We start from the raw sequence: 144179 nt of genomic DNA, 5'->3' as shown, positions 1-144179 counted from the left end.
CTGCACCTGGGTTGGGGCAATCCCACACACAAATACAGGCTGGTGGAGGCTGGTTTGAGAGCAGCTCTGAGGACTTGAGGGTGTTGGTTGACAAGAAGCATAACCTATGTGCCTGCAGCCCAGAAAGACAACCATATACTGGGTTGCCTCAAATGGAGCATGGCCAACAGGTCAAGGGAGAGGATTCTCCCCCTCTACTCTCCAGGACCCCAGCTGGAATACTGCTTTCAGCTCTGGGTCCCCCCAGCACAAGAAGGACATGGACCTGTTAGAGTGAGTCCAGAGGAGGGTCACAAAGATGCGCAGAGCACAGAAGTACCTCTCCTGTGAAAACAGGCTGAGAGAGTTCAGTTTGCTCAGCCTGGAGAAGAGAAGGCTCTGGGGAGACCTTATAGCAGCCTTCCAATACCTGAAGGAGTCTGGAAGGAAGTTGGAGAGGGACTTTTTACAAGGATGTGTAGCAACAGGACAAGGGATAATAGCTTTAAGCCAAAAGAAGGTAGATTTAGATTAGGTATTTGGAAGAAATTCTTCACTATAAGGGTAATGAGACACTGGAACAGGTTACCCAGCAAAGCTGAGGATGCCTCATCCCTGGAAAGTGTTCAAGACCACAGGGTCAAGGTTGGACAGGGCTTTGAGCAACCTGGTCTATTGGAAGGTGTCCCTGCCTGTGCAACTAGATGCACTAGCTAGATGATGTTTCAGGTCTCTTCCAACCCAAACCATTCTATGATTCTAGGGTAAACCTGCTGGACTCATTGACCTTTCTAGTAGAGAGAAAATTTCTCATATTAACATGCATGAATAAAGCTATCGGAACACGGTCTTTAGACAGTATATTCTGCAAACAATGTTTACTGATCTGTGTCTTCCTATTTCAGCATGATGTCCACTTTTAAACAGATGGCCAGTTAAATGTTCTGATTTACAGTCCTGAGGCAGATGATTAAAGAGTGTAGAAAGAATTTGTTTAAATTTGGGATTAAACCTAGCACCATCATTTCAGATAAAACTTATGTTTTTCATTGCACTGGTAGGGAAGGCAAGATTAGAGCCCTGCTGGACTGGGTTCATGTCCTACTCAACATTCAGGCACAGCTTGAAACTAATGCATGATTCTGAACAGACAGCAGCCAATGGAAGAAACAAATGGAATACATCTTTTCGTAGCACACTTTCAGAGGAGAAAGGAGTTGTTATCCTGGAATAGACCTATATGCTTCTGTTTGTCTCCAACAGCACTTAATGATAAGTTCTTGTGAAAACTCCTTCCCCAGCACACCTAGCTACTTAGTGCCTAGTAGTGCACAATTATTGTGAGGGTGATCTGCTGCTCTGCAGGCTGATACCTGAGGTTTAGCCTGTCTTAAAAACTCCTTTTGAAACCATTTCTAGTATCTTTCTTCACCTTGTTTCCTATTAAGTTAAACAGCCTTTTGCAAGTACCTCTTCCAGTTATTAATTGCTCTTAAATAATTTCCAAAAGGAATTAACAGAAGCACAGGTGGCTAGAGGTGTGGGGGAAGAGTGGGGGAAGAGAAGTAATTTAAGTGCACAGTTTTAAAATAGCGTTATTTTTTTTCTTAAACACTAGAAAGTTTTAGTCTTTCTGCATTGAAAATTCCAACTTATAAGGGGAAAATGGAAAAATTAATGTTGGCAGGAAGACTAAATTGGATAGTTGGGAAAATATGAAGGGATGATAGAGGAAAAAGTTGTAGCAAAAGAAGAGTTCAGCTCTCCTCTACGTGCTTCAGCTTATCTTCTCACTCTTTTTTCCAAACATGTTTGTGCTCCTGGTAACTTCATCTTTACTCATCCCTTTCACCAAAAATTTAGTTCTCCAGTGTATTTGCTAAGCTATTTGATATTTTTAACTGTTAAACTGTATATAAGTAGCTACTTTCAGAGCCTCATGCTCTGCCAGGGAGGAGGGGAAGCCAGAAGGAAGCAGAGACAGGACACCTGACCCAAACTAACCAAAGAGGTATTCCATACCATAGCACATCATGCCCACTATATAAACTGGGGACAGTTACCCAGAAGGCTCAGATCACTGCTCTGGTCAGGCTGGGTATCGGCCGGCAGGTGGTGAGCAGTTGTGTTTTCTTCCCTTGTTATTTCCATTATCATTATTATTATTGGTGGTAGCAGCAGTGGTTTGTGTTATACCTTAGTTACTGGACTGTTCTTATCTCAACCTGTGGGAGTTACATTCTTTCGATTCTCCTCCCCATCCCTCTGGGAGAAGGACAGGGAGGAAGGGGGGAGAGTGAGCAAACATGGTTTCTGGGTTTAAACCATGACATACAGTAATAAAAGATATCATCAACACTGACTGATAACAATCGCATAAAGTCCACACTGAGAAAATCATGTACAGTTTAGTATTTTAAGACTTCTCATTCTTAAACCCAAGCATTCATAAAGTTGATTACAGCATTAATATATAAAACTTAAACAGGGGAGATTTAGGTTGGATATAAGGAAGAAATTCTTTATTGTGAGAATGGTGAGGCAGTGGAGCAGGCTGCCCAAGGAAGTTGTGAATGCTCCATCCTTGGCAGTTTTCAGGGCCAGGCTGGACAGCGCCTTGAGCAACCTGGTTTAGTGGAAGGTGATTTTATAATTCAGTGAAAAAGAGAACCCAGGTTACAGCAGGTGGGTTGGAACTAGATGGTCTTAAGGTCTTTTCCAATCCTAATCATTCCATGGTTCTATGATTATTCTTGCTGGTTCAACCAGGCACATACTGTTGAGACTTTATGTCCAGCCTGGATACTCAAGTTTTAAGGTAGAGGTTGAGAAAGAGTTTTGGACTCTGGCAAAGCACAAAAGAATGATTCAAAGACTGTAAAATCTTATTTGAAAAGTAAGTGACTGACAGAAGCTTTGACTCTTTCATTTTCCCCTAAGAAAATGTAAAAATATATAAAAACATGATGAAATAAGTTCTGTGAGGCATCTATCAATTCTCTGGTTTCTAATACTCCTGAATCAAGATTTCGATAATGTGTTCTAAAGGTAAAAAAATTGCTGGAGAATACTGAAGAAAATTAACCCTTTTTTTGTCCATAAAACTGCATTACATTTTATAATTGTTGATCTACATTTAAAATTCATTTCTTAATTGTTCAGTAACATGTATTCATTCTTGGTCATTGCTTTGCTTTTCTGGAATAGATTTGAGTCTCCGCAGCATCACAGTAGTATTATATCCACATGTTTAAAATCAAAGTTTTGGTAATTTCCTTTTTAATGACTTATGAAATCACATTCTCAGTTGATAATGATACTTCTTTTAACATGGCAAATACAATATGTATGCATTCCATTGTTCTGCATTTAAAATCAAGCACATGAAGGTAATTCTATCTTATTTCAACTTTTGACTTTTATAAAAGAACTAGCTCTTTATAAACTTTTTAATTCACTAAAATTTTACAAAAATCCATTAGAAGAGTTTCTCATTTTATCTAAATACTATTCATCAACATTTCTAATTTCATTTTAATAACTTTTCTTTTTAAGATTATAAGAGTAATGTTATACATATCTTTCAAATTAACATTAAAAAGTCTGAAATGGAGGATAGCTAGGGGCTTTTTTCTGTTCTATAAATATACTGGAAGAAAAATAATCTCATTTTAGCGTAATATATTACTCCACATTAAATAAGGAATTTTTCTTCCACTTAAGTTGCACATCAGTCAGCCTTAGTTTTAAATTATTAAAAACAATCAAAATGTATTATCCTCTTTCATAATATACACTTTCCAATGCATAATTTGGGAAATTAAAACTTCCTTCTCATCTTTACAGAAGAGAAAAACAAAAAGATGAAACATATCTTTCTTCTCATTATCAGTCTTCTCATTAAAAACAACAGGTGATCCTCGGAACAGTGCTTCAGTGGACCAACATAGTTATAATTCACTGTTTCACATGCTGTGCCCTTTAAAAGTACGTTAATTCACAATTACAGCCTGTTATGTTACAGCATAATGTGTTTGTTGCAGTTTCTGGATTACAATAAATGTATTGTATGCCTTGTCATAAAACTTGAAGAGATTATACATAAATAATGAATAATTTTGAACTTTAATATTAATAGACCACCAACATGCTTCTCAGTCCTATTACAGCTTCATGATAATAACTCTATAGCTTCCTATAAATCAATTCTTAATGAGAACCGTCACTAATGTTTTATATTTCTCCAGTAGTACCAGCATGTGTGTGATAATATTATACACATGGCTAGTTAAACTTCCACCTCAGATACTCTAGCTTGGCTTTAGTGGAACATAAAAGAGCAATGTATACATCTGGTTTTGACTAAGTTTCATTACAAGATGTAAACAAAAAGTGACTGGATCTTGCAAGCTAAAAAGAACTCGATAATTTAGAAAAAAAACAAAACAACATAACTATTACTTTTTATTCAAAGACTGTTGAATAAGTATTTTGCTTATTGATTTTTACTGTAACTCAGCTTTAACTACTTTTTGGTTGTATTTTATAGTACAGAGATTTCTAAAGTTGACTTCGAAGCTTAATAAGGTCTGAATAGTATAAGACCTTTTACAGTATTGCATAGTAAAATCATAGGTAAGAAATGGTAGGATAGCACAGATAAGTGTGTTAGAGAGAATTATACTGCTGTGAATTAATAAACTTTAGATCTGTTTATGGTTTAGCTCTACTCAAGGACAGAGTAAGATGAAGTAAGAATGGGGAGAGTAAAACGTGGATAATTATTAGAGAAAGACTGCCTGTGACAATACAGTATCTCTTGGGAAAGAGAGAAAAACTGAGGAATATTAGCAATACACAGACTTCAACTATTTTGCAGCTGATGTCAAGCAACAGATACAGATAGTCTCTCTGAATGCCATACCCTACCCTCCTAAATGATCATTGTCTGGGTCAACAAGTAAAAGCGAAAGATAAGCAGCCATCAGAGGAAGCAACATAATCTTTCTGGATTACCTCTGTGAATAAGTGCTCTGCAGATTGTTTCCATCCTTATGCTTAACGCATCCACTACTTCGAAAGTGTGCTAAGCAAGAGCAAGCCTGTAATAAGGTGTGCTCTGGAGTCTGCTGTTGCAGAGGACCAGCATAGGGCTTGTATAGAAACTTTGAAGGCAGCAGACCTGAGAGAGAAAATGCTTACTGGCAGAATGTCATTAAGTTTGGCTCCTTAGAAAATGGATATGTTCCTTCCCTCTCTGAGACCTTGAGTCCTACCAACCATGTTCTCTAACACCACTGACTTTTTCAAGAATATCTATGTTTGGTTGATGTTTTCCTCAATGACTTTGATAAATAAAATCTAGAGGTATTTTTATCATCATTGTGTTCAAAATTAAACATTGCTATAGTTCATTTCCTGATATTTTCCGTTTTTTTGATAGTTCAAGATTGCTCTTCAAAGAAAGGTAGAAATTCCCAGGAGACATTTTCCATCTGAAGTGGTATAGAATGATAAGGTGGTAATGAAGAGGCAGTAAAAAAATAGATCTAAGCAATTCTTCCCATTTCATCTACTAAATATACTCAGAGTATACTCTTTTAAGGGTAAATCCTTGCATCTTAATGTATACAACAAACTTCAGAAATTATTTAACAGCAAAAATTATCTGTAAGATAATTCTAAATTGTACTCTTCCAGTGATCAATGTTTCATTAACTCTGCAACAATAAATATAATATTAACTATAAATTTTTTGGACTAGGAACTCAGGTGACATAAGTCGGAGTTAACTCCATCACCTTCTTGTGGCACTTTATACAAATTAAATTGCTGCATCTTTGCTGCTTTCTAGATTGGAATTAACTGGAGCTTAGTAAATTTTCCTCTCCAGTCTCTGACCCCATAAATACTCAGTATGGCAAATTTTTCCCACCAGCTATAAGACCCCAGCACTGTCCCTCTCTGGAATTCATGAATGCATCAAACTCAACATTGTCTTTCCACTGGAAAAATTCTTACTATTCCTTATCCCTTTGAACCCTGTGCTGCAAAAAAAGATTGTGTGCAAACAAAACCTGTAACCATATAGTCACATTGACCAAGATCACTGATCCCTGGACAAATTCAGCACTCATTCAGTCAACAGAAGTAATTCCATTGACATTCAATGGTTGTTAGAGGAGGCTTTTGCATGTGAAGGGGATGATCCTGATTTGCTATTATCATTTGATTGATTTCAGTAAAGCAAGAACTGTTACTTCCCCAGATGGAATAAGATCAGAATAAAACCTTACTAATTAGATGAGTTGCTACTTTGCTTTATTAAGGAATTCCAAATTAATTTAACATTAGTTAATGAGCTTCTAGAATAAACTATTATTTGGTAATTGTTTACACTTGTTTCGGACACTTTCTGATTACCTATCTTTAGCAATTATGCTATTTTGGTTTTTTTTATGCCCCACTCATTTACTTTTCCCAGCTTTTTGTTAAAATGTTGCTATAAATTAGCATGTAAATACTAAACCTTTTCCCTGTTGATTTTATAATTCAGTGAAAAAAAAAGAACCCAATTTTGTTTTCAATGAAACCACTGCAAAAAGCCTTTTAGATTTCAATCAGAGTAGGAATGGCTTCTCCAAAGGTGAGATATTCAGGCTTGAAGTTGTAGGGATAGGTATGTGGCTAGTTAACTAGCAATCTTCTTTAAAGCCTGGGTGAGAAGGGAGGGTCAAGTTTTTCACCACAAACTCTGGCCAGGTCTCAGTGAGCAGTTCTGACTGAAATTTTCTTAGTCCTTGTATTCCAAAGCATTGCATCACCATAGGATGAGAGTTTTCTTATTTTATAAGGCTTATTTACGAAAATGAATTTTAAACAAAGGAGTCAGTAACCACTGGTCACTCTAACATGATTAGCTGGAAAGCAGCATGTCCACACCATGTCCTTCCGCATGCTGTACCCTCTTGTTCTGTTTCCAGCCCCTCATCTGTTTCAGAACAAGAATCTTCATGGTAGGAAGTGCTGACTTCATTAATGCTCTGCACACTGAAGGCAGAAAAAGCTGAATGCCCCAATTAATTAGGAGTTTTTCTACTTGACATTGAAAAATCAATTACGGACAGGAGGATCCATGAGATAGTTTATTTTGATGCTGGCAATAGTAAATGTTAATTAGTGTTTTGTTGGCTCCCCAGGATCAGGGAGGATTTTTCAGGATCCTCAAACACACAAGGCAATGAGGAGCAAAGTTCACCCTTTCCTACACTTCCAGAAGTTCTTCTTGACAGCTTTTACAGTAGATTCAGAACTGTTGGGTTTAAACAATTAAGGGAACAGATTTCAGTCAGATCAAAAGTATCATGGTTTCCATCTAATTCAGCAATGCTCACATCTGCAAATTTCCACTAATTGTTACTGTAAAAATCTAGCCCAGTAGCTACTACACAAGAGCATTTCAGTTTCTTCATGATACTCTGAGTAACACAGGGTAGGTACAATTAAGAGCTCAATCCTGCAAACACTCCTCATCAGATACAGTTACCACTGGCATAGGAACAAATCCAAATGCACAGCATTTACCAACTTGTCATGGTCTAAGACCAACTGGTAACTCAGAACCACACAGCTGCTCACTCACTCTCCACTTTCTTCCCCACCCTGCTCCTGGAAGGAGGGGGAAGAGAATCAAAAGAATGTAAATCCTACAGGTTGAGATAAGAAAAGTGCAGTAACTGAGGTACAATACAAAACCACTACTGCTACCACCAATAATAATAATGATGATAAGGGAAATAACAATTGCTCACCACCAGCCAACCAATACCCAGCCCGACCCAAGCAGTGATCTGGGCCTTCTGGGTAATTGCCCCCAGTTTATATACTGGGCATGATGTGCTGTGGTATGGAATACCCCTTTGGCTATTTTGGGTCAGGTATTCTGTCTCTGCTTCCTCCTTGCTTCTCATGCCCCTACTCACTGGTCGGAGTAAACATTACTTAGCAACAATTAAAAACATCAGCACTGTTCTCAGACTAAAGTCAAAAACACAGCACTGCACCAGCTACTAGGAAGGAGAAAAATGACTGCTGCAGCTGAACCCGGGATACCACTAAGCTTGCACAATATAGTTTTCCTTGCTATTACTGGAATGCAAAAGAGATAAGTTTTCTCACTCAATCAATAATATAATATATTGTATAATATAATATAATATAATTAGAAATACGTAAGTATAACAAGTACACTGTGGACATGACATTTTATGGACTTGGTTGAGTGGTGGACTTGACAGTGCTTGGTTAACAGTTTGACCCCATGATCTTAAAGATCTTTTTCAACCTAAACTATTCTATGATTCTACACAACACATTTATAAAACAGCAGGCAATTCTGCTAGCATGCTCACTTATCATCTAACATGAGGGAGGGATTACTAGCTACCTAGCATTATCCAGTCCCATAGGGAATGTTTTCAGGATAAGATCCTTTTCTTCGTAAGTCATTTTCATGCTCAAGGCAACAATCAATATATAATCACAACCAAAATTACTTTGGAACTGAAGTTTCACATGGTTTGTCTGTACTGCTGTGCAGTGAAGTGTGCATATTATCACACTGGTAGGAACAGGACTAGCAAGGATGAAGAAATCACAGAATAATGAAATAACTGGTATTCCAGTAGATGAATTCCAGTCCTGTATCTCATATCTCCATTGTTTTATAATGCTGCAATAGATTTCCTATCTGCAAATATCTTTGTTTAATCATTGTTTCTAAGGGAATAGAAAAAAGACTCTGTGGGTTTTAAAAATATTTCATCATCCTTCCAGCAGTATCAGAATTAGTATTTGTAGCAGCCACACAGGTTTGATATTATTCACGTGTCAGCAGAACAACAATGGGAGAGGAAATGTGCAGAAGAATGAGGATGTCAATTTAATTTTGAGTTCAGCTCTGCCAACACTGTTCATGCTGAGTGTTACCTCAATCAGGGATAAGTCCTACTGATTTTAATGTGATTGTTCCTTAGGCAAGGTACTTACTGAGAGAAGGAGGCAGAAAGGTTCATTCCTAGGTTCTGAAGCAATGAACAATAACCCTTCCATATTAAATTGCCATGAATCTCAAATTTGAAAATAAACCATGATGAACTAAGTGTGAACTGGACTTTGCATTAATAATAACACACACTTTTAAAGAAAAGTCCCTTCACTACCCTTCTGAATGTTTCATGCTTTATTCACATTTTAACACCTGGAGTCATTGCCTTAGTTTGAACTATGGCAATTTTTCATCAGGGTCAACAGAGTCAGGATTATACCCCTAATTTTTTATTGAACGGTGATAATTTTGCAGTAAGCTGCTGTATATATGTTATTAATGTAGTCTTCTTTTCTACACTATTCTTTATGTTATGCTCCTCACACAAAATAGACCTTAGCTTTAAATCCTACAGTTGTATGTTCAAAACCACTGTTCAATACTGGAAGTGAGAATTTGTTGTGCAATGAGAATCATATAAATCTATTTGGAAATTATAGTACTTGAATTGATAATTTTCTGATTTATTTTATTTTCAATTGGAATCCTATCAGTCAGATTTATTATATCACACTACATGCTGGAAAACTCTCTTTGTGAATGTGTTTCACATTTTGGAAGAGATCAGAATCCCGCTGTTGAGAGGGGTAAATAATTAGGTGTGTGGTTTATGCTTAGCAGCAAACACGACTGTCTTCCTTCTTTTTACTGCTGCTGCACAGCACAAATGAAAATCAGAAAGTTCAACACTTCTACTGGAAAAAGCAAGTCAGCAATACCAAATTTTAAAGCACTTTTTAGGTGCAGAGAAACCAGGTGGTAAGCTTTCAGAAGGACTTAATGTCAATATTAACATATCTTAACATGGGAATGTGATCCAAGCAGTTCTGCTGGGCTTTCATATTTTGTTTCTACAGAGTAAATGAATAAAGAATTGTGATTGATATAGTTCTACAACTAGGTCTGCCTTCCAATCTTAGCAAATTAACATTTATTATAAGAAGCAATGATCAAGCAATACATCCATAAGAATCTCTCTTTGCATATGCTCTGTAAGATGAAGGAATCCATCATCTTCACACACTGAAAAGCTGCTCACAAAATTGAAATGGATCTACCAAGAGCATTCATAAGGCATTTTAGGTGCAGATTGTTGACTATCTTTGATAAGCTCACTTAGGAAACAGCTATCTTTTTCCAAACTAAAAACCTATTAATCAAATAGAAATTTTTATTTATGTTAATATGAATACGTTTCTTTGCATTGGTATCTTCTCTCCCCCTCACTCTGATTTTAGAGACCTGAGTAAATGGTTGCCAGTGTAGTTTACTTCCAACAGTGAGCTTTTCAGTTTGTCTTTGCCTTGAAACTGGAAGGGGGAATCTCAGAACAGTACTCTAGGTAATTCCAGTTATTCTGGAATACCTCAGACCTGGCAAAATATTCAGTGACACTGCTCAGATGTGAGAAGGGAGACAGAAATGGAGAGCTGTGTAGACTATTTTTATGTATAAGGCTCAGGACTACCTGGTTTGCTCTGCCTGTGCACTTATCTCTGTCACTTTTCACAAATTCAGAGAGCCTGCAATTTCTTTCTACTGCTTGAGACTGAATCTGTGCAAAGGTACCTAATTAAATTTAACATCATCTTTCTGAGGAAATAAAACAGGCTTTTTTATAGCCAAAGCTCAGTATGTTGTATACATTTTCTCTTGCTCATAATAAACGCATGTACAATCATGTACATAATGCATACATGTACATGATACATATATGCACATTTAAGGACATCTTATTTGCAGAGTAAATATGATAGCTGGGTACTATAAATTACATCAGCATAAGGAGAAAGTTAGTAGATTATCAAATCAAGACTTTTCCAATATCACTGTCACATACAAGCTTGGAAGCTTGGAAAATGAAGCGCTGCACAATTTAGCTTCAAATTACAATTTGTATTGAAAATTGTTTAGTCACAGAAGACTAAAATAATTGCCAGTCAGATCAAGTCAGCAACAGCACAAGGAAGAGTGATAAGTTGTGGAATATGAGGCATCACTCAAGCTCGGCAGCCAGACAGAAGACAGGGTATAAAGTGCAGTCTATGGAAAATTCCTATACTGCAAAAATCAAACCACAGGTTCTGCAAACTGCAACACCCCCAAGGAAAAACAGTTTACTGCTCCATCTGCACAATACATTGCATACGACCCTGGATATCATGTAAAGAAAACTGGGTATAAATACTACAGGAAAATTGAACATTTTGCTAGAGTATGGTGTTGCTTCCTGTAAAAAAAGGGTAAATAATTACTGTTCGATGCACGCCTCAACTTTGTACATAAATATGCCAATGTACATCACATTAGTAATTTACTAATATTTCTGCTGTCAGGAGGACAGACATGGGTGACTAATCAATGTCAGGTACCAGCTCTGCAGCCTTTTTATTACCTGAATTCACTTACTCGCAGTGCTTTAGAGGTGTGTCACTTGCTGACCCTCCATTATATTCAGTGAGTGATCCGGGGAACCATTTTCTACGCTTGGTTTACTGCACATGAACATGATCTTTGGCCCAGATAGTACACTTGCTGAATTCGATATTGTGCATAAAGGTATGCTATACACAATGCAGTGTATATACATGCAACACAGGCACCTGTTTTTTTATGGGAAACATGTAAATACCTACTTGTCTGTAATGTTTTAGCAGCATAGTACAGTGCTGTAGCAGACTAATGTCAGTAACTGTAACAGACAGTATTGCAAAAAAACCCACAACACCGTTATGTAAAGGCTTTGTTCATAGAAACAAAATCCAATTTTCTGTGTTATTCATAACCCACTGTTTGTATTGCAACCCACCACTTCATCACAACACTATAAAAATAATCCAGGATGTCATTATTGATGAAACTGAAGTTTCAGAATGTGTTTCACCAAAAATGTGAAAAGACACAAAATTTTCATGTTTGCATGTATTCAAGGAACTCAAGCAAAGCCAAGCAACTGCTGTTCTTTTCTCTTTCCGTAAAAAAATAGCTGTCATATTTGCAAACTGCACAAAGATGTCATTTACCCTGGTAGACTGTGTATTACTACATAATGCTGTGCAAAGGCTACCGGACCTACACAGATTTTAGGTCACTCGATGCTTTTCTCCGTTTTAAATGTGTATGTTACAGACTTCTTTCCATGCCCAAAGCTTTTTAAAGAATGGCAACCATGTTTCTCAATAACCAGTCTAAAGCACAATATCAAAATAATGGCAATTTATTGGAAAGGTTTCTCAAGTCCTTAATGCAATATTACAGCACCTTGGCAGAGGGAGGTGGAAACTGAACTTTGCCAGTCACCACTTCATGCTGGCAGAATTGTCTTGGTTTTGGAACATAATGTCTCCAGGAGGAGCAAAAATTCAGAACAAACAAATACAATTGCAAAAGTTTCAACACTACCATGATCACAAATATATTCTGGCTCAATTTGTACAACATGGTCCACGGTATATTTCTCCTTTACTGAGTATCTGCTGCTCAATTGTCTAGAGCAAAATTTTGCGTAACTGCAGAGATCTAAAGCAGTGAAATGCTGATTTGCAAGCAGCCAGGTATTTCTATTATTCAACTCTGTGTTGCACACTATTGTGACTGCCACTGCCTCCAGTTACAAATGTCGACTTATACTTACAAAAATGTACAGGGCACTGCTGAAAAGACCATTGCATTTGCACCCAGAACACTTGAACAAACTGAGAGCATTCTATTTTACAGAGATACAGAGTTGCACAAATAACAAACATATTCCTCAACATCTGCAAAAGAGACATTAAGTATTTCTTGCTTAATATATCCAGTCCAACAAAAATTACATGGCATCTTGCCACAAGATCTTCTAATTCCAAACCCTGCTGTCCAGCTCTGTTTCTACCTACTGTTTTAATTACAGTGTAACCCTCCACTACCAGACAGCTGTGATGCAAGTTGGTCAGTGATTTATTATTATAGAGATTTTACAAATATACTGCAATATTTTATACATCTGGATTATGATTCACATCAATGGATTGTCAGAACAAAAGAGCAACTATAGAATCTGTATTGTCAGTCTCCTGGCAAGGCAGCAGAGACTTATGCATCACCATTGCAGCCTGTCCCTTTACATGGTTCATTGTGGCCAAGGTTTGCAACTGATACCAAAGACCTATTTGTTCATGCACCATTGACTTTTGCTTTGCCGTCATCCTGAGAGATTGCTTCAATAAATGGCCAGAAATGGCATTAATGTTGCAAGTCACACTTGCTACTGTAATTACTTTCCTGTCCAGTTTCCTGCAGATTGGAACCCAAAAGAATTAGTATCCAATAAGGGACCACAATTCACCCTCGCACAATGTGAAACTTTTTTGGGGAAGCAAAACATCGGACACAGAAGATCAAACACTTTAATTAAACCGTGGAAGAGAGGTGTGACTGCTGGGTGGAAGGCCAACTGCAAACTCACACAGCACGTACTTCCAAAACTGTAACATGGAAGACGCTTCCTGAATGACTATATATGAAAGAGTCGTAAAAAGCCAAATGTTACTCTGAAATGAAAGATATAAAATAAAACAGCTCAAATGACACAGTAAAATCACAAAACAGACAGAAGATACCATCATGGTGCTAAGAGTCTGCAGGTAACCTGCTTGTGAGCATTTAAAACCTCTGATTCTTTTAAGGAGGAGAATCAAAGTCTCTGTTGTTTCTATGTTACCAGAAAAAAAAAAAAAATAAAAAATCTCACCTCCAAACTGCCTGAGCAGAGTGCTTCTCTGATTCACACAGGAAACACAGCTTATCTGCTGATAACAGAGGGTATATATTGGCCCCTATCCTGGGTTCAGCAGTGGCAGTCATTTTTTATCCTTCTTGGTAGCTGGTACAGTTCTGTGTTTTGACTTTCAGCCTGGGAACGGTGCTGATAGCAACTATGTTTATAGTTACTGCTCAGATGTTTACTCTGGCCAAGGACTTCCTGAGCCTCATGCTCTGCCATGGAGAAGTCAGGAAGAAGCAGAGACAGGACACCTGACCCAAACTAACCAAAGAAGTATTCCATACCACAGCACGTCATGCCCGGGAGGTAACTGGGAATTACCTGGAAAGGCTAGGGCTCTGGGGAGTTGGAGGAGGTATTGATCGGTGCTCAGTTGGGCAGGGCGGGGTGAATTATCTGTCAGTGGGTGGTGAGGTGTCGTATTCTCTTCACTTGTTATTTCCTTTTTCATTATTATTATTATTATTGGTGGTAGCAGCAGTGATTTGTGTTATACCTTAGTTATTGAACTGTTCTTATCTCAACCCGTGGGAGTTACATTCTCCTCCCCAACTCTCCAGGACTTCTGCCAAATCCTGATTAACCACCTCCAGGTCCTGGAGACCATTAGGCAAATAAATGTAAAAGTTTAGGCTTTAATTTGAATAATTTTGACCCACATCTATTTAGTCCCTAAGTATATGACAGTAGATCAATAACGTTACTACTTCGTTATTGTACTGTCATTACAAATATGCAACATCTTTCAAGAATTGGGGCATATGTAGTCTTGCAATAGATGCTTGGAAGGTGCTGTTTATGTGTTTGGTGGCCTGTCATCCCTCTGCAGGTAGCTCAGCCCAGAAAGGAAACTTTCTGGCTTGCTGCTGCCACCGCTGTACCCTATCAGAATATACATCCCAAAGCCTGTCCTTCACACTTTTTCTTGGCTACACTCAACCACATGGATATATTTGTCCTGAGATATAATTACCATGGGTTACAGAGCAGCAAAATTCCTGTGACTCTTAAAAATAAATAAATAAATAATACTTAGATAAATATTTTCCATATTCTCTGTGAAAGAGAAGATACAGAAGCTAGAGACATGAGGGGAGGTCTTACAAGGATGAAGGGGTTTGTGCCGGATTTCCAAGAAATATAGACAGCTGTTGCTGTTTTGTCTAGCCTCTTCCCCACAACATTTTTCAAGTACATGAGATTTTCAAGTACAAGAGCAGAGACACATCAAAGGTTAATAAACTCTTGCAGATTTATGAAAACAGATAACTGGATAAGTGGAAGACCAATAAATGTCAAGATGGAAAAAATTAATCATTAAGTAACATTTCGGATTAGACAAATCAACACATGAGAAAGCTCATATATGAACCTTCAAACAGAGCTTACAATCAGTTGTAAGATGCAAATGCAGAGAAATTTTAGCTTCAGTTTCCTAGAACAAGTTATTCCTGAAAAGAAGAAAACTGCTGAAAAGAGTACAGTGCACAGTTCAAGGGTCAATGGGTATAAACTGGAGCATAGGAGTTTCCACGTTAACATCAGGAAGAACTTCTTTACTGTGAGAGTGACAGAGCACTGGAACAGATTGCCCAGGGGGGTTGTGGACTCTCCTACATTGGAGATATTCAAGGCCCTCCTGGACAAGTTCCTGTGTGATGTACTCTAGGTTACCCTGCTCTTGCAGGGGGGTTGGACTAGATAATCTTTCGAGGTCCCTTCCAACCCTTGGGATTCTGTGATTCTTGGGTCTAGTGGTCATCTTTGACAAGCCAGTGTTCCACAGGAAGATTTGAGGAGCTGCACTTGGCTGTATTTGTCACTACAAAAAAAAGAGTGAGCAGTGCCTTGGCTGCCTTACCACTATAGAGCCATGGACAAATAAATACTGATATTAATGGTCTGAGCACAGCTGTTAATATTAGGATCAGATAGCCACTGAACTCTGTTGGCAGCAATCTGTTACTTTCTGCCATTCCTCATCATCTATCATTGAAAGCTGCATGAAAACATCAGAAAATAGAAGGTAAAACTAATGCTATAATGTCCTGTCTAGTAGCAATCATTTTTTATTATGATATTCACTTTATTTTGCCAAACTATGTTGGTACTCATTGATTTGAAATACCCATTAGGCTTAGAGAGAGCACAAATCTGATAACAATAAAAAAGATAACAATTCTATGCCGGGCGCTGATAAGCTGTTTACTACATTACAAATCAAAGGAAACATTTTCGCTGAAGAACAGGTATACTACTACAGCAACCACCAAACATCTGCCTCATCCAGATCAGAGAGGCATGCAGATGCTCAGATTACTTGAATCATAGAATCATAAAATAGTTAGGGTTGGAAAGGACCTTAGGAACATCTAGTTCCAATGATCCAGTCTGAGCACAAAACACAAATTTAAAGAAAAAAAAAGAAAAAAAATTACTGCTGGGTCCTCCCAGGATAACAATTCTCAGCCCATAGATTACTCGATCCTATTCAGTGGCTCAGCTGAAGTAAAACAGGAATTGTAGCCTGTTCAGTTCATACTATACCTCAGCTCTCACCTCATGGTTAGAAACCATGGGTGTTATCATTAATGTGAATTATGTGTTAGTCATCATTATTTTGACCCAAATTATAGGTTTTCTGACTTTTCATTCCCTCAGGACTTGACACAGTACTAATCCCATTCTAAACATCCACAAGACATACCAAAGCACTGCAAGCAAATACCAAGAATGGTCTCCACTATGAATAACACTTTAGTCATATTCAAAAGGACAGATTTCTATCACAAGCTGCTCTTCTGTGTCTTTGCTTGTTTATCCAAGTGTTTAGTAATGCTTGACCAAACTAGCTCCTTACTTGAACCAAGTAAAATACTCAGAGGTAATCCAGTTTCCCTAAATCTGAGACTCTGTCATTTTATTCCTGCGTAAGGAATGCAAACAGTAACAAGGCACCCCCAGAAGGATAGTCTCAGCTAAGGATACCTTCTGACAGTGATGTAGCTCTAAAGAAATGTTCTTTCCTCTCCTCTTTCTCCAGGGGCATACCGCTGAGGAGAGTTTCAATGAAATTTCTGTCTGTTCAGATGGTTGTGTCCCTTCCTCTCTTCAAGCTGGCTTACTGCTTGCAACAAATGTCAAGTGTTTTTCAGCAATCCACAACATTCTGTCAGGGGACACATTTTTACTTAGGGTTGGGGAGAAGTTTTCCCCACCTTTTAACTTTTCAGCTGCGGCCATTTAAAAAATGAAGATGTTTGCCTGTGTAATAAAAGCTGTGCTAACCTTCTGAAGGTTAAAGTTACATACCACAAGACTCAGGCGTTTTTTCCTGCAGTTTATTACAACGGCTTTAATGTCACCACTTTCTCCTGCACAGCATGGCAAGGACTTACTTAACTATTGGTTTAAGCAGCTGTTAATCTGTTTGATTTTGAAGCAAAATTCTTCCACACTTTCAGTTTTTAGGACATAAGTTTATATTCAAGCTTGCCTCATTTGCTGAATGTTTTCATTGCCCCCTTCATTTCATTGATTGTAGAAACTGCCTTTATCTTGATGAACTGGAAATGTAAAAATTGAGCCTTGGTATTCTTTGCTTTTGTACAAGGCAATTCTGAAAGCTTACTTTAAAAATAAAATAGTGGGTTTTTTTAACTCAGTTAAGGTAGAGCTTTATGTCATTAAAAACTCAGGTCTGTTTCCTCACTGGGGGATTTCTATTTTGCCAGCCAGTCCTCCTTCCTCTATTTCTTTTTTTAATGCTGTGGTATATAGGGCTGTAAAACACAGAAAACAGACTTTCCTGTCCCTGGCTGTGCACAACCTGGCTTCCCTCCCAATAACCTACTCTTCTGGTAGTCTGGATTTTCTTGCAGTACGTCTGGGATCTAGTTATAAGCTAGCAAGGGAATTAATTGTGGTAGCTTCAAGCTATGGCTTTTCTTCTCTGGCAGACTAAAAGCTGGCCCTTTTATAGAGTATCTTATAGTTGCAATTGAGAGGGGGCAGTCCAGAAGTCTATTATGCATGTTTCTGGATTTATTGCAGTAGCAAAGTTCAGACATCTGTCAGGTATTACTGGTGACGAGATGCTCACTGGTCTGTTCAACACAATTAGAGATTAAGGATACACAGATCTTAAATGCTCTAAGTAGTAGAAAAGTGAAGAACCATTTATCAGAAGTGCAGTCTGGAAACAGCCTGTCACACATCATGAAGGGACTCTAGGAGAATGCTTTCATTCAGGTTCTTTCACAATCACTAGGGTCTACACAAGGTTCCATGCTGGTGTAAGGGCCCACCAGTAGTGTAGTCTACTGGGCTCCATACATCTTAGCTCACTGTGAGAAACAAGCTGAAAAAATTCTGCCCTCCCAGAGTAGCATATTTCTCATCTCAATTTTGATGATTTTTGCCCAATGCCCCATCAAAAAGAAAGAATTCAAGTAAGAAAAAAAAATAATCTGTTTTCCCCATCACTCTATGCCTCATGAGATGAAGGAGGAGGAAAGCAGGTTCCCCAACCAATATGCTCAGTCAATAATCACATATGTCTAGTGAGGCTGAAGCCTTTCTCAGGCCTGGAAGGAAGCAGAGGTTGTAACCAGAAATCTTTGTGACTACAATACTGCAACTCTCAGTGCTCTTACTCAGACAAGAAAGAGACATGGTGGTAAGCTGAAAACACACCTTCACTGAGCACTTTTGGTTACTACCTGTTCAGCATCAGGCTCTTTATCTGTTCTACATGTCCTGCATCTCAGCTACTCTGTGTTCAACTTTTCTCCCCTCCTCAGCCAGTTCTCAGTCCTCTGCCAGAACCCTCACAGGGCTCTCAAACTCTCTCTTTGATCACTTATTCCCTGTACTCAAAGGATGCAGGAACACTAACTATGCTTTCCAAAATTATTGCAGCAAGCCTTTCTTTACCATTTCATGTAAGAAGCAATGAGGTTTTAATCATCTGGTTCGTGTTCATTAAATTATCTATAGTACCTACAGGCTACCCTGAGATGAACCATCATAATAGAATACGGTGAAAATTCATGTGCCATTAAGACAGGAGCATAAAGGAAGGACGAAAAAATAGGGTACCAGAGCTTAAAAGAAAAGCAATGAACCTGTTCGCCTTCTTATGAGTCTAACCTTATCCAACAGAAACACTTTAAAATGAATGTTAAACTAGGAATCTGTTTCTATGTGCTAAAAGATAACTGAGCCAAATCCCCATTAATGCAACTGGAAAAGATCAAGGCTTTGCTCCTATGAAAGGAAGCCTCACAGATTTTAAGGGAAAGTAGATTTGCCACCTGAACAAGAAGGGATGTAATATGTTGGGTTTTTTTTTTTAGCTTTTCTGCTCATATATATATCCCTGGACATAAAGACCACAAGGCCATTGTCAGCTCCAAAATGGGAGGCTTAACCCTGCAAATGTGTGAAGGAAAATTTATCATCTATGCATAGGAAAAAAAGAATAGCTGGCAATTAAAACATGAGCATTTCCTAAGTGGCATTACGTCTCCAGATGGCTTTTACAGACATTAATTTAGACATTTTGCTATACACCAGTGATAAACTTCAAGATTGTACCAATGGGAACTGATTGCTTTTTCAGTCATTTCATTGAGTTTCCACAGGAATGGATCCTAACATAGCACACTAGGAGAGGTTCTTGTCCCACATTTACATCTGGGGCAACAGAGTTTTGCTCTTCTGCTTATGGTAGCTAATTCTTTTCCCCTTTCCAGTGGGGAAAAAGCATTGTCCAGATTTCAGAAACACTGTACCATAAAGTCAAGATATGCCATTCTTCCACTACTATTAGGAGAAAATAAAATAAAATAAAATAAACACAAAAAGGTTCAAAAGGTTCATCAAGACTTTAGTCATGTTTACATTTCCACTACATTTTTATCTTCTGTCTTTCCACTCAGGTACCTTCCAATACCAGGTCCTTAAACTACTGCTTCTGAAACAAATAATTCCTTGACACTAGAGGCACAGATGGATTATAAGCAATTTGTACTTGAAGTGGAGGCACTAATGCTGTCAATGAACTCATTTGTCTTTTCTTGCCCTTCCACTACTTCTGCAAAGCACTCAACCAAATACCTTGTCTCTAGTCCTGACCTCTTTCAGAAATGCAGTGATGAAGTGCAGAGGTCATTTAACTGAAACAGCAGCATCAAAACCTTTAAATATGCACTAACTTTCATAAGGAAACAAGCTAGCAAGTTACTTAGCAGAAAATAACAATGAAAAAGAAGCAGCCTGTTTCTCATGTGCATGTTTTAATGGTGGCTGTGTGACTAAGGTCCTACTAAAACACTCTCTGATTTTTTCCAGAGGGATGAAGGAACCATATTGCAAGTTGGAAAATGAGCAAACAGTAGTACTAATTTCCCAGTTGTATCCAGTTGATACAACTAAATTTGTTTATCTAAGACTGCAAAAGCAGGACAGATCAAAGTGATGTGTAAAAACCAGAGTTCAAATCCCAGCCTTTGAATTACTTGTATGGGCTTTTTAATTTCTCCTCATCTGTTTTATTTAACAAAAGGAAGTTCTAACCCTTATCAGCATCAAGACATAGCAGTAACTGTGAGATTGCTTTGCCAACAACATGTACTCTAAATATCTGCCATTTACTGAACACTAGTTGTTTTCTGCTTTGGAATCTGAAATCTAATAGTCTATCTGGAGTAAAACTCCAAAGCTCTGTATTTACCTTTACCTTTACCAGAAGAACACAACTTAGGACTTGAGAATTGGGATGCCAATGCTTTCTCACAATCCCAGAACTGACATCCAAATATTCAAGTACTGCCTGCGCTGCCCCAGTGACAGAATTAAGACATGCTAATACATCCACACTGCTCAGATTTTACTGTGGATAGCATCAAATCTAATCACAGAATTACTTCTTTTATTTTCACAGTCAACAAATCACTTATTCACTATATCCAAGGAACAATTAATGCCTCTAGTCATTCTTACTCATTAAAAATTGTGATTTTTTTTTCTGCCAACTTTTTCAAGGTTATCAACCAGGTGACTCCTAAGTGGGTTTTTATGCCACTTACCCTTTCTCTCGTTTTTCACTTCTGCTCCTGTCTGGCAGTTTTACAGAACAGCAATTATCAGCAGATCCACAGCAGCAGTATTGTGACTATTAAAAATGCTACAGTTCAGAGCAATGTTTTTAATTATGCACCAGAGGCATGCTTAAACTGGGCTAACCACTCAGCTATTTTTACCTAGCTTCCTTCATTTCAAATGAAGATTTGGTAGAACATTTCAGTCACCATTCCAGGATATTTTGCATTTTTAAATGAAAGACATTTTCTTCCCACATCCTCTATGGGCCAATTAGTGATTCAATTCTTAATATTCTTATGGTAACCAGTATCTTCCGTTTATAATACTCAATAGTATCTACAGATGTTTCTTATGTTCATCAGACCACAGTGCATGAAATTTATGTCTTAATGTCTACTGAAATCTTTCTGGAGAGAACTCACCACTGTCTAAGGTGATTCTGCAAAGTGTCTCATTCCCATACATTCAAGACTGTGAATTCTCTTGGTCTTGGACAAAAGTAATTAAACACAAACTACTAGGACTGTATTCTGTATTTGGAAACTGTCTTAATTCCACTAATCTCAAGTTAAGCTTTAAATTTAAAATTTAAATCTCAAGTTTAAGAACTTGTAATTAACACTAAATCACTGAGCAGTGTTGAGTTTTTTTTTCAAATCCAGGATCAATGAATAACATCAAAAAATTGTAGAGATCTAAACCTTGTTTTTACATAGCATTGTCTGCCTGAAGTAGAAGTCCAGCTCTGCTTTGAGACACAGGGTTTGGGCAAGTTAAAAATAGTAGAACAATACTAACTGCATCTAATAAGAAGCCATTTGTTTTAGCTGTTCTTAGCAGTGAGTTAAAGATATATAACCCATTTTTTTCATTTCCTAAATGTGCCAAAGGGTATTTGTAGCTGTGTCTTTGGCACTTTGACCATGCATTTTAAATGTTGCCGTGGCAAGGGTGGATGAACAGGAATGATGTATGGTCAACTAACAGATGGATAATGCCACCATTTTCCATCTCAAAAACTGAATCCGACATAATTAAAGTTTCTTTTCAATATAGTTTTTCCCCCCTCCAATGCTCACTACCTTCAATTTCCCCAACTATCATGATTTCTCCCAATATACAATTGGCACTATTTATCAAAAATGACATTCTCAGCTAAAAGCAGCTCTAGAATGTAAGTGCATAGTCTATAGCCTACAGAGCTCACTTCCACTGCCTTGGCCAGGCTGAGCTTCCCATGTAAACAGTGGTCCCCTGTCAGTCACTGAGTCTTTTGCACTGACTGCTCTGCTTCTGTTGCTAAAAATTGTTTATCATGAAACATTAAATGAGAGCAGCATTGCCCTGGAAGTTTGCAAAGCAGCCAGCCTAGAGTGAAGAGGACAGACTTTCTCAGCTCCACATCTGGTCACTTTTAACCTTTCTTTGTTTGCTTTACTGAATCTCTGTCTTTTCTACAGGCACTGTCTACAGATGCTTGTAGAAAATATATCATTCAAATGTATGAATGTTTTTTTTCCAGAATGACCTGTGGAAATACTATCAGTTATGTGGGATTATTATTCCTGTGAATAGAGACGCCAAGAAAACTACCATGAGCAATGCTTCCACTAGATGAAGTGTTTTCCTTGCAGTCAATTCAGCTTTTTGTATTTCTCACCCTTACTGAGTATGACAATCCTGGACATTCAGAGGAGCACTAAGGATAAGGGATAAGCCTCCTGTCCCACATACACACATCATAGTCATGAAAGATTCAGGAGAAATACCCTTAAAACTCTTGCAATCCCATGGCAGTACAAATGGCTCTGAATCTAGCAGTCATCTCCCACATGCTTTCCCATATTTTCCAAATAATTTTAACCACTGATGCCCACAAGTATGTCAAGGGTAGTTCTGATAAATAAATTTGAAGCAATTACAACACTTAGCTGTTATGCCTCTAAACAATTGTGATTTTTGTGCCTGCTTTTAAGAGCAGACAGTATTCCAAAATGTTATTCTTGACAGTGGTCTTCATTTTCTGAATGTAATTCTTCAAAATTCCAGAAATCTAGCATTCTTAAAGGGGAATGCAGGCACATAGATGTGAATTTTATGCATGATTACCTGATTCTGCAACATGTGGACTACCACTGAGATGGGCTCACAACTTAAAAATCTCAAGGCCATTTAAGAACCTTCGGAGATCAGGCCCTTGGGAGACAGTCATCCTGATAAAGTTATGGCAGCATGAAAAACAAAAAGAAAAAGTCAGTTCTAAACAAAACTAATTTGGAATATATAGAGAAAACCCCTTGCTAAACAGTCATTCTGCCCATTTCAAACGGGTCAGTCTTTACTCCACTAGCAGACTTCCTTTGCCATCTTGTTCTAACGCCAAGATAAGCTACTTTGTATGATATCTATCACATGGGGTGGGTCAACTGTGATGACAATTGTACATCCACAAAATGGAGAATCCTCAGTTGCTAACAGAACAGTGTAGGTGGCAAGTTATTATTGTCTCAGCCTGTCCCCCTGCCCTGGGTTCAGCAGCAGCAGTCATTTTTCTCCTTCTTAGTAGCTGGTGCAGTGCTGTGGTTTTGACTTTCAGCCTGGAAACAGCACTGATAACACCGATGTTTTTAGTTGGTGCTCAGTAATGTTTACTCTGACAGAGGACTTTCTGAGTCTCATGCTCTGCCAGGGAGGAGGGGAAGCTGGGAGAGACAGGACACCTGACCCAAACTAACCAAAGAGGTATTCTATACCACAGCACATCATGCCCACTATATAAACTGGGGACAGTTACCCAGAAGGCTCAGATCACTGCTCTGGTCAGGCTGGGTATCGGTCAGCAGGTGATGAGCAGTTGTATTCTCTTCCTTTTTTATTGCCCTTATCATTATTATTATTGGTGGTAGCAGCAGTGGTTTGTGTTATACCTTAGCTACTGGATTGCTCTTATCTCAACCCATGGGAATTACATTCTTTCGACTCTCCTCCCCATCCTTCTGGGGTGGGGGGGTGGGTTGAAGGGGAGGGGAGTGAGCGAGCGGCTTCATGGATGACTGGGCTTAAACCACAACACCCCTGTTTGCTTAAATATGCGAAACCCACAATGTTTTCTAGCCAAAAGTTGAATGGGCTTCACATAACTACAATAGGGATAAAGCACAGATTTAACAAGTAGGAACTGCTCCAAGCAAACAAATAAGGAGCCATGGGGAAAGCTCAGACACACACAAAAAAAAAAAAAAAAAAAAGAGGAAACTTTGAGTTAAAACCAAAACAAAGTTCGTCTAGAATTGTCAAAATGCTGCTTTGGGTTAACTAACCAACAAATATCTTTTCCAACCGAAGTGATTCTATGATCCTCTAATGTGATAGGATTTTTTTAAAGCAGCAGTGATTCAAAGTAGCATGTTTTTCCATCAATATATTTCTTTTGGTTAGAGGTGCACAAGGCAAAATCTACACATTTTTACACCTTATGAGAGCTGGGGCAAAGACCTGTAGGACTGCAGGAAAGCAGGAACTCATCATCACCACTAGAAACTCTCCCTCCTGTGAGGGAAGGGCAGGCTGAGGTACTACATACTGTTTCCACATGCAAAATCTATGGCTAGAAAATGCTTTTCAACATTTGAATTTCCACAGTAGTAAGGATGGAAACATTCAGAGAGCTGGAGCACCTCTTCTATGGAGACAGGAGTCAAGATTGTTCAGCCTGAAGAAGAGAAGGCTCCAAGAAAACCTTATTGCAGCCTTTCAATACCTTAATGTGGGCTACAAGAAATCTGGAGAGGGACTTCTTACAAGGACATGTAGTGATAGAACATGTAGTGATAGGACAAGGGGGTATGGCTTTAAGCTAACAGAGGGAAGATTTAGATTAGACATTAGGAAGTGTTTCTTCCCCGTGAGGGTGGTGGGGCACTGGCACAGGCTGCCCAAAGAAGCATTGGGTGTCACATCCCAGCCACTGCCCAAGGCCAGATTGGATAGGGCTTTGAGCCTGATCTCATGGAACCCCCATGGCAGGGAGGTTGGAACTAGATGATCTTTAAGGCCCCTTCCAACTCAAACCAGTCTATGGTCCTATGATGATTCTACGATTATTTCCAGTAAATTCCTCCATGTAGAAGTTCAACCTCTTGTCAAAAATCAAAACTTTTTTTCCCAGCAGCCCAAAACCTAAACTTGTTGCCTCAGGCCACCAGAGGATGTAATTCTCAGAATTAAAACTATGAGGAATTTTCTTTTTTTCTGATGAGAAAGAGAAAGCCTTTCAGACAGATCTATCCTTTAAGACAATTAGTTATAAAACCTTTTTATTTCTTAAGAATGTATTTTCTTCTTTTATCAGCCAAGCCAGTGCTCCAGCATATTCCGAGCAAGAACATTATTTCTCACCTTGCTAATATTAAAGCAGCCTTTAGACACACAGCATGAAAACATCACCATTAGGCAGTTTATCTAGAGAAGAAATATAAGCCTATTGGCCAGAGTTTTCTGCAGACCTCCCTTCACTTTCAGCCATTTCAGGGTTTGTAAATCCAAGCCTACCCATAAAAGACAGTCTGTTGTCTAAACTTAAAATAAATATTAATACATTGGAGAGCAGACTTTTCTGGCATAGCTCTTCATAGTTTTCTCCCTGAGAGACAGTGCTGATTCTTGGTGGCTAGAGTCATTCTTAAAACATTCCTAAACGTAAGCATTCCTAAAATATACCTAAAGCACAAGTCATATGGTGACCTTCAAGCAATCAGGGCAGCAAAGCACTGGATGAAGAAAGCCAGCAGAAAGCCAAGATGGTGAAAATGCGCCCCTGAGCAGACAATCACTTGTCATGCAAGAAGCAGCCAGTAGCCACAGCCCACAAAAAGCTGAGCACTGTGAAGTGCTTCAGGACCTTGAAGTCAAATGTTTCACAACCAGAAGGGTTTCTCATGTAACTCAAGGCAGTGGGCAGCAGACAAAACTTTTCAGGAAGCTGGGCGTAGGTCATTCCTGTAAACACATATGCCAATGATGATGTCTCCACACATAAACTCCACACATACAGATTTTCTCTCTCTCTTTGTGTAGGAAGGGTTATTTGTTTTTTCTAACTCTGTAAATTCTAAGAGCAGGTGTCTTGGCTGAATTACGGCCTCTGTCTCTACATGCTTCTCTGTTCTCAGAACCTCTTTTTATAGATGTTTTTATTATGTTTTGAGTAATTTCTGCTCCTTCTCCACCAATCCTTATTTCTCTTTTCTATCCAAGCCATTACAGATCTGCCTGTATTGTGTTTTGCCTTCTGCATTTCCTTCTTAAGCGCCTGTTACAGCCAATATTTTTATACAGTCAATTTTTATACAGCAAATATTTTTATACAGTCAATTTCCCTGTGGATTTTCTCATGCTCAGACCAAAAGAAGCCAAATATAATCTTTGGATTTGTTACACAAACAGGTTCTGAAAACTTGCAATTTCTATTCGCTTCAACAAGAAATAAGCCTGTTTAACAGCTCAGGATTTCAGATCCTTATTGCTTTAAAAAGATTCTTATCAGTGGAATCCTAAATGCATACAGGGGGAATGTAATCCTACAAAATCTGACCATTCTCAGCTCAGATGCAATTTGCAATATGAAAACATCATGAACAAAAGGTAGTTATTGAAAAAAACACAAGCCAGTAATCTGAGAATGCTGTGTTAAAATTCATCACCTTCACTTGTTTCCTTTTTGTGATTCCTTAAGCATGCAGTTCTCCAGTGTTCTTTCTATTTGCTGTGTCTCACTTCATTCATTGTTTATCAAGTGCTTACAGTTCAGATCCCTTTTGGTGAAATATTTGCAACCCTGTGCTGCTGTTTATCTTAGCTATGCTCTTTGCTTGCACAAATTTTCAACTATCTTGTTCTCCTAATACACAAATTTTTATTATATAAAAAATTCCTTGGACTATCAATAGCTTGCTTCTATGAAGAAATGTTCACTTTACTATTAATTAAGCAAGAGCACACTAGCAGCTGCTTGAAACAAGTGGAAAACACACACTGGACCTTTCTGAATAGAATGTCCTTCTTTCTGAGAAACAGAAATATCCAGAAGAAAACCAAATGGAAGCTTCCTTGAAGGAAGCAATTTTGCATGGAAACATTTGCTTAGGTGTGAGACAGTCCAACAGCTTTCAAAGGCCACAAATTTTTTCATTCCACCTTAACTTTTTCCTGTATATATAGAGAGTGGGAAGGGTTTAATAATGAGAGCACTGGGACCTCTGTCCTGGCTTTGGTATCATTCTGTTTAAGTCTCCTTGCCTCTGCTTCTTACTCTTTTAACTTTATCTTGCCATGTTATCCAAGTGCCTTGAGCATTACAGAACCAGCAGCAAGTCTTCATTTTGAAGGTAAACAATCTGCAGGGTCTTGCGGTTTTAAGCTTACTTAATTTACCATTTTATGACAAAAAAAAAGAGTGCGGAATGTATATGTATAAAATATATTTGTGGATATCCAATCACCCTTTACTTTCTTTTTGTTCTATCATAAAACTAGATCTTCAAACCCCCTTTCAATTAGCCCTGAAAGTGCAGAGGTTTTTGCACGTGCTTAAGTAGCTTTTGTATTAGTGAAGTGACTCACTGTCTGCAGTTTTATAAATAAGTAACAGTTTGCAGGACCAGCACCTAAACTTTCAATAATACATGGTTTGCTTCTTTAATGCTTTCATTCTTCAAAACTGTTCTTTAATTCCTCTGTTTTTCAGCTCTCATCAGTGTTATCAAATGACTAGTGTGGGGCTGATTAGCATTGAAGCAGCAGCATTAAAGTCTAGTTTTATGTTCTACATCGAATTTATTCCAAGAAGTGTCTTATAAACCTGTGTTTAACATTTCATCAGATCACTTTTTCTCATTTTAGAGTTCGAAGGTTTTATACCCCACAATCCCCCCATATCGGCCCAAGTACTCATAAAGTGAAATATTACCCCTACAGAGCAGATAATAGGTGTGAGCGGAGTCACTACTGTACCTCTTGGCACTTCTGGGGAATTTAACAGGGCCACTGTGTATGTAGAAATATATTTTGCACTAAAATTCCCTCTCCAGTGTCAAGTGGATATTAGACATCGTATTCATGTACACTGCTATTTTGTGTAGGGTATCTGTGGGCTGTTTAATAGTCATATATTTCATTCTGGAAGTGACTTCACTTCAGGCATGCTTGGAATGAGTGGGTCTGTATGCTGTGCTTTGCTATTTTCCGTGAATAAAGATGATGTAGATGTCATAGAGCAATGTATTTGAAGAGAAGTTTAAATATAATCTAACAAATTCTATCTCAAATGGATTTACAAGATTAAAAGCTAGTTAGAGAGATAAGATCATAAACTAAGATACAATCATAGGCTAACATAGGAAGAAAGGAGGTGAAAGGCAAAAGATAATTGAGATGAGGCATGAACAGATGAGCTAGAGTTACAGAAAAGCAGCACTGAGTAGCTGAAGCTCCAAATAAGAGACAGATTCTTGCTGCTTGCACTGCTGAGATTATTTGATATTAGCAGTCAGCGTGAGAGATCCAGAGTCTTTTTATTGGCAGTGTGTGCAGTAAAAGGAAAGCAGACAAATGTAACCATCAAAGTTTGCAGGTGGAATCATGAACATAGTAAGCATACCATCAATAAAAAAAAAATAAATGTAGAACACTAGGTAGGGATCAGAAAAATAATAGGATCTCCAGAACCTGGACTGAACAGCAAGAGATAAGAACACAAGGTTGGAACATGCAGGAATTTAGAATGAAGATTTGAATGGGAAGAGTGGGAATATTGGAAGCTCTTTTAAAGGAAAGGAGGAGGGAAATCAAAATCAGAGAAACTGGAAAGGAACTAGAAGAACTTTAGAGGAAAGAAATGCATAGCAGATGCTTAGAGAAGATGAACAGCACTTATATATGCATTTCTGCATATATAATGCTACACTTCTATATATATGTTTGCAACATATTTCTGAGTATGAAACACTACATTCCTGGTGCAAAAAGAGGACAGTCCAGGAGGCAAGCAGATAACAATGACACGGAGAACAAGAGAAGGAGACTTTCCAGGTAGAAAGAAGTCTGTAGAGAAAGTAATTACCGTAGTATGATAGTGGCAGGAAAAGTCATAGCTAAAGGGCCTTTTTTGATGCAGTAAGTTGCTACTTATCAGACGAGAATATGGGTAACAGAGATTTGGAGATACTGAGACATTTGGATGTGACAGAACTTAAACAAAAGAAGAGTAGAGACTCAGATATGAATAAAAGGAATCTTGGAAATAAGCATCTTTAAGAAAATGTACTGTTCATGACTCTCGCTCCAAAAAAGAGGTAAATGAATACTGGAACATACAGAAAAGGAAACCAGGTAATGAGGAGGAAATGGGTCAAGAAACACACAGCTATTAAACCCAGTAGTTGAGTGGAAGCACATGAATGTTCCTCTAAACATCAGTCAGGATGAATATTTTTACACATAAATTACTCTGTAATGAAAGCATATTTGTAAAATTTTGAAAGAAAATCTCATCTGTAATTGCACAAGTTGCTCCAAACAAGAGTACAGGCTAGGAGGAAGCTGTGCCAGACAGCTTGTTATGAGATAGCTTGTTAGTCTTCTGTGTCAGAGAAGTCAGTCATGATTCTGCTTTTCTCAGTATCTGCTCTATCAGTCCAGTCTTCTGAGTTTTAAAAGGTATTTATCACATTCAAACCTCATAAAAATAATATATTATTTAATTTACTGATAATATTTTTGTCGGGTACTAGATAGCCCCATACCTGACAAATGGTTTGTGCTTTTCAGTAGCAGGACTCATCATCTCTGAAGCTCATTTTTTTTACTGTATCTTATCTGAGGTCTGACTAAAAACGTGTTTGCTCCTGCTACGTTTGTGAATCCTATTCATAGAAATAGAAGTTTGGGGATTTTTTTTTTCTCTGAGATACTTTGTGCTTATATTCCACACCACTGGCCAAGGACCCCTAGCCTTGCTTCTGTGTTATGATTATTTTGGCTCGGATTTAATGAGTTACTACAATGAGACTGCTATATTTTCCCGTATCACCACCAGAAAGTTACTGAAGGTAATATGTCCCAAAGACATGATGACAGCTTTTCCACACCAACATGCCTCCATTTACAGAGTCAAGCTCATACAAATAATTTATATGTCTAGGGGATATTGTCGCTTACTTTCAAGTACGAACTTCAACTGTGCTATCTTACAGGGAAAAAAATAATAGGAATTGCAATTCAGGAGTGCTAGGCAGGTATATCATGCTACCAAAAGGCTGATTCAGGGAGTGAAGATATTCCACCAGAGGAATTGTGGTTACGCTGACCCTTCATGACAGTAACCACACAGGCATATACATCAAGAGGAAAACATCAAGCTGCCCAGTCTGGTTTCTCACTATGCACAATGCATCATATTCATTGCAGTCTCATACAGTATTGATCTGCCACCCTGCTCCTGTCTCCTCACCCTCATCTTCTTTCCCAGTGTGGGGCAAAACTCCATGGGTGATTCCTTTATTGCATTTTCGTCTTCCCCTATACTGGTTCCTTCACTCCACACTGTGTTTTGACATTTTTTTACTGTATTGCCACCTCTCTTCCTCCAAGCGCCAAAGCTCTTGGAGCTGCCATTTTCTCCTCCCTTCACATAACAGAAGGTTTGATTTAAACTTTGCAGAAAACCCAGTCATCAGGTTGTTTGAAGGCTCATCTCCATGAACACAAAGGAACACAGAAGTACAATGCCAAGCAGGGAAACACCAATAACTTGATAAGAGAAGGGGAGCTTCCTGCCCTGGCTCCTCCCAGGAGGACTGATCAACCCCAATGTCCAGGTGTGAAACCCATCAATATGAGTCAACAGGAGCAGCTCCTCAGATTATTTTACAGATTGAGGGAATGGCAGTTACTGCATAAAGGGGTACAGGATTCGTTATGGGATACAGGGGAAGAGCATCTTGGGATTGCACAATATTTGTTATAGGAAGTTTTGGGAACAAACCAAAGGCAGGGAAAAGGATGGATCAAGGTAGTCTGACCCAGGACAGTTGCCTGGAGCAAGGCTGATCCACATACAAAGCCCACAGATGAAATGTAATTCTGATACCAAGCATAAAGGAAGTTTTATGATCTCCCTGATATTTGTTGTTTCTTGTATTTACTGAAGAACACTGGAGGACAAAAATGAAATATGTAATATCTGGTATGTGCTTTCTGGTCATCTTTGTCAGCAGGCTTAATAAGGTAATTTGAAGACTCATAATGCAAAATGAAATTGTTTCATCGTTTCTATTGAAAATGGTCTAGCCACATCTCCATTTCATTTCCTGCCTTCCAGCTTCAGTAAAATTCCTTCACTCCAAATCTATGTATTTAAAATTCAGAAGCCTTGCTGGCCATGATTCTTCACAGTTCCAAATGCCCACATTGTGAGCTGAACCAGAAAATAAAATAAAAACTTTTTTCAAAGGGAAGGTCACTGCTCAACAGCTCAGAGTTGTGGTGGGATATTGTTTGAAGTTGCCTACTGAACTGACATGTTCCCTGCACTTCAGACACAGGGGTTATGTAGGATCTAAAAAACAACAAAAACCAAAAACACTCCACTGTTCAGAAGCTTTTTCTGGCTTTGATGACAACTCCTCTGAAATTGCTTATTTTTCAGATCAGTGGAGAGTGATACAGAAGGTCTTGGATCATTACAGAACATGAAGATACTTACACATCTGAGCATATTGCAAGTGACAGCAGAGCACAAAGTGAGCCCCCAACAACACTCTCTGCAGCCAGAGTTAAGAAAATAACATTCACTGGAATTTTCCTTACTTAGAGGTAATGTCTGACTTTTTTATTGACCTAACACTGTTGTAAGTTTAAAGCAGTCAGCAATGTGTTACATCGGCCCTGGTGCTTGATGCAGAAACACAGGGAAAAGGAACCACATTGGTGATCAGGTCAAAAATTCAGTCTGCATACAGATTTATACGGCACCTATCTTAACAGCAGCACTTTCCCAATCCCTCCACCCAGAAGGAGGCTTCTGTAGGCTCAGGAGTTTGCAGTTAAGGAAAGGATAGGAAAGAGAAAGAAATGACATTGCAGCTCCAGCACAGCACACATTAAAGAGCAAAATGGCCATTCTGGAGCCAGCTCAGAGGTAGAGCCCCCGTGGGCATGGTACTCTTCAGGTCAGCTGATCGGCAGCAAATTTATCTGCTAAGGGTACACAGCAGCAAGCACAAAATGAACTTCAGTGTTTGTTTCTTTAAAACCCCTGGCTCCCACGTTCACAGGCTCACATGTGAATAAGTTTGTCTTCTTTTTTTTAGTCTCTGAAAGTTACCACCTAGAAGTTTGAATTTTTAGCCCCCAAAGGGATAAGAAAACTTTCTTCTTTCTCTTAAATGCAATGTTTTAAACATATTCTCTTCATTTTTATGACATTTGGGACGTAATTTCTGACTGCAACATTCACGTCACTGAAGTTTCCATGCTAAGCAGTTGCGCACAGTGCCTACCCAAAATGCTTTTCTTGTGGGAGAAAGTGAACTGCCTCACTGGAAGTCAGTGACCCTGGGATACCAATTACCAGATAAGCTGTATCTATTGTCAACTGTCACTGACACACTTCACACCCAAACAAGTGAAGGCAAGTTGCTATATCTGCTACTACAGGCTGCAAGTCCTTGTATAATACCTTCCCAAATCCTTAAGCAGAAGTTTGCTCTTTCATTCTTGAAATGTCAAGCTGAAAAACTCACCACAGGGCACATCTAAAATAAGGCCATTCATAGAACAGATGCATTGTTTATCATCCAGTGTTTCCCTTAGAGCAGAACACAGAGCACACAATCTGCAAAAGGGCATGTAGACAGCACATGCGTGGTACCCTTATTTGTGCAAGCATCTTGAAAGCTCCAGCCTTCGGCAGGCAGCTGTGAGCTGGGGGGAGAAAGGGACCACCTATGAGAATGATATGAAAAGGCAGTAACTATTTAATAGAAGTGATCAGATAATTAAAAACTCAGAGGGTTACACATAACTAAGGTACACATCCTGAGAGCCAATGAAGCTATCCCTAAAAGAAGTATGAACACAGTTTGGTGCCATGAAAGGTTTCCATTGACTGTTATGATCATCTGCTCTGACTTCAAGGTGTCATCTTAAATTCTGGTTTCTTTTCACAGTATCTTCCCATTTGGTTCCTTTCCCAATGATTTTTTTTCCACTTTAGAAGTTGAGCTAGCAGCTGCAGAATGGGTCATTTTCACACCATTACTGTTTCTACTTCTTCAAGTTTCAAAAAGAAGTTTCTAATAAAGTCTAGAGCACCCTGCAGCTTCTGGGTTTTCTTTTCCAGGAAAAAGAGGGCTGTTGACCCACTCAATCCACCTTCACAAAGGGGAGGGAGATTTGTTTTTGTTTTCTTTATACCTGTAATCTTCCAGTCCTCAAATTACTTTCTGGGAAGATGATCAACAGAGAAGAAAGAACTGTGGCACCTTGTGATTGATTATAGCTTTTCTCCCAGGTTGCTCTCCTCATCTATTTCATATGACATTTGCAAAAGCTAACATGATGTTAAATTCATCAGTTTCTAGAAGAAGAAAATGTCTAGCGATGAGAGATCAATTTGTTTCATCAAAAATAATTGTATTTCTTCTCAAGCTATCTTGGGAAATGGAATGAATACTTCAAAACACTTTTCAAAATATTTCTCAGACATATTTCTTATGTTATATCACATAAGGATTACCTCATTCTGCTTAGTTATCAGCTGGTACTGTTTCTCAGCTTTTATAAGTCTGGGTTTTTTCCAAAACCTTCCTTTAACTGACTCCACAGACATCACTATAGCACACACACATTCCCATTTACTGCACAAAGCCATGAAAAAGCTGACCAAAACAACAATATGTATTTACTTGTTTCAGATCTGTGTTGCATCCTTAACAAAAGAGTACAGTTCTGAGCTGCTCCTGAGGCACCACAGGAGGGAACTGCACTGCAAGCTGGTGGTTATTTACTGTAAACATAAGTGTAAGCTAGCAGCAAGTAACTACTCTGACGCTAAAGTCCAATAAGGATCAATTGTGCTGGCTCATACACTCTTCCCAGGCAGTGCCTTGCACCCCCACAGGAAAAGAGAAAGCAGGTACACACTGGTTTTACTTCAGTGTCCTGGATAAGTGTAGAAGAAAGTGTGTACCAGTAAGCCCCAGCCTTGCCAAACAGCATTCCTCCATACGCAGCTCCTGAAGAATGCTTGGGGGTTCAATGAGCCAGCCACAGGCAGTGTCAGCACTGAGGCCAGGCAGACCTGCTTAAGAGCCCCATCTCCCTTCAAGTACACAGTCTCAGGACCGCTGCAGAGAGAGGTGTGTCGGTGTTGGCAGTAAGATATCCTCTCTAGTCTTGCAGTGATCTGTGAGCCAGGCAGAGCAACAAAGCACTAATGTGAGCAGCACATGTGTGTTTGAGTGCCCTTCAATGCATAGACAGACATCAGCTTTTTGTCTGTAAAATCCTACCCCAGTTGCCATAAAACCAGTCTACACATTCTCTGAAAGGTCAACAGCTGAGCTAGTCAGGGAATATGGCCTTGTGTCTCAGTGAAAGCCACATAGGAATGGCCACTGAGCCTAGTGCAGAGGCCCTTTAACTCAACAGGAAAGGTCCTTGTTAATTTCATTCTCTTTATTGCTAGAACTAAGACTTAGAAGCTGTTCATTAACATAGGAATCTGCTAATATTTAGTTCGTATTTAGCAGTTTACAAAACGGGCTCTGTCATGTCGAAGCACACTATTTCAGCCCAGTGTATGAAAGGAATATTCACTCTTAAGGATGTGATTTGGCAAAAACCAGTCAAGGCCATATTCGGCAGCAGGATGTACCAGTAAAAAGCAAGCTGGCTAATATCAAGGGCTTGGGAGGCAGACACATTTTGCTTGCTTTCCATTCCAAAATGCTGTCTAATTAACATTTCAGTCCACCCTGAAAGAATGAACAGAGGGCTGTACACAGCCCCCTCATTAGCCAGAGCCTCCCATGTGGGCAGGAAATATGTCGGCAGATTCAAGATAGATCAGTCCAGACAGGAAGGTATGTTAGCTGGCAGATCAAAAACTCCTTTCTTCAGCTAAAACCATGGAAAACTTACAGCCATGAGAGAATTCTGAAGAACAGATGAAGTCCAAAGACAAGACTTTCAAAAACAGATGCCTACTCCCAGCCTCTAAAATCCACCTTGCAAGTAATTTCATCTGGTTTTCCTGCCAAACCTCATTACTTTCCTTCTTCCTGCTATAATTGTTTTACTTGCCATTTTACCCACTTCTTGGGGGTCACTCACTTGTGCCCTCTATTTCTGTACTGGTGATGTGGAATGCTCTACTAAATTTTTCTCCTTTTCATTGGCAAGCATGTTGTTTTCCACTAGGTAGCTTCCTTGTGGTTTTCCTGCAGTCAGCGAGCCTGCAGCTCTGCTCAAGACCAGGAATACAGATGCAGATTTACTACCAGCAGCTGCCAGCATCCACTTTTGAATGAATGAAGGATACACAGGCAAGCTCCCAGTGACTGGATTTCACAGATCCAGCCACAGCTTTCCAGGATGACAAACTATCTGGCTGATAACAGAAGATACAGGAATAAACACAGCTCTGAGAAGCCTCTCACAGCAGCTGGGCTTCAATGTCCTCTTGTAGAAAGTACAGACAACAGCCATAATCAAGCAGACCACCTGTAGCTGTTCTGCTGGGTATCAGAGCACCAGTATTCAAGGGACAATAAAAGCAGGACAGGAAAGTATATTAAAATAAAACTTAAAAAAAAAAACAAACCTGCCCAACTGAAAGACAGAAAATCATGTGTGTTTGTGCAGCCAGGCAGCTCACAAAAAACACTCTGCATCACTTACGCTGCAGTCCTAGTCCAACACCCTAAGCTTAAAGCACCTCAGCACTAAAAACCATGAGGCTGGCAGGTCCTTGCCACCCACAAAGACAGGGCAGTCAGCCACCACTGATGCTGAGCATCTGAACAGCCACCACCACCCATGCTGCAGCTGCTGCTGGACAAGCATGGGCCAGCACAAAATAGAGTGAACACTGTAAAAGATAGTGATTACTCTTTAGACACGTTAATGCAGTAGCTCACACCCATGCAGCAGCAGCCTGACCTCAACAAGTCATGAAGTGCAATTACCAGATGTTACCGAAGATGATCAGTGATGCTAAAACACAGGACATTGACCTGATGTCCTCCTTCAGGATGCCATTTTGTCCAAGATTTTAGGAACTGGACACAAAACTCTGTCACACTCTCAGTCTGAGACACCACAGTGCAGAATCAGCTCCAGGCTGAACATCCCCCATATATCTTTGTGTCTCACTCGCTTCTAATAGAAAACGGTTAAAAGGAACATGCTGCTATTTCATTTCCAGTAGGTACAAGCTTAGTGTTTGTTTTCCTTTGTACAAGGAAAAAAAAAAATGAACATACCCTTTACTCTGTTCTTTTCCTGGATCTATGCCCAGAAATCAGAAATGGAAATACACACTAGCTCCAATGATTTACAGGAAAAATGTAAACCCACATTTCCCTCTGCACAGCTTCCCGTGTCTCCACCACATTCAGCTATCAAAACTTTCAGGTGCACGCTGTGGTAAATTGGTTCTCCAGGACTTCTTCCCTATGTTAACAGAAAGCAGAGTATGGCACAGCAAGGAGCACACTCCTGGACTGACTCCAAAGCTGGAGACGTCAAGTGAAAGATTCTCCCTGACTTCGGAGAGATTAGGCAAGGCTCTAGAAGATGTATATAGAAATAAATATCAATAGAAAATAAACAAATAAATCTAGTATCAGTAATACTGAAAGAAAGCAAAGCCTCACAAAAGCATTATGCAGCCCACTGAATACTGCTAGCCTAATTGGAGACTGGAGAGCAAGGTGCAGGGCAAACCGCAGGTCACAGTATACTCAATATAGAGTGAAAGTCACAAAACACAGCAGCCAAATCTGCATAAATTGCTTTTTCAGTAGTTGCACTACATGTAAACCTGAACAACTGTGAGAAGCCCATGCAAAACACTGGAAACAGGTTGGGCAAAAAAGAAATTCAGAGCAGCCCTGTGGAGAAGGACTTGGGGGTGTTGGTCGATGAGAAAATGAACATGAGCTGGCTTCAGTGTGTGCTTACAGCCCAGAAAGCCAACCGTATCTTGGGCTGCATCAAATGGAGCATGACCAGCAAGTCGAAGGAGGTGATCCTGCCCCTCTACTCTGCTCTCGTGAGGCCTCACTTGGAGTACTGTGCAGTTCTGGTGTCCTCGACATAAAAAGGACATGGAACTGTTGGAACAAGTCCAGAGGAGGGCCATGAGGATGATCAGGGGACTGGAGCACCTCCCGCATGGAGACAGGCTGAGAAAGTTGGGGCTGTTCAGCCTGGAGAAGAGAAGGCTGCGTGGAGACCTCATAGCAGCCTTCCAGTATCTGAAGGGGGCCTATAGGGGTGCTGGTGAGGGACTATTCATTAGGGACTGTAGTGACAGGACAAGGAGTAACGGGTTAAAACTTAAACAGGGGAGGTTTAAATTGGATATAAGGAAGAAATTCTTTACTGTAAGGTTGGTGAGGTACTGGAATGGGTTGCCCAGGGAGGTTGTGGATGCTTCGTCCCTGGCAGTGTTCAAGGCCAGGTTGGACGAAGCCTTGAGTGACATGGTTTAGTGTGAGGTATCCCTGCCCATGGCAGGGGGTTGGAACTAGGTGATCTTAAGGTCCTTTCCAACACTAACTATTCTATGATTCTATGAAAACTAACTGCTAACCACTGGTATCCATACTGTGTTGGGATGAAAGGCCAGCAAAGGTATTAAGCACTACAAAACCCAGACATTTTCTGCACTTCATACAGCAGCTACCAGAGCTGCTGCAGTTCCCTCGTCTGGGCGCCAGGCTATGGTCCTGCTCAAAGGTGAGGCCCTGGTCTGCTCCATCACAGAAGAGTGGCTGTACTTGGTCATACTAGGCTGTAACCTGCATTCAGCAGGTGCTATAATTAGAGAAGGTCAAGTAGCACATAGCCAGAGCATCCTTAATACGGTCCCAGCCTCCAGTTGTTTTAGCTCAGGGATGTGACTGCTGTAGTTTCTGTATGGTTAGGTACCCCCAACTTTCTCTTTCCTGAACTTACCTATTTTCCCTCAAACTAACATAAATGTGTTCATAACACACTTTAACAAAAAACTCCAAGTGTCCACTGCCCTTTCCATAAGGAATCTTTTTTTTGTTTGTTTTGTTTTGTTTTGTTTTGTTTTTAAGGCTTTTTCCTACTAGTTTCCACTGAATACCAACCAGTTACTGAATTGGAACACACAGTGAATATTCAACTACATGCCACTTCTGACAGACTTACATCAGTCTCCTCAGCTGTCTCTTTCCAAACCGGAGTCCCATCTCACTTTGTCATAGCATCCTACAAAAGATTTTTGTGCCTTTGATCATCCTGGCTGTCCTACAAACCTTTGTAGCTCTACTGCATATTTTTTTAAATACAGAGATCAGATCTTCACACATTATTCAAGATGCAGACAACATATATATATTTAACATCATATTTTGTTCTGTATACCTTTCCTTATAATTCCCAACATTTGATTTGCCTTTTTGACTACTAGTGATTAAACTGACCTTTTCACAGAATTATCTACTAATAATAGATAGATAATTCTTACTCCACTCCCTGGTATGAGCTCAAATCACTACTCATCTTTTATGAGAACAGGATTGTTTATTCCCCACATAGATCACTTTATCACTATCTACACTGAGCTTCATCTGACATTCTATTAACCAGTCACTCAGTCTTATGAGGTCCTTCTGCAGTTCTCCAGCCAGCCTTCAGCCTTCCCATCCCTACTATGACAGCTTAATATCATCAGCAGCTTCTCTCCAATCCATTTGTGAAACTGTAAGAAGCAAACATTGACTTTTTTATACAACTTTTAACCAAATTATCTATCTATACCAGAACTATCCTAGTGTCATAGCTGCTTAGCTTCCCTAAAATCCTCTAATGAGGAAACTACTTTTTACAAAGGCTTCTGACAAAGTAGGCTATACCACACAGATCATCTTTATCTACAAGCTTATTGATTCCTACAGAGAACAGTAATACATCTGCAAGGCAGACGTGCATTCTAACTCATCCCAAGTACACGATACTTATCCAGACACCCTCTAGTTCTACTTTTTATTATAGTTTCTACGCTGTACAACTACTTATACCAGACTTATAGGCCTAGGATTTCCTAAACTACCTTGGATACCTCTTGAAGTTGGTCATCACATTTATCACTTACCACTTCTAAAGTACAAAGGCAGCTCTACGTCAGAGGTCACACAGCACTGTGTTCCAGATTGGGTTCCTCTGGAGCTTTTGAACAAGCACAGTCTAGCCTTGGTGATTTGTTGCTGTTCATTTTGACATCTTTTTATATAACAATTTATAATCACTTCAGTTTCAGAAAGTCTTCTCAAGAGTACTCTACAGGAAAGATTCTGGCATGGGAAATCTCCCCAAGTTATCCCACAGAGAACAGCAATGTAAAGAATTAATGAATCTGTATTTCATTGACTGTAACAAGTTTAAATACTCCTATCTCCATCATCTGTTACTCCTACACATATTCTAGCAGTCTTCATGCTCCGGATGCATTTGAAGAAATACATGTTCATTATTATAAAAGTTTGGATCCCTATTGGTAGTTGACAAAACCAAAAAATCTAAGTACCTTACTGAACTTTATATATAACCTGCCAGGGTAGGATGGTTCTTTTTTTTATTTTCTTCAAACATAACTTCAGCTTCTTGACAAATTCTTCTTACTTCTGATAATCTCTATTTAGGGAAAAGAAATCATCATGACTTCTAAGAGGTGGAGTGTCCTTAAATAGTCTTCATGTCAGCTTGGTGGTAACATGTTCCCTGATTTTGACACAGTTACCCTTCTCTACATTGAGGACTGCTATGACGGATATTTCGGCTTCCTTTGTTCCAATAGGGATGCTGAACCAAAGTACATTATAGTTTTCATCACGGAGTTTCTCTGTCCTCACCAGGTACCACACATAATTTGGCACAATGCCAAACATACCCACACCTCTTGCATATTTGCTAATCAATTGCTTCATGAACCAGCTATAGATGGTTTCAACACCCGGTTTCTACATTATATGTTACCTTCACCCTGTCAACATGAGGGAAACCAAATTCTCCCATTACAGTTGTTTTTCTTGTCCCTCACAGGTTTTCTGTTTTTCCAAATGTGCTGTGCTGGCTGCCACGTCCTCCACTAGAGTTTTCACACCACATGAAATTCTTCTTCCTTGGAGGTATTAGCAGCTACAGCACATTTCTTCTAAGAAGCTGTCTAGTGCCTCAGAGCATTTATTGTGTTACTAATTCACATCATGATTGACAATGTAATGATGGATATCTATTCATACTGTAAACAGAAACAAAGGTAATGGGACTTTATGGTAACAGTGGAGAGGATGTTAACTAAGGCTTTCAAGTAGAAGACACGTGTATAATACCAGACAAGGTAGATAAAATGAGTAAAGAGGGTAGGGAAAAAGAGTAAAACTGGGTGAAACTAATCCAGGACTATATTTGTCCTATTACTCTAGTTCTTCATATGGGATCAGTGTGCTCACTGTTCCAGTGAATGGAAGGCAGAAAAGTCCAGGAATTCACATGAATATTTCCCAATAAAGGCCAGAGAAAAACCATTCTCTACAGTCTGTTTTGTTGTACAGAACAATATAAAAAAAAACCCAAAAGAACACAGAGGCTTGTTGAAAGGAAAAAACCCACAACCACACACACCAAGCTCTGATGCCATGGGACACCAGCAAGCTTGAGTTATAGCTCAGCAGGGTTGCTCCCTTTCTCTGTTAAGACATTCTCAGGGCTTTTTTTGCCAGCTTTAGCGTGGACTCTGTTAGGATTATAACCATTTCATGAAAAATACACTTGCCAGGGATATGTAAAGAAGATACTGCAAGGCCGCTTCATGCACTGTGTAATCTGCATCTCATGTCTTTGTGTGGTGCCATGCTGTTTGAACCTGCTGCCTGTTTTGCCATGCCAGTGGTAGTGCAGCTTCACCATTCAACTAGAACAAAATTGGGCTTCAAGTCAGTGGGAGTAGGATTACCTCTCAGATTTGTACTTTTAGCAGCACCACTAACAAGTATCAAGTTATTATATTGAATTATACAATGAAATAAACTTTAGTTTTCTTTTTCTTTGTGTGCTGAGAGGTGCTACATAACAGTACTTCCCTTTGCACTTTGAAAGCAAGGGCTATCTTCAAGCAGGTGGTCTGCATTTAGGAATGAACATACCAGAGAGACCTGTAGTTCAACCATGCTGCATCCCATCAGCACCAAATTCTGCAGATAAGATTGTAGAAGCCTCACAGCAGGCAAAGATGGGATAATAAACACCTCATGCTTCTGATGTATTAAAAGTAAATTACGTCGACCAGCTCTTTATGATGTGCTTCAAAATGCTGTTTAAATAGATAGGTACACTTTTAATCAACAGAAACCAATTCAGTAACGTTGTAACATACATTCAGTAAGGTGTACATGCATTCCCTTACTCCATAAAGGTTTAAAAAAATAGATCTTTTAAAACTACTTCTTAGCTTGTCAGTCTGAACAACAGTTGCTCAATAGTCTCTTGCACAAGAATTGCAGGAAAAAAGAGCTTGCTTTTATGTAAGTTCCTAGTGATGACAAGTTTTGGTGTATTTGCTCTGTTTTACTGCTTTTTGAGCCCTGCTGAACAATTTACTCTCCATGTATCCATAAAGTATAACATCACTAACAGCCACGCTACATTAATTTCAGATTGCCTTATACTGAGGGAAAAACTGAAGGAAGGAAAACTATCTCAGCAGGTAATCTTTAAATAATATTATTTGGATGCCCCACGATTTTGATAATGTAAAACTTCCTCTGAAAGAGGAGCTAACTTGTAGACAAAAAATACCTGACTCCCATGTGACCAAGACTAAGGCATGCTGAGTTTCCCTACGATCTTCACCAGAATCCATGGTGTTTTTCCAGCTCAGACTGAAGCAGCCTTCATTTTATTCCATCAACATCCTTACTAGAATGGCCATGCATAAAAGGCTGTGATATTACCATATAAAATGCCTGTCCCCAGGTCACAGCACAGGCACTCTTTTCGAATGTGTTTCTTTTATTACCTGAAAGAATTGCTAGTACCCAACAGATCTTGAGTTATGCCAGCTTGGCTGACAGGGCTAAAGTCACTTTACTGCAAAAAATGCAGTATAAACAAAAACATATCCTCCAACAGTTACAATGACAAATTCAAGGCCATTTTACAACATTTTCATTTATCTCTTTCAGACTGTGTTCTCCAACTTTACTTACAAATAAAATTATATTGGACTTAAGACATCAAAGAGGACCTTGTTGCTGGACAGCTGCAGGCTAATTGTCAATGCCTTGACCTCCACAGGGGTCTGCAGTCAGTGTGGTATCTAAAGAGCTATTACAGTTAATGGATTAGTTCTAATTGCACCTTCTTTACCCAAAACCCACACTAAAAAAATGCCTTGTGAAGACATAATGTGCTGCTTGGTCATTCACAGAAGACTCGGGCACTCAGGGAAACTTACAAAGTGCTTCTAGTAGGAACTAAAGCACAAAACTGTAACACGATCTGTTAAAACTAACAGATAGCAAATACAGTGAAGGAAGCACATTACAAACAAGCTGACTTCGCTTTTTCCTCTAAACTTTTGCCTTCACAGGTTTTTTGCTGGAATTCACCTCCAATCAGATGATCAGTTTCCTGTTATTTCTTTGCTCCTGTAGAATATTAAATTCCAGAAACACTGCATCAAGAAAGGAAGTTATTCATAAGAATATTTGAAACGTCAACATGCCTACTTACATCTCTTCCTAGCAAAGTCAATCACAAACCAGAGTATGAATTAACCACTAACCACACGGGAAGTGAAAAACACTGTCCTTCCCATCACACTAGTTGTCACTCTAAGTTGTGCGAATCTTTCCCTCGATCATAAAGTACCAATCAGTGGCAGAAAGAGGATTTCACAGGATGAATCACTAGGGTCATCTTGAAAAGGACTCCTTTACTCTGCTAGGAGTAAAGGAGATGGAGATGAAGATTCACAAGAGCAGAATCAAGACTGCAGATGTAGCCCTAATGTAATAGGGCCACATCTCATAAAATTTGCAGCCTGATCAGAGTACCAGCCTCTTTGCAGGTTGCAAAGCAAAGTTATTTCTGTTGTGACTTTTTCTTGTGAAACTTTATTTTAAAAGAACAAGAACATAGACCACATTTCTAACAGCTGTATCTGTCCTACAGTAACTTTCAGAAACCAGAGAGCAGAATGATGTCAAACACTAGGTATTCATTAACTTGGAGGTAGGAACAAGATTTAGCCTTTAAAATTAAAATTTTCTGGTTATTGATGATATACTAAAGAACTTTGAACAGATTTTGGGTGGTGTAGGTATTTCCTATGGCAACAAAGCAAGATAAGTGATAAGGAGCTAGCGATCCAGTAACTATCAGAAATAAAAATATCTAGAAATAAAGAATTTTTGTTCCACCAAGTATACCTTTTCACCTTTAGAGGATGCATACAAGCTAGTCAAATTAGTTAGTAGGGCTGAGAGGGAGGTTATGAGATTAAAATAGACTGGCTTCCTCAGCTTGAACGAAAAAATAGGGCGGGGTAGCAAGATTTGGAGCTTGCCTGTAATCTTTTGCTGAAGGTAAATACCACAGAACACAACTTTCCCTGAAATTATTTTAGCATTCAGATGTGCTATAAGTCCTGATGTTTCAATACACAGTAACTGGATCTTTCTGCAGACTTGCTTAGGCAGAGACAAGTACATCTATCTCAAACACCTCTTTATATATTTCTTTTCAGCAGGAAAAAAGCCATATTTCCCTACAACCACAATTTTAAACTTTAAGCTAAAACCTGTTGTAAACAGCTCAAAACCAGAGGCAGCAACTAATACCAAATTAGGAATCTGGTAGCTAAACTCTTGCCATAAGCCCAGCCATCCTCCATGATAAAGAGACACTTCCTACCAATTTCTCAGTGGGTGGCTGTGAGACAGTATTGAATAGTGCCAAAAAATGCTATTCTTTTTCCTCAGGCTTATTTCTGCCATGGTTTCAAAGGCAGAAAGAAATCATTCTGTAGGACTCTTCATTAGAAGAAAGCTGACATCTATGTCACATTTAAAATGCTACAGGACTTTCCCCTCTGTCTACAACAAAAATAAGAACTCCATGAAATTCTGTAAAATTAATATAGAACTTTTTTTCTCCCCATGGCAATTTTAAATCAGTAAATTGCCTTTAATGAAAATAACAGGTAAGCTATGGACATATTCCTTTGCAGTTTAACCGTCAAAGGCTCCCTGTATTGCATGGGAAGTCCAGGTTCAAAACTCAGGGATGAAGATCCTATTAAGTGTCTGAGCACCTAAAAGTGACAGAGCCATTCAGTGAAGTCCCTGTGAGTTTCAGCACTGTTTGCTCCATAAGAAACATCGATTCCCACAGTGATACTGCACCAGGGAAAAACAAGGACTCTGATGAAACCCTGTTACTACACTAAAATGGCAAAGCCCATAGTCCTTTGCTAGCATCTCCAAGGGAGCAGGGACTAATTCCAAAACCAAGCACCACACCTGGACATAGCACAGGCAAATGTTTCGTCACTATCAGCCAGGTTCACTTTGGAGGGAGAGGTCCTAAAGAGACAATCTTCCCCAGCAATGCCATAATACATGCCTTAGCTGACATTCAAAATACACAAGTTCAATGCCTATCTAAACCAGACCCTACCCCAGCAGGGTCTGGACTTTGCTTGCAGCCTTCCTGCAGCTCTCTGTCCTGCTTTCTCCCACCACAGCACCAGGCCTGTGCTACTCTAGATACCCACTCAGCTTTTGCTCACGTCTGTGATACTCCCTACACAGACATAGAAAGTCAGGTAACTCTATTCAACAGCTTTATGATGAGGCTGAGAGCCTTACTTGGCCAAACCATTTTACACAGTGTCATTAGAAACCAAAATAATTTTTGTATTTGTTAACTTTGTAGGATTTGCTGATTCCAGACTTAGGCTCAGAATTTAAATAAATTTATGCTTAAAAAATTAGCAGTCCTCTGTCACTTTATAACTCCAGAGCCAGCGTAACAGATCAGAATCACTTTATATTAAAAAGATCATGCATTTAGTCTGAAAACCTGGATATTAAGTTTCATTGTAGCAGGATTTCAAATGACTGAACGTAAATCTGCCAAATCAAGCAATGTAGAAGTTGATGGGCCCCATCAGAGCCAAGCATTTAACAGCTCCAATTCCTTGCTGAAGTATCAGAAGGACACTGAAAGATGGCATGGTTATTGAACAGCGCACTTCCTTGCTCAGCATGCATGGTTAACTCTTAACAGGTAAAATATTAAGCAGAATGAAAATCAGCACAGCATCTTGCCTTTTAAAATATATAAATGTATAATAGCACTGGAAGACCAGAGTGTGGCAAATCCTCATACAAAGTCTTTAATTGAACTTCAGTACTAGGCAGCCACCTTGCCTAATGATCTGTTTAATACAAACTATAGTTCTTGTCAAGAATGTTCTATTTTGTTTATTTGTTTAAATCATCAATCAGACAAAGAGTGACTGAGGTGGTTGGTGGTAGATCTGCAGAAAATATTTTGGCCCTTACTCCAGCTTCTCTCCCATCTCCCACCTTAGAATAAAAAAGATCACTAGAGTAACTTGTGTTTTAGTTAAATATCAACTGCTATTAGTCAAGACAACGTTCTGGGAGCTTGACACAATACAAGTGAAAAAGTTGCCTCTTTTTTGTTTATTTCCTGCTTGTAGTTCCTGGGTAAGAACCAAGCATATCAAACAGATGGGCTCCTGGATGGATTTTACCAACATGAAAGATCTAGGATTTAAAATTATCTCCCAGTCCAAAAACTTCCTTACAGGTGAGTTGGTGCAAACACAGTTAGTGAGTAGGTATCTCTTGTTTAGAAAAGACTGCATGCAAACAGAACCTGCTCAGATATGCAGATACACACAAGATCATCCTATATATGTAGGAACAAATTCCTAGCATAGTTTAGCTATTTCAAGGCTAAATTTGTCCCAGACTCTCCATATCCAGTGCTGAATCTTTCTTCCACTAGTATTTCCTTCAAAACTTCCAACGCTTCATTTTACTGCTGGTATTCAGCATTTTAAATCAGTCCAGAATAAATCTTGTGGGTGGGGAGAAGTGATCAATACAAGCAAAATGCTGATCTTGTCTACAGAGCTACCTGGAAAAGGAATGGATTATTGCTGGCTGTGCAGGTGTTTCATTGAGCAGAAGAAATCCTCTGTGAGCCTCTGACTTAACAACCTTTCTCACCTTGCAGTTTCAAAGGAACTAGTTTGGCACACCATAAAATGTTAATTTTCCAGGTGTTTCCTTGGAGGGAAAACATGACTCTTCTCTTAATTAAAAAAAAAATAATAAAATGTCAGACTCCAGATCTTAATCTTTCTTTTTCATTTTTAAAGCAGGCCAGAGGGAAGGAGGGTGTCACAATTAGGCAGCAAAGCCAAAGTCACAAACAGGTGACCTCTACTGTACTAAAACCCTAATATTCACACCAAGCAATAAATGATAGGAGCCATATGAACTCAGGACACAGTAATGAAACTGAAGCACAACACTGTTTTTCTCATAGTCTCAAGGGTTACAGTGGATTCCTCACAAATCTGGTATTACAGACTCCTTGTTCTCTCACAATGGCATGACAGGCTCAAGAAGGGCATGATGCATGGTAAGCCTCCCCTGTACAACCCTGCTCAGAAACAAAGGCCAATGTATGCGCGTGCTTCCTCCTGAGCAGGAAAAGCTGCAGGCTGGCAGGGGTGAGTTGGCTGTAGTACAAGCCTGAGCTTCAGCTTCCACCCCATCTCCCGGCCCAGCTTGAAAAAGCACACACTTCAAAAGGTCCTTCAAAATAAACACAGGCTTCAAACAAACCTCTCCCAAGTGTACTTTAGTTGCCACAATCTCCTATCCCACTAACATGCTTCATGTCAAATTCCTCCCAAGGGAGAAATGTCTGCAGAAGTAGCCTGGGTACACTTTAAAGCTGGAGATAGGAATTCAGCACTATGTGAGCATTATTCACATGTGTAAGTCAGTATTGCTCCTTTGGGTCTGTGACATTTGCCTCAGAAAACAGTAAGCTGTGTCCAGTCTTTACTGTCTGTTACTTCTTCTCTTTAAAGAAAATCTCCTCTCAAAAGGCTGGTCTTTAGATTTCAAGACTGATGTGCAGAAGGAAGCACACATAAAAATGAAATTTGAAAGACAGAAAAATATGCAAGAGGGAAGAAAAGATGAGTGAAAGAGCATGAGAATTTGCTACTTGATTACGCTTCTGGAGAAACTGCCCTAGTAAGCACAACTCAATGCTACCTATTTGTACCTTATCACATCCATGTCAGCATTGCCTGATTTATTATATACTTGAATAGCCATATTTGTGTTACTCTCCACTACACACTATCAACATTGCTTGCAAAACACAGGCTACAGCATTTCTCCCGTACATCAGCGCCACCAATAGCCAGAAAAAGAGAAACAAATTCTGGTTCTGGAGCATATGGGAAAGCTAGAAATTTGTTTACAGCAGAACAAATAAAGAGTTCATTTCGATTACCTTTCAAGACAAAATTGCAGACCTGGATCTGTTACTCATCTGCACAAAGTGGCAGGGATGTCACTAACAAAACATGCTGAGAACACCAAGATGCTGTCTTATCCTGTTGAGTTTTTCCAAGAGGAAACAAAATTAATGGTATTTGCAAAGAGCACAATCACTTCAATTTGTGCAAAAAGCTTCGTAGCCAGAGGACCCAGTCCCATGGCTTCTCTGCATCATGGCCAACAGGCACTACAGACACCACAGCAAAGCAGAATCAGGCCTTGAAAGAAATACCAGCACTGCTGAAAGTGAGATACCAGTGAAGAGTGAGGAAAGAAGGAAATTAAACTTGTTGCCACAACAGGCTTCTTGGTATTAAAGCATGGCCCAGATACTGTGCTTAACATCACTGCTCAGCTGGTTACACCCACAGAGGAGGCTGAGGGGAATCAAGCCCTCATGAGCTGACAGTCCCCCATCAAAAACTGACACCAATAAATAAGACCACAACTGAAGTCCTCTATTTGTCCTTAAAAGAGCTGGAGTAGTCTTCAAGTCATTCATTTTCTGTTCTGCTTAATTACTAGACAGGGATACTTGAATCACTAACACAATATTTAATCTCAATTTTAAATGCTTCACTTACGGATGCAAGCCATTCACTTAGCCTCTACACAGAAACAATCTCTGGTTTGATACAGCACTGCTAAAATGAGAATCCAAGAGGCACTTAACAAATACTGACATTGGCTGTCTGTGGCAGGAAAGGTTGCAAGTGATCCAGGTTTGGAGACCTGTTCCAGCAGGGCAAGAATTTCAGAGAGAAGTAGGTTATTTTAAGTGAGCAAGGCTAAGATAAGAAGAAACAGGAATGTAAAGTACTTCCCCTATATTCAATAGAAATGCACAGTAGACTGGTATCTTACTCAAAGAAATCCCAGGCTAGCCATTACTGTACTGTGAAATCTTGATCCAATAATCAGCTATCTTGCTTCCCCTCAAAAGTGCCTGTGCTCTCTCTACCTCCAGGCTTCCAAGCACTCTTCACTTCTAGATGTGCAAAGGGGGAGCACCTTCCAACCCAGCCCTGTATTTCTTAGACACTCAAAAGTCTCCATAAATGTGCGGCACTAGTTCCACAATTCCTACCTGTCTTGAAAAACATTAAAGGGTGGTTGTTGTTTTTTTTTCCTACTGAGCTTAAAAAACTGTTTGGTATAATCCCTCTCCAGAGGCTCACTTGCTGCTGGTCATTATCAGCTTTTAACATTGAGCTTCGTGATGTCCCCAGGCAACTGCAGTGACATTACCTTAATTTTCTAGATGGAGAGCAAAGGCCAAGATGCTTCCTTCAACACAAGTAAGGAGTCTGGCTAAAACAGCCAAAGCACAACACAAATCTCTTGACACCTGCAAATATGCTGCTCCTTTCCCATGACCACAACTTAATTCCCTTTTTATTACAGAGCCACAGAGAAAACAAAATGCCATAACACATTTAAGCCTCTATAAAGGTAAAGGACAAAGATCCCTGTGGCTTCTTGTGCAACAGTGATCAGTACTACTTTCCATGGTCCACTTGCAAAAAAACACTTCAGCAACTGATTTAATACCTCAAATTTGCCTTTGCATTTAATCAATCACAGAAATCCAGTTCATGCTGGGACAGTCAGATGATGTTATCAATTTCACTGCTAATGAGCACTGAGGAATAGAGCAGTGTTTTCAGTAGGTACAAATGAAAGTGTTAGGCACTTAACAGTGAAGAGCAATTGTGTACCCTTCCCTCAGATGTAGACATCTGTGTCCAGGAATGACAACACAGGTATCAGCAGGTCCTCTGAACATCACAATTTCCAGGAGCCAGTTCAGCCATCCCTTCTAATCAGGAGAATCACCACTGTTGCCAGGGCAGGTTCACTATTGTAAAAACTACATAGCAAGATCCAAATGTGAGTCCTAGGGCTGCCCTAGAATAAAAGTTCTATGAGGTGAGAATTATATTTCTAAGTGAAGTCAACTACCTTGGGGCGTTTGACTGAGCAATGTGCAAGAGCAAGATAAAAGTAAGACTTTAAGAACATGTTGGTTTCCTGCTTTTGAAGTGTATTTGTGCATTCAGCTGGCAAAGGCAATCATAGGTGATTTTAGAAGGTTGCATTTTAATTCCTACTCATGTTTCAAATGCAATCTATTCTAAAAAAAAAATAAAAATAAAAAATTAAATTTTAGCAGGCTCAAAATACTGGATCCTAGTCTTGGTGATGTCTACAAATTTTGCTAATCATGTCACAGGAACAGATTAACTGGAGAAGGGAATACAGAAGTTAGATCTGTAATCTGCCACCTTCAAATTCAACGCTGCTAAAGGAGCACATGCTCTGCAGCACTTAAGAGGACAGCATGACACAGAATCCCCTTCACTAGGAACATGTCTGCAATTATTGGAGTAGCCCAAAAGCCATCACTGATCTGCCTTTCACTTGTCGGTTCATGATTATAATTTAAACAGAGTCACTCCCCAGCTAGAAAATCAAAAAAAAGTGAATGCATCCTGGGATAACCATATCCCCCCATGTGAGTCAGTCTGTAAGAGACCTTCCCACAGAAAGGGGTCATCTTCACAACAGAAAGCAGGAGCTGTGGTCTTTCATCTCTCAAAAGGAAACCAAGACGTTGAGATAAAGCAATCCATCCTGTCACACACCAGGCCTATGGGAGATCACAGACCTGAAAAGATGTTTCTTCTGTCCCTTCTAATACCTTAATCTGAGTGGCAGATTTTAAGAAGGGTAAAAAGAAAAAAAAAAAAAAGAACAGACCTAACATCTGTGTCAATTAATGAATTAACACCCATTACTTTTCTTTCTGACGGAAAAACGTGCTTATAAGAATCTTTACTGTCTACATCATTCCCAGTGTAAAAGGCTATGCACTTTCTTACTCAAAACAGGAAAATGTTCTCATCCTCATACGAAGATATGCTCAGACTGAGGAAATGCACCATTTGATGTAAATCTTCAGAAGGAAAAGCAAACAGTCCCTGTGGAGAGATAACCCCTTCTTCTATCTGCATCTGTCAAGTTTGACTCATGACAGAATTATGACCCCAAAATAACATTTTAATAAGTGTTTACATGCTACCACTCCCCGAAGACTAGGCTGATAAAATTCTCCTTCAGAACTAATTATGCTTCAAGACAAGGCTACCCTCGGCGGATGCAGCAGTGAAAAACAGGACAGCGCTAGACCCTTCTCTGACAGGCGCTGGGCTCCTCCTTGTGGATGTCGCTGCAAAATTGTTTCCTTTGCACGTATTCCCATGAAAAGACAAAAGAAACTGAAGTCACGTGTCAACCTGCCTGGAATTTTCACTTCCTACATCAGTTACATTAAATATGTGGACATATCAGCATGTCTCCCTTTCTTCTTCCATTCTTCTCCCTAATGGGACAAGGAAGGATAGATCAGTTAGATGATCTTTGTGGAAATTTTCCTTACTGTGGGTTCAGGATCAGAGCATTGCAAAGGTAATGCTGCTTGGTATTATCATCTTGTATTATACAGGCAGTGAAGTGGACAAGACCAGATATTACCTTTTCAGGTGTACAGATGGGAAGAGAAAACACGTGGAGACACATACCTGAAGATCTGAGGAAGATATAATGTCTTAGTGTTCTACATTCCAACCTATGCATTTCAGATCAATTTTTATCTGTCCCAGACCATGGGAGCAGCAATGAAGTACCATGAAAGTAATGCAGATTTCAAATATTGCCCTTTTCATCTTAGTGCCAAAAATAAATAAATAAATAAATAAATAAAGGTTTCTACTGCTGGCAGAAGCTCTACAACTTGGCAGAGACAATGCCAGCATCAGTAGAGGTGCAGTGCAGATTTTGAAATCCCCATATCAAGCCTCAGGCTACTGCTACTAGTAAATATTCCCACAGTAATCCTGAAAACAGTGGGCCTCTCAAGCACAGCTTTCTGAGCTACCTAGCACACAGCCCTTCCCAAAGCAGTGGTTTAGAGCCACAGAATAGTCTATTGTTGCATGATTATTCACTGGAGTATCAAACACTTCACGGGTGGGTGTGGGAGTGTGTGGGGGGGTGTTCAAGGAATGAAAATCGCTGAGGAGATCAGTCCTCCCACAGTCAATCAAACCATATAATACATTCAAGAAAAGCACCAGTTAGGTTTCTCTTGACTGCACTGTGCCTATCAAAAGTGCTTGTAGACCTTCCTGTTCTGATGGCAAGACATTCTTTCCAGCTAGAATGTATGCCTAATGTACTTGCTTTTTCACTAGCATGGTTCTTCAGCTTTTCCCTCCTCTTCTCCCCTTGTCATTGTCACCCCTAAGCACTCAGTCTCCCAGCCTTCATTCTGCTGGTTAAACAATAATAGTTGTTGTAGTCTTTTCTTGTACCTTACATCTCCAGAGACCTGTGGCTGTGCTAACACCTGTCCTGGTCTGAGGTTTTCTTCCTTGAACATGGAGTGTCAGAACTATCAGAGAAATATATATCAGGATCAGAAATTAATTTCAAGAGGGTTAATTCCTCACTGTATTCAGTGGGAATACCTTATCAGGAACTTCCTATACTGGCTTTTGATACCACGATGTAATGACTATATATAAACTGATAACCCTGCAATTTCCAATTTGCAAGAGAAATTCTTGTGCAATATGGTGAATCTGAACAAATAGCTTCATGTCTCTGGAGCCTCTGTCCTCATGAAAGTTCCTGGATCACTATTTTACAATGTTCATCTGCTACTGGATCATCAGAAAATTGTTTTTCTTCCACCATAGGTGAGTTTTTCTATTCTGGTTAGCTTTCAACATTCATACTGTATTTAAAGGAATATATTTATTTAACCCACAAATGATAGATCTCATTTTGATCTGTTATAATTAAAAAATAATATTCCCTGGTTTCACTAGCAGTTTCTCAAATCTGCGCCTCTGAGAGTATACTTACGCACTCCAAAGAGATTCTAAGTCCTCATTTCTAGATTAACTGCCTTAGCAAGAGCCGAATAAACCCCAGGGACAGACTTTTGGCCCCACCAAGTTCCCTTCTGGTATAACCTGTGATGTTCAGCAGAACCTCTGACCAGAAACACCCAGAACTCCATGACAAAGAGAGCTCAGTGCACACCTGGTCTCTCTCATTCCTCCAGTTCACACCTTTCAGGGAATCCATATTGCTGCTTTCACCACAAGGCCTGTGCTGTAAGGTAACATTTACTCTTCCTGGCACATACAATATAATATCACATTATCAGAGTCTGAGTATCAGTCAGAAGTGCAATGCTGTTCGTGTTTACTTGTACAGAACCTAGACAGCATTTCTCTCTAAAAAACAAAGTCACATGAAAAATCACACATCAACCGCAGAGCAGGCAAAACTGCATCTGTGCACAAGGTCACTATCTCAAACCAACCTTAGGGCTGTCAGAGACCATTACAACGTCAAAAGCATATCTTCATAAATAAAAAAAAAACAGCAGTAATAGTCCTTCTTTCTTTTTCTTTTTTGTAAGGGATCTTTATCCAAAATTTGAGCCATTACTCTAAGGAACATTAAGTATAGCAGTTCTTCACTGAGGCAGAATGGCCTATCTTTAGACTACCCAAGCATTATTAACAAGAGCTCTCTAAATAGTTATTTAATTTCTCAGGTGGCTGTGTAATTTACAGTGTTATCTTCTTTATCCTGCAGGCTCATGGAAATCTTCCATCCTGGCTAAATAACCTGAGTGAAAAAGACCATTTCACCTGCTGATTGTAACAAATAGTTTGCAATAGGAAGAGATCAGCTTTTCAGCTATGTAACGTTGCCATCTAGTGATCGTCTCTCGATGTTACGCACGAGAGAACCCACCTGGCTGTATTTACATCTCCGGCCCTTACCCTGAATCACTGGAAACCTCACATCTGCAACTCGTCCTGGCTGACAGAAGTAGGTCAAACCAATTTGTAAGTGCTGGAGAGGCATCTTTTCAGTTTATGTAGCATAAATATATATATATATATATATTTATCTTCAGGGCAAACTGATGAAAGACCAAATGTTGGTTGCTACTCCATTGACCAAAACAGAATTTGTTTACCCTACTTCTGGCTGTAAGTTGATGCTGATCTATAAAGTGAGAGATAATAGAAGAAATAGCCTGTAAGTCAACAGGGAGGGTAACTACTAGAAAAGAGGAAATTTTTCAACACACACTTATTTCATATGCAGATTTTAAAACTCAGCAGATAACCATTCACTATGATTATTAACCTTGACTGAAGGGCAGTTTTCTGCAGCAGGAATACAGATACCCAAGGGGAGGGGAAAACAGTGAACAACAATAAAAACTATCATCAAATGGGAAACAACAACCAAGCAAATGTCTTTAAGGGTGAAAACATCACAATCTCTCAAGTGGAGACCTTTGAAGAATCTGGAAGTGCAAGAACTGGGTAGTCTGAGAGGCAATATTTGTGTGGTACTGGCTGTGTACCTGCATCACAGGATAGCTGGGGAGGTAGACGATAATGATGATTTTTACCCTCCAATCTGCCCACACCTGATTCAGATGGTGGCCAACAGAGGAGATCACTGGAGTTTGGGAGAGTCCAGACAGGCCACTTTAAAAATTTACTGCTAATCTAAACCTCTGCTGTGCCTGTGCAAACAGCAGGTCTAAATAGCTTCACAGGGAGAAAACAAAAGTAATCACTGACTTATGTAGTTGCCCACTGCTAAACCCTGGGTTGCTGGCACGTAGTGCTTTCCTTCACTTAAAAATAAATAAATAAAGCCATTCAAAAACTGGAGTGAGAGAAAGCTGGGTAGTAAGGTTTTATTTTTGACCATTAGGTATAGTTAATATATGCTAAAGTCAGAACTAGAAAGGCCAAACTAGAAAAGTCAAATCATCAAAAGAACCAAATTAGTGGCAAGCCCAAGTCATCAATATGAATATTCTCAGAAAGGCAGCGAGTACAATAGTGCAATGATAAAGATAAAACAACAAAAAGTTGTTTACCTGATGTCTTGTTATTCTTGACTATTTGACAAGTACTGTCAGCATTTCGCACTTTCCTACATCTTCCAAAAGACAAGGTCTAATTTTCAATCCTTTTGAGGATGCTCATCACACCAAAATGCCAGGAATAACTAATGAGTTTTTTGTTAACACTCGGCAGAAAATTAACTTATAGGGTTGGTTGCATGTGCATATAGCTCCTTCTATGCAGGCTTCTAATTTGCTATCCTCCCCTCATAATTTGAGCACTTAACAGTGAGAGCATAAGTGTTCTTCAGAAATAAATAAATACAAACCAGAAGCAAAAAAAACCTGTGGAAGAAAAATTATCATCTGTTTGCCTCTTTAACAAAGAGGTACTGAAGAGATCTATCATGATCACCTAAGAAGATGGACACTGCTTGCAAAAGCCAAGCACTGAAGAGGACAGCACAGCAGCAACTGCAGATATTTTATGTTTCTCTCTCCCTTCATTCCAAGTATAAATTTCTCATGAAAAATTTTACCCCAACACAGATCATAAGCTGATAAAAGTGTATTGTCTATTTCTCTGGCCTGGGGAAAGAAATTAATTTAGAACTGACTTCATGAGTTATCTTCCCTTCATTCTCTTTTCTGCTCCTCTGAATCCTGTTCTGTTGCTGGCATCTTGACTTCCACTTGTTGATGCATTTTGATGCTGTAAGAGAAAGATTCAAAAAACTAGCAAGGAATATCCACTGAGGGCCTTATCCAAAATATACAACAAAGATTGACTATGCTGTTTCTTACAGCTTACTGTTCCTGAGCACAGAACAAAGTAAAACTGTTTTTCAACTGCACTTTAATCATTATTAACTTCCTTTTTAATTCTTCTAACTGAGTGGGCTCTTTCATTTAAGCTGACATGTTTCAGACAAACCAAGTTGATATTTTGGATTCAGAGCTGACTATAATGAAACCAGAATATAAAGACCAGAACCTAGGTCTGCCTCCTCCCAGCTACATTCTTAAGACATACCATGTTAGACAGCAAGATTACCCCTTCTCTAAGTGTGATTAAAAGAAATCAGTCACATGAAACTGGATTTTGTAGGGGGTCTCTGACCACAGACCAACTCCATAAGCACTTGCAAAATCAAGCAGCCCATGAGCCAGGGGCAGAACACCACTTTAATTTCTGTGCCTTCAGGGCATTCAGACACCACTTAATACCTGAGCTGCTTCACTTGTCAAGACAAGAATAATCCCTAACATGTACAGAGGGACAGTGCAGACACTTGGGGAGCTTCAGTCAAGCAAAAATGCCCCTGTGTAAATTAGAAACCTCCAGGGTTTCTATACAAAGCTCTTTGGGTGATAACTTAGGATTCAAGGGTCTGAATTTATCCTAAATCCAATCCCAAGCATATAAATTCCAGATTGCACTTGGCCTTGTCCCTACCATCTCTCCATACAGTAAGCCTTGAGCTGTAAAGGGAGGTTCCTAAACCTTGTGGGACCACTGACACAGTAACCACAGTCAAAAACTGTTGTAGAATCACCCAGAGGGAGATGAAACTGGCACAACACTATAGTAACAAGAAAACAAAAACCATTCACATGCAAAAGGCATTAATCTACAGCCAAGTCTAAAACTGCATGCTTCAAAATTGCTTCTCTTGCTCTAACATGCCTGCTACGGAGATAGGTTGATAGAGAACCTCTGAGCCATCTTATTCTGTATCTGTGGTAGTGCTTTACAGATTTTATGGCCATCCAACAATACCCTTTTCTTTCTGTAATTGGCTCTGCTCAGTACTTCACAACCATTTTTATTCTCTGTCTCTCCAGAGAGTTAAAGGGATTTAGACTTCAACTCAGGAGAGAAATTAAACCTCTAATTAGACCAGGTGTGTCTAGGATTACATTCCCCAGGAAACCTACATAATTCCACTTTCATTTCACAAATTTATAAATCATTAGAATGCAAAACCTGTAAATAAGAATTAGTCAGAAGCTTAAAACCATACTGAAACACCAGGAATGATTTCATGCTTTCCACACTGAAAACATACCACAAAGCATTACATTCCTGATCCAAAGCTCAGTGAAATTAGTGAAAAGAGACCCACAGGGGTTTGGATCAAACCTGAACCCCTGCAGGCATACAGTGTTTAACCAGATAGAGCTGCCCTGGCTTGACAGAAACAGCTCAGAAGCTGCAGATTAGCTTATCCAATGAGCTTCCCAAGGCCCATGTAGAGGCTTTGCCTAAAGGATGAGAGCATTAATAAGGCTGGACCTGTGGTGCTAAGTGCTTCTGCACGAGGAAGTCTGCCCACAACTCAGAGAAAATTAAAGTGCGAAAAAAGAAACAATTTACTTAAGGTCACATAGGAGAATCAGAATTACTATACATATGTCATCTGAATCCCGTTATTGTGGCTCATCTCCTAACCTCAAGCTTTGCCTGCTTCACTGGAATGTTCTACGCTTCACCCAGCCTCTCCAGCTAACACAACCTGTGCAGGGAAAAGCAGGTCTTTGTCAGATAAACAGACATCAAACTCACTCTTTGCAAGGAAGAAAAGGTTATCCTGATAGCTCTCCTGAGCAGAGACATCTGTGGAGAAAGGTTACTATGTGCAAATCAAAAAGCCCTCAAAGGGCAGGGTAGATCACATCTCAAAGGGTATTTCTGTACTATTAGACAGATTGCTTGACTGTCCAAGAAAAAACACCTGTGGAAATCAAGCAAATGGCATTTTTGGTTTATGACATTTGTGGTTTATCCATGCTAATTTACGAGGATAAAAGCTGTCCATGTTGGTCAGTTAAGCAACCACTGATTTTCTCAATCATGGAAAAAAACTGGCATGTCAGTAATTAAAATAAACAATAAGCATTTTGAAGCATTCATCAACCTGAACATCTGCTGGGGAATTCAGAAAAGCAATGGCCCATATTAAGATTATTATACAAAAGGTTTAGAAGGGATACTGTCTCTGCCTTATACTGGAGCTATTGAAATGGAAAATAATTACAAACAATATACACCTTCAAAAGGGAATGAGCTTTTCTAACTTTGATTCAGAGTGTAGGCAATTTTCCCCAGGACCTGTCTCAGTCATAAATCTTGTCCACAGACAAAGCAGCCATAACAGCTAGAAGCATTGCAAAACATCAAAGCAAAGAAATACTGAAGACAGGTGACTGAGAATCATATGGCACGTAAGGTCAAAGTAAATATGACTTACAATAACCAAAGGAATCAAGTTAAGTAAAATGAGACATTTTGACATACACAAGGAAGAAAATACTGTTAAAAGACAGTTTTCAGAGTCTATTTCATATTTTGCTACCAATTCAAACAGGAAAATAAATTTCATTAGATTCCACATGTCGAGTCTGTAATAGCCCTTAGCTCTTCTTTACGAAGTGGCTTTAGCTAGTGATAATACACTACATCAATATAGCTAGTTTTTATTAAATGATGCTCAGCACAGAGTCCAGGGCTGTAGCCATGCTGCAATTCTAAATTTTCTTTCTTAGAAAAGAGTAACAACTGGAAATTGATGAAGGGGTTTTTATCTGGTTCAATTTTAGAAACAACCCAAAACAGATACTTTCATTACTATCCATCATCTTCTGTATTAGCCACTAAGATTAGTGCAGATGAAGTATAGCCTCTAGTCCACTTTTCTAGTTTATTACTCACAGGAGGGAATCTCTTTATCTGAAAATAACAAATTTCTAAACTTTTCATAAGATAAAAGTAGGACACTGGGCTAGCTGTGAAAAAATGATTGTTTTTCCTCTTCAGATTACAAGTTAAGATTCTATAATTCAGTTCTATCAAACAGATGGGAGGGTGAGGGGGTTCTATAACACCGTGGAAGTCTTTGCATGATCTTTGTATACATGAAAATCAGATTCCCCACAGAAGTTGTTCTTAAGATATTTCATACACAGGTACATACATATACACACACACATACGCACACACACACACATACATATATATATGAAGATTTTGCTTTCTAGCAAGAGTCTAGTTAGAATATTCCACTGCAATTCGAGGTATACACATTTGGAAAGTTGATGCAGATTTTGGGCTGTCCTGTTCCCTGTGTCAGAGGACCACAAGCATGGGAGCAGAAACTTTCCATTTGTGGACACTGACATTGTAAGGAACCAGCTGTTATCAGCTGAATGTTCCAAGTCCATGGGGCCTGAGGTGATTCATCCCAGAGTACTGAAGGAGTGCATGGATGTTATGCAGGACCCCTCTCAACCATCTTTCAAAGGCCTTGGGAGTCTGGAGAGGTCCCTGCTGACTGGAAACTCCTCAGTGCTATTCCAGCCTACAGGAAGGGTATGAGGGAAGGCTCAGGCCACTAATAGTCTTACCCCCAACTTGTTAGTCAAATCTCAGAAACTGGAAAAAAATTATGGAGACGATTATAAAGGGTACTGTTGAAAGGTATTTAAAGAAACACATTCCCACTGCAGGACAGTATCACCAGAAACTTGGTGTGATCTAAACTGAAAATGTTTCCAATACCAAAGTTACTTAAAGTTTCTAAAAAAAAAAAATAGTGAAAACATTATTCATATGAAAACGAATCATATGAAAAAAATGAGAAAAGGAGAGGTCTGTAGTGCCTTTTGCGATGTGGGCATCTTAAAATGTTATTATTGAAGATCAAACCCATTTGAAGGTTTCCATAAACATTTAAGATAGAGATCTCATTCCATGGGAGGCAACTGCGGTGACACAAATACAAAGAAAACCTCCTCAAGAGTTGACTAGGCACAACTTCCAACTGCTCATGTAGCACATGTGCTCTTCTTGCATACCACACAAAGCCTTTGAAGAGTATCACAAACACAGTGCAGCAGTGAAGAACTTCACATGGAGAAATGCACTGAGGCTGCCTGGGTGTGCATCACTTCAGTGCTACCCAAAAATATTTCCTGTTAGCATATAACATGCTGCCTACTTTCCTCTTGCTAGGGGCTCTTAAGCAGCGACCCACTCTTGTTCAAGGAGTGTCCATAAACCAGCAGCACAGCTGAGCAGGGCCGCCACTGGTTTTATGGCCTCTGGCAGCATGCAATATTGTGGCTTTTTCACAAAAGGCTGGCAGAGAGTGAACATGTCCTCAAGATATGTTCAAGAAAACATACAGAAAAACTTACAACCTACTTGGATCAGGAACACAGCTTGACAAAGTCAAGACAACAGCAACTTAGCAACAGTCCACTGGTGGTGTGCGGCTCTTCATGTCAGGGTACTTTAAAAGAACCAAAAATCTCCTTTTACTTTCATAGACCACTGTGAACTGCTTAGAAATACTGGACTTTAATACAAGTCACTAATTCTTGAATAACTGTGTACATTTGAGAAGAAAAATACTCAAAATTCAACCTCCTACACCTTTTCACTGTATCACAGAGGTGTCAATATTTTGAGGGTCAGACATCTCTGAGGGCTCAGCCATGTAATGCACTGATGTAGAAGACACCACCCTCTTAGCTTAGCATAGTACATACAAGGAATCAATTCTGAACCTCACAGCCTTCTTTCAGGCAGTCCTGTACTGCCATGCCTTCAAATTACAGTCCACACCAGAGGCAAACAGACGGGAGGAAGGCAAGGACTGACCCCGCTATCAAAATGAAGTTTGCAGCCTGGCATTAGCACTCTCTGAGAGTTCATTATATCTCACAGAATCCACAGAAATACATATTCTTACATTCCCCATTCTGTAAAGATATTTTTTAATGCATAACCAAACTACTTTCGAGTGTTCAATATTTCACATGGTGCCAGAAGACAGGAGTATTTCACAAAGCATTTTGGGGTATTTAGAAGATTTTTGTGCAGTTCAATAAATACTGGAGGTCAATTACACAGAATTTCAGAAGGTCACAGAGGCTTTTGCACTGCTCCAGAAAATGAACTATCTTGGGATCTTTATCTTGTTAACAAAAAAATACATCATTCTATGCATGTGATGAAACAAAGTCTGTGTAATCCTTGACCTTTGCCAGTACACCTGAAGGCTATGTCAAAACTACATCTGAGCCCCAAGCAATAACTGACTCTTTAAGCCACAGGAATGGCAAACACTTTTACAAACTTACAAAGCAATTGCATAAGCAATCTGAAGAACCCCATGCACTTAGACCTAAGGAGGGACAATTAGAATTATATAAGCTTCAGAAACAAATGTAACAATATCTGAATAGTTTCAGTACTGTATATCTGATCTACATTTGATATACTGAGATACTGCATACCTCAGTAAACTGTTAGAGGTTAGGCTGAAACTTTTATCAGGATGAATGCTGTTCTGCAGGTCTTGTAAATTCCCCAAAACCTAAAGTAGCCTGATCCCAGGTGGAACCATGTAGGGGCAATTCCTATTTTTCTGAAGGACCACAAAAAGAAAGGTGTTTTCTGAAGATAAACAGAAATATTAGTTTCTGTTGCCATGACCATTAAGTCTCATGCAGTGTTAGATCTTAAGCACCAGCAAAAGCCAATTTCTTGATTAGATCTGCAGTGAAGAGACAGTTTGGTCCTAAATTTCAGCTGAAATATACTGCACTTTGTGTCTTTGCTACACAGGGTCTTCAGTAAAAAAAGCCTAACATAAGTCAAACTTATTTTATGAGTAGTTAATGCAGACATGACAATGTAGGGCATAAATTTTTGTTTCCTACTGCAGCATGTACGTAAGTATGAAAAACCTCACAGAAGGTAGATCTTGGCATTTTGTATAGCAGACTGGAGGGAAAGGTTCTACAATAATACAGTTGAAGAAGGAGGAAAGAACAAACTCTTTGCTCCTTTTTAGTTACATTGTAGCTTCACCTCAAGTTCTGAAAAGATAACTGATAGCCGCTATACCAAGCACTCTGCCATTGCAGCTGCAGCTCAGCCTATGAAATTGGGGTTTATTACATTCCATTCACTCCCATTAATATCCTGCAATGCTCCATATGAAAGACATTTATATAAACATACATATTATTTTACTAAACATCTTCGTGTTTATCAGGTAAGAGAAATTATCAGCCTAGCAATACCCTGCACTAGTAGAGTGGAGTTTGATGAACTGAAGCCCACATTCAAATCCTAACTACAAACACACTTTCTTCGAGTGAGCAAGATTAAAACTCTGAATTCACGTTTCTCAGCTGGTCACATTATTTAAAACAGTACAGACCAATCCCAGAGATAAATATACCCATGTTTTAAGAAATTAAACATTTAGACTCTTTGGACTCTCTAACTAGGGTTCCAAGGCATTATAATTCAGGTAACATTAAATTATGAATTAAGAATATGCTTTTGAAAATTAATGGTATGACTTTGTTTCAATACTTTGGCAATAGCCTGCATGCAGAATGTACACTATTTTAATGGGATATTGCAAGGAACAAGAGGCATTCCTTGGCAACAAACCTGTGGCCTTCTTCTTGTTGTGGAAAGCCATCACTGGAGCAGGAGCACCAGGGACCACTTCCATCCTGAACCTGCCAGAACAGCTGCAGCCTTCTGGGACAAAGGAGCCCAGAGCAAAGGTGAGACAAGAAAAGGCAATCTCAGCCTTATGGAGTGCCCATAGTCTGTGTGAAAACCTCCTGGAGGACTTTGGGGTTCACCCATCTTAGAATCAAGCATTTATGTGGAGGAAATACTTTATCAGCATTTGAGATCAAGGAGAGTGTGGGATAAAGGATGAATGAGACCATAACTAATGAACTTAACCCAAACAGGCCCATAATACAAAAACCTTTACTATGCAGGGAGAACTCCCATGGGGTCTACAGAGACATTAAACTAAGCCTGTTCTCATATGCTTTTGTGAATAGGGATTGTTTTAAACAAGTGCTTTTTCTTAAAGCAGGGGCTTAAGTAGTAGAGAAATTAATAGCAGAATTTATCAGGAAAAGTAGAAATCACTTACTCTTGACTTGAACACTGGGGGCAAAGTAGATTCAAAGGACATCCTGCTACACAAACAGAATTAGAATTTATAGTGGAATGTTCTGTAATATAATTAGCTAATTCTTAGCACCAATCTTTCAACACCAATCTAGAATCTCCCTACAACTAAAATGTTGTCAGATTTCATTTGCAGTAAAACCAAAAAGCAGTGAACTCAGTGCTGGAGGTAGACTGTTATTTAGCTGGTCAATAAACAGCAACTGCAGCAGTTTCAGACTTCATTTGGGGAACAGTAGGGCTGATAATGAGACATTTACAAGACTAATAATCCTGCACAAATTGTTTTTAATGTACTTTCATGTAAAAATAACAGTAACTATGTGAGTACATAGATATGCTATGAATACACATGTACAGTCTTGGAACAACATGCAGCTTAGGGTGAGAGGAAGTCTTCTGTGTTATGAATAAACTGGACATAAAATGCTTACACCTGACCTTTTTTTGCTATATTTTTACCTTACAGCCACTGACACCTCTCATTTTGTTCCCTTACCTGATGTCTCCTTTTCCTCTTCTCCATCTTGTTACTCCCTTTAAGTATTCTTTCTGAAGCAGCTGGCTTATAATGACTAACAAATCCTTGAAACCTGCAGGTTGCAGCATTAGGTTCATTTTTTCAGTGGGCCTTCCTTAGAGAATCAAGAGGTGAGTGGAGCTTGTGCTGTTAAATGCAGTCCCTGGAAGCAACAGTGGGAAAAAAAAAGACACTTTAGAGGCTGAGAGCTGTGACACCAATGTTCTCAGGGCTGTTATATGCCAAGATTTCCATGCATTGCTGTCACATCTTAGAGCTCTTTAATCAGTTCTCTCCAGAAGAGCTGCAGAGACAGCACAGGCTAATTATGACACTGCCAACTAAAGATTACCCATTCAATCTGCTTCTACGTACCAGTGGCAAAGTGCCATCAAAAGCAAACAAGCCACCTCTTCTCCTATATTTTCTGTCCTGCTTTAGGTGGGTCCAAGCTGACACAGACCATGTGTGGCAAGGGAGCAGTAAAGACATCCTGGGATGTCTTACACGTGCCAGAATGGGTATCTTTAGACAAGAGTTAGGGTACAGCATGAGCAAGTTGCACTAGAGGTTGAAATCTATAGAGAACAGTTGGATAAGAAGGTACAAGCAGAACAGTGGTTGTACAGAATTTTAGTAACCTGCAGCTACCTTTTCCCACCATGGATCTGCCAGAAACGTTTCTTTTTCAAACTGCTCCAACCTCTCTTCCTCACCATTTATTTCTCAGCAGTCCTGTTGTTTGTCCTGAGAGAGGTGGAGGTGAGGGAGAGAAGGTACTGCTCTCATATCCAGTGAGTGTACAGACAAGCAGAAAAATTTGCCCAGATGATTGTTACTCTGAGAGCAGACATTTCCATTTGACCTGAGGATCATATTGTTTTCATGCCCATATGTCTGTGTATTTTCATTCTCCCATGTCTAAACCTGCCAGAATCAGCAGATGGACATTTCCCAGCCTCCCTGAGGACCTCTGACCTCATGTGCCTGCCTGACATGCACCCATAGGATTGCTCTCCACACTGGGCACAGCACCAGCAGCCATTTCTGTTCAAGAAATACAGCACATTCAGCAATTAATGTACCCTTGCAGAATACAAGAGACCAGTAATTTCCTTCCCTCCTCAAGTTTCAGACCCTCCACTGTCCACCAACAGCATATACACTGGCTCAGTCAATGTCATGTTCCCTCTGTCTTGCCTGATTATTTTGACTGTTTTAGGCTAAATTCAACAGGAGAGTGGCTGAAGTCCCCTATATCACAGGAGTCTACAACTTGGCATTTTGATTCTGTCTGGGGATCCATAGGTTTGATCCCTCCAGCTGCAGAGTTAAACTTAGGAGTATGATCTCACCATAAGATTGTTCCAGAACGAAAAGAAAGGCACACTGGCATCATCACATGTGGGAAGGTGGAGGCAGGGAAGAGGAGGAGTCGATGTCTGACCTCAAGGCACCAAGACATCAAAATCTCCTGGGGATCTACCTGAAGGAGCCCCTTATTCTAGGAAAAGCAGTACAAAGAACAAATGAGAAGGCTAGTACGTTCCTTGCATCCTGTAACCACTGATAGTACTAGATACTGATGGCTTCATTCCTAGGACTATTGCCTTGAGAGGAGAAGTGACAAAATTACCTACGATTAAAGAGACTTCACTGTCCCTCAGGATTTTCCCTGTAATTCCACAGCTCTCTTCTGTGCGAAAATAATTTGGGCTTTTTGTTTTTACTCTGCACAGAGAAATAGGTTATCACAATGCAAACAGTGACATTTATGGGGCAGGATCATGCCATGTTTTGCTGAAGGGCATTTTGATAGGTCTTTTCATATATTACTTTTGACTGAACCAGGTAATCAAACAGAACAAAACTAATAGTTACTGACTAAACCAGCTAATCAGCAACCCAACTGCGTTCCCATGGCATAATACAAGAGCACAATATGAATTCCCTCCTGTTCCCCTCAATAAAAAGGGACTTGGAGCATTTTCCAGTACACAGGCGAGAGCAATCAAAAGGTCAAACTCATCCCCAGTAGACTGACGCCAATGCCATGACAGCAGCTGTTTCTACAGAGAGCATTTATCCAAGACCAGAATGTAGTACTTCTCTTATATTTAATTTCAGGTAAAATTTATAGTCCAAAGAAGCAAAAAATAAAGTGGGGATTTTTTTCTGTAACAATCCCCACTATCCTGTTACACTCTCCAAAGGTAAATATAGATCTAAACTTTCTCTCCATCCCCAAATTTGCTACTAATTAGAGAATTAATTGTATGATATTCTGATGCAAAAAAATTCATAGGATAAACCAGAAAAAGATGGCTACAAAGACATCAAGCACATATCCCTCTGTAAAACGGTTCACTCATATTAAAGGGGCCAAAAAACAAATTAATTTTACTGAATATATGGCCAATTATTCACAGCATCAGATTAACATAATTCAAATTATAATGGACTTTTTCAAAAGGGGTCTGCTGTAGTAATTACATAAGGCATTCTAAACAGGAAACAAAGCCAACTGCCAATTTCAGATGTTGTTTCATGCAAATACTGTAGCTGTAGTGTTCTGAAGAATTCCATTGTGAGCTGAATTGTCCGTTTCCAACACTTTGAATAATTGCTTACCCATTTGTTTGTAATAACCTATAATTTATGTGCCATTTCTTTTGTCCTTCTAAATGGTCTGAAGCCATTTAGAGAAACCACCTACATGACAACTTACCAATTATCTTACAAAACCTTGTAATGCTTTGGATTAGTTACGCACATAATTAAATGCTAACTAACTATTATGTTCATATAAGTTAGCAAAAGTCTGTGAACCCCAACAATATAATATTTAATTCTAAACAACTACTTCTAAAAGGAAGTAATTCATATATAACCACCCCAGAACAGAACCAAAATTACATTTTAATTTACCATTAAAAAGATTAGTAGTGCCTATATCAATATTTAAATAACAGCCACCATTTTCCAGACCATCCCTGAAATCAACTCATTCTCTGCTTTACTCTTCCAGTGCACTGATATTGCATCCACTTATGCATGTGCCTGGAAGAACACCCATGAGCAGCCCCAAGGCACCACATGTGTACCCCCCATGTTCACTTCGGGATATACAGACATTGCATTTGCCCACTGGGCCACAATCTGGCTCAGAGTTAGCAAACTGGATTACTCAAGCCTGTTGCACCCATGCTGCGAGACTTGGCCTTCCTCTTGGTCACACTGCTGAGCACCAGTGTTGCTCAGAGGTACTGCACTTGCGTTCTCAGCCAGCACACAGGCCTGAGTCCCACCATGTTCAGCAGCAGTGAGGAATACAGTGCCATAAACCTACCGCCTGGGCAGAGTGAGGCAGCCCACCGCTGCCAGCAGCATAGCAAAAGGACATGACCATACAAAAAACTTTAAATGTGTTTCTATTCAGGCTTCTTTCTTCTCTTTAAACTCACCAAAAAATTGCTGTAGCATCTCAGTAGCTCCCACACCCAGGACACCATGCCTGGGGCTGCCTCAGGGGACGGCAGCACGTCTGTCAGGTGCAGTGGGTACCTGAAAGGAAGAGACATGCTGCCAGTTAGATGGGCAAGTTACAGAGGCAGTGAGCAGGACTTGGTCCTGGAAGCCTATTAAAGAATCTTGAAACATGGCTTCATACACATCATTGTATAAGTGTAAGTGTAAGCATAATCTGTGGGCTGGTGGGCAGGAGGAGCTCAATTTGCCTGAAGGGATCTCAGCCTAACTTTTAATTTCTTTAGCTTCAATTTTTCTGCATTTATGTTCATTCCTTTGCAATGAGATGCTGCATTTGGTTTGAGTTCCCTGTTTTTCCAACTGAACTTCTCCTTAGCAAATGAACATGATTTGCCATATTGACTCCTTTGATACACTTACCTTGCATAAGCATCCAGCTCTGTTTCTGTCCTAATGAAAGGCTGCAGCACTGCTGTATCTGAGCTAATGCTGCCTTGTTTCTTCCTTTTACCCTCAGTGATTTTGACTTCACTTTGGACTCTGAGCAGTTTTCCTCCTGAAATTTCTATTACTGTTATTCTGGAGAGTCTGCCATGCTGGCAAAGAACTTTGTATTTACAGCAGTTTATAATGATACTTATTCTACTTCATTACATAGTTGTCTTTTATATTAATGCATTTTTCATCTCTTTCTGTGCCCTCAGGCTTTCAGCACACAAATCATTTGCCAACAAAGCACTTGTATGGCCCTATACCGTAAACCATTCCAAACACTAGCAGTAAAAAATGCAACACGGGAGAGCCCTAGAGGGCTTGTCCTCCACTGCGCGGAAACTTTGCAATCACCCATGTATAAAATACACACTCTGACTCTTGTGCTTCAGATTCCTTATTTAAACTGGCAACAGTCAGGTCCAGAAACAGGGGCCAGAGAGGCATAAAATGGCCTGCAAAGGCAATTAAAGTGCCACAGAGACATTTGCCTTTGATAACTGCAGAGGATTGTTTATTGTCATGTTTACTCCTCCATCACGAATAGTGTGCTCCAGGGTACAACAACAGGAGGCCTGAGCAAACCCCAGCACTCGGACACATCTGTTGTTGGACACCCCTGAGGGTCTCCAGCACATGCACACTTCCCACCAGCATCCCCAAGTGAGTGTCTTTCCCAAGGCTTTTTTCTCCAAATTATGATCTCCAGCCATATGGGAGCCACACTCATCAAACCCCATCGGCTTCAGAGCCGCTCTCCTTTCCAGGCTTGCTTGTTTCGTGCATTGCCGTTCCTCCACATGCTCCCACACCATGTTTGCTCTCTCTGGTAAGACCACAGACAGGCTTTACTGCTAGGAAATCCTCAGGAGGCCAGGATTTAGAGCATGGAGGGGAGCACGTTTACCACCATGCAACCACTGCTTGCCCCAGGCCTGCTGGCATACGAGGTGTGCCAGTCACCAGGGTGGGAACTGACTCCCCAGTGTGGTTGCCTCTGAGAGCAAATCGTATTTTTCAGACACAAGAGGACAACTCCTCTCACCTTCAAAAATAGTGCAGGACATCCAGGAGAGAGGACTCTTGGCAGGAGAGCCCCAGGCCACTGGGTTGTGGCAGCCATGGAAGACCCTGCTTTTCTACTGCTCCTGAGGTGAGACAAGAGTGGTTTTCAGTTCACAACCTCCCTCAGTGTGGCAAGGGCCTTGGGCCCACGTCTGACATGACACAGACACCTGATTTTGGAGGGACTGAGGCACAGGGAACCCCAGCCTCCACCGCTGCTCCTTGTCCTACTCCAGTTAACATCCCACCCACCTGGGACAGGGCCATCCTGTTTAACAGGAAGACTATTTAATGGCGCCTTGGCAGAAACCATGCTCCAGCTCACCCAGGCACAGGCAGACTGGCTCTCAGGGTCCCCCTCACCCACTGGCATGAAATCTCACTGCCTCCATGCATAAAGCTCATCTTTATGCCCATGGCAGGGGGGTTGGAACTAGATGATCTTGAGGTCCTTTCCAATCCTAACTATTCTATGATTCTATGTTCCCTCAGCACCACAACATTAAGGTAACTTTTCTCCGGTGATGCACAAATGCCTGACCATGCCTCTGGTACCACAGCAGCAAGAAAGGTGGGCATTCAGGTGCAAGTGAAGACAAACATAGTGGCTTGTCAGGAGAAAAAAAAAAGAAAGAAACAGAAAGAAGAAAAATAAACAGTTTTCTAAATAAGTAACAGTCAGGGGAAAAAGATTCCATGTAATTTGGAAAAAAAAAAAAAAACGGTGGATTGTGCTGGGAGACTGCAAAAGAAATGAAAACAGTACTCAGCATAAATACTTGCCCAAGGAATGAAAGAGACCTGCTCACTCATGTGCAGAAGTTATTCCAATCGCTTTTCTATGCCTGCAGAAAAGAAATGAAGAAGAGGGAAGAAGTTTTCTGGGTTGGTTTGGTTGTTGGGTTGTTTGTTTTTTCTTATTTTGGGGACATTTTGCCTAAGATTATCTTCTATTTCTTTTTTTCCTCTGATTACAAATACCTTGCCTATGGATAGATCAGAAATACACAGTAATGAACCTATGACTTATTTTCCTGTTAGGGGAACACTAATGAGTGTTCTAGTAATGAAAAGCAGATTCACTGGCTTGTAAAATGTGAAACAGTAAGGAACTCACTGGAGACCCCACAAGCATATGCCAGTAAACTTCCATTATTCACAAGCAGAGGCCTCCCAAGACAGCAGTTCCCTAGCCTCCTTTCACTTCCTGACTGCTCCTGACTGCCTCCCATTTTGAGCAGACTTTCTATCTTCCTCAAGCCTCTAAAGTTTTTTGCAGAAGTCAAATGATCCTATGAAAAAGTGTCCACTCAGATGCAAACTGAATCTTTTATCAGCTAATACTGCCTATTATCTGATCTACAAGTATCACAAAGTGTGACAGCAATATGAGACAATTGTATCCATGACTATAAACATATGAACATCAATAACATTTTACCAGACTGCTCTAGCAATGCACTCGGCCACAGCACTGATACAGTATGCTCTCATTCATAATGCTGTTGTTCTCTATTTCTCCTGACAGTATTATCGTTCAGAATAAACACCAATCAGTCTCATTTCAACACTTCCAGTGTACATTGCCAAGCTCTGCAGTGTGTTTAGAGTAAAAAAGGAGTGCTAATCCCCACCAAAGGTGATCATTCAGCCAATATTCAGAACAAAGTGTGAGGATTTTAATAAATAAAACCCAACATTAGAATACTAGTCCAGGCATTTGATGCCATAAAATTATTTCAATGACTGCATTTCATGTCCCCCTTCATTATAAATACATTTTGTATCCATTCTAACAGCCAGGCTACCTTCAGAAAAAAAATTATTTGATGTTCCTGTGGATGTCATATGTGCACTGTACTTTTACAGCAATTCTATTGTAATTCAACATTATCTTTCCAATTAATGCATTGCATAATGCTGCAATATGAAATGCTTGCATTTTGTAAATGAGAAAATTGAGCTCAGTTCTGTCTGCTTTGATCCCATTTTACTTTTATTATAATTCAGAACAAGAATTCTCTTCCTTTTTGGTTGGGTTATTGACACCCTGAACACACATAAGAGAGCCATCTCCTGCATACGAAAGATACATTTATGCTTCTCTTTTCAAGAAGACCTCCAATTTCTCTTTTTCAATATGATTTTAATATACTTTCCTACCTTATGATTATTACTGAACCACCCATGAGAGAAATAGATGTGACAGAAGTACTAATAGAGCAGCATTTACCAGTTACCATAAATGCAGACATCATGAATACCTATATCTACTGAAAAATGGTAAGTGTGAAGCAGATCACAAATACAGAAAAAATAAAAACAAAACTACGGTCAGGGAGTGAAAAAAAAACCTCTTATTTAGAAGCTGAATGATCCAATATACTCCTTAAATGTCATGTGTAAAAATACCATTTAAAGTTTTACTGCTGATTATCGCAATAAAAAGTATAAAAGCAAAACTACATACAAAGTATATAAAATATAGAAATGGCTAATCCATATCCAAAATTGCTCCCTGTATGTATGGATGAAAGAATTTATGACTGGTGATTTTCCACAATGAGGAGTTTAATTTTTCTGTTGGGTCTGAATCTTCTGTTTAGTTTATCTGAAGTCATTGTGGGCTACTGGATTTGACCTTAAATGCCACCATTTCAAAGCACTTCATGGTGCTTTTTCATCCAGAATGGCTGAAGTGCTTGAGGAAGCTACAAATCCTGTCTCTGGTGACATTATGTCTAGCTCCTTTCCCTGTTACGCCCCCCCCCCCCCCCCCCCCCCCCCATCATTTTTAACATAATCAAAACTACAACACACAGAAAGCTGCACAAAAAAAATCAGGCACCCCTCACACTCACTAGTCTCACACACTTGATGCTTATCATTCGCTGGCAATTACTGAGTATGTGCTGAGAAGAATGTGCAGATGAAACTGAAGGAGTTTAAGGATGTCACCTATAAAATGTTCCCTGAGATAGCTAAACCACCACAGACAGTTTAAATAACCTCGCTGGTCAAAAGGTGTAAAAACCTAAGAGTAGCCTGTTTAGCATCTTGAGATAGGATTTCCTCTTGAACTGCCCTGGAATACTTCATTTTTATCTTAAATTGAGAAATACAGTGGTTTAAGTGGACAGGCTGGCTACCACTGATCTCTCATTAATTCAGGCAACCTACTTTCACAGGAAGTAGTGCTCCTGTTTCAACATCATCCTCAAAGAAAGCCTTTTGAACATCCTTTTATTAACTGCTTAGCTACGATCTCGACGTAGTGCCGCAGCAAGGTACAGATGAAGCAAGTCGCCATGGAATGCTGCTGGTTTTTTCTAGTGAATATGTAAAGAAAGCTTAGAGGGAGCCTCTTCTACAAAATGACAAGATGTTCCTAACTATGCACTGAAGTTAACCTGTGGTAACCTGTAGTCTTCCAGTCAAATCAGAGTAGAATAATGAGAAATAAATGAGAAATAAAACCAAATCTTAAAAACTCCTTCCCCTCACCCTTTCCTTCCTTCCAGACTGAACTTTACTCCCAATTTTCTCTATCTCTACCCCACAGCAGGGCAGGCAGATGGGCAATGGGGTTTCTGGTCAATTCATCATATATTGTCTCTGCCACACCTTCCTCCTCAGAGGAAGACACCTCACACTCTTTCCCTGCTTCAGTGTAGGGTCCCTCCCACAGAAGACAGTCCTCCACCAACTTCTCCAACGTGGGTCCTTCCCACAGGCTGCAGCTCTTCACAAGCTGCTTCTGCATGGGTCCCTTCCATGGGGTGCAGTCCTTCAGGAACAGATTGCTCCAGTGTGGATCGCTTCCATGCAGCCATCCAGGAACAGACTGCTCCAGCGTGTGTCCCCTTCAGGGTCACAAATCCTGCAACAAACCTGCTTCAGTGAGAGCTTCTCTATTCCACAGATCAGGAGTCTCAACAATCATGTGGACAAAACCTGGTGTTCTCAACATATGTTTTCAATTTCCCAGGAGTAACCCCGTGTTGAGGTGAAGCAACAAAGCAAGCCACCACCAGGAGGGGGACTCCAACCTCCATGAGCAAGTTCTATCCAAGGCAATTCCTTCAGCTGCTCAGGATGAGATCTCACATCATCAAAGGAAAAAAATTATTATTGCCAAAAGGGGAAGAAAATTTCCACCACTGAGTTCCTTTACTTTTTTCTCACATTCATCAGCACACAGAAAGTAGCAAAAGACACAACTACAACATGACCTTTTGAAATTTCATTTTATACTATGAACCTCAGAAACTAACATTATAAATTAATACTATGAATGTAGAAATTAAGAATTAAAATTATGACACTTTATGATTGCTTTAAAAAAATCTCTTGGAAAATTACTTCCAATGTATCAAATATATTTCCAGTGATTTCAGTAGGTTTAACTACTTCATACATATATTCCACACAGGATTCTATCAGGTAACGTAAAATTACTTATCAGCTAAAAATCAGTGATAAAAACCAAGTGAGGCCAAAGAACTACAGATCATTTAAGAAAAGCCAATGAAGTCAATGATACTAACTGCACAAGCAAGGGTTGCTTGAGTAAGTTAAGCCAGCAGAAACAGGTTTGCTAACTGCATGCATCTTCAATTTTTTTTAATCAGAAATTGTCCTGGTTTCTGCTTCTTTCATAAAAGTGAATGAAAAGCAGCCTGAACATGAGGTTTTTTCCATAAAGGAGATTCAGACCTTGCAGTATACATTGTATTTTAACTTTGCTCCCAGCTTAGTTCCTTCTAAGCACACTTTGAATTTGGCATCCATTTCCCGGTTCTGAGCTTCAGTGAAAAGATTTTTCCAGTCTCCACCACCTGTTATATAAAGAAAAGTAAAATATTACCCTTGACTGTAAGTACCAAGGAGCATGATTTAAAACATGCAGGATTTTTTTTTTGGGGGGGGGGAGTCTGCAAGAAAAAAAAAATAAATCTCTGACTCAAGAAAGAAACTCTTATGTTTGCCTTCTGCTTGGTGTCCTCAATAGAATATGAACATAAAGTAAACATAGGAAGCTACTGGTCTGCCTTCATAGCTTTGGCATGTGCCTTGTACAGCTGCACAAGACTGTAAGATGACCAGCACTTGTGAAAACAATCCAGAAGGTTCAGAGATACGGCTTCTAACAGCAAGAGCTTTGTGCGCTCCCCTAAGGTACAGTTTACATTGAATTTAGATTTTGGAGAGCCCACAGTCTGAGGCTATCTGAGTCTACAGCTCTAGCTTGATCCATGGGTAAAAGACATAGCTCAGTCTGTGTAGTGTCTGGATTCCACATGCTGACTAAGGCTCCTAGGCAATGACATGGGCTATTTAGAAAACCCAAGAAGAAAAATCAACGGAGGCATTCTGTAGACCCAATGCCAGGCCATCCCCAGCACTCACAGAAGCCAAAATAAACTCTTACTGCATGCCATGACTGAAGGTGTCCTACATGTAGGGCACTTCTGCTTATCATATCATATAGGGCTTTAACAAAAATACTGGCCCTTGTGAGGAAATCAAGTGACAGTGTCCTGAATTTCTTAGTGCATTTCTTAAAGTGCATTTCTTAAACAACTCCCAACCTTGAAAATTGTATGTAACCATCTACTGACCCAAACTCCTGTCTGCTCAAGATGTAGTGCTACCATTCACCATCCTGGCAAAATACAAATTTGCCTTTGCGGAAAAGAAATGAGCCAACAGCACCATGAATCTCCTGAGCTTTATCCTTCACTGCCTGGAAAGTGGCCCTGTCTGGACTGCATCTGTTCTGCCATTGGAGAAACTCCAAAGAACTCAGCTATCTGCTTTACACTGGCAGTCAGGTTCTAAAAGCAATACAGTGAAAGGGAAACATGCATTATGCTTACTCTAATAAAGGAGTTACTCACTTGGGATGTGCATTGCTATCATCTATTAACAATACATTTTTCTTCACCGTGTTTTCTGCATTACGCTGGAGCTCAGCTTTTGTATAGCCAGACTCAAGCTGTCTCTCAATTCAACTTGATTTTGCTCTTTCAGAAACACAGGTTTATGGAATTTTCCTGTTAATTTCAGCAAATTTCAAGTAATGGGCTCAGATGTGTTTTGCCTGTCAGTTCATAGCAACTGCTTTACCTCTTCCAGGTCTTCATATATTACAATCATAGTATTCTCATCCTCAATGTGTTTGTTCCAGGTGACTGCATGATCAAAACAGGATCCCCAGCTGACTGTCAAGAAGAAAAAAAAGCATCATCGTGACTTTCTTTTCTTACTGGGTACTTATTTCTCATCCATGCAAAGGAATGGAACAGCCTGCCCTTTCTGTGCTACCATACAACAGAATGACAGAGGCTTCCTCTGGACTTTTTACAGGTAAACAGTTTCCACACAGAAATATTAATTTAACCAAGTGCTTCCCATCTGTTATTTATTGTCATTTAAACATCTCCTAAAATCCAAAGCCAGACATCGGTCTAAACCCAAACTCTGGGTTACTAATGAGGTGTTTGGCCTCATGTTCAGAAACAGTAGTCATCAAACTGTCATTTTATTAACACTTTGGATCTGTAGCATTTCCTTCATCACTAAGTGGCAGAATGTTGACCCAATGCTATTGTCCAGCTGCCATGCAACTACCTTACCCTTGCTTGGAAGAGCAAAATACCCAGAAGCAAAGAATCTTTTGGACATTTTCCCCATTGTGGCATTCAGCTGCCTCCTTTATCATGACATATGGCCATCAGTAAACTAATTATGACACAGCTGTTTTCCCAACGGCCCCATTTAGTTGTTTTTAATTTTATCCTTTTTTTCTGATGTTGCTTCAAATACATTCAGTAACTGCAACAATACCTTTCCCATTCATGAACTCTGAGAAGAACTCATCCCAAGAGCTGTAACTGGGGATGCCTGGCACATTGTTGTGGAAATGGAAAAATGAAACAGCTGTATCTTTAGGGTTTCAAAACAACACTAGTATCCGGAGTGGGAGAAAGAAGTCAACAAGTTTAGATCACTTATTTCCCCTGGCAACCAAAATGAGAATATAACCAAACATTCTGCAATCAATAATATACTGGGGGCTACAAAATACTTTATTAGTTAAGGCATGGAGAACAAACCTACGACATGAACACAATAAAGATCTTCTTACAACTTCCAAGATTTGCTTATGTCATGAAGCAATTGTAGAAAGAAGCAACTGGGAAAACTGTAATATTGTGATTGAATACTATCCCATAAGATTTGGGATAAGCTGTAAGCAACCATTTGCCAGCCCTCTGCTAGAAAAACCTCTGTTCGACTCTCCTTGAGAAAACTGCAGCTGTTACAAACATCTCCCATTTTTCAAAGCATGGCAATAATGTTCTTGAAATCCTAAGAAACTGTAATCCTCAGAGAAGCATGAACACTTCTGAAAACACCTTATACATATTTAAATTTTTTGCTATACACTTTATATTTTTTCTTGTCTCTTACAGGACAGTGAAATACCAGTGAAACATGGAACAAATCCTCATACCTTAACCAGTTATTTCCTTCATCTGCAATACATCTCGAGAGTGTTATGTATCCTTCACTGATCAGTGACTAAGTATCAGGAATACTGAAGTTTTAACAGTGTGATTCTTTGCAAGAAGACAGCCAATGTCCCAGAGATACTGCTGCTACGTTGATTCCCACTATGGTTATGCATAGAAAAGAGTAATATAAAAAAGGAAAGTGTGACACTCCAGCCATTTCTGAGCACTGCAACAGCCTCTAGATCTGTTCTTTTTATGTCAACTACAGCACCACTAAGGCTACTATAAATCATAGAGGGTGCTAAACTAGCCTAGGCATCATACGACTCCCATTGTCTCCAAGCTGCTTTTCCCCAGTGCGACCTGCTTGAGTGCAAGAAAAGGATGTGGTCCCAGATCAATTCTGCATGCTGGCACTGTCAGAGAGATGAGGCTTGTTCTTGGAAAAAGGAAAAAGCCCACCTTGGCTTTGTTCTTGAAAACAGACTTGGGAAGGCAGTCATAATTCAGATGTGTTGCCAAAATCCTTGGAGATGGAATCTGCTTCATCTCTTTAGAAATAAACAGAACCATAAGTGAGAACAGGTTTATTAAATGAGTGCAGCAATGATTTGTGAGAGTCGCTTGTGTGAAACAGCCCCTAATCAAAAGGCATTAGTCATCCCAGATTATCATTTTTTCCCTCTCAGGAGAAATATTTTTACTTGCTGCATGACTTCATTTTAATAACTTGTGTGCGGGGGTGCAGGAGAGAGAAAACAACAGACTTTAAGTAGTTCAATAGCTTCTTTTCACTAACCTGGTATTTACCTGTATCTCCACATTCAATAAATGGTAGTTCTGTGCTCACAAGTTTACTCTGGAGAGCTGTAAATATCAAAACACTTAAAATCTTGATGAGCTAGTTCACACCTGCACTAAGAAACCCAGAGAACAAAATGAAACATAGCAGAGGTTTATATAAGATCCCAGAGCCTTCTCATTACATGGCTTAATTCAGCATAATACAGTCATCAAATGACAAATAGTATTGAAGTTCTCAAATATGAAGTTCTCATTATAAATAAAATAATGCCTTCCATTAATGAGATCCTCAGCAGCTTCTTAACTGTGACCAAGGGCTCACTTGTAACCGGTATGTGGTAAGGGGGCAGAAGTAGATCAACAATGCACTTAACATTGTTTTACTATGTTCATTAAACAGTACCAGACAATAACAGGAGCTTTCCTGTCTTTTGCAGAAGCACCTGGGAAGGTTCTAGATAGGAGAGGGAAGGAGCGAGCAAGCAGCTTTGCTCATTTTGCAAAGGGCAGCACCTGCCTCTCTCTACTGCCCTAGGTCAAGGACAGAATACAGTCACCTATTCAATATCACTGCTAACACTTGTCCTCTGTGCCTATTGCTGTCTCTACAAAGTGCACACCAGAACAAGTGCTAGAAGAGCTGTTACCCACTGGACACCTGCATTCTCCCCACTTCTGACCCTTTGGAAGGGATCTTGCAGCAAAGCCCCCCCCCCCATACTGGATCCTCTTCCAGTGTGAGCCTGTGGACAGTTCCTGGAGCTGTGCCATGGTGCCTGTTTCCACGAGGTTTCCAGGAATCACATTTGCTCCTCTGATACTCTGCCGATCGCCGGCAAGACCAAGCGAGGGAACAGTGTGTTCACCTTGGCCCGCAGCACCCTCCCTGCATCCTTATGGGGAGGTGATTTGGAAGGCTTCCCACCGGGCCCACATAGATGGAGCTGCGGAGCTGCCGCCTCCTGCACGCTGAAAGTCCCCTGTGAACACAGCTGCCAGAGGCACTAGCAGGGAACACGCAATACAAACAGCTTTAACCTCATGCTTTTAGTGGAAAGTTATTCCCAGAACAGAGTAACTTCCACCCCATACTACACAAAGTGCCTCAGGATGCTTGAATGGAAGAAGCTGATATGTCAGTATAGTACAGTAATGTTTATACAATGTGTGCACATTTCACAATGTCTTAGAATATTGCATTTATATACCACCCAATCATACTTACTTATAATACACTGTATGATTCTATGATTTATATAATTCTTCCATTTATATACAGATCAGAGCCAAAAGCATTGTTTCCAAATCCATGTCCTCATCTGCCCAGTATTAACTGCATGTGCACAAATACAAATTTTAACAAAAAGCTTCAGTTGATACAGCTAAAATTCCTAGTCTCTAAATCACCTACTGGCTTAAACCATGACACTGACCTACCACAAACTGCCCAGCATTAGCAGTGTGAGATCTTTATCTACTGATCCTTTTCCCTAAGCAGGAGAGGTTCACCGAGTTACTAAACCTCAAAGTCAATCAGCATCACAGCTCCATGTCTGAACTCTTCCAAACTCGATGAGAAATCAAAGCTAAGCTGTGACAATGACCTTTTAGGTCTTTGTAGTGTCCAGCATTTTGCTGGACAAGAACCCAAAGGAATTATGGGATCCTTAAAATAAAGGTGCACATTTCATATTTTGTACTTGCTCTCTTCTTTTGTATTTTCCCTCTCTTTCTATTGGTTCAGTGTTCTGTCTCACAGATGCTGTAAATTCACCCTAAGCATTACAGGCATACTTCCTACACTCCTAAACATACAAAAGTCTCTTTCCAGATCAGAACTCACCAGCCAACATGAATTCTGTGTGCTGAATGAGACCTTGATCTAGGACACCCTGGTTAGAGCACAAATTGCATCCATGACCATGTTCATGAAATTAAATCCTTCCCTGGACCCACATTTTCTCTAACAACCTTCTTCAACAACCCAAGACGCTTCTGCTTCTTAAGTTTCAAACAAGAAACATATTCTTGGGGGAGGATTTCATAGACTAGCAAAACCCATCCCTTTCTTGTAAGCAACCATGTCACACTTGACATTTACTAAAACTGGTCAAAATCAAGTAGTGGGTTGTTTGGGTTTTTTCACTGCTCCTGTTGCACCTTTCCTCCTTTCTGCAAACCTCTGACTCAATACCATTTTGCAGTCACAAAACAAAACACAAAAAACAACACTGATATTGAATAATGCCAAAAAACAGCTTACAATTTTGCAAGCAAACACCTTCTACTCATTAAAAAGTCTAATGCATAACTTTATTGCTTTTGTACACTACACTACATTACATTACTAACAAGCTTTCCAGAATACACTTTATCATACTGGCAAAGTTGTCTTGTGTCACTGCTATATATATATATAAAGTATGCTTTAGTCTTACTTCTTCAGTCAAAAAACAGTTTCAAAACTTCTTTCCAGAAACATAAACCATATTAAAAAGCAGTCTGCTCGAGTAACATAAAGCTGGACAAAACCCTGCTGCCCTCAGCTACAGTAGCAATGCCCAATGTCCTCACACAATATAAACCCATATTCAGTTGTTTTTCCTTCTTATTGTGTCAGCTCATTAGTTACAGTATCGTAGATCACAGAAAGCAACTTATTCACCACATCTGGGGTAGGACACCAGCACCATATCATCTCTTCTGGCTTCCAGGTCCTCCAGAGCTTGGAACATTTCCGCACTGCACACTGTGACAGGACATAGGGTCCCCCGCTAGGAGAAAAGCAGATCCTTCAAGGTAAGTCCTTCACACTTTGCCAACACTTTATTTATCTTGTCAACAAAGGTTTTTTATCCTCAGCCATGTTTGCCACCTCTGGGGTGTGAAACTGTTAGTTTAATGCAGTAAGGGCCTTTAACTAGACATTATTAAAGGGTGGAGCAGAAATCCTTGGCATTACTTCTACCCTCCCCTAAACTTGATATGTTTCTTTCTCTCCTACCTTCCCTCCTTTCTGGAAATGGAACCTTAGTTGATCCTGTCCACTGACAATCTACAGAGCAGGATTACTTTAGTAAGAAATCCCACTGCGAGCAAGTAATTCTTGCAACCTCAGCCACCAGGGAAACAGAATTGAATAATTAATCACTCTGTGGGAATGAGCAGCAAAATATTAGACCTAATCTTCCATAACATTAATGGGAATAAATAGCATCTCACTAAGGAAATCCCTATTAAGAAAAATCCCAAGAGGTTTTATTTTGTCAATAAAGCCAGCCCCACTCTATGAGTCAAGAGAAATAGATAGCGAATGATATAAAACACTGAAATCAAAACTACAGAACCGGAAGAATACTACTGGCAAGGAAAGGATGCTGCCATTCTAGTTTTTAAATACCCCTATATGGAAGGTAGTCTGGACTAACACCCTTTTTCCCACCAAAAAAGACGAATACTGAGGTAGAATTACCAAATCATTGAATGATTAGGTTCGAAAGGACCTGAAGATCCTCTCGTTCCAATCCATGGGTAGGGACACCTCCCACTAGACCATGTCACCCAAGGCTTTGTCCAGCCTGGCCTTGAACACCACCATGGATGGAGCATTCACAACTTCCCTGGGCAACCCATTCCAGTGCCTCACCACCCTCACAGCAAGGAACTTTTTCCTTACATCAAACCTAAACTTCCCATTTTAGCCTGAACCCATTACCCCTTGTCCTATCACTACAGTCCCTGATGATCTCGCATGACACAGGTTTTGTCAACATCCCCATGAAGGAACTAGGATCCCTTTTTAACAGCTGTGAGCCTCATGTACCTAGCTGTGTAGTCCCCTAGCAGGGAACAGACAGAACAGTGATGGCTCCTAGGAAGCACAGCACTGCTCCTCCACCAGCTGAAGCAGCAGGAGCACAGCACTGGGGAGTGGGCCTACTCCCCTGCTTACTGGGGAGCACCTGCTCATGATCCTCAGCATGGTACAAAACCTGGCCTGGCCTCTTAACTGTGGCAGCACACATGCCACCAGCTCCCAGCTGACTGAGGGAGGGCAGGACAGCGGGTGTCCCTGGGCAGCAGAATCAGGCAGTGCCACGTCGGGAGAGCTGCCCGCAGCCAGAGGTGACCAGCGAGGGTCACGGACTGCCACCAGCACCCACCACCACCACTGTGCCAGGCAGCCGCCCGGCTGGGCCTGCCCAGGCAGCGATGGGACTGGGGCAGCTCCTGCCACCTTCCACTGTGGCAGCCCGCAGCCGGGCAGCAGGGCAGCACCTCAGCGGAACCGCAACACAAACGTCCGCGCTCAACCGTCTACCACCACAGGAGGCAGACGCGAGGTGATGCATGCGCATGCGCAGCCCGCTGCGCGGAAACGGCGCATGTGTGGCCGGTACGGTCGGTGGCGGACGGACGCTGTGGCCAGGCGGCAGCAATGGCTCGGCGTGTGGCGAAAGGGCTGCTGGTGCTGGAGACGGTGGGGGTGCTCGGCGCTTTCCTGCTCTACCGCGCCATGGACCGCAGCCAAGGTGCGGCGGGACGGCCGGGGGACGGGATGGCGGCCGGGGCAGGGCGAGCTTCTCCCCGCCTGAGGCGCCTTCGGAACACCTCACGCTGCCTGCGCGGGGGGTTGTAAATTAGGGTCTAATAATGACATGGCTCGGCTTGTGTTAGTGTAGGTACACACACAGTGTTGCTTGTTGCACGGCACCTCGAGTATAGCTGGCAAAGACAAGCTGCTGTTTTCGTTTTGCAAAGCCAAAACCATGGAGACAGTCTTGAAAGGCAGTACATGGCCCCCAGGAACAAAGCTGGGTTTGTGTGTTTGAATAGTTAACAGCATCAGTTCAAACGGGCATTTAAATTTAAAAATGAGGCTGTCTGCAATGAGGTAGTTATCAATCCTCTTTCATCCCTGAAGGGGTACCCCTTCTGGGGTATAGGTCTCACAGGGTCTGTGATTTGACATTTCCCAGGTAGACAACAGACCCAGCTGGCATGAGTTGTCCAGCATCATCTTCCTCATGATTCAGCTTCAGTCCCTCAAGTCTTTCAGACTTAGGACTCTCCACCTCAGCAACACAAAAATAAGCCAAGCAGCAGCTCAGTACTGCAAGATGTGCTCTGCGCAGCAGTGGTCTTACTTTGCATTCAGGGCTCTGCAGGTTGCAGTGCTGGTTTGCCAGAGCTGTGGGAGAAAGCAGTCCTGCTACCAGCACAGCCAGTGCCAGCCAAAAGGTAGCTGCTGTGGTTTCTTGGAGGGCACAAGCCCACCCATTTCAGCAGTAGCTCAAGCCTAACTTCACCTACGCTATGTCAGTTGGCATTTCTTATCAGATGCCCGCTGGCTGTTACACTTCAGCTATCTTTCTTTGCATTTTTATTAAAAAATATATAATCGAAATCTGCAGAATAGGTGTATGGGCCTATCTTGCTAGCTTGGTGCTGGACATTCATGGTTTCTCATTTCTCCTTTTCAGTTCTAGGTCCTAGTTCCTCTATGCCTTTGCAGAAGATAAGCTGTAGTTGGTGTAGTTCTGGAAGGTGCAATGAGCTCTTTTAACAACTCAGTGTGTTTTAATGCCTTCTTTGTGCTTGTACTAGCATTGGAAAGATCCTTCTGTGAGCTGCTGTAGCTCATTAAACTAGCACAAAGCTGTCATTACATGATTTTCTGTTGGGTTGCCAGAGCACCCATCATGAGGATTCAGCGAACACCTAAGGCTGTGTTAGGAAGCAAAGTAGTTTTGCCTGTTGTCATTTGCACAGCAGTCTGATAGAGGCATCCAGCTTCCTGTGAATCTGTAGCTTGTATTTGGTTATCACAATCGTGAGGAAGCTTAGAAAATACTGTGATGATAGGGCTGCACATAAATAAACTGAATACAGTCTGTAATACAATGTAAAAAAAGTGAATTCAGATCACATTATTTAATGATGGCTGTAACTAAGGAACTCAAACTTAGGTAAAACTAATCTAGTTAGAAAAATAGTGCATTTAATTATTTGCCCTAAACATGGTGGATAAAGTAACTGTGACTTATCTTTTTTGCCAGATTTCAGATACACAATGCAGAAGAAGTTCCCATCAATTCTGGAAGGTAGGTTTGCAGCTGTTGGCTTCAGAAGGAGGCTGAAGCTTCTGCTGTATCCTTCATACAAACCCAATTTTATTATTGCTTAAAACTTATCCCAGGAGACACTGCAGAAGTGTTTACTGTTATGCAGAGGTGTGGTTGGAGTGTCACTGTTGGATAGACTCCTTGGAACTGAAGGACTGTACATCCAACAAAAACAGCCAGAGTGGCTCAACTTTGGACATGCCTCACTTGGAGCTGACATGGATTTTCCTATTTTTCAGTGTATTACAAATCCAATGAGTGGTCTGGAATTCACGGTATAAGGGAGAATGACCAAATGGCATGGTTAAGCAGCAAGAACTGAAGTAAGAAAGGTGTGTGATTGACTGAAAAATTATTTTAGAATAATTATTGTAAAAAATGTCCACATTCAAATGTCCAGTTCATCTTTTTGATTTCTTGCCTTTGTACTTGTTTTTTAGCCCTTTGTGCCTGAACTGTTTCTTCCTTTTGATGATGCTTTTCACATCCCGGTCATGAAGCCACTTGTCACGCTCTATTTCCCACTGGATCTGTTTAATATCTGTAAGAGAAAAGGTGATGAGGAGTCAACAGCTATCTCTGATAACGATGTAAAATACAGATGAAACATGTAACAGTTAAAACTTGGCTGTTGTATTTATAAATGTTAATAAAGTGCAAGCTGCCTTTTTGGTGTTGACAGCAGAGAAAGTTTTGGGGTTTTCATTTTACAGAACATACCCCACCTTCTCAGCACCTCAAAGTTTAAGACCACTCTTTCCATTGCTTTGTATTTTACTAATGCTGGATATGCTTGTGTTAGGAGTACAGTGTTTGAGCACTGCTGTTCACATTTTTCAGGTGACACCAGCAAGAATTGTAAAAGCTCTAGAGAGGACTGATTATTCACTCAGTATATGCATATTTAATTTATTAGAATTATTTCTGGGGAACTACTTTTGCTTCACTGATACTGCAAGGAAATACCCCAGTAGGCATATAAGTGGCCATGTCACATGCCTTCCTTTTACAAGAATCCAGGACACTTTATCAGAGCAAAATTCACACAAATGCTTGACAGACAGCATGCTGCCCATCTTTATTTACAGTGTGAAAGGGCCACATGATAGCCTCTTCATCTTTTCTGAAGCCTTCTCCCCAGTAGACACAGTTAATAGCACTGGGCTAGTAACTGGATAAGTCATGTCTTACTGACAGTGACCTACTGTCCCTGTTTGTGACTTCTGACCATGTTTGAATTTCAGTTAGAGAAGGTACATCTTGTTAACTACAGAGCTCCAAGAGAGAGAAAGTAAAACAGCATTACACCTTTCTGCTGTTTGTACCATGTACTTACTTGCGTTATCTCTGTTGGCCATGGCGTTCATTCCAATATTATCAAACTTAGACCCAACATTTTCATCCAGCAGAGAGCCAAACTTTAAAGAGAGAAATTTTAGAATTTTATTACAAAGAACCAGGTAAAATGCTTGATCTCTTTTTGCTAAGTACTGATCAAACTCACCTCCTCTGCAGATGCCAGTATCTTGGCATCTTGGAGTTTTCTCTTCTTTCCTCGGCTGGATCCTTCAAACAAAAAGCACTATTCTTGTAAGACAGAATTTCAACTTCAGAAATACGCTAAACTAAAGTGTTACCATGTGGTTGGGTTTTGGTGGGGTTTTTGACATTTTTTGACAGACCATCTAAAATAGCTGTTAGAAATGTTAATTCTTCACCTTCCCTCCCCCTCCAAAAAAAAAGGAAAGAGCAGTTTCCAACCAAGAAGTACTAGCACAAATCTGTGCATCAGACATTAGAACAGATGCACAAACCCCAAGTACAACTTCATCCTTCCTTCGTAAGTTCCTGATTTGAGTCCCAACAGCAGATTGTTACTCTGAATTAGGCCATGGTGATTGAAGGACAGCCTCCTTTTAATTCATGGTTTATTCATCCAAAAGCATAGATAATTTGCTGTACCAAAACCCAAATTTCTTCAGACTGTATTTGTATTAAGCTTTCTCACATGGAAATCATGGCACTGTTCCCTTACCTTCAAGTGATCCCGCAAAATTCATATCTTTCTTTCTCTTGCCCTTTTTATTGACAGACTTCAATTGTTTGTTATTGTTTGGGTCTGACAGAAAAGAAAAAGATACATCAACCCCTCATTCTCACACCATGTACATATATTTAAAGCACAGCAGAGACTAAAATTTCTTTTTAGGCATTTTTTGATTTACAGTGGTCCAAGTCATTACTTTAAAATAGTTTAAAACACAGCACACACAACCAATTATGGGATTTCTTCAACCCAGACAATTAAAAATTTGTCAGTGGTGTGCCATTCTTTATGATTTTTCCACAGCATCAAAAAGGAATACAAATCTAAGATACATAAAATATGAAGGTTAAAAACAGGTGTTACATATGCCTTGAATGTCCGCTTGGTAAATTGGGTGAAATGATAATATGAACGGCTACTGTGTTAACAGCGCTATGAATAATTTACCTCCTCTACCCTCAATCTCCCTGTGACCTTCAGTTGTTAGTTGAAATACCTCATTAATCTGTGCTTTTCCAGCCACATAAAGCATGTGCAGTGTAAGCTGTGCTTCTCAGTTGAAAAGATAATAAAATCATGAAGGTGCAACATCAGTTATTATTACAATGGTAATAAAAATTTGGGTGCATAGTTGTATTAGAAGAGCAGCTGTTACTTATGAGACAGCAATTAAAATAAAAGTTACCTCGTTTAAAAAAAATCCTGACACCCAAACATTAATTAGGTCTAAAGAACTAATAAAAAAAAAAGTCACCAAGTAGCAACCCTTCCTTTCTATTTTTCTCTTCGAGATCTTTTAATATTTCTGCCTACTGTAGCCAGTTATATGTGTATAAAGCTATTTTGTTCCTGCCAGTGTTTTCAGAATGAAACAAACAAGTCTTCCTTGCAAATTTTTATCCCCAGATGCCAAATTCCCACTCGTACTTGGGAGACTGTTCCAGGCAATGTATCTCTCAAGACTTCATTGTCCAGAGAAGGACTGGTTGTCACTTCTTTACTTGAAAGCCAAACCTCCCACTTAGGTAATTGAATCTGAATTTATATATGCAATTACATACTAGATAACCTAGTTTTAAAGCTCTTTTCTTTTTTTTTTTTTGTTGTAAGAAATGGTGCTTTACCTGGGCTGTTATCATCATCAGACACATCCATAAATACACCTCCCTCTTCATCCATATCCTCGTCAAAGTCTTCCTCCATACTTCCTAAGGAGACTTCCTCATCATCCAGATCACTGAATTCATCTTCATCATCAGAATCCTCCCCATCAGCACTGGATCCTTCACTTCTTTGGCCTTTCTTACTGCCTTTGGCTTTCTTTTTTATATTACTAAAAAAATATGAAACAAGCGTAGCACTTTACCTGGCAAAATACTGTTTACACCCAGATGACATCCACTGGCAAACACTATATTCGAAAAGTTCAAGATCATTGCAAACCACTATACATGTAGGCTGAGACCAAAGAAACATGCGTTATGCACTCGAGGATGCTTTCAGCATCAACATGTGGAACTGTATTATAAAAGTCAACCATTTTAAGAAGTTCTAAAGAGAATCATATTATGAAACTAACAAAAATGTCAGCTGCAGCATTTTATCTGCTATGTGCCTTTGCTCCTTTTCAGACAGTCTTCTCTGCAAGACACACACATTGCTGCTATCCCTAGCAACTCTACTAAATGAAGAAATAATACTTTCTTTTCCTTTAAGTAAGGAAACATGGTTCTTCATGTGCTAGACAGTTATTTGGATTTTGTCTCCTTTCTACTATTTTTTACTCACATCAGTCCAGTTCACAAAAATGTTCAGGTTCCAAAAACAGTTTAAGCTTTAATTCTCCTTTCACCTCAAGGAAAGAAAGTTTCTGTGTTGATTAAAAGAGGCTACTTAATCATTAAAGGTCTTTTTAAATTTTAAAGGTCTTTTTCTAACCTAAATTAGTCTATGATTCATGAAGCTGCTGAATTCCTGAGAACTGAGCTCTGTGATTCTGCATTTCATAAAGTTTATTTACTGCAGTAGGTCCAGTTCAACCAGTCCTTATTGCAGCAGTACCATTATGTCCCATTCTACCTACTCCTGTACTTGGCAATTCTCAGAACAGAAACCTGAGACCATGAAAACCAAGATTTTTACCTTGCTTATTGAGTCACTGCATTGTATAAACAAAATACTACAGGTTGCATGTGTCAAGCCAGCAGACTGTAAGAACCACAGGACCACGATGCTCCATTATGGGACATGCAGAAAAGCAGCATTACCCAGCATTCAGCTGCTACTGCCCTTTTTGCAAGGTGATATTCTGAATGGCTTTGAAAAAGGTCTGTGCAATTTTGCAAAGTAAAACTCTACATAGATATGAAGAGATGAAACAACCAATTTCAAGTCTTACCCAGCAAAATCAAGGTCATCCTGGCCAACAATGGCATTATCAGCAGCTTCAAATGCATCTGGGGGGGAAAAATCATTTATTACTACAAAGTCAAACAAAGAAATATGAAGTAATTTCAAAATAGATTATTTCTAGGTATCATTTTTCTGAGCAGTTTATATAATCTGCATCAGTAACAAAGGGCCCTGATACCAAAGGGTTCATGCTCCTACAGAAAAATACTCTACAAAACAGTTACTTAAAGCTAACTGGATTTTTTATCTGTGAAAAATAATGAAAGTTTTCTTTTATCCAGGATGTAATTTCTGGCCAGAACTAGATGATGTGGAAGCAGATACAAACAGTTTGAAACACTGCACACACAGTTGCTCAGTGATTCAAACTGAGATGGCAGGTGGTATATCGCAAGTCTCAATCCAAGCCAGATAGAACTCAATTAAGAAACTCCAAGCAAGTGTCATGCTGGCTAATCTGCATTTTAATATTTAGATAACGAGTATTCACTGTAATTTTTCACAGAAAAGCAAGCATACTAAAGGATAAGAGCTCCTATCATCAGATTCACTTAAGAACAAACTGCTATACAAAATAGCAGATAGAAACAAAACCTGAAAAATTACAACTTGTTTCAAAGGGTAAACACTAACATTAGAGGGTACTTAATTAAAGCTTCTGAATATATGAATCAAATTCCCAGAGACAATCAACTTAGAGGTACTAACAATAAAACAACACAATTATTAACAGATTCTTGCCCATGCTACTTGAGTCATCAAGGAATAATGCTGCTATGGGAGCTCAGAATTCTCTAAAAATACTGTACGAATCAGTTATGGAGAGCTAGCTGGTTTTTGTGGGGTTAGTTCAGGTTTTTTTTTTTAAATATATCTATTCTATAAATAAATATATAGATAAATAGATATAAATATCTATTCTATAAATAAAATATGAAAACATAAAATAATGGACATTTTATGGTACTCTAACAAATTCATACTCTGGAACCAATCATACACTAATTCCAGAGCAAACAAGGTACATGCTACAGGAAGAGCTAAGACTGCTGCGAAAGTTTGCTACGCACCTAACTGAACAAATGACCTCATGAAAGATGTAAGGAAGAATATAAGGAAGATTGAAAAAGGCCAAACAGTAAAGAAAGAACAGAAGCAAATGTTGCATGCTGGTAGAGAAAGTTATTTAACTCTCAGAATACATATGGAAAAGAAAAAAACGGCATGAACTGCCAACCACAAGCTTATGTTCAAAATCAGACAATTGCTACCCATCTGAGTAAGCAACTATTGGAGTAGAGAGAGCAAGACCTCTGTTACAAGGCGGCCATCCAGTTGCCTTGTGTGATGGATAGGATGAAATGCTGGCTGTAGTAGGGTGCTGGAATAGGAATTGGAAAGCCAGTTTTTTTCCACTTCCATATTCCTGTATCTGGCCCTTTTATATAATATAAACTATGGAAAGGATAAATTAATGATCTGCAAAAGCAGGAAATACCGGCATAGTTACTACAAGGAATAAAACCCCAACCTTACCCAATGCTCTTTCAAATTCATCGTCATCTACATCTTCCACACTTTCTTCATCGTCCTGACGCCTTTGTTTCTCTCTCCTCTTATCAAACTTAGAATAAAATCTGAAATAATACATTGCTCTTAGACACAAGATTACAAGTAATGATCTTTGTGATAAGTTTATTTAAAATAAAACCCCAAAACAATCTGCAAGCTGTTTCACGTGTATGTTGCCAGTTAAGTAATGGTTTCAAACGCATCTCAAATCATTTCAAAGAATATAAACCATTACTGTAAGATTTTAAACCAAGAAGTTTCACAGCCAAAGGTGCCAGAAATTATTCTGAACATAGTGAATTTATGAAAGGGTATAAGAAAGATGCGAAAATCTGTTTTATACTGATGAAGAAAGGATCAAGTTCAACATGAGTCTAACTGGGAGGGGTGGGGGGGCGAGATTCACCCATTAAGTTCTATTAAATTTTCTCCTGTAGCCCTCTTCTTCTGCGTGCTCAGTTCTACCTGCTGTCAGCCATTTTAAACCACTTTCTCTCCTTCATTTCACATTAAAGAGCCATCAAACACAGAAAGCAATTCTGGGCAGATACAAAAGCAAGAGTACAGCACTTTGTATGGAAGACTTTAAATGTATGATCACAGTTACCAGCTGTTAACTTTCCATAGGGGGCATGCTTTTAAACTGCTTTTCTTTAGTCTCAAAACTAATACCACTTTTTAATTTCTTTTTTATATTGTATTTGTCAATATTGTATCAACTGATTTAAAATAGTAAGTTCCATTAACCTGATACTTCACAAAAGCAATGACTATATTAACAAAACAAAACCAAACAAAGTGAATTCAACAAAGTAAATGAAGTTAATTCAAACACTGATTTCCTAAGGAGACACTAACCAGTATTTTGAGCTAAGAATAAATCCTTGCCATATGTGTATCACTTCAATTTTAATGTTACAGTTACATTTCAACATCATGACCTATGACTATAATAAAAAAAGACAGGCAAAACTAGCTCCTCTGACTTTTTTTGCATTGTTCCATTCTAATAAGCTTTGATGCAAACAACATAAACAAGATCTATTCCATTTTTTTTAATATACTTCTAATGCGCGAGAATTACAACCCACAAGCCATTCATCACTACCCATTGTTTAAGGCTTCCTTATTACAATGTCAACTTACATAATTTTGGACTACAAGCACTGGTTGCTTATCTTCATAAGGGATACTCTTACCTAAGCACTTTTGACAGATGTTGAAATTACGTTCTAAGGAAAGTACTATCATCAGAAGTCACTCAAATTAATCAAATTTTCAAAACACTTGGAATACCACAGAATACTCAACAAAATGCAATGGGTTTTGATGGCACTGCATTAAAAACCACCACTTCAAATGAACATTCACAAGTATTTCGTTACCTGTGAAAAAACACTTCATCCACTGGGATTTTACTTTCGTCTTTGGCACGGAATTCCTTACTGTTGACTGCAAAAAGAAAAATAGAACTGATTTGACCTCCGGTTGAAATTACTGTTATTCTTTTACAAGGTTAAACACCATACACAGACAGAAATATGTAGATACCCAGTGTCACCCATTAAAAAAAAGTGGAGCTCATCTCAAAACCTCTTCAAACAGACTGTGAGTTAAACAGGGAGGTTTGCAAACACCTACAGCAGGAATGCATTAAAAAATATATAAATAAAAGGAAAAAAAGGGGAAAAAAAGGCAGTAAGAAATCAGACAAACTTGCTGTCATGCACTAAAACACTGAAACCACTTCTGCCTGGCACTCCTGGCAGTAGAAATACACATCAGCAGCTGCAAGGCAGGATCATACACCAGCTGAACATGCTGCAGAAGGGACTGAGCCTCACCCTGTCTCCAGGGCCACCCCACCACCTCTTCTTCCTTGCCTACCCCTTCAGAAGGCTTCACAGCCACCTACTGCAGCACTCCGTGTTTCTGTGATGGCAGCTATGCCATGGCTTTTCTGCTGCACAATGGCCACTGGCTCCTCTTATTTGCTGCCCATGTTATGGGCATTAATGCAGATGCTTTTCAGTTGGGCTAATGATCCTGCCACCTGTCTTGGGGGAGAAACCCTAATTCCTATGTGACCATTCTTAGGTGTTTCCATGGTTTCTAACATATCAATAACCCTTGATGTCTTTGCTCCTCCCACTGAAACAGCAGAGCTAAGGACCTGACTGGCACATTATCCCTCAAACATTAGCATGCTGCCCCCAGACTTATCTCTAGCAAAGCTAGGTTTATCCTTTCCATCCTTCTTATATAATTTTAGGTATTTTTATGAACTCCAACAAATATTATTCATAAAACTAGGATGCCAGACAAAGAATGGCATGTTTGTGAGCAGAATATTTCCTATTTATAAACTCATATCTCCCTAAGACTAGTACCCTAACAATTTGCTCTTCTTAAACCACAACAGAAAACCCAGGATATCTTTTTAACTAGAAATATTACCTCAAATAAGTTGCAAGGCTTTCTTTAGCTTTTTCCCCACCTCCCCTAAGTGGTCACATTGCCAAACAAATTTGAAACTATGTTCTATACTACTCAAGAGGCTAACAGCTGAAGTAACTGACTTTATGCCATTCGTTCTTAAAATGATTCAAAGGATAAAAAGTTGAAGCTGTGGAGATTCCACACACCCTCAACAAGATTAGACCTGATCCTGAACATCAGACACCACCACTGCACTCCTGATGGGCAGGACTTTCTTTTATTGCTAACAGAAATAGCACAGATGGTGCAGATGACACATGTCTGCAATAACTAGATAAAATCTTTTAGCCATCCTAATCTTAACTGAAAAGAATCTTACCTGCAAAATTCTGCATATCTTTCATAAACTGCTTCTTCTTCGGCTGCATTACCACACTGCTGGTGTTTTCTATAGAAAAACATAAATCAGAAACAAATTACTACTGATACAGAACTGTGAGGAGTGACTGACAGACCAGAGGGTTTTGCGGTTTTGCTGCCAACCATAAGGACCACAAGAGGCCTGAGAAATGGGCTGACAGGAACCTCATGCAGACCAGTAGAGGGAATGGCAGAGTTCTGCGCTTGGGGATGAAGAAATCCATGCACCAGTACATGCTGGTGGCTGCACAGCTGGAAAGCAGCAATTTCTGCACTGTGGATGTGAGAGGCAGCAGTATGTGACTGTCAGCTAGTTCTGAGTTGCAGACATCTCCTGAATACTGATCTCACTCCTGTTGCATGACATGCAACAAAGCACCGGATAAACACCAAGGGCTACTTGGCAATCTGAGAGCAAAAGAGTTCGGCCAATATCAATAGACAAGATCATATGCTAGTATGTACAGAGAAGTTCATACCTTTGCCTTTATGGAGTTTGGGATTTCTGTACACAAAGCGATCCAAGAATCTCATTAATGTGAAATCCTGCAAAGGGTCACCCGAGTACTGAATGTGATTTCCCTGAAAGAAGAAAAAAGCCAAATATCATTGAGGTCTTCATTTTAGAAAGACAGCAACACAGAGGATTCAGACAAAGAACAACATTAAACCACACTTTAAGTCAAAGACAAGGACCTGCGGATACTTCATCACATATACCTGACCAGTTTATACACTCCTGTGCAGGTTCTTATTTTTGGAATTTCAGTATTTTCTTAACTAAAAACCACCTCCCTCATCTTGTTTCACTAATGAAGTGCATTGAAATGTACTGTGCTAACAGCAGCTAATCTTCAGCACTACTTGTACACCATATATTCAAGTGAAAATAAATATTCTAAATACATTATTATGTAAGTTTGAGTATTTTTGACACAATACCATAACAGTATCAAAAAAGAATTTGCTCTAACAGTAGGGTTCCCCACATAAAAACTCATGTTAAATATAGACCAAAACTCTAGAAAATGTTTAAGGACCATGTAACACCCACATTTATAGCAACTTAATTACTTCTGTGAACAGCCTACTCTATACAGTACACTTTAATTCCCTGAAAAGCTTTGCCTTTCAGTGTACATAACAGTGGTGCAGCGTGCAAGGAGGCTTTATGATGTATTTTTCAAATGTCAAAGGACAGCTTACATAAATCAACCTTCCAAACTCCAGATTAGAAGAAGCACTTACTTCTAGAATTGTTCTTGCAAATAGGGCCACAGATGGATGAAAATGTTCAGAAAGCTGAAAAACATTAACAGATTATTTATTTCTACTCCAAAAAGAAATGCAATCATTATTCAGCTTGACATGACTTCTGACAACACCACTATGTCATCAGACTGCTCTGTAACTCAACCAATACCACAGATGCATGCAGTAGTGCAAGGCTGATGTACTCTGCCCTTGAACAGCTGAAGAACTTCAGCTCCTAATCTTTTGCTTGCATGAACTAAATACATTCCAACTTACATAAAAAGCTTTAGTGATACAAAGCTAAGATCTGAAACTCAAAACAGATTCTTCCCATCCAAATCTCCACTTAAAAACTGCTAACCCCTAATCCAGAATATCAGCATCACATGTAACATATACAAGTTTACAGCTAAACAATGTATTGGCTTTCACCTTTCTGTTACATTTCCCAGGTAGCTACCCCAAGAATAAGTAAATTCATTTTCTCCTCTACAAATGCAAAGGCCGCACTAATAAACACAGTAATCTGAAACATATGAATGCCTTACTTTCTTCAGTTCCCAAAGGCTTGTACTTTCAGCACCACAGTATAATGGACTCCGGTGCATAGGATCATAGGAAGCTCCACTCTTCCTGCCTGAGGGGCAGAGGAGAAGAAAACAAATTTCCTCAGGCAACTTTATGACAGCATTATTTTCATTTTACCATGACAGTAATGCTGCCCATCATCCTTAACTGGACAGGCCATAGCTGCACTCAGTAGCAAGCAAGGATATTCATAGAATCATAGGAAAGTTAGGGTTGGGAAGGACCTTTAGATCACCTAGTTCCAACTCCCCTGCCATAGACAGGGACACCTCACACTAAACCATATCACCCAAGGCTTCGTCCAACCTTGCCTTGAACACCACCAGGGATGAAGCATTCACAACTTCCTTGGGCAACCCATTCCAGTGCCTCACCACCCTAACAGGAAAGAATTCCTTCCTTATATCCTATCTAAACCTCCCGTGCTTAAGTTTTAACCCTTTACCCCTTGTCTTGTCACTACAGTCCCTAATGAGTAGTCCCTCACCAGCATCCCTACAGCCCCCTTTCAGATACTGGGAGGCTGCTATGAGGTCTGCATGCAGCCTTCTCTTCTCCAGGCTGAACAGCCCCAACTTTCTCAGCCTGTCTTCATACAGGAGGTACTCCAGTCCCCTGATCATCCTCGTGGCCCTCGTCTGGACTTGTTCCAACAGTTCCATGTCCTTTTTATGTTGAGGACACCAGAACTGTACACAATACTCCAAGTGAGGTCTCACGAGAGCAGAGCAGAGGGGCAGGATCACCTCTTTCAACATGCTGGTCATGCTCCTTTTGATTTTGGTTATTCAGCTGGCCTTCCCCACTGTATGAGCAAATGTACAGGTGAGTTCCTACGTGCTTCCAAGGAAGCTCCTGAAAACCCCTGCTCTGTTGAAAAAAGTCCTCAAGAAAGAGCGGAACTAGAGCAGATTTGTCCTGGGTTCAGCAGCAGCAGTCATTTTCCTCCTTCTTAGTAGCTGGCGCAGTGCTGTGTTTTGACTTTCAGCCTGAGAACAACGCTGATAGCACTGATGTTTTTAGTTGCTGCTCAGTAATATTTGCTCTGATCAAGGACTTTCTCAGTCTCATGCTCTGCCAGGGAGGAGGGGAAGCTGGGAGGAAGCATAGACAGGACACCTGACCCAAACTAGCCAAAGGCGTATTCCATACCACAGCACATCATGCCCAGTATATAAACTGGGGATAGTTACTTGGAAGGGTTAGATCACTGCTTGATAGGGCTGGGTATTGGTCAGTGGGTGGTGAGCAGTTGTATTCTCTTCCCTTGTTATTTCCCTATCATTATTATTATTGGTGGCAGCAGCAGTGGTTTGTGTTATACCTTAGTTACTAGACTAAGGTTATCTCAGCCTGCGGGAGTTACATACTTTGCCCCTCAGAACAAATGCCAATCACGACCACAACAGTGCATCGGCAGCAGTATTGCACCAACCGAGACTCCCTGATTCCCATCCATAGGCTGATCAGTAGACTAGAGAGTCAAGGAGTGATCAGCAGGACATGCTCACCCTTTAATAGCCCCATATGGCCAGTGTGAAGGTCTCACAGAGTGTGAAGGGTAACAGCAGATTATTGTGGCCTGAATGAAGTCACACCACCATTGAGTGCTGCCGTACCAGACATGCTAGAACTCCAATATAAACTGGAGTCAAAAGCAGCCAAGTGGAATGCCACGGCTGATATTGCCAATGCATTTTTCTCAATTCCTTTAGCAGCAGAGTGCAGGACACTGTTCGCTTTTACTTGGAGAGGGGTCCAGTACACTTGGAGCCGACTGCCCCAGGGGTGGAAACACAGCCCTACCATCTGCCATGGACTGATCCAGACTGCACTGGAACAGGGGCAAGCTCCAGAACACCTGCAATACATTGATGACATTATTGTGTGGGGCGATACAGCAGAAGAAGTTTTTGAGAAAGGGAGGAAAATAATCCAAATTCTGCTGAAAGACGGTTTTGCCATAAAACCTGCACAGGAGATTCAGTTTCGGAAATAAAATGGCAAGATGGACATCGCCAGATCCCCACAGATGTGATCTACAAGGTAACAGCAATGTCTCCACCAACTAATAAGAAAGAAACACAAGCTTTCTTGGGTGCTGTGGGGTTCTGGAGAATGCACAGCCCAAATTACAGTTTGTAAGCCCTCTCTATCATGTGACCTGGAAGAAAAATTATTTCAAACGGGGGTCTGAGCAACGACAAGCCTTTGAGCAAATTAAATGAGAGATAGTTCATGCAGTAGCCCTTGCACGAGTCCCAGCCAGGACAGATACATATAATATGCTCTATGTTGCAACCGGGGAGAATGGTCCTACCTGGAGCCTCTGGCAGAAACCTCCAGGGGAGACTCAAGATGGACCCCCTGGCTTTTGGAGTTGGGGATACAGAGGTTCAAAGCTAGCAAGCTTCACAAGTGAATGAGCAGTTACACATCTTAACTTTAGCTACATTACTTGAATCTGAAAAATTTAAATAATGTTTTAATCTCTTAATATTACAAGCCTTTATCAACATGCCACTGTTTCACAATGTTAGAAGTTTAATTATATTTTCTTGCTAATTTACCTCCCAAATTCAGATGATGCACCCATGAAGCTGCTGTATTTGAATCATTTGTCTTAGCAGTGTTTTCCGTTGTGCTCTTCGCTTCACCTTCTACTTCTTTATCTGCATCCACAAATTTTTCCTCATCCTCTTCAGGCTCTTCTTGATCCTTAAAGCACTCTTCATCATCCGACTCCTAAACAACACACTATGTTAGCAAACAGCTCTTCCTTTCCACTTCTGTTCTGATTTATTAGAAAAATGTACCTGTAGTGCTGAAGAAGCTACTTACAAAAATACAAACAAATGATGGCCGACGTTTAAGCAATACAAATTTTTGGCCTTGATACAGGACTTAAAATTGATGTAAACTTTACAGCTTACATCACACACGTGTAATGGTCCCTCCCTGCCTAAGAGGGGAAAAAAACCCACCCCAGTCCTGCCTAGCACTACTTCAGAGACAGCAGACAGAAGAAACAAACAGGCCATGTCTTGATAAAGCTTTTGGGTGAAGAATGCTCACCTCCTGACTTACACAGCATTTAGCAAATTAGTTCCCTCTCCATGAATGAAGTCCATAAACCCACTGGCATTCTTAAATCACCTTCATCTATGCAGATTTTTAATGTAGTTATAATTTTTCAAGGCCTTTCTCCCATAACATAACACACTAGCAAACTCTCAAATTACTATTAAGGAGGTTAGAGAAAGGTGCTTATGAAAACAGCTCTTATTGAAAAAAACAATGAGATAATGAAATCATCTTATACCACATGATCCTGCAACTGCACCCTTAACTCCGGTTTTACTTTCAGAAGCTCAGACAGAAGGTACAGGGTTCCACAAATGAAGGGTGGCATTTGTCCACAAGTGACTTGAAGTAACCTCTTCACAAAGGCCTTCACCCGCCGTAACACTACATCTGCCTTCAGAGATTTATAGATAAGATTTAGAAACATGGATGGCTTTGACCAGGTTGCTAAAGCAGGATCTAGAAGCTTCCTGTAGAACACATAGGAGAAAATATTGCTGATTGTCACAATGCACGTAGGAGAATAATTGCTAGTAACAACAATCATATAAGTTTTTCAGAGTGCCATGTAAAAGACCAGTGACAGCTTGTTTGCCAACACTCAAAATCATTGTGATCAACCCTGAACTGTCAACAGCTGTGTACTTCTAGATATATATATGGGAATATGAAAGTTAAAAAAACCTGTATCAGTAAAGAAAAAAAAATGTAAGAAAACATAAAGAAACAAAGTTCAACTAAAAACAGTTTCAAAATCTGAGATACTTAAAGTAATAAACAAATCTGATTTACTTGGATGTTAAAATAGAAAGAAAATAGGTAGCAAGCACCATGCTTCTAATCAGACCTATTACATACATATTAGCAAGTTCATTTTCTACTCCATGTTTTTCCCAGGCTGCCCAGCACAGCAAGGCTTTTAAATGCATTGCACATTCTGTGGGAACTTGAGTTCCCCTTTATAAAAATATCAGCAATTTCCCTCTGGTCAACTAAACAGCAGCCTGCAAGGACCTTACAAAGAGTCTAAATAATCAGCTGGGGCAAAAGAAGAGGTAACTTTTACAACACAAGGCTTTCCAACCACACAAATTAAATGATCTAAAGAATATGTTAAAGTAATATTCTCTCTTCCCCATATAAAAAAAAAAAAAACAAAAGAAACCGTATTTTAGGCTATCACAGTACCTGTAAAAATCATTTCAGAAGTCATCAGTAAGTTTCAAATAACATCTGGAATTACAACATGCCACCAGGAAACAGCTGCAAAGGATGCAAGGTGTATGTTGTGTTCTCAGGACCTAGCATTACCATTTGTTTTATCCCCATATTAAAACAAAGAAATCACATGCACTTTCTTCTAGCTCACACAAACCATCTGAAATTTTTAGCCAGTGAGACACAGAACTCACAAGATCCTAAAAGCAAAACAAGCGTTTCTACAACTTCATGTCAATGATGACTACTTCATAAAATGAAATTTTTGTATGAAGGCTAAACCTGTCACTTACTTGTACAGTGCTGCATAGTATCTATCTGATACAGTCTGCTGAGAGTCCATCACCTGGAACAGTAACATCAGGGCCTGGATGCTGGTACTGAAATTCACAAGATGCAGAACTTTAAACAACGTGTCCATTTGCTCTTTCACCTTCTCATCACCAGTCTCAGCATACGGGTAAGCTCTGTTCACCCCGCAGAGAAGAGCACTGAGCATTTTGGATTCAACATCTCTTTTCTTAATGCAGTTCCGAAAAAAGCAGAAATATAAAGCTATGAGCTTGTTGGCCAGGGCACTTTCTTCGTGACTGAGGACTATCTGATTTAGAAAGCAGATGGCATAATACTGAGTTTTCACGTTAATGTTTGACCGGTACAAAAGCCTCTCCACCTCACTGCACACTACTCCCTTCATATTTGGATGCTTGTGAAGTAACGTCTCTAAGAGGTAAGAAGCTTTGGTGGCGACTTTGTTCTGAGGGTCTCCCAGTTTATTTACCAGCTGAACAAGCAGAGCTTTCTCCTGCTCAGGCTTGTTACAGAGAAGCTCGTGGGCAACTGCCAGCGCTCGGGATTTCACTGCTGTCAGAGAATCATGACTGAGTGTTTCTAACGCTTGCACAAACTCTACCACCTGCAGTTTCAGATGATGCTCAAAGTACCACAGTATCAGCCGCCTGTCCCTGGAATCCCTGTTGCCACTCGACATCTTCTCTATGTCATTAAAAGGTCGCTGCGAGAAAGACCATAATTTTCGATTGTCTGGTAAGAGGTCTGAGAGGAGAAGCTCCTTGAAAGTATCCAAAGCCATGAGGCTCTGATGCCTGCTGCCCTTCTTCTTTATGAGGTTTACCAAATTCTCAACAAACTGGATACTGTGGACAGCACTGTCCTGAATGAGAAGGGTCATCGCTGCCATCCTATCAGCCAAGGTACCTGATGACACCACAGTCTTCATCCAGGCTGAAGAGGCCCTCTTCTGATAATCTGTTTTATTCTTATACAGGTCCGTCTCATGTTCGTACAGCTTTTGAGCCAAGGCCTTATACTTGGAGAGAAGCGTCTGATTTTGTGGCTCTGGAGAGAACTCACTGGTGTATTCCTGATCATACCATTTGCCCCCTGGTTTGATCAGTATCCCTTGTCTAGCATGAAATTCAAAATCTTCTTCCAGCCTCTCTTTCTTTGCTGAAAGGTGCTGGCCCTGCTCACCAGAAGCAGCTTGCTTCTTCTTGCTGTCTTTCACACCGCTTGGCTTTTCCTTGGCTTTTTTATCTTTTTTCTTTTCTAAAGAAGGAAGATTAGCTTCTTTCTTGCTCTTCTCTTTCTTTGGGGGTTTCTCTTTCTCCTGGCTGCCGCTGCCGCTGTCATCCTCCTCCACCACCAGGCAGCTTTTCGCGTACTTGCTGATCCCCAGGGAACTGACGAACGCCTCCAGCTCCCCTTCCTTTAGGTCATCGATCGCGTCCTTCCTGCCGCCGTCCACCATCTCCTCCGCCTCGTCCACGGCGCACAGCATCACGTAGTCTTGCTGCGGGCGGCAGCACATGGCAGTGACAAGGGGAACGCTCCCCACAGTCCGTCCGTCCCGTCCCGTCCCCCCCCCCCCCACCACCACCACCACCACCCCGGCCCCGCTGTCACCCCAGACAGGCCTGTCCCGCGTGTGTGGGGGCCCATCAGCCACGTGCTGCCGCTCCCTCCCTGCCGCCACCCCACCTCCCTTACCTTGGTGCCGCCGAGGCGCAGCACTTCGTCCAGCGTGAACCCTTCTCCATCTTCTCCTGTCTCATCTCCTTCATCGCCCTCCTCGTCTCCGCTGTCGCAGCCCGCCTCCTTCGGACCCCTCACGCCGAAGTCCCACAACGCCGCCATTGCTGCCTACCGGAAGTACCTGCTAGAAGGCTTCCGGCCGTGGGGCACCACGGGTGCGCGGGTCTTGTAAGGAGTGTATGTGGGGAGGGAGCAGTTCTCCAGAGGAGGATGGGAACGAGAGTAAGCTGGGGGGGAATGTGGGTATCTCAGACAAACTGAGCCGGATCTTGTCTTTCACTCGCCCTAGCTGCGTTTAGCCTGCTGCCCGTTCTCACATAGGCGGCGGGATGAAGGACGCCTAGCAAGCGGCCAGGACCCGGGGAGGAGCAGCAAGCAGCTGCCGGGCGCCCCAGTCACCGCAGGCGCTGCCATGGTCCTGCTGCCTGCACGCCGCGCTCTTCTCGCCGCCGGCCGCCGCTGGCTCCCCCGTCACTATGGTAACCGCCACCTTTCCCCCCTTCTCCTCCTCGGAGCCGCTTGAGCCCCGCTGAGCCCTCCTCTGCTCTCCCCACAGCTCCGGTGGCGGCGCGGCCCTCCTCGGGCGCGGGGGGCGAGCCGGAGAGTGAGGGGCCCGGCCGGGACACCGCGCTACTGCGGCACCTGCTGCTGAAGCTGCGGGCCACCGGGCCCGTCACAGTGGCCGAGTACATGCGGGAGGCGCTCACCAACCCGGGACAGGTGCGGGCGGGGACGGGCCGGGGGCTCCGCGCCTCCTTCAGGGGTGCCGTGCCGCTCACCGCACCCCCGGCCCCACTCTGTCTACTCCCCGCAGGGCTACTACACACGGCGCGGCGGCATCGGTGAGAGCGGGGACTTCATCACCTCACCTGAAATAACTCAGGTGTTTGGAGAGGTAACGCGCAGTGCCTGACGCATGGAGTAACTTGCTTTCACTCCTGAGCTGCGCGGGGCCGGGTGTGGTTTCCAGGCCTGCGTTTGGGTGTGTTACCAATGCCAAAATACTTGAATAGCAATTACGAGCTTCCAGTTATTATCCAGGAGAAAAATGGGGTTTGGAGGAGCAGGGGTAGTTTCTGTAAGATCAGGAAGTCCTTTCATGCCTTACAATCAGGGCCACCATCTGTGCTTGGTAGCACTTGTCTTCATATTGAAGAGAGTTACAGTAGTTTCCCAATGTGAAAACTCGGGAATTCTTTTCAGGCTTTGGTGTGGTTTGTGTGTTGCTTCTAGCAGTGAAGACTGGCTGAACGCTGTTCTTCCCTCTGGGGAAATACATGTTCATGAAGAGCATGTTCAGGGGAAGCTGGGCAGTTACCTGAATTCGGGCCTGGAATAAAAGTTCTTGTTATAGCCAAGGAAGTTTACTGATGGAGAGGTGCTTCTTCCAGTCTGACAGCAGCCACTTATTTAAAGAGATGGGGGGGAAGTTACATACCATAATGATTTTTCTTAACTTTAAAATATGGCGAGAGAATACTGCCATAGTATCTTAGCTATTGCACTTGCCACCAAGTCTTGGAGTGGTTACTGTAACTCTTTGTGCTGTTTCTCTCTCAGTTGATAGGAATATGGTTTGTCAGTGAGTGGATAGCCGCAGGCAAGCCAAAAGCATTCCAGCTGGTGGAGCTGGGCCCGGGGAGGGGCACTCTTACTGATGACATGTTACGGGTAGGTGAAAACTGTTATTAATATTCTTTCTTCCTGGTTTTATTCCATGGCTACTCTGAAATCTGAAGGAATAATGTTTTGCTGTTGGGGTTTAACTTTTCCTGGTAACCAAATCATTTCACTCAGGAGACTTGCAGTTTAGACGCTAATTGAAATACATGCATGTTTCCGAGACCTGTTGTCTCAGTTGAAAGCAGGATACGAGCCAGTGTGTACACACTGAACAGACACACTTATAAGCTTTCAGAAGGGGAGGGCAGGAATATGCCATTACAAATTATTTCTGTATAGGAAAGATTTGTCCAAACTGGAAACCATTTAGGAGGGTGCTGCTGTGTGTAACTGGGAAGGAGGCGTCAGTGCAAGTAATAGGAGAAATAGCGTGAGGACAGTCATACAGAAGTTGAGTTGTGCCAGTTACTTTGGGGATTTCAGGGGCACATTTCTTCTGAGTTAGAATCACAGAATCATAGAATAGTTAGGGTTGGAAAGGATCTTAATATCATCAAGTTCCAACCCCCCTGCCATGGGCAGGGACACCTCACACTAAACCATGTCACCCAAGGCTCTGTCCAACCTGGCCTTGAACACTGCCAGGGATGGAGCATTCACAGCTTCCCTGGGCAACCCATTCCAGTGCCTCACCACCCTCACAGTAAAGAACTTCCTCCTTATATCCAATCTAAACTTCCTCTGTTTAAGTTTGAAACCATTACCCCTTGTCCAATCACTACCGTCCCTAGTGAAGAGTGAAAAGTTAACCCTTTGTGTTCAGTCATGCTTGTATGGCTGTCAATTAAAATACTACTGATTTTAAAACAGATTGCTGATGGGATTTAGAACCTCAGAGGTACTTTTATTCTATTACATATGTTAATGAAAAAACTCTAATAAGCAAAATGAAATGTAGGATATTGAACACTTTTTGTTCATGGTCCTTGGAAAAACAGAACCATTCTTCTCCTAATGCCAAACACTCTGCAGGTTTTACTAAACTGCAGGCTATTACTAACTTGCTAAATTAGCATTTCATGTTGTTGTCCTTACAGCTGTGTAACACATGCTGTATTTTGCCAAATTTGTTAAAAGCATAGTAGTTTTTATTAAAATTGATGAAGAAATTCCCACTTTCTTCTGGAAAAGCTAAATGTAGTCTCTTTCACTGAAATTACTTTGTCAAATGAAAGCCAAATCTTTATCTTACATAGAAACATATGCAGCATGTGACTGTGCCTAATAGAATTCATCTGCCTTTATAGGTCTTCAAACAGCTTGCCTCTTTACTTAGTAAATGTGATGTCTCTATTCATCTGGTAGAAGTGAGTCCCAAGCTCAGTGAGATCCAAGCGCTGCTGCTGACAGGAGGGAAGGTGCAGTCAAACCCTGAGGACAATTCTGCCTACATGAAAGGTGTTAGCAAGACTGGAATTCCCATTTCCTGGTACAGAGACATTCAGGACATTCCGCCAGGTAAGGAACTTGAATGTCTCACTACAGGGATGACATCCTTCTTCCATTTGCAGCTTTTGATAATGAGGACAGCTCTGCTAACCTTCACAATGGATAGAAAAGTAGTTATACATATTTCTTCATGTATGAGTCTGAGACAGGATATTAAGTGATTTTTATAACAATTCTGACTACCTGCATTTTGGGACAGCTACCCAATTGCATGTATTCTTTTTCTTTTCATGGGAAACCACCTACTGGCTTAATCTGAGCCTCCTTTCATAAGATACTGATCTAACATTCATGGACTGGAAGCTAAAGCCAGCTGTAGAAATGCTGCCTTTGATGTACCTAAGCAAGAAGTAATGATAGATATTTCACAACCACATTAACTAGCTTAATTCATTAGAAGTCAGAAAAGCATTTACATTTTCAACTGGAAACTGCTATAGAACCATTAGCAATTTAACACATTCTCTTTTTACCTTTCCACAGGTTACAGCTTTTACCTTGCACATGAGTTTTTTGATGCCCTGCCAATACATAAGTTTCAGGTATAGCAAGATGATTGTTGTAATTGGGACCATCTACTTAAATGCCTTCTCTCTTTGAGGAAGAGTAGAATTAGGGTGCCAAACTAGACACATGCATTGTCTCTGATGTTAAAATGCTCCTCCTGACTGAATCTGGACAAAAAAGGCTTAATTCAGTTGATAGCTGTAAAATTAATAACTGTTCTTGAATGGAAATCTTGCAGAAAGCTTTTTCTGCTGAGAGAGGTCTCCAGCTTTTTAATTCCCATGTTATTTTATCTGCAACTACTAAGAAAGCCTGAAGAGCTTGCATTTGAATGGTAAGGAGTGGCAAAATAGAGGCTAGTTAGGATTCAGAAGTGTCTTTCAACTTCAGTTTAATTCATTAAAACCACTGATAGAATAAAATACTTTATTTTGGTAAGTTAAATATTGTATTGTCAATAGAAAAGCATCATTTTTAACAGCACCATTCATTCTTTTGAGTAAAATTAAAATTGTATTTATTGACTCTGTAGCTGAGTCCTCTCTTTGAAAGAACAGGCTTCTTCCAAAGCAGTTACTGGAATTAAATAGGAATAAATAATTGTTGTTAGTAGTGTATTATGTTCTTAAAATATTTATGAAAATGCTTGACATGTTAGTGCAATCAAAGAAACAAGCTACTGCTGTAGCCGCTGAAGTATAAAACAAGTGCTTTGGGTTCATCAAACAGAGAACAGAGAAGGGCTGGCGTGAGGTGTTGGTTGATATAGATCCAGAAGTTCCTGACCAGCTGCGGTTTGTCCTGTCACCATCCCGTACCCCTGCGATGGAAATCTTTCTCCAGGTGAGGTTGTGCCTACCAGAGCTCATCCTTACATCTTCACTGACTCTCTCAAGTACGTTTGCTGTTGCTCAGCAGGAGAAAGGCTCTCAGCCTGCAGATGACTAAATACAGCTCACCATTTCCATTCTGAGAAACTTCCAACAGTATCTAACTTTGTATGCTTGAAAATGTAGCACAGAAATAAACACATACATCAAGCTTTGCAACATCAGAGCTTAAACAGACAAAATATTCCAGAGAACAAACAGTGGCAGCAAGGGGCAGGGAGAGTTCTGCATTGTACGTGTCACATCAGTGGCAGCAGCCTTGTCTGAGCCAGGCTCTCATCCCAGTGCTGGGTGCTTCTGTGCTACACTGGCCTTTAATGGAGCGGGTCTGCGATTACTTTTTTTCCTAAAGTTTACTGGATTCTTAAAGTTACAAAATGAAGTAGCTGAGACTAAAACCAGCTACAAAGTCTGACACAGAAAGGCCTTTTTGAAGGGTGCACCCAGCCAAAGAGCTATTTTCCTTCTTTCAGTACCACAGTACTGAGTTTCACCTGATGCAGGTATTCTTGTTAAGAGTAATTTGTATTTCAGCCAACTGTAGATGACAGAAGAGATGACTGAAATCCAGCACTCAGAAACCACTAATTGAAAATGGCTGTTAGCAAAAGCTCAAGCTCTAGGTAGCATAGAATACAGCCCTGCACCTTTGTGCCCCAGTGAAGCACTGACAGTTCCAAGATATCAGGTGTGAAGAACTCTTGCCCTGTGCTTGTTTGCTAACACAGGTGTTTTGATCTTTGAACTCTGCATTAGCCTGAGGAAACAAGGGATCATGTGGAAGTGTGTCCTGAGGCTGGTGTCATCATTCAAAGGCTTGCCTCTCGGATAGAGGAGGATGGTGGGGCTGCACTGGTTGCTGACTATGGTCATGATGGAACCAAAACTGACACTTTCCGGGTAAGTCCTTTACCCTGAAATAGTAAGTAAAAGGTTACAGAATATTTTGGCTTGTCGTTTGGAGCATTAGGCTCTTGTAACAGAAGTAACTTGGGTGGACGCAATAGCAAAAACTGCCTTATGCTGCAGTGATAAAACTGAGCAATAAAGCCCTTAATTAATCAGTACGCACAAGGGCTTGTCAGACAGAAAGGATTATCTGAACCCTTCTGACACTTATCCGAGATCTTCCAAGTATAAATTGCTTTTCTTCCTCCTCACAGGCACAACTTAGTGTTGGCTAGCCCTGGCTGTGGGAGCAAGGGCTACAGCTGAGTTTGGTCTTTCAACTTCCTTACATTTTTCAGGGTTTCCGGGATCACAAGCTTCACGACGTGCTGACAGCCCCGGGGACTGCAGATCTGACAGCAGATGTTGACTTCAGCTATCTTCGAAAGATGGCACAGGGGAGAACAGCCACACTGGGCCCCATAAAACAGCGGGAGTTTTTAAAAAACATGGGCATTGATGTCCGGCTGCAGGTACGATTGTGTTACAGGTGCATAAACTCTCCTAATCCACATGCAATAACCTTAGCCAGCAAGAGAGCAGTTATAAAACCTGATTTCAAAGGGAAGTTGTTCAAAACAACATGTATGGGTGAGATCAAGGGTTGCTTCTCCTAGACTTAAGTTACTCTGGATCCCTCAAAGTAAACTTACCATATTGTGTTTAGGAGTATTTAATGCAAGACTTTGCTACATACAGCAATGTATGAGTTCCGTTGCAGATCTCACCACTTCTCCTGGACAGTACTGCTAAGTTAGTTCAAGTGAAAGGGATGCAGCGAGGGATTACAAGTATGAGGGAATTTATAGGAAAGCAGGAAGGTCTGTAATTGACTTTCTTATTTCAGGTGCTGTTGCAGAATTCACATGACACAGCGACTCACAAGCAGTTACTTCACAGCTATGATATGCTGATGAACCCCGAGAAGATGGGGGACTGTTTCAACTTTTTTGCCCTGCTGCCTCACCAGAGACTTGCACATCCTGACAAGAAACATAAACAAGAATCAAAGTCTTCCTTACCACCTGTGGCTGGATTTAGTGAACTCTTAATGAAGTAATTTCAGCTACTACAGTAGTAGCTTGCAATAGCAACTTACTGAACAAATTACACAAATAAAAAGGAATAGAGTCCTGCATTTTATGGTTTCAAGTATTAAATGTTTTGCAGTACCATGACTGGTGTATAACTACATGTGCAGTAAGAACCAAGTATTTCACCCTTGAGCTGAAAGCTCAAACCATCACATTACTTTTCCAGACTTTTCTCACCCCCCTCTATGCTTCAGGGCCGTGTTTTGGTAGGGAGTGCTATTTTGGAGTAAAGGTAGTGCTTGTGTTTTAATGATTGATACTCTTGAATGGAGACAGGAACCATGCAAAAAGAGTTATGAGTTCAAAGCACCTGCTAACGGAATTCCCATGGCAGGGCGTATCTCGTGACAAATCCAGAAACAAGGAAGTATAAGAACCATTTACTTCCAAGAACATTTGACGGGAGACTTAATTCATGTAAATAAAAAGAACAAGTCTGATAGGGAAATAAATTTTATTTTCAAGCTTATCAGAGGATATTTACAAACAATGGGATGTATAAAAATATAAAAGTACTTGACAGTGTCCTTTTGAGGCTATAAATTTTACATGAGCTTTTTTCGAGCATCATCATCGCACTATTTCTTATGAATGCAACTTAATTCACCTAGGGGTAGGGATATTAAACACTGTAATCTACTGCTGTCAAAAAAAAAAAAGGCTGCAGTAAAGGTATTAAAAAAGGGAATAGAAAACCAACTATTTTTACTACGCTGAAAAAAGTTTACTGTTAATGTATGTCTGATTTTGTTTTGGTTCCTTGACTATCAGCTGCTTGCAGCTTCTATTGTCTAGCCCCATAAGTCTACGTACACAGTCAGCTAATGTCTGCTGACTGCCAACAGCATTATTTATTTTAATACGACCTGAAGAATAAATAGCTCATATAATATTCTGGAGCACAGCAGACTTCATGGGGAGAGACATCAGCCAGGCCTTCTACCTTGTCCCCTCCTTCCTCTATTCCTGCTGTGTTTTTTGGAGTGACTGAACTGGCTTTACTTCCTTCCCTTAAAACACTACCAAAAAAAACCCAAAACAAATCAAAACCACAGGAAAACCTGAAGTGACAGCTCAACTATAAACGCTGAAGTTTATACCAGACTGAAACTGCATTATTACAGTTAGGATGGAAAACAGCAATGGTTTCACTAAAATTTGTGCACTTGCACAGTGGAAGTTGGAAAAAAACCCTGCTTCCCTTGCCAAGGCAAGGTAAATGCCAGACTGCTGACTTCACGGGTGACTGCTCTGGTTCCACAGATGAAAAACAGTGCCTTGCTGCAGGACTGGTCCTGAACACCTGCCTTAACAGGATGGCACAGTTCCACTCAGAGTTCCTCTGCTATCACTGCCCTGACAGCACAGAATGGGGAGGGTGACCCCCAATGTAGGAGTGGCAATGACAGGACAGCCATCAGGCAGGTCCCCTACACAAACCCAAGAGAAATGTGCTAGTAGAGAGGACCCCAGTTGCTGGAAGGGCTGCTGGGCACTGCCATGCACTAGCATCTTGTGCAAGGTTTGGTATGCCCTAACACGGGAGCCAGAGTGTAGCCTTTACCAGCCTGGATACCTGCAGAATGTAGTGGCAGCCAGATCAAAGGCAATAGGAAAAGACAGGTTAAACATCCAAACCTACCTGTGGTTATATATTCCTGCTGCTGATGTTACTATCACCAGGTCACTGTCACTGCAAGCAGCTGCCAGCCCTGAAATAACCTTGCCAAACTTTATGTATATCTAACATAGAAAAAGTCTGCTCACCTGCTTTCTTACCTGAATAACAGTAGAAAAAATACTTATCTACAAAAACACATACAAAAAGTGTTTCCAGGAGAGAGAGGATATACCCCGAAGCCTCTCACTGACTTTGCAGTTCAAGCCTGTATTAGTTCTTTAAAAAGTATTTAAAATCAAGCTGCAGTTGAGCAGCTTGGCAGAACAGGGATATGTACAGCCGTTCAGCACCTTCCAGCATCACAATGCTGTTATCCCACACAGAAAGGAAGACTTCACTTTTTCCATTTCCCAAAATCAGACAAAAACCAAAACAACCTTTCTTCTCTTTGCACTTAGCATTCATGGCTTTAAACACTTTTGAAATACCATGAACTCTGACAGCTACACTGTCCTCTGAGGGCATCATTTCAAAGAACACTGCTGCTTACCCTCTATTGTGCCACAAGTCCATAAATGGTTGGAAATCCATCAGCGGAGGCATCTGCATAGAAACTGCATTAGGAGTTGGTCTGGGACTCTTCTTTCAGCTCAACCACCACAGTAAAAAGGACAAGGAGGGGCTGCAGGTTAAGGTCAGAAGGCAAAGCCCATTCTCCTACAGACCAGCTGCCTTGGCATACGCAACAGGTGATGTGATACCCAGTGTTGCTCCCAGGTTTTGAGCAGAGTTAAGACACAAGCTCGCAGGCTACAAAGTGCTCCTCATGTAAGTCCAGAGAATCTTAAAAATACTAGAAAAATATTAGAAAAAAATAAAAAATCTAATTACTCAGAGCAACAGGAGAAAGTTGCATGTGCTCTTCCCTATTTTTCCACATCCTTCTGCTAGAAGCTGGTTTTCCACAGTGAAAAGGTATGCTACATCAAGTCTTGTGTGCTCTCTGTGCATTACTTGGGTAATGCCTTTGGTGTGTAACAACAGCATGTGTGCCAGCCTTGTGCAGCAACACACTGTTGTGGCTTACTGCTCTGTTTTAACAGACAACAGAAAGGACTAGCATAGCTTTGATTGTCATCTCTTTGGATTGTCAGCCAGCATTTCAAGAGGAATGTGAGAAGTTAGGGGGGGTTCTCTTTTTTGAGGGTAGCTGGAAAAAGTTCAGTTAGGGCAAAGACATATATATTTAACTGTATTACCAGCAGCAAGTTATTCCTTCATCTGTGAGGCTGTATTTGACCTAAAACACCACGTTTTGCTATTAGCCAAGGTATTCTGCACTGATTTCTTTTTACAGTCTCTTTCCACCATGCAGAGTTTAAGAAATGGGAGATGTATCTAAGTAACAGAAAACAGTCCTCTATGGCCTAGTAAATAGGGATTAGAAAACCATTACAAAATTCTTATTGTGTAGGCTATGAAAAAAAACCCAAAACAAACAACAAAACCAACAAACCAAAACCAGTCCAAACCTTGAAACCACACAAACCATTCAGTGTGTGCACCTTACACCTCAGTAATGGCTTTGTAGTCACACAACTTTGTGAAATGCTACCCAGCGGGGCCTGTGCCACTGTCCAGTAACTACTCATAGTTTAAGCAGAGATGGAGAGAAGCTTGTCAGATGACAGTCTATTCCCAAGTCAACGCAGAATCCTCTGGGGCATTGCACACTGAGCAGTGTACAGCATTCAGAAAGAGCAACAGTTGTGCCAAAACTTATCTTCAGTTTCTGTCGGAGTATCTTTCCTTGCTGCAATTACCATAATGAATAGATCAAGGGTCTTCTTCCATATCATCTGGGTTGGGAGCCATAATAAAATGCTGGGGGTACTCAAGGTTGTGTTCATAAGCATGCTCTTTCCAGCGTGCATCATCACTCTCGTGGGTAATGTAACGCTCTCCAATGCGTGTTTCAAATTCTCTGAGGTCAAGCCAAGTCTGATAATCCTAAGGAGTAAATAAGATTTAAGGAAGCTGTGTAAGAAGCAGCACTACTACACTCCCACAGATAAATTCTGCAGTTTGCCTCTACTTTTAGTATAGTTAAAAAACCCCAAACCAAACACCTCTCCCCAAAATACCCCAACACTGTCCACATAGAATGTTTCAAAATAAAGTAGGCTGGTATCTAAGATTGTAATACTGTAAATCCTCAAACTTTTTGGAACAAGACAGCTATGTCAGCTTCATTATAAAATTAGTTGTATATATACCCATATAAGAAATTACACTCATTCCAATATTGTTTGTATTCAAAAGTAGTTGAATTTTCCCCTTAACATCTTTTAGGTTATTTTGGTGCACGGATACACCATACAGTGTTGTGAAACTGTTGCCAAAGGAACCCACCTCAAAGTGGTGAATAAATTCGTGGCACACACCAGCCTGTGTGTCTCTTTCAGCACTGAACTAATAATGTTTGTCTCTAACTGTCACTGCAGTGCGGCTTCATGCACACATCACTGCCCACATTCAGGAGATGCCAGAAGAGTAAAAGTCTGTGTTGGTGTCCAACAAAAAGTAAGGGACATAGTGACAGTAAGATAAAGTTTCCCTTGAGGAAAGAAGCCATTAACAGACGGACAGAATCCCTGAGCACATAAAATGTAAAGCTAAACCCAGAAATACGCAACCCTCTGTGAGTGCTTCTTAACAGACTTTGATAACAGCAGATTTAATAAGCCTCTGAAGGATTTAATTAAAAAAAAAAAATCATTATTCACCCATTATAAACATAGAAAAAGGCAGATGGGTTTACCTGTAGCCACGGATGACTAAGGGATTTGTCAACACTGAAACGCTTTCTCATCTTCACTTGAAGCAAATTGTTTATTAGATCAATGGCTGACAAAGAACAGGATAAAAATTATATTGTTTAAATATTCCCCACCTCTATCATCATTCACATGCTCCAGTGAAAGTCAACTTTTTTATAAATGTTTGTGTGTATCCTACTGAATGCTTTCAATCAAGCTCTTGAATTTTGTATTTAGCTTTGCTTATGTTAAATGAGGCTACCAAACAGGTATGAGGTAAGCTTCCCCCTACCTTTAATGGAAACACTAAAATATTTACTGTGTTACTTGTTAAATCTTCTCCCCTCCTGATTTTAGTGGTTTACATAAATGCCTAAATAACTTGAGCATAATCCTGTGTTCCAAAATGATGCAGCTACTTCCAGTATTGTATACTGCAGTCCTTCCACATCTACACGTGTTATATATACACAGCTGGCATTGGACAGCACCAGAGACCAACCCTGTAAGCTTCCAGATTGTTCAGACCTGACATTTAGATCCAGGTTTTGTTTCACTTGCTAATGTACAAAACTAAAATTCCAGAATCAACTTTGAACTTTTTCTGTAATTATAGTTTAGATTAAGTACATTTTGAGATCAGCATTCAGCAAGTACTCACACATGATTTAACTTTTCATTGGGAATTTGGGGAAGTTTCAGGTTATTTACCCTGCTCCTCATGCATGCAATTCATTTTTCTTGCTAAATCTATTAGCCCCTCCTGTATTTGACAATGCATCTTTCACAAAATATATCCCAGCTTGTATTTATCCTTTTTGGCATAGTCTACTAAACTCAAACTATTGATAATTCTCACACTCCTATCTATCTGAATTAACCTCAAAGTTTAAGCATTTCAATGCACTAATCTACATATAAAGGCATTCTAAAAGCAAAACTTAATGTCCTTACCTTCACTAGAAATTTCCTTCCAAGGATTTGGTGGGTACATAAATGCTGCATTTTGAATCTGATCATTGATATCCTCATCTTCATTGAATGGGAATGTACCACTAAGGCTCACATAGACAATAACTCCTACTGACCACATGTCTAGAGAGCGGTTGTAACCTTTACTCCTGAGCACTTCAGGGGCAAGATAAGCAGGTGTCCCCACCACGGAGCGCCTGAAAGATTTTTCACCAATGATGCGTGCAAAGCCAAAATCACACAGCTTCACCTGCAAAAGAAATACATTTTGAACTGAGAAATCTCTGCTTGATCTCCAAAGCATGCAGCTGCCCAAGACCAGAGTGGTACTTGATACCCTTTCTATCATCATTAAACATGGCATGCACTAAATCAGAGACAAACATGATGTAAGCCAGTCAGTTAAGGTTTTAGGTTGCTGGTTTTGCAGACTGCAAACCTAAACTGGCCTTGCACAGACTCAGGTCTGAGGCAGTTTGTCCATCACATGGCCACAAGTGTGCAAATAAGGAGAAAACACTTGATTCCCAACTCAGCTCATTTTCAGAGGCAAATCCGCACCCTCACAAGGCACAGAACCAAAACCTTTAAAAGCACATGAATCCCAGCCGGATCACGTTCCTCTTCCTCAGATTTCTGAAGCTAGTGGCTTCAGCTACACAGAAACCAATGCGGTTTAGCTGGAACTCAAACCCACTTCTGAGTGGAAAGAAACTGAAACAGACCACTGAGCATAAACCTATGCTAAGAGCTGGAAGGAAAAAAAAGACAACTATAGTACATCTAATTCAAGTAATTCTAGACAGTTGATCAATTCCACAAGAGGTCACTTTTTAAGCTGCAAATTCCATATTTTTTTAAAAAAACAAACAAAAAAAAATTAAAAAAAAAAGTGAAAAGTGATGACAAGTATTTTTTAATCTTCACTCACTTGAGGGAATGGCTCTGCTGATGCTAGGAGTACATTTTCTGGTTTTAAATCACAGTGCACAATGTTCTTGAAGTGTAAATTCCTCAAAGCAACAAGTATCTGCAAGAAGAAAGAACATTTTTAGAACTATTTAAGCAGATCACAAGTGTCAAAAGCCACACACACGAACCAATACAGTAATTTTTATCAACATAGTCTTTGAGAATTAACCCATATAAAATACTGTGCAAGCCTATCAGGAGTTGGTACTGATGGGGTTTCTTTTCTTTCCCAACCCTGTTTTTCTGAATGCTTACTGTTTTAACACACATCTTTGGATGCTCATAATGTTATGTGTTGGGAAAGAAGAGCAAAAAATTTAATGTAAATAACAACCAAATTCTTTCCATGTTTACTCAACTTTCCATAGGTGTGCAGCCCTCTGTGCTCTTTTAAATAACAGTGCAGAAACTGCCTTCTCCAAACTCCATTCTCACATAATTAGAAAAGACACATCTATTGAAGTAGAGAGACTGACTACCAACCTGAGTGACCATGAACTTAGTTATTCGTTCTGGAAGCCGACTTTTCTCACTGGAAAGAATCATCTCTAGCATGTCCCCATGCAGCTTTTCCATCACAACAAAGACCCGTTCTGGTGTTTCAAACATACATTCCAGGTTCACAATCCCAGGGTGGTGCAAATTCTAAAATAGAGTAGTATAGGTATATTGCTAAAACAAACCAGTATGAAATACACCAAATTACACAGAAATGTTGTACAAACCAAAAAGCAGCTAAGTGGAGAGGTAGCAATAAAAAAATCCAAACCAACAAAATGTCTGAGGCAAAAAGTAGCTTGAAACAAACATCAGCTCCTGAAACATACCAGTTAAGATTAATCTGATCTAAAATTATAAATTTACTGTTGATGTACTCAATAGCTTGAGTACAGAACATACAAGAATAACACTCAGAGTGAGGAGCTGGTAGTGGAAGACAGCAAAAAAATAACACAGAATTTCCTGTTACCTGAGTACACACCTTCAGTGGATCCCCTATAGGAGGTAGATACCACCCCCAAGTTACAAACTGCACCAAATACTCAGGAATTCCCACTCTTCTAAGATTCCCTCTTATAAAAAGACTCAGAAATCACATATGCAGATTTAAAAAATCAATTCAGCACATACACACATTACAAAATCTCATTAATGGCTTATCTGAGAGAACTCCAATGTGATCCAAAAACACTTTTGTACCTGGAGAATGGCTACTTCATTACGAAGCTGACTTTCCTGTTTAGTTGGAAACCTCATCTTGTCAATGACTTTGATAGCCACATCTCTTCCAGTCTTCCTATGTTTTCCTAAACAGAAAATCAATGTCAGCCATCAAAGGGTCACCATTTTTAAACCACCAGTTAGTACTTTTTTTTCTTTCTTTCCAGATTTATGGTCTGTGGTTTTCTCAACACTTGAAATTTGACATATGGGACCAAAAAATACAGGAAGGAAAAAAAAAGGTGCTGATTCATGTCTAGCATTTATTCTTTTTGTGACTGTTCTAAACAAGCTATACATTGCAACAGGATTTTTTAATAACTGAAAGTCATAAAACTACATTTGAAACACAAGCTGAGGTAAAGAATTTCTCCCTCTACTTTCTCCTGCTGACAGAAATTTGAACCTAAACTGTTTGCATAAAATATGTCAATAATGCTTGCACAAACAGCCAAACCACAAATTAAAATATGTATTTTTCTAATTGCTTGTGGCCACATTTCTCAGATGTCATTAAGAACCACATATAACTGACAGCCTCCTTATATGGATGACTTCTAGTACTGTGTAATACAGACAACAGTTAGAATTTGCAACTATAAAAAAAACCAAGCAAAAAAAAACAAAGGCCAAATGCAGACTAGAGATTGCACTAAATGTGGCCAAAAGGCAATGCATATGCTGAAATGATTTTTATGCCAATGCAAAACTCTAAATGCAAAAAAATGTAAGAAACACTACACAAAAACTGCACAGAGACAAGGTAACATGACCCAAACAAAACTTCTAACCTGATAAACCTCACCTGGACAATCTAGGTCCAGCTAAGTAAATAAGAAAAGAGCAATTGTAACAGGCAGACATTCTAGCTCAGTAAACGCATAATGGAATTAAATGTAATTTACCTCCATATACAATACCAAACTGACCAGACCCCAGCACTTCATCAGCAAATATTTGGTACACAGAGCTGATATCCTAATGCATGAAAAAAAAGAAATCACAAATACCAGGAGTAATCAAAATGTTCACAAGCATATTAGTATATAGCATACAAGTACTGTTAAGCTGTATTTACATTTGACATTAATCAAACTGTAACAGGTGCCACCGTTACCCTTAATGGAGTGGGAAAACACAACAAACTTTTCCTGAAGAGGATCCACTTAGCTGCACTGTAAGTAGGGACAGTCAACCATCAGTTGTGCCAGGTAAGTAACTTACTTCCGTATTTAACACGGACTTTGTTAGCTAGACTACCCTGGTGTTGATTTCTCATCTGGACGCTGTTACTACCAAGTACTTTGTAATACCCAGGTATTACAAAGGTGCTCCAGGCTAAAACACCTCTCCTATGAAGACAGACTGAGAGAACTGGGCTTGCTCAGCCTGGAGAAGAGAAAGCTCAGTGGAGACCTTACAGCAGCTTTCTGTACCTAAAGGGGCCTACAAGAAATCTAGAGAGGGACTTTTTACAATGGCATGTAGGACAGGACAATAGGTAATGGCTTTAAGCTGAGAAAGGGCAGATTTAGATTAGATATTATAAGAAAATTCTTTAGTATGAGGATGGTGAGACACTGAAACAGGTTGTCCAGAGAAGCTGTGTCTGCCCCATCCCTGGCAGTGCTCAAGGCCAGGCTGGATGGGCCTTAGAACAACCTGCTCTAGTGGAAGGTGTGCCTGCCCATGGCAGAGGGGTTGAAACCAGATGATCTTTGAGGCCCCTTCCAACCCAAACCATTCTGTGATTCTATGAAATAAACACCATTATTATACAATGCACATACTCACCACATTCTCTTGGACCTGGCAATTTGAAACAGAGATGCTTAAAGATAACTCTTCTGCAATAAAGAAGATATAACTGAGTAAGTAAGCAGGAAGAGCAGGGGCTTTTTTTTAGTAAAAAAAGGGGAGGGGAACCCAAACTAAAACCAAACCAAAAATCTCCAGTCATTTACTGACTTCTAACCCAGTCATGATGAAACAATTTTTATTGATGTTCTGCAGAAACATCATATCCTGGCACATGGATTTCATGGATTGATTAGATAAACAGCCTTAGGAGTTCTGCTGGAATTATTTGTCTATTTTTTGTCATACCACTGATTAACAGAAAGAGTAGAATGAGTGGGTACACAATAGAGAGCTGATGATCCAAAAGCAATAGTAATGTGGTAATTGTATTAGAATTCATTAAACTACTAAGAATTTCTGATAGTAATATAGAAAAATACAGGGAAGCAGACCAGGTAGATAACTTATAGTCAAATGAACATGCTTACTAATTTCCTTTGGCATCATAAGATGCAGAATTAATGCATGAGAAAAGGAAACAAATCAAGCAAGGCAAGAAGGCCTGATAATTAAAAAAGCAGTAAAACCCATAATATAAACAATTTTTGTTTCATGGATTAGCTACAGAAATGTACAAGTCTTTGGAATATAAGAGCACATCTTGGAAGTGTAATTTGCAAGTAAAAGTACGAGAAAGAATTTTTCAGCCTTCAGCAAATTTTGACAAGAAATTTTCATTACACAAATAACATTAAAATGCACAGACAAGAAGAGGTATGTCAAGGCAGGCAGAAAACACCCCTTTCCTTTCACTTCCAAATACACCTACAAGGTGGAAAGAAGATATACTACATATTTACTAACCCTTTGAACAAGTCTTCATTAGCCTTATGAAGAACCAGGAGATTTAAAAACCACAATTTCAGAGAACAAAGAAAATGTCTGTATCTGATTTTTGCCACCTGTGCTTTACCTCAGACAAGGAATTTAGAGACTTAAGATAGGAATAAATACTAGTTCTCAAAGACACCCTTCATATCTGAAATATGAACTGGAATTACAGCCTTGCATATGTCTACTGATCACTGACTATTGCCAAGTCTGCACTGGAGTAACGGTACAGAACACAAGGAAAAACAAGAAAGGTGGTAGACAAAAAAGTTACTAAAGTCAACACAAACAGTTTTTGAAATTGTTTAAAGAGAACACACTGAACCCTTCTCCACAGATGGCCACAGCACACAAAATATCTGGTAGGTAGAGTCTGAGTTACTACTTTCAACAAACTGATTGTCTGCAATGCCTAAGAGTAATGGCTGCAAAACAGACACTTCTGAAGAAATCAGTAATGCCAGATTCAATATGTAATCTATACCAAGTAACATCTTACTAATCTTCTCTCATTTCAGCTCAGAAACATCCCACCTCAACCACCAAGCACAAGGTCAGAAAGGACTCCTTCCCTTGGGTCAGACTGAAAGAGCATCTTCCTTTCCAGCCACTTTCTGGCCACATTGTGGTATAAAATGATAAGCTAGTGTCTTGTGGACATTTCAACACTATAAATTTCCTGATGTTGCTGCAAGTATTTCAAGCAATAGCAGTATCTCCCTCCTCTTTCCGTCTTGTCATTCAAAAGACCCTATTACAGCCTTCTGGGGCTTTGGATTTTTTAACTAGAAGTCTAGTTTTCTTAAAGACTCTTGGAAACTTTTGATGTCTTGTAGAGGAAGAAGAGGGATGAATGTTATTTTATAGGCTTTTTAGAGTTTAAAAGAACTTTGGTGCATATATATTTGGAACGAAGAATTTCATATTGAAACTAGCATTTTACATATTTATAAGGCCAATCATTAGGTACCATCTTACAGGTATGTTTCTTCACTGTAACTGAAAACAGATACCAGCACTGGCATTTGTAGTTTACCATTTCAGACCACAGTTGCACCATTTTCAGAAGGTGCCTTTGCCTAACACTAGTGGTTACATGTTCTTAACTGCTGCTGGTGCAGAGTAGCCAGACATCAGAGACAGAGAAACTAATCTCACAATCACTTGCAAAAAAAGAATTTCACTAGAAGAAGATTAAGGAGTAGCTGAAAGATAAAAGGGAACTAAAGAATGAAAATATAAATCTCAGTATAGAATGTGAGTTAATGTTACCACAAGGAACAAGATGTCTGAAGAGAACGAACACAAGACACAGTTTAGTGAAGTCTTGATAATGAATCTGATCCTATATCAGAGAAAGAAACAGAGGGCAGGTGCATAAAAAGAATAGGGCACATTTTATCACTACCCACAGCTCAGCTAATGTCCTTTCCAGCACTGGTGGTATTTACATTTTATCATTTACTCTTTTCCTTCTCAGTTACCAACATCTGACAGCTTTAATATATATATAGGATAACATCAAAAAACATCCAAGTTTAGTTTTCAGAGTATATGATCTGAATATATTGATTTATTTAAGTATATTAAAAATATCTAAACTAAGGTCCCTTTTTACATCCAGCAACTACATGTCAGATCTCACTGCTCCTACAATAAAGCTCTGCAATACACATTTATATTGTGAATCTGATTCCTAAATACTACTACCTGGTACAACAGATTGAATGAATTGCCCACCCTCTACAAACCTGAGTGTCACTTTTTAGAAACTTGTGGGAAATTATGGACACAATTCAGCAGAGGATATACAGAAATACTTTACTCTAAATAAGACCTTTCCTGAGAGGAATCTTTACTATGAACAACTTCAGAATATGAATTATAGTGTCTTGTCTGCCTGCTTACTGTGATCTTTTCCTTGTCCTGCAGCAGTGCAAACGCTAGCTTGAGGAGTGACTGGCATCAAAGCCTGACGAATGGCTTTCTCCCAGCCCTGAGCTACGTCAAGTCCAACTCCGGTGGCAGCAAGAACAGGACTGTGATGACTGCTGCCATTGTTTTCGCCAACAAAGTACACCATGGTGTCAGTGATGATCTCAAAACAGTAGGGGTTGCTGCCCTGCACCACGTTTGAAAAATCTCGAGGCTGAGTCACCTGGAGAATTTCTGAAAGTGGAATCTCCTGAAGAAAAATACTGAAGGTTAAAAAATGAAAACACACATACTATTTTTATACACTGGTATTCAAAACTTAAAGTGCTTGCAAAGAAATAAAATACATCAAAATACCAAACACCAAGCCTCGTAAGTAATGTCATAAACTACGCATGACCATTGCCCACCCACAGCTTTCTGAATTCCTCTCTACAAGCCTAGAGAGACTTCCAGCCCCAGCACAGTTCTCTTGATACATGCATGAGAGACCCCACCACCACACACAAATTATGCACAAGTACAGAATGACCATTTACCCCTTGTAGTTTATGCAGCTTAGCTAGAGAAGATGACGGGAAAAGTGAAACAAGACAAAATTAAGAAGATGATGTATTTATATAAGCTAGTCAATAAGCACTGCTTCACTTATCTGAATCATTTTAGGTAAATAATCTCTTTCATACAGATAGTAACAATTTCTGACTCCTCAGCCCTGTCAGTTTAAGATCATAGTATAAGCAGTACTAGAGAACAGATCTGAAGGAAGAAATGGTTGCAAGTTCACACTAGCTGAAGGAGGACATTCCACATACATAGGAAGGTGTACAGGTACATGTCACTTGCAAGAGTAGAGAACAAACAGGTGAACACAGGGCTGGCAATTAGGGTGATAAGAGACAACAGGCAATTAAGATGAAGAACAAATAAATGTAAGGGCAAAAACCTGAATGATTCTAATAGCAATGACATATAACCTGAGATTTAAGCAGTTAAAAAGAGGGGTGCAAAGGGGCAAGTCAAAGGACTAGAAGCAATGACAAAACGGAGCAACAAGCAAGGAACATATTTTACCAGCTGTGTTTTGAATGCACAGGGCAATACAAGTTATCAAAGAGGTCTGAGAAGAAGAGACTGCATTGGTCAAGATAGGGATGAAAAGGATCTGGGCAAGTTTAGCTGGGTGTACAGAGAAAAGGCTTGGTCTTATAAAGGAAGAGGCTGCAAGATTTGGACCCCCACCTAAAGATGTAAGACAAGAAAGGGAAAAATCCTGTTTATACATTCAAACACATTTTCTAAATATTCCGCCATTGAACACACTATTACATTAACAATACATTAAAAAAATTGCTAAGCTTCATGTATATAATGCCAGGCTGCACAGTAAATTTTCCTCTAAATCTTGCTTTCAAGTTTCAGTTGTACAGTTGAAATAATTCAATTTTGAGATCAAATTAAATACATAACCATGCAAACTTCCAGTCACTACTTCTATATAGAATGCAAAAACCCTAGCCTTCATTAGACTGGCAGCCAAACACTCTCTGGTAATTGTAAAGAAGGTTTAATTTGCTAGGTAATTCAGAACAGTATATGTAAAATGTAAGGAGAGATATAAGGAGAGCTGCAAGCAACTTTTCAGAATTGGTCCTAGTCCTTCTCACTTACAAGGTTTGGCCAACAATTAACCTGGTCAGTTTTGATTAAAACAGATGAGAAAATTGAGAAAGTACTTATACTGCTCACAAGTAGATTTTAGATCAGCAAAACACTGCGCAACACAATTATTGCTCAGCATTCATTACCTTGTAATATTTTGTTCCTGATTCATTTTGAAACAGCGTGAGGCATTTGCTGTCCAGTCTCCAGTAATGTCTTTTTCTCTACAAAACACACGGTACAATAATGTAAGAAATAAATTTGTATGGCTTTGATTAGCTGATTTAAATAAGAAATGCTTAAAATTACTAACATCATCAATTAACATAAATCTACATGACTAGATACATGAAAAAGAAGCTCAAAAGTTATTTCCACAAACCAGAAGAAAGTATCACTTATCTAACAGTAATAGCAGTGACAACAGCTGCTATCTCATACAGGAAAAACACTCACCTACATGGGTTTCACTCTAGGCAATATGCTCCCTGAACCTGAAGCAATTTAATTTAGTAACAATTGTCGGGAGTCACACTTCCTCCCTCTGAGCCCTCACACCAACATCATAAGGGTTCAAAGGACTGAACAAGCTTAACAAGTCCTTAATTGTTTTGTCAACACGGAGTTCAAGAAAGTCAAGAGCCGACAAGCAAGACAGACAGATTATGAGATTCAAGTGGATGAAGTATCTTGGGGGAAAAAAAATTGAACTCAAGTCAGACTGAACAGCCATTTTCTGAGAGTCTCCATCAATAAGGAACATCTGCACCAAAATGAGATATGAATTGCACATAACTGTCTTGTAATTTTAAGCAGAAGAAACAAGCTTTTACTATGTATGGCTGTATGAGTCTAACTTACTTTGCTTGCCCCGTGCTTACATATTAAACCCATTTTTATATTTCCATGACAACAACTCATTCTGGCTCAGGATGCAAAAGTTTAAAACATAATACAGCAGAGCTTAAACACCTTCAATCATGGGGAAGCTAGGTCTACCTGTAGGAGCTAGACAAAGAAAGCTAGGCCATGAATGGATTTAACTAAATGGAATTCCCAGCCAGCACTGAATGGAGGATGGGTAAAGACGTAAGGATGAACCTGTCCCTTGGACATATATACTCTTTATAAAATCATGAATCGGGAAAGACTTTAGAGGAGGGAAAAAAGTCAAGGAACACGTGGTAACTCCCTTGGTGGTTCAAAATCTGCTCATACCCTATTCTGAGAAAGAATGGGCTCAGGGTGAGGAAAGCAATATAGATGATGATACAGAAACTTCTCATTATAAAGGGTGAAATATCTTGTTACCCAGGACAAGCAAGAAGAATATAGATACTGCTGTTAAAATGAACCTCTCTGGAACTGACAGAAAGCTCAGCTTATTCAGGAATAGGAAACAGTCTGACATTGCTGAGAACAGAGGGGTCAAGGGAAATAGCTGATGTTGTAATGCCTAATACGGAAGTCTCCTCCCATTAGGAAGCTCTATGAGATCTTGCTTGGCTGACAGTACTTTGCTTTGGGGCAAAATACTCCACTTTATTTGCATTGCCTTCTCAGTAGATGTCATCTAGGTAGCAGCCAGGCTGACAGCAGAAGAAAAACAAACTAAGCTAAGGTGTACAATCTGAGCACTGTTCCATTAAGAGGTTCAAAAACATCCACAGAAGAAAGTACTGGCTGTAAGAAAGTACTGGCTGTACTGAAAGATTAAATCAGAGCTGAGTACCACGCTTGCCATGAATACTTCAGAACTATTTGTCTTCACCTGCTACCTGGCCTTAGCTTTGCATAGCCAGCTGATAACTGTGTCTGTTAAGTACCCTTGGCTGGAATGTCATCTGAAATGCTACTTATTTTTGTTTGTGATAAATACATCTAGGTATTAGAAAACTGTACTTCAAAGATGTTTTTAAGGCAGTTTCTGACAGACCACGGTAGTCTGTTTAGTTGATAATCACAAAAAGCAAAAAAACTCCAGGTAACCTGAGCTGACTAGTGTCACTCCTCAGCTTGACTTTAGAATAACTTAAATTAACTTTGCTTTTCTGAATTCCTGTAGTCCCCTTCAATTAGACTCCTGTGTAGACACAAAGAATGCAAAAGTATTTATGCTGCCTTTCATGAAGTCTCAATATAACACACTCTGCTTCATGAGATCTGGAAGTGTCTTGACTTCATCATTTTCATTCATGTACCAAAAGATGAGAGGATCCATTCCCTCTTATCAGACAACTCTAAGGAACCAAGTTATTCTTCCTTATCTTACTTCTCAACACATAAACCCAAAGAGGTTGCCTAAGAAGGTTCAATTAAGAGGCGATTACTGGTAGCACTGGAAACAAACAATGTAGTCTTTTTGGAGGATGCTTGAACAGCTAAGGACAGAGTCAAGCCACAATTCTTTATACCACTGACATCAAGAGGAGTAGCGAGTTTCTGGAGGGTAGGGTGCACTCAATAATGCTTACTTTTAGATACAGAAAATTGATGGAGGAATGAAAAGCCCTCATATCTACACATAAATATTTACAGACACCTAGATCATTAGAATAATAGTGGCAATAGTTAATAGTTCTTTCAAATGATACTGTAAATCAGAATATCTAATTAAGGTAAATAACATACACTGGTTTAGAAAAATACTCTAGCTTAATTTAGGAAGAAATTAAAGCCACTGACCAGATTGTCTCTGCTAGTATAGTGGACCATCCATCCTTCCTTCACCATTGTACTGCTCTTCCTCTTTGTGTGCTTGATTGACTGTACAACTCTCATGAGTGGAATATTATTGCTCGTTGAAGGACTAAAAAAAGATAGAACAGTTAATATTTAACAAATTAAATACAGCAGTACTGCAATTATACTGGTACTACACATTTAGACCATTATTTTCAGGAACAGGCACCTTTTCTTCCCATACAAATTTTATTCGTAGCTGAAGTGGGTAAGGTATCCGAGTTCCCACTATCTCGCCTAGTGCAAGTGCTGCAGTACGTAAATTGATCTACAGAACACAGAAGAAACACACTGGAATGAGGACACCTACAGAAACCATCTTCTCTCAAAACAATTACCTGAGACTGCTGGTCTTAATCCAGCATAAAAATATAATGAACATCAGCACCACTATTATTTTCTCTTGTCTAAGCTGACTATGCTACTTCTTCATATTTTTATTACACTAATGAATGTCCCTAAGCAAACTTTGTAGTTATGAAAATATTAACAGGGGTGTCTTAATTCAAATCACAGCTGCACTAGAAAATTCTATCACTGCTCAGGGATGGTAACTGTCCTGCAGACAAGGATCTGACAATCTCTAATATTCTGACAGAGTCACTACTTAAACGTTCATTTTTTAAAAGCACTGAAGATGGAGTCAACCACTAAGTTACCTGCTTTACACCAGAGCTCCCACATGTGTCACTAACAGAAGTGTTTGTAAATGAAGTCTCAAATTAGATCCAAAACAAAAAACGTACAGATGCTTTAACATAGCATTCTGTGTAATTCTAGTATATAGAATATATACTATATAGTGTAATTCTACAGTATAACTGTAGATGCCACAGGATGCTCTACTTGCTAAAAAATTTAACTGATTCAAATCCAATTAGAAATAAATGGAAAAATCCTACCTAGAGGTGGAACACAAAAAAGCTGCTACTTTCAACTCAGGAAGTCATTGACCTATGAATCAGTGAAAGTTGGGAAGGTATCACTATATGTTCTTACTCATATATTTGAATGTTAAGTCCAGAGCTACCATGACCCTTAGTTTGACCTAATAGAACTGTTCTTATGCTAAGAATGACACAAGAAAATCAGAATGACACTATTCAGAATACAGAAAGTAAAAACACCAAACCTGATTAAAGGAGCTATGTAACAGTGATTAAAGGAGCTACATAACACCTTTGGATAGAAGACTTCAGAAAAAAAACATTCAAGATACAGCAAGCTTCTGCCTATATTAATATAGATTATGATGTGAATATTAAAAAGTAATTAAAGTAATTCCTTTTAAATCAGAAGAGGTATAACAGTAGCTAGATTAGGCTGAAGTCACAAAGATCTTAGTCATGTCAGCCTTGTTAAACCATAAGTTTTACCATGTTTTGATAACACTGTTTTACCTCTTCGGTAACAGTCATTTCACGGCACCTTTTCAACTAAAAGAAATTATATTATGGTAATTTTTATGTTTCAATTTTCTTGAGACAGAATAACTTTCTGAAATGTTTAAGTATTAAAAAAAAAAGGAAAGAAAGGAAAAAAAAACCACTTTAAGCGGTGCAAGTTGGCTAATCAAAAATGGTTTACTCACATTATTGAGGAAAGTACATCCAGAGCAAAGAAATCCACCTTATGACTTACCTGATGGTTTTGACAGCTTCTTCATCTTTGTCTGCATCAAGGTCAGATGGATCCATAAAGAAGATCTTGTCCTCTGGCGGAGAGGGCTCCTCAGCATCATCTAGACCTCGACTACCATCACTGTTCAATTCACTGCTATCAACTTCCATTGGCATGTCCAAGTCCTGCCCTGGGCTAGCAGGTTCTGGAAACAACACAGAATTCAGATATTCTTTCAAGTATACAGTTTAAAAAAAAACAAAACCACCATACCCAAATACCAGCACCACCCCACCCCCCCCAGATTTCTTCCTCAGTGTCTTCAGTTCATATTTATGCAAGTAAACATAAAAATAAAATCAGAATATAGAAAGTCCTCGAGTTTTCACTATATGATGGAAGTGCAAAACAGGCTATTGAACATTATCAATTTGGTTTTGCTAAATGCCAAGGCAAGAGAGACCCAACTAAAACAAGAAACATATTGAAAGAAACAGAGTAAAAAGCTTAAGGTCTAAACCTATATCTCATTAAGTAATTCTGTTCACAAGTAATCAGTACAAAGTAACCTTTCACTGGCTAGAGATGACCCAGAGAATTATTCCTGTGAGAATTAAATTCTCCATCAACAGAAACCCAACTCTGTTCTTGCTTTGTAGCCCATAATAGCAGAAGTAAGAGAAAAGAGGGGCTGTGGTATTACAGAAAAAGAGTAAAGCAGAACAGATTTTATTCACATTTGACTTTCTGCTGGCAGAAGTTTAATGCTCCTAAAAGCTTTACGACTTGCACTATGCAAAATTACGAATTAAGACATACTATTAAGAATTAAGAAATACCTTATCTATAGCCTTTTTTAATTATTATTATTTTTTAGGCCTGAAGAGAGCTCAGTTGAAGGGCGGGAGAAAGAACAATAAATAAATCGATAAATAAAAAGACTCCTTACATTCACAGAAGAATTACATGAAATCATAGTTCCCAAACTGCGTGCCCTAGCACCATCACAAGGGTGCTGAAAGCAGGCTGAAGCAACAACATGCTGGCCAACAACCAAAACCTAGGCAAGAGCCTTGGAGCTGGAAAACGGAGGCACGAATGGATGGAACAAGTTGTGCAATGGCAACAGACCCAGTGTTTTTTGCTTTGTCTTTTATCTCAGAAACTGCCAGGCTAACTCTGGCCACTAAAGATCATTGATATGGGAAAGTCATAAAAACTGGTACTAGTCTTCAGATAATAACATCTACAAATACATTTCATGGTGAACAATGAGCAGAATGATCACAACCGATTATTATTTTTTCCAACACTGAGAAAGCTTCTTGATTTTTTTATTTCCTTTGAACAATCTCAGGCAAAGCACACTGCACTTGCCAAGGCTGACGAAGTAAAATTGAAGTCACCAGAGTATAAGTTTTACAATGCATCTTTTTAACTGTTTCTAATAAAACCGGATCAGTGATCTCAGGCGAAGAAACTGGGAAGATAAAACAGAAAGATGCAAAATATTCAAAGATGAGAGCCAAAAGGCCAAAAAGCCAATCCTGTTAGACCTCCAAAGATCTGTCAGTATTTGAAACAAGGTTTCTCATCTTACCTCCATTAAAAATCACCTCTCCAAGACAGTCTTTAGGCACTTTAGAAGCACAGCGTTTGTGACAGTTGAATCTGCAATCTAAAATAGAAGATAAATAAGATTACGATAACAGAACCTCACTCCTACTCAGCCACTAACATTCTATCATTCACTACTTCCATCACAAACTTGAGCTCAGTTTTATACATTTGTATGTAACTGAGGACACCACCAATGAGGTCATCTCCAGAAGGAAATAAACATTCTTGTCCTGATGTCATATGTTGATTTGCCCCGCCACTATTCATTGTGTCAGCACTTCCCCTTCCAGTACACAAATTTTCTACTTTTCCAGCTTTCTCTGTGGCTATTTTTGCCATTATGATGTAATTTTTCCCATCCTCTCATTTGTTCCACATCCTTTTTTCCACTGCTGTGATTTAAATGTCTCATCTCTACCATGTTTCCCCACATGCCACCTTAGACTTGCGGCTATCAGAGCCTCTAAGATCACACACCTGTATCACAGAGCAAATATGCTGTGCAGTAAATCCCCTATCATTCAGATAGGCTGAACACTGAAGTTCCATTTCTGGAACTTCACAACATTTAATGTTGTGTCCAGATCTGACCTGATGTGAAGATGGAATTTAACCTGGATGCGTGCCATTTCTGCATTTGAGGCATCAGATGCAGCCTACTGAACAAAGTCCAGCATACAACATTAGTCATATTTAGCAAGAATTTCCTCTATCAGCAGTATCACCATAACTTTCAACTCAGTATCAACATCATGAATCTCAAACTCCCTACGGTCCCCACAACTGTTTTCAATCTGATGGTTTAGCCCCCTTCTGCTATCCAAGGAAAGTTCAGCATGCTTTCTTTTTCAGCCCAGACAAGAAAATATCAGTATCTCCCCAGAGTAAGAGCAAGTCAATCCTAATAAATTAAACTACACCTGGATATATTCTTGGGTATTGCAATTAGTCTAGTAAACAGTTAGAAACGTTCCCTAGCATACTTTTGGTCCACAGCATTAGCACAGTCCCAAACAGTTCCCAGGTCTCGTTCTGATTTATATCAGAACATCCCATGAAATTGTTCCAACAGGCAGTCTGCATACAAGCACCCAGGCTGGGACACTAAGAAAACTTGTACACGAGCATGGGTCATTCTGTCCCAGTTGACCTTAAGTGTCCAGGTCCAGGAATGGTGCTGGGCCCATTTTAATTTATTACCATAAATACAGCCTTAGCACCCCAAAAAGTCCAAGCAGATGCTTGGATGAATTAAAGAAATCCAGGGCTGTTACGGATACTCAGGAACATGGTACTTATGAAAAACCCACGATGCTGCAGATTTGTAAAGGTGCACAAAAAAGTCGGTGTGAAACTTCAAGAATCTGCAGGAGAAAGTGGTATGAAAATATTTTGATTGTTTAATATCTATCCCTGATATACTGAAAATACATATAAGATCATACTGCACAGACCAAGGCCTATTAGTATTTCTGTCCTCTGTGTACATATAACATTTCTCTCAGCATGTTTTCCATAAATAAATGTTATTTTTACCCAACCTCATTCACTTCCTTGAAACTGATGTGGTAACCCCATTTGTTTGGCTGGATATACAGTCACAACTGCATAGGGTCAGTAGCATCTATGTGTTAACTATGTTCTAAAACTTCAAAACACCTTTTTCAGGATTCATTATTTATGTATTGCACGTACCCATGAGACACAGTGACTGGGGAAAAAAAAAATCAAAACAGTTCAGGATGCTGCCTTCAAACAGACTACAAAGACTGCAAATTAATAAAACCAGAAATGAAAGATAAAACTACTTCTTTACTTGAGACAGCAGTATTTTTAGTAAAAGGAAAATTAACACAGCTGTAAACTTACAATTTTTGTTCTCCTCTACTTAATGAAATTGAAAATGTATTTAGTTATCTCTTTTAAAATGTTGACTTTTGGTACTCACATGTGACTAATTCACATGAGAGAAATGGAAAGTCCTTTCCATACTGTATATGATTCATCACTACAGTTTTCTTCCCTAAACCAAAGCTGATAGATTTGCACTACACAGCAATAAACAGCTGGAAGAATGTCATAATGTCATACTTATACCCTGGGAACTGCATGGAAGTCTGAGAACTGAAGTAATGCATCTTAACATATGCTAAATAAACCCTATGCAGCTGATGAAGCCTAAGCTAGCTCAGGAAAAGCACCCAAAAAAAAATTTGGGAAAATTTTTCCAAATGATAGTATTCTGTACCAGAATAACATAATGAAATTTTACAAATTCTTTAGTAATGAGTCTGGAAGATATAGAACAAAGGGAGGCACTTCCCATTTTTATTCATTTAGGATTATCCTTTTACAATTAATGTATTCCCAATCTACTTGTGATTAAATCTTATTTTTCAGAAAAATGTCCAATGCACAGGCTACTGGAATGAGATGAGGGCTGCTGTCATCCTCTCAAAAATATACAGTTTTTCCAAAAACTATAGTGCCCTATTTCACAGTATGCATCCTTCTGGCAATTAAAACAGAAGCTGAAATCAATTTTAAACACAAGACCTTTACTGAAACTTGTTGCTGCAGCAGAAAAACAGATTTACCTTTACACTGCATTCCTTGGCGAAAAAGACCCTTGAGCAGCCGTTTGCAATACTGGCATATGGTTGGACGAGTGTAAGAGTGAACAGCAAAGGTGTGCGGAACCTTCACTCTGCAAAGCACCATCTTTTCCATCCAGATAGGACGGCCACTCCAGGAAGGAATCCTCTTACTAGGTTCTGGGCAGCAGCGCTGGAATAAAGAAGGTATACATGATTTGCACCAAAACTGTTCTCCTGTCATGACTTTGAAAAGTCATGGCAGTCAGGTGAAGTCCCTGGTGTCTGGAAAAAGGCAAACATGGCACCCATTTTTAAAAAGAGTAGAAAGGAGGACCCCTGGAACTACTGACCTGTCAGTCTCATCTCTGTGCCTGGGAAGATTGCAGAAAAGATTCTCCTAGGAACTATTGCTACACATACAGGGGACAGTGGAGTGATTTAAGACAGCCAGCATGGCTTTACTACCCTGCCTCACCAACCTAATAGTCTTCTATGATGGACTCAGTACATGAGTGGACAAGGGAAGAGCTACTGACCTAAAGCATTTTAAGACTGCTGAAAGATGAACCATAAATAGGATAATATATTACAGATCATCCAAGCCAAGTATTCAAAATCAGGTAAGAAAGAAGAGGTGCAAAAGAGGTACTAAACACACATGTAGAAATCATAAATTCTGGGATAGAAAAGGTTACAATTCTATGATCACTGAATAAATCTTACCAGCAGTTACAAACTTCAGAATTCAGTATTTTTCATGACTCAAAACTAGACTTCACAGCCTCTAACTAAAAAAATATGTTCTTGAACCAGACAATCTATACAACTTATATTTTAAACTGTGGTAAGAATTGTTATACTGTAAAGTAATAGAATTAGGTAAGTAGGAAAGACTAAGTGCCTAAAGCACTGCTTTTACCCACCATAAAAGCAGCAATGAAATAAATGGATCTAATCACTGCCTGTCCTGTCTTACAATCCAAATATAGTTGCAGTATAATCAAAAACGTCTCAGCAACCATCATAACCATTATAACAAAGAACTATTATGGATGACTTTATACGGTAAGCCCTTCATTCCCTACACCCTCCTTGATAGGGCTTCGGGTTTTTTAGACTAACTCTCTGAAAAGCATATCAGGAACTCACTCTCATCTCCTAGCGTAAAAGCTTACAATTCGTACTGCTTTAGACAAGTAACTATTCTGTACTGATACCATAATTACAGAATGAATCTGTATTACAAAGAAAGCAGGATGGCTTATCATTCCTGAAACTAAATTTCTCAGAGTTCATGTAACTATGAGTGATAGACTAATAACAAAATTATACATAAAAGTTATAACTTCGCATTACATTTCTCATACTAATAATAGTTATTAGTAAGTGTCACAGGCTAAGACTCAACAGATTTAAAAAGCAAACTAAACAAAATCATGGTTAAGCTCAACTCCATTATGAGCCACTTGCAACACTATCTAGTTCCCCAGAGGTTTAAGGGTTTAAAACCAGAAACTGTTCCCCCTTTCACACTACATACTTCTTCAGAGGCAGAGGATGTGTATTCAGCTTGTACTGGTCTTGGAACTGAAAGCCCTGCTCCTGGTAAAGACACGTTAGACAGACGCCTCTTTCTCACTCCACTGCAGTTATTTGGAATCTTGAAGGCACATCGCTTATGGTAGTTTAATCCACAACCTGAAAGAGAAGTTATTTTAGACAAAAAAAACCCTCTCAGCATTCAAAGTAACAAAATTAGTATTGATATTTTGATAAAGCAGTTAAAAACATGATCCAGAAAAACGGTAGAGGCAGAAACAGATTGCTCTGTTAAAATCTCTTTAGTGTTCTTGTGCTTCATAGAAACAGTTTTTTCTGCATCACTTGCTATAACACTGGTCCTCAGTAAGCCCAGCTACAGAAACAAAGTCTAAGACTCCAAAGCAGCTTCTCCCTCCACCATGCAGCTTTTATCAGCTTTTCACTTCAGAACACAAGGCCAAGGAGAAGCCAGTGAGCAGGCAGCATCAGTACCTGTCAGCAGGCTGCAAAATGCTTCACAGCCAGCTGGATGAAGGCCATACGGAAAGGAATTCCCCTTCAGAAGTCTCTCCAAAGTATGTTCTCCTTGTGCAAAGGACACACTCATAAGATAGCTATTTCTTTCAAAGTAGGAAACAAGAACACTTAAGTCTTTTGCCCAGGGTCACACAAGGCTTGCACTAATGCCAGAATCAGAATTCAGTATTCTGATGTATGACCCCTTCAAACTCTAAAATACTACATTTATCAGGTGCTAACATATCAAACATGACACACTTTCTTTTTCCTCATCCTATATAGACACATCATCCCATACAGACACACATACACAGAAATACACTAAAAATCACAGACTTACCTTCACATTTTAAGCCTTGTCGTACCAAACCCCAAAGCATCTCTCCACAGTAGTCACAAAAAGTAGGAGCCTTGTAGGAATGCACATAAAGTGCATGAGGACGAATCTGGAAGTCTTCAACTGTAGCCAGAGCTTTTAAAAAATTGCAGTAAGTTATGGTTCTTGCCACAGGATCAACAAGGATTTACGAAAATATGTTGTTTTAAAACTGGCACATTCAAAGAACACTAATGAGCTGTTTAGACAACAGCATTTTACTGTACACCATTTAAATATGCTTTTAGAAGATTCCATAGCTTTCAGTAAGCTTTACTGAGGAAAAATTTTGTTGGGGTTGGTAGGCTAATGGCCACAACTAAACAACAGTATGAGTCACAATGCTGAAAACTTCACTAACTTGAGAAGGTGAATACAACAGACATTGCTAGAATCAACAACGTTTGAAAAAGCAACTTAATTTCCAAGCTAGAAAAGTAGATCCTGAAATGAGGAGAAGGATCTCAGCCTCCAATTTTCAAATCTAATCCCACAACTGTCAAGAGATGTCTCTTTCTAAAACATAACCTCAGTCTGGCACTTTGTCCTCCAAGTCTGAAAGAACAGCTTGATGCTAGTTCAGCTTTTATTCACAGCTGGCTTTTGGTTGAATTTGACACACTACTGATGAAACACATAAGATCCACATCAGTTAGGATCTGGGGGGAGGAGGGGTGTCCTCATTATTGAGGAGTACTGCAGGTTAATAATACCACTCTAAAGACTTTATTGTTTAGAAGAAACTGTTTTCAAGTACTATAATAACCCTTAAGAGTCAGGTATGATTCAGCAACTACATTTATATGAAGCCTTTTAGCAATATAAACCATCAGTGGCAAAAGCTACAGAATAAAGATAGATCTGAGCAAAAGAAAGCAAATGACAGGGTTGAAATGGCAAATTCTGAATCCTACCTGCATTTCAGCTTCAACAATTACAATAATAAACTTATATTATCATAATTATAAATCTAATAATTTATTTATTATAATAAATCTGAAGATTAAAACATGACAAGGAAACTAACAAAACTCAGTACTGAAGCATCAGTACCACTTGTATTTTCTTGGAAACCTTTAACCCAAAACAGTCACCCGGTATGAGATTCAAGTCAAAGACCTCAAGGCATGATAATCATGTTCCATAAAGTCCTCTTTCATATTATCTGTTGAATAAAGCACTGTTCACTATTACAACAATACCTACCAGAGAGCACAACCTCAACAAGATCTCCCTCATGTATCTCTTCTGCTGATGTAATTCTTTGCAAAATATTATCAGAGTTCAGGTCATGGCGGAAAAGGAGAATTTTGTCATACATGCCAAAGAAACCACACTCTGGGAACTGCAACAGAAAGCAAACTCTAAATTAACTTGTGCTGTCCAATAATCCTATCCATAAATGTTTCTAGTAACAGCTACAGGATTTGAGATATTTAAGTGTTCCATGAAAACAAAACTGATCTGCTTAATTTTGAGGAACTGAAACATTTTCTGCACTGAAATGTGGCATAAAGAAAACAAACAACCAAAAACTGAAAAATACCCCACCCCAAAACAAAACCTGTAAACCCCATCAATACCAACTTCTTCCCTATCCCCCCCCCAGCCAAAAGTGACACTTTTTTTCAAACCTGAAAAGAAAAAATGCTAAAGTTTCTCTTTCTTTGGGTTTTCAATCTCTCAGACCTGCATAATCAGTCTGGCATGTGAAAGCCAATGCAGATCTGACTCAAACACCAGCACCTGTAAGGTTTATTTCATACATTCTGGTCAGGCAGGTATTCAGCTTGAGACATTCTACCAGCACCTGCCACACTATTCTTGAGAGACAAGCCAAAAGAGGCTCCATGTCATTGTTCTACAACAGTTTACATCCACAGGTGCAAGAAAAGGAAAACTCAATTCAATGAATGGACAGAAGATAATTCTGCAAATCCACGTACAGAACAGATAGGCTAAGGAACACACCATTTCCCTGTACACTTCACTGAGAACAGCTTCCTCAGACTGTATTTTCCCCACTCTTCAAAATATTGTCAAGTGTGAGTAAAACTTCATAAAATGAAAAGTTTAAAGCAAACAGTCCATAGAGGAAAAAGAGAGCAGGAATAGACTATCAGAGGAATGAGCAGGGATCAACCAGCTCCTTTGGCCTTTTTGCTTAAAACAAAACTCATAGTGGGAAGAGACACAGGAAGAATATGGGGAAAAATATGGAAAAGCACACCATGAACATTCATTTAATTAGGTAACAAACTACACTTTGGTAATTTAGATCTTACACAGTCGATAAGTAGCAGGGTCTAAACTGCACGAAGCGTGTGGTATATTAATTGTTCTTAACTGAAGCAGTCAAAGACTTGTTTCTACCAAATCATAGAATCATTGAATAGAATCATAGAATAGTTAGGGTTGGAAAGGACCTTAAGATCATCTAGTTCCAACCCTCCTGCCATGGGCAGGGACACCTCACACATCAAAGACATAATGAAGGTATCAGTCACACCCATTGTTTTCACACTCCCTTCCCATTCAGAGAGAAAATAATTTCCTCTTTCCGGTGGCAATTTTATCTGAAATACTAAGTTGGCCTTCTCTGTTTTGGTGTGCGCACCCTACATATTTACATTACACATAATGCTGACAAACCCCCATACTCCGGAAAGCATAAAATCTGCATGGACAGTCACGAAGAGAGGCAGAACTTGTGCCATTTAAGCCATACAAAAGGAAAAGACAGACCTGAGGAAATTATACTGACACCAGTAGATATTTTACCCACAGCAGAAAGAAACTGATTCACTGGGCTGATGCCAAAGCAGCAGGCTGCTTCCTCTGTCTCCTAGCTCACTCTTAAGTTCCCCACTTAAATGCGACACTCTTGTATACTCTGTACAGTAGCCATGACAGTATAGATAGAACAGTATCATTATCACAAATCCTTTTTGTGACAGCAAGTGCAATAACTTAAAATATGAGACATTACATTCCCTAAAAAGCATTATCAACATTAATTCCAAAGTTTGTAAATAACAGTATAATACAGTATATAACAGTATAATTAAGATTTGGTTTTCCAGACAAAGGCTAAATGAATTGTTACAGAATAAAAGTATTGTTTTAAAAAAAAAAAAGCAGAATCATCTATTATAGACCATTAGAACTGTTCGCATCAACACCCTCCTTTGGTTCCATGTTAATTAAATTGACCTTTTAAGCTATGTACCACGAATGCTTATGATACCATAGTGACATGTTTTACTGCTCCCTTCTCTCACACGTAGTATACATACGTATGGATGAAATGACTGTGAAATGTTGTCTGGTTTTGTAACTGTAATGTAATGGTTAACCTCCTGAAAGATTGTTCTCATCAGAACAACTGTCTGGTCATGCCCTGTGCCTGATCATCACCATCTGTCCTATCTTTTCATTAAATTCCATTTCTAAGTATTTTCCTGGAGGATGGGTTCTCATTCTGAGCACTTGTGCATGTACGGGGGGGGAGGGGTAATCTGAGTGCCAGCAAACTGGAGCCAGACCACAAGACCCACGTGGTGTCAACGGTGCCAGCAACTAGAGAGACTAGAGTGAGTAAAATCAAGAGCTTGAATATCCAGTTGGCACCTGGATATTCAAGCAATGTGAAACTAGAAAGATCAAGATCAAGCAGCACTTACTGGGCCTGAGAGTACCTGAGCCCAACTGCTGGGGGCATCCATTTTTTTGGTGGTGGTGTTTTTCTGTTGGGAGTTTTGTTTGTGTGCTTTTCCACTAACCAACCTTCAACCTGAACCACCAGAGGAAGGTACAGTATGAGACCATTGGCACTGTCTGTGTTAATGCGAGTGCTGTGTGTCTGCCTGTGTTGACCTCTGTGTCCACATGCATGTGTTGCACACCTGTATCCAAGTTGTACAACGGTATGCAAGTGCCTGTGCCTGCGAGGAATACATGGTCAGTCTTGCTGCTGACTGAACCTGGGTATGGAGCTGTTGCAGCCTTGTCTCTGCCAGGAGGCTGTTGGATTCAGTTGTCCCTAACTAAACTTTTCAAGTTTGATGAACAAGTCCCACCCTTTCACATACACTTCACCCCAAGATTCCCCTGTGATTAAAGCACAGACCCCAGCAGAAAGATGACTGTCTGACCACTCCTTTCCACACACTTCAGCTCAGACTCTGCTGTCTCCACTGGAGTCCTGTGTGCCGGGCACTGGAGGAACTGGCTGGCTGCCCTCCACACAGCTGGCCCTGATGAGCTGCAGGTGGCCAGTCACAGCCTGTGTCTAAGGCACTTGGCCAGGCTTCCATGGGGGAGCTGTGCAGGCAGCTTGGCTCCTCACACACTGAAGCGCCCTGCTCACTCTTCCGCTCCCCAGCACATACGGGAATACAGCATTCCTTGCTAGCACCTTAGCCAGAAGGCTATGTGCAGACTGCTGGCCAACAATAACCTCATCGATTAACAAGGGGTTTATGTCAAGTGGTATATTTTAACAGAATTTTTACGCAAAGCTTAAACTATGTTCAAGTTGTACACTACCAAATTTTTCTCTCTTGTACTGCAGCTAAGTACAGCATTTACAGCCTTCCTTATGCTCAATTACATGAAGCTGTTAAAGAAGAACACTATGCAGTTCCTTTGAGTTAAGAACTCATAACATAAACTTGAAAACAAAACTCAGGGCAGAATTTTTTGAAGCCTGTTTCATCTTATGGGATTACACAGCTATTACTTTCCTGCATAAAAACCCAAAGTATGTGCACAGTGACTCACAACATATAAATGGCTAATCCCAGTATTACTCTATTTCCTAAAAGCAAAACGGAGACTGTTCCCAGTGTTAACAGCTCCAAAAGAGCATCTAACTACAGGAAATCACTTGCGGGAAGCCTACTTACGTAACAGACTGTGCCAAAATGAATCTCTGGTACACCACTATCAACTACTTAGGTAAAGAATGTAGGCAACCCCTTGCACAAGTAACACTACTAGAGCATTACTGCAGTTACACTGAGGAAAACCAATTGGTGTTACCTAGACTGCTTATACTGTAAGTATTACAGCATGTCTAGATTTAATGGATAGTGCATTAGACCGTTTTTACCCAGAAGAACTCAATATACAGCGGCCAGTATTGTTGGAGCAAAATACAACTGAGGCTTCTTTCTGTCTTGGCAGAAACTGCAAAATCCCTCTACTTCAAGTTCCAGGACTTACTTTACAAAGTTCTGGACCAGTCGCCAAAAACTCACACTAGGGAAAAGCGTAGGAGGATATTGTTTCAAGGTCCAATATCTCATGACCCATCCTAACTCAAAACAAATGCTTCAAACCACTGAAAGCTAATTCCAAAGTCTAATGGTGCAAAACACCCATTACCATGGAAAGTCTCTTCGTTCACTGAAATCACTCCAATCTATTACCCTGCATCCCTACCCAGCTATTCACTCCCACTCTTTAGAATAATGTGCCAAATCACATTATCACACAGAGAATTAGCTTCAAATACATTATATGAGATCTTTCCCTCACCAGATGCCTCAGTACAGACATACTTGGACTACTGCTTGGCTAGGTTTTTTCCAGCATACAAACCTAATACCCCGCTGGAAATGCTAACCTGCCCAACACATACCGCATCTATGCCCCTTGTACTCCCCAGCGCCCACCTTCTCACAAGCACATTTGCTTTTCATGCCTCAACTCTTCATTACTCTGCTGGCTTACCTAGCCCGTAAGAAGAAATCAGATGAAAAACCAAGAAGGCAGACCAACAAAAAGAAAAATAGATTTGAACACAGCCAATGAACACAAAACACAGTTTTGGACACATTCAAAAGTAAGTACAGTGAACTACAAGCCTAATCTAGAGAAAAACCCTGAAGGAGAGCTGCACTAATGCACTAACATGCACTAATGTTACCTATTAATTACACCAAATTAACTCTTTCACAGACACCCCCTTGTTGCAGGGAAAGAGCTTGCGTGCCCTTGTGAGGTTGGGAGTTATGTTGGTGGTGGTATATGCCCCCTGGAGGGTCTCCCATGCCAGACAGGTCTCAACTGAAGGGTCAGACAAAGGGTGTGCATGTGCAGGATGGGCTCACTGGCCTTCAGGCAACCATCCCAGGAGGACGACTCTAACTTCAAACCAGGGCAGATGGAGCTTGTTTAGCTCTGTAAGGCCATCCATCTAAGAGAAGGACACTCTAACCAAACCTACGACCTGAGGACTTTGTTGTCACCATCCAAGCTCACTAGGCCCTGGCAGATAAACCTCAGGTGTAAAGGGTGGGGCCAGTTCCTCACACAGGGTGCCTCACTTAAAAACTCCACTGCAGGCCCAAAGGGTTTACCCCCACTTGCAAAGCCCTGTAGCCACAGGTGAGGGAACATAACGGCAGGTGATAAGGTGCACTGGAAGTCACAGACTCAACCCTGCATGCAAGCAGCTCAGGACATCAGTTGCTCCATAACGCTGTTGTCTCCTTTGAGAACTCACACAGAATTAGTCTCAAGGAGAAAAGACAACGTAGAAAGAATCGCGCCCCGCCTATACCACACAAGGAGACCTTTCACTGTGCTTTTTGCAACCAGATTTGCCTATCTCACATTGGCCTTTTTAGTCACCAGCGTGCTTGTAGTAAGTGTGGGTAAAGCCCTTCCCAAATCTTTGTGAAGTCAAGCCATGATGACACCAAATTAAGCTGCTGCTGCAAGAGTTGTAGAGATCTATTTATAATATGGCCAGACTGTAACATGAACTTTGTAATATGACTCTCTTCTCAGTATTTTATTGGTAAAACATCTCCTAACACTTGAGAAATCATATGAAGCTTCAAGTTAACACCTTTGCCACAATTCAGTTAGACAGCCATTACCATGACAGTGCCCAAACCTTAGGAAGACAGCTCATACTCATTTTACATGTTTTGGTCTTTGCACAATGTGACACCTTAAAGTACTTTAAAATAAATTTGTTCCCCTTCTAGCTTAAAGAAGTATCCAAACTACTTAAATTCAGCAACATTAAAACTTGAGTTCTTAGGTATATGAATAATACAGTTAATTGTCTCTTGGTTAGAAAATTCTACAGATGTATTTGCATGTTCTTCATTTCAGGCTATTTTTCCCTGATTATCAAATCAAAATATTTGATCACATCTAATCTTCCTTCTCCCTCTGCTCCGGTGTTTTCAATTTTTAAGGGAAACTGTCTGGTTTGTCAAATAATCCAAGGATCTCAGTCATATTCCAACTATGAAAAATTAAATCCCACCTTGTCTGATTAAAATAATAGGGCAGAACCATCAAAAAAGTGCACACATACTGACAGGATCACATTCAATTCTGATTATTCAAATTCTTGACCAGGGAATACAACGTACCAGGACTACAACATTTGCAAAAATGATGAACGTATGAAACTATAGAAACAGCAGAAAGATGCACAAGCAGGTGTAATATGCAAAATTTAACCCCTTTTAAACACAGCTATATTTAAGTGATTATGTTCTGAACAACTTACACAGTTCAGAGTCACGAAGAAATAAATGAGTGTGTACACGTTCAGTATCCATGTAAGTGACTATTGACAAATTAAGGCCTGAATTCAGCCAAATCAAAACAGCATAATGTGGGGGGAAACAACCAGGGAATTAAGACTACTAAGAAAGCATAAGTACTGTTGAGAGAGGAGAAAGTATTTAAGACAAAAAATGACACCTTAAAGACATTAATTGCCTACAGAAAGACAGATGACCCGAAAAAACCCAACATGGAAAAAACAGCCAAAAAATAAGATGAAAGAACAGAGAAGCACAAAGCAAGCCAGTATTCAAGCAGAAATTTTACAATCATGAATTTGGTGTTGATGGCCAATTACGTGTGCAGTTGCGAGTGATCATATTAGGATGAAAAAAACCAACAGAAATATTACTGCTAGTAAAAGCAAAGACACCAAACACACTAAAGTTATCAGAAACCAAATTAAATCAAGAGTTGCTAGATAAAGGTTTCACGCCTGCACATAAGCAACACAATTTTGAGACCACTTTGAAGAGAGAAATTAAAAACCAACATATGACATATGGAAGAGTTCAGCAATAGCAGAATTGTAAAAACTGTTTGTGAAGAAGGTTTAAGAGCAAACCTGAAACTGGTAGGCCACAGAATGAACAATATCTGTTGGAAGTGAATTAAACAAGACACAAAATGGACTACAAAATACCATGTTGGATTAAGTTTGACAAGAAAAAAGATAAACAGAGAGGAGACAAGTGCATCAAACAGGAATGAAAACTAGAAATATGTAAGGGCAGAGAAAGAAGAGGAAGAGAGTGAGAAAAAAAAATTTGGCTTGTGGTTTTGTTTTTTTCTTATTAAATTTAAGACATATGAAAGGACTATGTTATGAAAATACGGAAGAAAAATCTGAGAAAGGCCTATTAATCAGTAAGACCTAAGAAGTACCCCTTTGACTTAGCTAAGTGGTGATCATTTGGTTGAGTTCAGTGAAGTATTAAAAGGAAAACAAGTTTGGGAGATTAAGAAACAGACTGTACAGGTAAACAGAATGTCAGTACTCAAGTCAAAGAGAAGACAATGGTTAGAAAGGATTGCAAGAATTTCAAGCAAGCATCCTAAGGTAGGAAAGCAAAATGCAGAAAAGCACTGGAGAAAAAGCATGTAAAGAAGGATGTCGAATACGACTGAAAATGAAAAGGATGAAGGACAGGTTTGTAGATGAAAAAGGCAGATAAGGGTAGTTTCAGAATAATGAAAGTAAAGTTTCAGAAAAAAGTTACAGCAAATCTTGCCGGTACTGATACTATAAAAGTAATAGCACTGAATAACCGAAAGTTTTTAATTTATAGCTATTAGTTTAGCTTGAACAAAATAAATAAGCTAGAATAAAGCATTTATAGTACCCTGCGCTACATAATTCTCACTCTGCAAGCGGTGGAGCATCACCACACAGGAGTTTCTAGTTTTAAGCCAGTAAACCCCATGTTTTACTTCATGTCCTCTCATGTGAGGAATGAAGAAATAGCATTTAAACATGAAACAGGATTATGAACTTGCCTCTGAAATACCTGATCACTGTGTAAGGCCACACACTGTCTGTCTGCAACTTACGCTACATATTTTTCTGCTTCTAAACAAACTCCCTTTATTCCAGCAGCAGTCATTTCTGTTCACACTTTAGTTCATCTTCAGACTCTCCCTGAGAACTGTCTGTCTGGTACTTTAATATACAGCAATCTGGATAAAGAATGAACAGAGAAGACAGATGCTTCAGAAGATTCGTAAGTTATAGTCTCAATCTAAAACTTGTGTTCCCTGAGAACTTCTATTAAGCATTCCAATACACAACGCCCCCAACATAGCTCCCCAAATTTAACTTTAAACACTAGAAAGGTTTTTGCTCCTCTGCTCACATTTAGAAGGCTTTAGCAGAGCTGAAAGACACATCAAATATTTGTATTACTCATCTTGCTCTCCTTGCAGACACATGCCTCTTCAGTTTCAGTTCTTCTGATGCTACTTTTAATTACTCTTCTGCAAAACCTGAACAAACTACATGCAACAGCAGTGTCTGAATCAGGAAGCACAACTGACTATCAACAGTACAGCAAAACTACCAATAGAGAAAGAGCTATGAAAACACATTAAGTAAACACAGAACTTATTTATTACACAGTACTCATTTATCACACAGTACTAAACTGCTCCCCAACACAGGTTTTTGCTAGATTGTTTTCCTCCCAGCTGATTAATTTCCCCTGGGGGGGGGAAGCTACATATAAAGTTATTTTTCTGGAAAAAGAAGTTCAGGCAGGACTTATTGCTGCTGTCAAACAGAGGGTGGAGGGAGGATATTGCCATTTGTGCACTGGCTGCAAAACTACTTATGAAAGATGAATCCACCACACATAAGGTTGTTTCCTGATCAGTTTGCTGCTTGCAAACATGTTCTCACTGAGCAGTCATTTACTGGTAGCATCAGCCGCAGGAGACCATACACTGAATCAAAGCCAGACAAAAGAGGACAACTGATCCTGAAATCCTCATCAATTACGCAGTATGTTAAGGCTCAGCATATCAGGTATTTCTTGAGCTATAACAAGAACTGAAGTTACACTTTTAGCTGAGCCTGCCAAAAGAACAGAAAGGAAAAAGAAAAATAAGCATGAATGTTTTCATCTTTCTTTTAAGATAGGAGACAGGAAATATGCAGATGCAAAGAGAAGAAGTTGATGCAGAAAGGAGAAAAAGCGGTCCTTAAAATGGCTGCAAAACAGTGCACCTAATATGCATGGTACAGAGAAAAAAAATAAAAAATGAAAACTTCACCCAAATAACTTGTCTTTTCTGAAACTAACATGCTGAACTATGTTTTGGTAGCCCACAAAGTTATTATGAAATCAGCTTGCCTGCTAGCTAGTTTGTAAAATAAACTAAAGATGCAGTAAGTTCTGATGTGGGGGGGAAAAATACACAAGCATATGCAAATGACAGCTCACATAATGTTTGCATTTATGCTCTTTCAAGCCATTATGTAAAAAAGAATAATCTAATAAAACGGATCAACCATAAACAGCACTCACAACAATGAAAGACATGGAGAAAACAATTCCCTGCAAAATAAAACTACCTTTCACTCCCTCCCTCTCATCCACCCCTGGCCTTGAGGGAAAAGAGTAATTATTTCTTAATTTGGTTATGAAATAATGGTAACTGCTTTTCAGGTTGCTTAGTAAGGTCTAAAATACCTAACCTAACAAAAGATAACACTTGGATGCAAAAACCACAAGATCAATGTTATTTTCTTCCTAAGGAGTCAGAACCTGCAACAGCTCAACAAAGATACATCTGAAAAGCATGCTAACAGATTTTTTATTTCTTGGTCAACTCCCTCTTAATAGAAACTATGCCCTCACAAAAGAGTAATGCATGTATTCCTTATATGGAAAAAAAATACAGCATTAGCTGTTTGGTGGAGGTTTTAATTATTAACTAGAAACAAAAAGAAAGCTAGGATCTTGCAGCATATTTCTGTAGCCACAACTGGTCCTTTCATTATAGCTGGCTAAAGGGTTCCTAGAATACTCCTTAATAATAGTAAGTAAAAACCTAAGATAGAAGTGACAATCACTGAAGGGAAAAAACACGTTCTTCATATCGTGAAAACTAATTATTGCAAAAATTCACTACTACATCTTTTAATAGCTAGCACAAGCAAGAAAGTGACAGGAAGGTCTTCTCCTTTTACATATCTTGGGAGTTAGAAAATGTCTTTGTGCATAACTGCAAGCATCTAACATGGATCTTTGTCACTGTACCAAACTTCTTGGCATATTCCAGTCACACACTGTTATTACTAAGCAGTTTGTTACAAAACAACTGTTGCCATCAGAACATGGCAGTGTTATACCATACCTTCTGGTAAACTATAGAGCACACAAGGTCTTTAACAGCAGAGAGGGATAGGTCCTGAGCTTCAATGGTGACAGTCTCTCGAGTGAGACCAATCTGCAGAAGGAAGGAGACCCCATGCATAGAGCCTCGGGAGTTGGTGAGGCTCTGGGTACTGAAACTGCCATTGGAGAGTCGACTGGAGAGCCCCGACTGGGGACTTGAAGACAAAGTTGGGGTTTGTGGTGCAGTAGCATGACACGTTGGTGGGGAAAACTTCTGTGAGGATGGGGGAGAAGAGTCGTTTGCTGACATCTGACTTGCTTTACTCTGACGAGATCTCCCTAGTAGTCAAAGTCTAAGAAAAATATGTTGTCAGTTCTTGGTTTGAAATGAGAACAAGGATAATGTAATTTTCCCTTTCTTAGTTCAGTAAACCACCACTGACCAGTAAAACTTAATTTTCCCTTTCATTCTGTGCAAGCCAAAGCATAAAATAATTTCATCTGCAAGTTAAGTTAAATTAAAGGTTATCTTTTTGCAGTTACAATCAGCTGATCAAAAGCAGATTGCCTGTCCTTTAGCACCACATCCAGACAACAGAGGCTTACATAAAGCCCTCGCAGAAACACATCAGCTCCGCTGCTTTATATTTGTCCTTCATTTTTTATGTATTAAAAAAAAAAAACTGGAAACACAGACAGAAATAAATGTTGGCAACTCATTAAAAGTATTCTCGTTCACTTAATTCCACAGATCACATCTTAAATGCAGACTCATCTTCACGTAGACAGCCTTTCAAAATAAAATAAAGAAAAAAGTGCAACAACAGAAGTCCACCTATGTGATGAACCTACTCCTCCTTCAGAAAGTCTTCTCTGACCTCACAGGACACAGGTAACTTGGAGATCCATGAAGGTATCCGATTTCATTTTTCTAAAATACTTTAGCTCATGAAACACAGGAGCAGAATGTCTGAAGACACAATCACATTCAATGTAATCTCTAGCTTCACCCAGATAATCTCCAGCATTTTGAAACGTTGTACTCTGCCTGTAAGAGAAAAGATGAAGCTGTTATTTCACATGAAATGCATGAATTGTACAGCAATGTCATAACCACTCTCCTTCGAGTCAGCGGGATCACCAATTCCTTGTACCAAGTATGTTACATTTACAGTTTGCACTTGTAACTTGAACTTAAATGTTTTCCCACCAGCCAAGTCAGACTAACACTGCCCAACATGTTACATCTTTTAATTAGCAATGATTTAGCAGCACAAAGCACTTAACAGTTAAGAGGG

The 144179-nt window shown here is 39.9% G+C and overlaps 4 protein-coding genes across 5 annotated transcripts; 1 reads left to right on the top strand and 3 right to left on the bottom strand.

The window, feature by feature from the left end:
• Nucleotides 1-73141: 73141 nt before the first annotated feature.
• Nucleotides 73142-79598, bottom strand: SULT6B1 (sulfotransferase family 6B member 1; the record flags this gene model as incomplete). Its single annotated transcript, XM_034060768.1, is given in 8 exon segments — nt 73142-73269; nt 74117-74196; nt 74198-74268; nt 74561-74655; nt 75281-75408; nt 76415-76502; nt 76747-76863; nt 79421-79598. Coding segments are annotated over 8 exon segments (885 nt in total), but the record flags the coding sequence as incomplete, so codon positions are not given.
• A 2951-nt stretch (nt 79599-82549) lies between these two features.
• On the bottom strand, nt 82550-100085 carry CEBPZ (CCAAT enhancer binding protein zeta). Its single transcript, XM_005146031.4, has 16 exons — nt 99925-100085; nt 98208-99727; nt 96935-97166; nt 96183-96357; nt 93573-93661; nt 93019-93072; nt 92250-92352; nt 91730-91798; nt 90297-90363; nt 88876-88976; nt 87326-87383; nt 86052-86260; nt 84916-84999; nt 84385-84446; nt 84217-84298; nt 82550-83421 (listed from the first exon to the last, which is right to left on the bottom strand). Exons 1-16 carry the CDS (start codon nt 100069-100071, stop codon nt 83282-83284), a joined length of 3192 nt encoding a protein of 1063 aa, XP_005146088.2. The 5' UTR covers nt 100072-100085; the 3' UTR covers nt 82550-83281.
• Nucleotides 100086-100203: 118 nt separating this feature from the next.
• Nucleotides 100204-106518, top strand: NDUFAF7 (NADH:ubiquinone oxidoreductase complex assembly factor 7). 2 transcript variants are annotated; one of them, XM_034061142.1, is made up of 10 exons: nt 100204-100448; nt 100526-100689; nt 100784-100864; nt 101530-101640; nt 102900-103110; nt 103585-103643; nt 104338-104451; nt 105255-105398; nt 105746-105919; nt 106294-106518. In XM_034061142.1, the coding sequence occupies exons 1-10, from the start codon at nt 100382-100384 to the stop codon at nt 106504-106506; spliced, it is 1338 nt and encodes a 445-aa protein (XP_033917033.1). In that variant the 5' UTR covers nt 100204-100381; the 3' UTR covers nt 106507-106518. The 2 variants fall into 2 exon arrangements, with proteins under 2 accessions (XP_033917033.1, XP_005146118.2); XM_005146061.3 differs by lacking the exon at nt 100526-100689 and having other exon boundaries at nt 100206-100448.
• Nucleotides 106519-107188: 670 nt separating this feature from the next.
• On the bottom strand, nt 107189-143868 carry PRKD3 (protein kinase D3). Its single transcript, XM_005146029.3, has 18 exons — nt 142901-143868; nt 132656-132794; nt 131414-131545; nt 130553-130710; nt 129013-129202; nt 126396-126473; nt 124817-125000; nt 123119-123242; nt 120580-120657; nt 118745-119021; nt 115940-115992; nt 115051-115123; nt 114125-114231; nt 113408-113569; nt 112884-112982; nt 111935-112202; nt 110983-111068; nt 107189-110171 (listed from the first exon to the last, which is right to left on the bottom strand). Exons 1-18 carry the CDS (start codon nt 143189-143191, stop codon nt 109998-110000), a joined length of 2673 nt encoding a protein of 890 aa, XP_005146086.2. The 5' UTR covers nt 143192-143868; the 3' UTR covers nt 107189-109997.
• Nucleotides 143869-144179: the final 311 nt, after the last annotated feature.

This window comes from Melopsittacus undulatus, chromosome 3, assembly GCF_012275295.1.
Source record: "Melopsittacus undulatus isolate bMelUnd1 chromosome 3, bMelUnd1.mat.Z, whole genome shotgun sequence".
In the NCBI taxonomy this organism is placed as follows: Eukaryota; Metazoa; Chordata; class Aves; order Psittaciformes; family Psittaculidae; genus Melopsittacus; species Melopsittacus undulatus.
The sequence above is the reverse complement of the archived record's forward strand: the minus strand, read 5'-3'. Positions and strand labels throughout refer to the sequence as shown.

Excerpts from the sequence above, each read along its gene's own strand:
- NDUFAF7 (XM_034061142.1), top strand. The coding sequence starts at position 100,382 with ATGGTCCTGCTGCCTGCACGCCGCGCTCTTCTCGCCGCCGGCCGCCGC. Across the intron at positions 104,452-105,254 it reads CGATGGAAATCTTTCTCCAG|CCTGAGGAAACAAGGGATCA; the intron begins GTGAGGTTGTGC and ends ACTCTGCATTAG. Across the intron at positions 105,399-105,745 it reads CCAAAACTGACACTTTCCGG|GGTTTCCGGGATCACAAGCT; the intron begins GTAAGTCCTTTA and ends TACATTTTTCAG.
- CEBPZ (XM_005146031.4), bottom strand. The coding sequence starts at position 100,071 with ATGGCGGCGTTGTGGGACTTCGGCGTGAGGGGTCCGAAGGAGGCGGGC. Across the intron at positions 84,447-84,915 it reads TTTTGCGGGATCACTTGAAG|GATCCAGCCGAGGAAAGAAG; the intron begins GTAAGGGAACAG and ends TTTTGTTTGAAG. Across the intron at positions 84,299-84,384 it reads TACTGGCATCTGCAGAGGAG|TTTGGCTCTCTGCTGGATGA; the intron begins GTGAGTTTGATC and ends CTCTCTTTAAAG.
- PRKD3 (XM_005146029.3), bottom strand. The coding sequence starts at position 143,191 with ATGTCAGCAAACGACTCTTCTCCCCCATCCTCACAGAAGTTTTCCCCA. Across the intron at positions 131,546-132,655 it reads TGTTGAGGTTGTGCTCTCTG|CTCTGGCTACAGTTGAAGAC; the intron begins GTAGGTATTGTT and ends ATTTTTTAAAAG. Across the intron at positions 119,022-120,579 it reads CAGGAACAAAATATTACAAG|GAGATTCCACTTTCAGAAAT; the intron begins GTAATGAATGCT and ends ATTTTTCTTCAG.